The sequence below is a fragment of the Chlorocebus sabaeus genome, chromosome 5 (assembly GCF_047675955.1).
Source record: "Chlorocebus sabaeus isolate Y175 chromosome 5, mChlSab1.0.hap1, whole genome shotgun sequence".
Classification (NCBI taxonomy): Eukaryota; Metazoa; Chordata; class Mammalia; order Primates; family Cercopithecidae; genus Chlorocebus; species Chlorocebus sabaeus.
In genome coordinates, this window is record NC_132908.1 from 77,727,711 (window position 1) to 77,863,584 (window position 135,874).

General features: G+C 48.6%; 2 protein-coding genes and 1 non-coding gene across 3 annotated transcripts in view; all 3 read right to left on the minus strand.

Moving 5' to 3' along the window:
- Positions 1–8,591, minus strand: part of GCSH (glycine cleavage system protein H) — a 12,254-nt gene extending 3,663 nt beyond the window's left edge. Inside the window, exons 1-3 of the mRNA XM_007994177.3 lie at positions 8,327–8,591; positions 3,999–4,078; positions 1,011–1,074 (exon numbers count right to left, since the gene is read on the minus strand). Of these exons, the coding sequence (XP_007992368.1) occupies positions 1,011–1,074; positions 3,999–4,078; positions 8,327–8,474 (292 nt within the window). The 5' untranslated portion in view covers positions 8,475–8,591. The remainder of the gene's footprint in view (positions 1–1,010; positions 1,075–3,998; positions 4,079–8,326) is intronic.
- A 5,063-nt stretch (positions 8,592–13,654) lies between these two features.
- Positions 13,655–121,364, minus strand: LOC103233544 (polycystin-1-like protein 2). The gene is made up of 43 exons (XM_038008226.2): positions 119,652–121,364; positions 115,874–116,035; positions 114,644–114,829; positions 106,699–106,809; positions 105,693–105,840; positions 100,709–100,938; positions 96,815–97,219; positions 93,395–93,472; positions 89,965–90,014; positions 87,836–87,953; positions 86,390–86,597; positions 82,321–82,441; positions 80,765–80,906; positions 78,925–79,101; positions 76,629–76,774; positions 75,759–75,953; positions 72,913–73,044; positions 69,608–69,790; positions 67,864–67,988; positions 66,643–66,769; positions 65,598–65,729; positions 62,383–62,605; positions 61,300–61,493; positions 58,556–58,786; positions 55,943–56,044; positions 55,667–55,845; positions 53,467–53,613; positions 51,376–51,575; positions 49,178–49,395; positions 48,350–48,566; positions 46,046–46,274; positions 43,917–44,121; positions 41,845–41,941; positions 38,457–38,594; positions 35,336–35,521; positions 32,395–32,722; positions 30,260–30,393; positions 27,817–27,944; positions 25,981–26,141; positions 24,694–24,904; positions 21,580–21,681; positions 20,949–21,080; positions 13,655–14,068 (listed from the first exon to the last, which is right to left on the minus strand). Exons 1-43 carry the CDS (start codon positions 119,950–119,952, stop codon positions 13,907–13,909), a joined length of 7,401 nt encoding a protein of 2,466 aa, XP_037864154.2. The 5' UTR covers positions 119,953–121,364; the 3' UTR covers positions 13,655–13,906.
- On the minus strand, positions 18,181–18,287 carry LOC119627820 (U6 spliceosomal RNA). The gene has a single exon (XR_005244042.1). It is a non-coding gene; the product is annotated as a U6 spliceosomal RNA (small nuclear RNA).
- Positions 121,365–135,874: the final 14,510 nt, after the last annotated feature.

Below are 135,874 nucleotides of genomic sequence, written 5' to 3' on the forward strand. Positions count from 1 at the left end.
ATAGGACAGTGTCAAGTGATCTGACAAACACGTCTCAAATCAGAGAAGACAAAAGGAATGAAGTGAGAAGAGAAAGAAATCTTGACTAAAAAAAGAAGTCTCCAAATTTAATGGAAAAAAAAAATTCAATCTACAGATTCAAGAATCTCGGTAAAACCCAAAAGCGGCCAAAGGTAACACACACTGTGTGATTCCTTTCAAATAAAGTTAAAGAATAGGGAAAATTAACCTATGGTGTAGAAACGAGAGAAGATGTCATCTATTTGATTGGGAAGGTTTATTCAAGTGTATACCTTTTTTAAAACTCACTGAATTGTACGTTTCTGGTCCATGCATTTCACTGTATGTAGATTTTACATCAAGTTAAAAAACTACCTTTAGCAGAATGTCTTAAAAGGGTACTCATTAGTTTAAGGACATTATCTAACATATTGATATTAATAGACTTTTTTTCTTTTTCTTTTTTTTGAAGCAGTCTCGCTCTGTCGCCCAGGCTGGAGTGCAGTGATGGGATCTCGGCTCACTGCAACCTCCGCCTCCCAGGTTCCAGCAATTCTCCTGTCTCAGCCTCCTAGGTAGCAATTACTTTTGCACCAGCCTACTACTTGGGTCAAAAGCATTCTAATTGGCTGGGCACGGTGGCTCACACTTGTAATCTCAGCACTTTGGGAGGCCGAGGCAGGTGATCACTCGAGGTCAGGAGTTCGAGACCAGCCTGGCCAACATGGGGAAACCCCGTCTCTATTAAAAATAAAAAAATTAGCTGGAAGTGGTGGCACATGCCTGAGACACAAGAATCGCTTGTACCCGGGAGGCGGAGGTTGCAGTGGGCCGAGATGGTGCCACTGCACTCCAGCCTGGGTAACAAAGCGAGACCGTCTCAAACAAAACAAACAAACAAACAAAAACACTCTAATTAATCCAGGGTACAAACAATTTACTATTCAATGTAAAGATGAGGTAAAGAAAATTCTTGGCATGGATCATTCCAAGATCCTAACAACACTCACCTTGTTTGTTCAATTTTGTCCCAACTTCAGGTAGACTACAGTAAACGACATCTCCCAATGCTTCCTAAATAAAACAAGACAAAACCAAAAATCTCTAAGAAATTAAAACTAAACCCTCCAGTAAACAGAACAAGCAAAACACTGAATCCCCTAATATTAAGATTTAGTACATATTTTACACTTGAGGGGCTACATTCTTGGGTTTTCCTTAAAATCCTTTAAACATGTAAAAACTACTCGGTCAGGCATGGTAGTTCACGCCTGTAATCCCAACACTTTGAGAGGCCCAAGGTGGGCATATTACTTGAGGTCAGAAGTATGAGACCAGCCCGGTTGACAGGGTGAAACCCAGTCTCTAATAAAAATACAAAAATTAGCCGGGCGTGGTGGTGGGCACATGTAATCCCAGCTACTCAGGAGGCTGAGGCAGGAGAATCACTTAAACCTGGGAGACAGAGGTTGCAGTGAGTTGAGATTGTGCCTCTGTACTCCAGCCTTGGCGACAGAACAAGACTCCATCTCAGGAATAAAAATAAATGGCTGGATGCGGTGGCTCATGCCTGTAATCCCAGCTCTCAGGGAGGCAAAGGTGGAAGGATAGCTTGAGCCCAGGAGTTCGAGACCTGCCTGGGCAATATAGCAAGACTGTTCTCCAAAAATAAGTAAAATAAAATGATTTTAAAAAACTATTCTCAACTCAGGAGCTGCAAGAGACCAGCCACCAGCCTGATTTGGCTCACAGGCTTTAGCAACCTGACAAAAGCCACATGCCCCAGACAACACTGCTAGCTCTTTGTTTTGTTTGGTTTTGAGACAGAGTTTCTCTCTTTTTGCCCAGGCTGGAGTGCAGTGGCCTGATCTCTGCTCACTGCAACCTCTGTCTCCCAGGTTCAAGTGATTCTCCTGCCTCAGTCTCCCAAGTAGCTGGGATTACAGGTGCCCCCCACCATGCCCAACTAATTTTTTAAAATTTTTTGCTAGACACGCAGTTTCACCATGTTGGCCAGGCTGGTCTTGAACTTCTGACTCAGATGATCCACTTGCCTCGGCCTTCCAAATGCTAGGATTACAGGTGTGAGCCACTGCACCCGGCAAACACTACTAGCTCTTCTGAGCATGAACGTATTTGGTGTTCTTCCACCTCTGCAGTTTTATGTACACCATTGCCCCCGATGCATTTGCTGAAATCCTGCTCACTGATTCTATAAATCACAGTCCTCACGCCTTGTACTCCCTGAAGTCCTTGACTCCAGAAAGAAGTGGTCTCTCCATCAGGTAAGTAAATTACAACCCCGCCGTTCTGATGTCATCATGTAATGTTTGCAAGTCATTCCCATGGAGGTAATGCCTCTTACAAACAAACTCTAGGAGGTAAGGACATCTTACACAACACCTCAAAAAATACCCAATATGGAGCCTCATAGTAGGTATACAGAGATGCCAAGGAAGATAGAATTGTCAGTGATTCTCCACACAGAAGAATCTTACATGTCTGAGGAATTTTGTACAGTCACATGCCGCCTAACGGCGTTTTGGTCAACAACAGACCACATACACGACAGTGGTCCCATGAAATTATAATACAGTTAGTATCACTTATCCAAAATGCTTGGGACCAGAAGTGTTTTGGATTTCAGATTTTGGAATCCTTGCATTATACTTAACAGATGAGCACTCCCCATCCAAGATTCTGGATTCCAAAATGCTCCAATGAGCATTTTCTCTGAGAGTCATGTTGGTGCTCAAAAAGTTTCAGATTTTTGGATTATTTCAGGGATTAAAGATGCTCAACCTGTACCATATTTTTACTGCACCTTTTCTATGTTTTGATAGACAATTGTGTTACGATTGACTACAGTATTCAGTACGGTAACATGCTGTACAGGTTTGTAGCCCAGGAGCAAAGGCTGTACCATACAGCCAAGGTGTGTAATAGGCTGTACCATCTAGGTGTGTGTAAGGGCACCCAGCAGGCTCACACAAGGACGAAATCCCCTAGGAGGCATTTCTCAGAACACAGCTCCATCATTAAGTGACACATGACTATATTCCCATCAGTTAACATCCCCCTTCCCCGCCTCACCCAATACATACATCCAGTTGAAAATCACTGACCACGCTAGTATTTGGCTTCTCATTTTCTCTTAAACATGATCGCCATATTGAATTGAGGGGAATTTACAGAGAAAAGATGGGCTAAATAAAACCCTTCCCTTTGTGTAATCTGTGCCTATTGAGGTTTTCTTTCTTCCCATCCCGCTGGTCATGTGTATCACTGGACCCACAAAATGCTGGTAACACCCTGCTCTTCTTTTTCTTCTTTCCTTAAATGCCCAGTACAAAACACACACATTTCCTTCTTGAATAAGATGTTTCCTACTTTTAGTGTTAAGCTTGCAACATCTCTTAAAATACCACATAATGCCCTAACTATGTTTTACTTAATTCAACTCTGGTTGGTTTTCTTTTTCTTTTTTTTTTCTGAGATGGAGTCTCACTCTGTCACCTGGGCTAGAGTGCAGTGGTGTGATCTAGGCTCACTGCGACTTCTGCCTCCCAGGTTCAAGTGATTCTCCTGTCTCAGCCTCTTGAGTGGCTGGGATTACAGGTGTGCACCACCAGGACCAGCTAATTTTTGTAATTTGCAGTGACATGATCATGGTTCACTGCAGCCTCAACCTCCTGGGCTCCAGCAATCCTCCTGCCTTAGCCTTCCTGCCTTAGCCTCCTGAGTAGCTGGGACCACAGGCATGAGCCACCATGCCAGGCTAATTTTTTTTTTAACTTTTGGTAGAGACAGGGTCTTACTATGTTGACCAGGCTGGTCTTGCACTCCTGGCCTCAAGCAATCCTCCTGCCTAAGCCTCCCAAAGTGTTAGGATTATAGGCATGAGCCACCTCACGCGGCCTAAACACTTTTTTAAACGTAGAGATAAAGCAAATTATGCAAGAGCACACTGTCACAAATATTTCAATATAATCCAATACCTGTGCAAAATTGCTGATTCCCACTGTTCCAATACCATTTTCTGTTGTTATCCATTCATGTTTCTCTGTGAATTTACGCACTAAAACAGAAGACCAATATTTCAGAAAAGCAGCAGCATTACTTCTTAAGAAGCACTTTTCATTATCATTCTTTTCAAAAGACTTTCCCAGAATTTGTGTCTGACCTGTTGACACTACCTTTAAATAGTACATGGCCCAGGAAAGAACGAAGATCGTGTATAGAGATGACGCACTGAAACAGCAGTACCATTTAAGCAAAGATGGCTTGATCTGAACGCCATGTGCATCTTTTGGAGACTGGATTATTTGCTTTAACATTACTTAGCCTAAATCACAAAAGAAAATTTTGGAGCATATTTCAAATGTATACTTATTACTGGTCTTTCAGAAAAAAAAATTGTGTCCCTCTGAAGACAGATTTGGGGTGATGAGGTTTAGGGAGACAGCATGAAGATGGCTCATGTAAGAAACTATTTAACCTAAGAAATAATAACAATAATAAGGTGCCTCTTTAGGCAGAGTTGACCTAAGAGGGCTTCACTGCAGCTTGGGTTATAAAGTAAAATGTTATAGGAATGAAACTGACCTCCTGAAACAACTATAATTTGACTAAGTTCTTAAAATTCTACTTTAATCAAATTCAAGCCTAACCTTGAAGACAGTACTACCGTCACTTAAAGAAGAAAACTAACATCAGAAATCAACAGTCTCCTCAGAGCTAAGCCATGAGTTGGTGGAAAGTGAAGCTCTGCTCATCATTCACTGGACAGGTTCAGCCCTTGACTTACTGAGCACTTCTCTAAAGATATGGTCAAACGATTCAGGGAATCCTGAAAGAAAGGCCGCCCAGGCCGGGCGTGGTGGCTCACACCTGTAATCCCAGCACTTTGGGAGGCTGAGGCAGGCAAATCACAAGGTCAGCAGTTCGAGACCAGCCTGGCCAACATGGTGAAACCCCGTCTCTACTAAAAATACAAAAAAATTAGCTGGGCGTGGTGGTGGCCACCTGTAATCCCAGCTACTGAGGCAGACTGAGTAGCTGTAATCCCAGCACTTGGGAGACTGAGGCAGGAGAATCGCTTGAACCTGGGAGGCGGAGGTTGCAGTAAGCCAAGATTGCGCCACTGCACTCCAGCCCCGCTGACAGTGCGAGACTCCGTCTCAAAAATAAAATTAAAAAAAAAAAAAAAAAGAAAGGCTGCCTAATGTTCAAGAGATGTAAAAAGAGTTATTTAGGATATAAAGTTCAAAGTACTTGCCTTAGAGGATATTTTTTAAAAAGCATATGCTATATTAAATATATTTCATATTCTGATACCAAGTATTTTTCCAAAAACGACGTGACATAAGTTCATAGGAAAATGGTTAACTCAAATACTGTTTTAAAAAGGCCTCACTGGCTCATTTTACCCCTTAGCCAAAAGATAGTTGTACTCAAAACAGCATTCAGTTGCTTTGGTTACAGCTTTGATATGCAGCACAACATAAGTAGAGTGTATAATTATTATTTTTATTTTTTATTTTTGTAGAGATGGGGGGTGGTCTCACTATGTTGTCCAGACCGATCTCAAATACTGGGCTGAGTAATCCTCCCACCTCAACCTCTCAAAGTGTGTGAGCCACCGCACCTGGCCAAGTATGTAATTTAATATTGCTTTCTTTTCCCCCTAATTATGAAACTTTTTAAAGTTCATACCCTTCAGTGGAAGAAGTCAAAAAAAGGTGTCACTAAGAAATTTACTTTGTTTCATTCCACTTCAAAGAACTGAATGTTTCAGGTCAATCTGATGTTCAGGTAAGAAAGTTTAAGACGTGTACACTGTGTTCTGACTGAAAGACTCTCCCTACCACCTTTACTAACTACTTCAGGTCTAGATTTGGAAGCCCGTTCCTGCCCAAAGGCTTGTCTAACCAAGCCTGGGTTCCTGGGCCAGTCAGCATGCTCTCATGGTACCTTACACCACTATTCCCCACCACACTCACAGTGCCGAACATGCTAGAGAGTTCATCTGTCAGTCTCCCCAGGCAGTAGACTGTGTACCCAAGAAACAGCAGGGTTTATCCTATTTTCATTTGTTTTCCCAATTCTAAAAACAGAGCTTGCCACATAGCAAGCACTCAAAAGCTGAGGGAATGAAATGATTTGTTTTCCCTTAAATTATCATGTTGCAGGCCAGGCACAGTGACTCATGCGTGTAATCCCAGCACTTTGGGAGGCCGAGGCGGGCAGATCACCTGAGGTCAAGAGTTTAAGCCCAGCCTGGCCAGCATGATGAAACCCCATCTCTACTAAAAAAATACAAAAATTAGCCAGGTGTGGTGGCACATGCCTGTAATCCCAGCTACTTGGGAGGCTGAGGCACAAGAATTGCTTGAACCCAGGAGGCAGAGGTTGCAGCCAAGATCACGCCATTGCACTCCAGCCTCAGCAACAGAGCAAGACTCGGTCTCAAAAAAAAAAAAAATTGCTAGGCATGGTGGCTCACGCCTGTAATGCCAACACTTTGGAAGAAAAATAATTTTTTTTTTCCCTTAAATTATCATGTTGCAGGTCAGGCACAGTGGCTCATGCCTGTAATCCCAGCACTTTGGGAGGCCGAGGCAGGCAGATCACCTGAGGTCAGGAGTTCGAGACCAGCCTGGCCAGCATGGTGAAACCACGTCTCTACTAAAAATACAAAAATCAGCTGGGTGTCGTGGTTCATGCCTATAATCCCAGCTACTTGGGAAGCTGAGGCAGGAGAATCACTTGAACCTGGGAGGCGGAGGTTGCAATGAGCTGAGATTGCACCACTGCACTCCAGCCTGGACGATGAGCAAAACTTCATCTCAAAAAAAAAAAAAAAAATCATGCTGCAGAATAAAATGATCTTTTACAGTTTATTAAGAGGATTCTGAGCAAAATAGATGGTATACAGTTGTCTATAACACTTAATTCTCTCACTCTGTTACAAGTCTAGAACTCGCCAGTTATATGCCAATTATGAGCAGTCTGAAGCTAATACAACTTTTCAAAGTAAGTGCCGGACCACTATAAATATTACCTGAGACTACCGTCTTTGACCTTGCCATCTTGCCCACCTGTGAAGATAATTTTAGGATTAAGGCTGCTGTGACACTCATTTTAGCAACCAAGCAACCCCAAGTTTAGAGGGAGACAGCAACATTACTAAGCTCAATACCCCTCAGTCCTGGCCAGGCGCAGTGGCTCTCGCCTGTAATCCCAGCACTTTGGGAGGCCGAGGCGGGCAGATCACCTGAGATCAGGTGTTCAAGAGCAACCTGGCCAACATGGTGAAACCCCGTTTCTACTAAAAATACAAAAATTGGCCAAGTATGGTGGTGGGCACCTGTAATCCCAGCTACTAGGGAGGCTGAGGCAGGAGAATCACTTGAACCTGGGAGGCAGAAGTTGCAGTGATTCAAAGTCCTAAGTCTTTATTTTAATAAGCATGCTGTTTAGGCTAAAGATAATGATTAGTACAATTCTCCTTTAACCCTTGGCCCGACAGAAAGAAGTGGATAGATTAGGTAAATAATTACTTTCTTTTTTTGAGACAGAGTCTCACTCTGTCGCCCAGGCTGGAGTGCAGTGGCACGATCTCGGCTCACTGCAATCTCCGCCTCCCGGGTTCAAGTGATTCGGCCTCATCCTCCCAAGTAGCTGGGATTACAAGCACATGCCACCACGCCCGGCTAATTTTTTGTATTTTTAGTAGAGGTGGGGTTTCACCCTGTTAGCCAGGATGGTCTCGATCTCCTGACCTCGTGATCCGCCCGCCTCGGTCTCCCAAAGTGCTGGGATTACAGGCGTGAGGCATCGCGCCCGGCCTGGTGATTTAATTTTAATAAGCGCTTCTATTTTAATTTTACTTCGGAGTTCTCAGTAACGGTCCATTTAGTAAACTAAAGGCCTCCCCATTTGGGGTCTCAACGATGCACGCAGATGGGAGATAAACTAAGGCCACTGAGACGCTTAAGCGACACGTGCCTGGCTTCTGCGGCAAGCGGCCGACCTGCCCGCGGGACCGGCCGGGCCACCCCAGCTTAGGCGTCCCGCAGGCCTCCCCTCCCGGCGGCAGGCAACCCCTAGGGCAAAGGCTGCTCGCGGGACCTCCCGCTACTTAAGAGGGAGAAGCGGCCGCAGAGCCGGGGATCCCAACAGAAGTATGGAAAGGGCAGGGTCCATGCTCGCTCCGCACCGGTGGCTCAGGAGCGGGGCCCAGGCGTCCTCCTAGTCCAGCTGGGCCCGGGACAAGCAGCCCAGGCGGGGAGGGAGCAGCCGCCCACTTGTCCGCCGCGCTTACCCGAGAGCAGAGCGGGTCGCGTGCGCAGTGTCCGGACGGCGCCCGCCCCCAACTGCCAGGGCCTCAGCGGGCAGGGCGCGGCGGGTGACCGGACCGCGCGCAGGGTGCAGAGCAGGTCCCGCACGCTCCGCACCACTCGCAGCGCCATGTTCGCAGGGACGGGGGTCGCAGCGCTACGCCTCGGCCACCCGCGCCGGGAGGCGGGGCGGGGAGGGGCAGTTCGCGGCCGGAGCAAGCCGGCTGGACAGAGGCGCGGAGGCGGTGCCGCGGGGGCGGGACAGAGCCTGATTGGGCAGAGCGCGGAGGGCGGAGACTCCCAGGCGAGGGGGCGAAGCAAGGTCTGATTGGCCAGCACGCGGAGGCCGGAGACTCCAGGGCCTGGCGCGACCTCGGATACGGCGACGCGCAAGAGGGGCGTAAGAGGGGCGTGGATATGGGGGAATAACCTGAGGCCCGGAAGAGGCAGTACTGAGGGGCGGGGACTTGCGCGGCGGGCCCGGGTATGATTGGGCTCCCCGGAGGAGGGGGCGGGGCCTAGCCCCAGGCGTGGTTTCCTTTCCACATGTGGATCTGTTTCACTGTCTCAGGCATAATTTTGCAAAGGTAGTTTCACCACCACACGAAGGAATTCAAGAACAAGTCGGAAAATCGTGAAAGTACAGAGATTTACTGCAAAGTACACACTCAAGAAAGGGCGGACTCAAGAGAGGGCCACACAACGGGGCTTGGGGTTTCCATCTTTATGGGTTTCTTTAAGAAATGGATATGCACGAAGGTTTCTGGAATAAGGTGGAGACTTCTCAGAACTGTGGTGCCACCCATTTTTACACCAAATATGGGTGTTCCCGGAATTGTCATGGTGCCAGTGGGTGTGTGACTTAGTATGTTAATGAGTACCAGGTGAAGCCTAGGTCAAAGCCAGCGCCACGTTGGGTCCAGTTGGTTTTAGCCAGCTTAGCCCACACCCTGGTTTTTCAGGGTCTTATCAGCCCATAGCTTGTGTAGCTATTTCAACAGTTTCCTTTTGTTAGGTAGAACTGCAGCCTGGAAGTTTCTATTCTCCTGCAACCACTCTGTATCGTTCCTGTCTCAAAGAGTCCCAGGGACCCCAAACAGGACCGGCAGAATCCAGAAGCTTACTTAAAGAGGAATAAAGACTTGTCCAAGGGTCGGAAGTGGCTTCTTGGTGGAGACTGGACCCAAGCCAGTCACTAATGCAGAAATATTCAAAACGCAGAGAGCTGAGACCCAGTGTGCACAACTTGTTTCATCAGCCAGCCGTGTGACCAAAGCCTTCCGAGAAAAACCGAAGTCATCATCCCAATCCAAGTCAGAAAATTAGGTTCTGGGAAAGACCTCACCTTTAACACAGATTTTATGGAGTGGCCATGAGTCAGCAAATAAATGTGAAAAACACCTTAAGCTCCACACACACCTTTAGTACTGTTACCAGAAAGGGCTCCCAACCCAGACCCCAAGAGAGGGCTCTGGGACCTCATGCAAGAAAGAATTTGGGGCGAGTCTATAAAGTGAAAGCACGTTTATTAGATAAGTAAAGAAAAAAACGAATGGCTTCTCCGTAGACAGAGCAGCAGTATGGCTGCTCAACTGAGTATACTTAATAGTTATTTCTTGATTTTATGCTAAACAAGGGGCGGGTTATTCAAGAATTCTCCAGAAAAGGGGCAGGGATTTCCTAGAACTAAGGGTTCCTCCACTTTTTAGACTATAGGGTAACTTCTGGATGTTGCCATGGCACTTCTAAACTGTCATGACACTGGTGGGAGTGTTGTTTTAACATGCTAATGTATTATAATTAGCGTATAACTGAGCAGTGAGGCCTACCAGAGGTCGCCATCTTGGTTTTGGTGAGTTTTGGCCGACTTCTTTACCGCTTCCTATTTTATCAGCAGGGCCTTTATGACTTCTATCTTGTGCCAACCCTAGCTCATCCTGTGACTAAGCGAGGCAGGTGAATCACTTGAGATCAGGAGTTTGAGACCAACCTGGCCAACATGAAGAAACCCCGTCTCTACTACAAATCCAAAATTTAGCCAGGCGTGGTGGCAGGTGCCTGTAATCCCAGCTACTCAGGAGGCTGAGGCACGAGAATCACTTGAGCCTGGGAGGCAGAGGTTGCAGTGAGCCGAGATCACACCACTGCACTCCAGATTGGGTGACAGAGCGAGACACTTCTTCAGAAAAAAAATAAAAAGAATGCCTAACCTCCTGGGAATGCAGCCCACCAGGTCTCAGCCTCATTTTGCCCAGCCCATATTCAAGATGGAGTTGTTCAAACACCTCAAACAGTACCACAGGGTGCACACCGTGGAGTGTGTGTGTGTGTGTTTGGGGAGCCCATATGTTGTTGCACTGTGCTTCTGCCCTGCTATGAACTTAGGGTTGCCACCACATCTGTGCAGTGGCTTGCAAGGGCCGTCATGCCCACTTTTCTTTGAGCAAATCATTCCCATCTATTGAGCCTTTGCTATGTGCTTGGCACTATGCAAACATCTTTTTAATCCTCTCCAAACCTCCTTCTGGCAGATGTTACGCTTATTTCATAGATGAGACTCAGAGGTTAAGGCACTTCCCAGCAGTGGGATCAGGGAGGCGTTTTGTGGCTTAAGTAGCTCCTAGGTAGCAGTAGTAGACCTTGGCCTCTACGCTGATTAGAAAGCAATTGTTCTCTTTTTTGTTTTTTTGAGATGAAGTCTAGCTCTGTGCAGTGGCGTGATCTTGGCTCACTGCAACCTCTGCCTCCCAGGTTCAAGCGATTCTCCTGCCTCAGCCTCCTGAGTGGCTGGGACTATAGGCACGCGCCACTATGCCCGACTAATTTTTGTATTTTTAGTAGAGACAGGGTTTCACTATGTTGGCCAGGCTGTTCTCAAACTCCTGACCTCATGAACCGCCTGCCTCAGCCTCCCAAAGTGCTGGGATTACAGGCGTGACCCACTGCGCCTGGCCTTTTTTTTTTATTTTTTGAGATGAGGTCTCCTTCTGTTGCCCAGGCTGGAGGGCGGTGACACAGTCACGGCTCACTGCAGCCTCTACCTCTCAGGCTCAGATGATCCTCCCACATTAGCCTCCTGAGTAGCTGGGACTACAGGAGTGCAGCACCATGCTCAGCTAATTTTTTTAACAAAACCTTTGTAGAGACAGGGTCTTGCTATGTTGCCCAGTGTGGTCTTGAACTCCTGTATTCAAGCGATCTGCCCCCTTGGCCTCCCAAAGTGCTGGGATTACAGGCATGAGCCAGTGTGCCCGGCCAGCAACTGCTCTTAAGCTCTGTTCCACTTGCCTTCATTGACTGGATCACACTGCTCTACGCTGCCCTACAGATCTTGGCTATCTTCTCTAATGTCAAGATTTTGTTTTCTATTGTTGTTTCATTACAAGCCAGTGCAGCATCAAGCCACTTACACCCTGAGATATTTATTCTCAGCTCCACTAACTCATGATGGAAAGAAAAAGATCACACATCAACATCAACATATGGGCTACAAACAGGCCCTTCCACCAAAAAATACGAGGTGTGCTTTTTTTTGGTAAGAAGCATTGAAGACAGTCAAAATTTTTTTCCGTTTCAACCTAATAATCTTTGTAACCTCCTGGTTTGAGATTTTAAAGGTCATCTCATTGCCCATTTAGTATAAGCACCGGAAAATTGCAGGTGGTTTTGTTTTTTCTTCCAGGTGTTTTGAGAGGGGCTCATTCATCTCTTTGAGCTGATAGACATCTTTTCCTCTTATAACAATACAATAGACTGGGTGCAGTTGCTCACGCCTGTAATTCCAGCACTGTGGGAGGCCTAGTGGGCAGATCAGGTGAGGCCAGGAGTTCAAGACCAGCCTGGTTAACATGGTAAAACCCCGTCTCTACAAAAAAATGCAAAAATTACCCAGACATGGTTTTGTGTGCCTGTAGTCCCAGATGCTGGGAAGGCTGAGGCACAAGAATCACTTGATCCCAGGAGGCAGAGGTTGCAGTGAGCTGAAATCATGCCACTGCATTTCAGCCTGGGCAACAGAGTGAGACCCTATCTTAAACGAACAAACAAAAACAGAAAACTTTTATAACCCAGTATTCCCCATATTTATTTGACCCAGAGATATTTTTGGAGGAATGACACCTGTTCTGGATTGAATTGTGGCTCCTAAAGAGATATGCCAAAGTCCTAAGTCCCAGTTCTTCAGATGTGACCATATTGGAGAACAGGATCCCTGCAGATGTATTATAATTAGTTCAGATGAGGTCACCCTCGACTAGGGTGGGCCCCTAATCCAATATGGCCGTTGTCCTGAGAAGAGGAGAAGGAACACAGGCTCTCAGCAAGCTTCTTCCCATCTGGGAGTAATGCATCTAGAAGCCGGGGGATACCAAGGCTTGCTGGCCAACACCAAAAGCTGGAAGAGGCAAGAAGGATTCTTCCCTACAGCCCTCAGAGGGAGCATGGCACTGCCAACATCTTTTTTCCTTCTTTTCTTTTTTTTTTTTTTTTTTCTTTTGTGAGACAGAGTCTTGCTCTGTCACCCAGGCTGGAGTACAGCGGTGCCACCTAGACTCACTGCAACCTCCGCCTCCCAGGTTCAAGCGATTCTCCTGCCTCAGCCTCCTGAGTAGCTGGGACTACAGGTGTCTACCACCACACCTGGCTAATTTTTGTATTTTTAGTAGAGACAGGGTTTCACCATGTTGGCCAGGCTGCTCTCAAACTCCTGGCCTCAAGGGATCCGCATGCCTCAGCCTCCCAAAGTGCTGGGATTATAGGCGTGAGCCACTGCGCCCAGCCACTGCTAACATCTTTTTTTTTTTTTTTTTTTTTTTTGAGACGGAGTCTGGCTCTGTCGCCCAGGCTGGAGTGCAGTGGCCGGATCTCAGCTCACTGCAAGCTCCGCCTCCCGGGTTTACGCCATTCTCCTGCCTCAGCCTCCCGAGTAGCTGGGACCACAGGCGCCGCCACCACGCCCGGCTAGTTTTTTGTATTTTTTAGTAGAGACGGGGTTTCACCGTGTTAGCCAGGATGGTCTCGATCTCCTGACCTCGTGATCCGCCCGTCTCGGCCTCCCAAAGTGCTGGGATTACAGGCTTGAGCCACCGCGCCCGGCCACTGCTAACATCTTGATTGCAGACTTCCAGGCTCCAGAGCCAGCACAGAATACATTTCTGTTGTTTTAAGCTACTCAGTTTGTGGTACTTTGTTCTGGGAAACTAATACAGCATCCATTAGCATCTCTCGGACAGTTTGAGAAGCCCTGAACTAGAATCATTCAAAAGCAATCCCCAATGGACCAAAAAGACGAAATAATTAGTCTGTGGAGGAAATTGTTTTTCCAAACTTCAGGTAATATTTATTTTATTTCTAATAAGAGGAAATACATTTGAACAAAGAAGCTCTCATAATATTGGCAATTTTATATCTGTCTCTGTTACTCTAATTTTTTTTACTTGCTGGGCTTGGTAATTCTTCAATGGACACAAAAGCTATGACCTAGAGAGACTACAGAGTTACTGGTAAGCGCAGGTCCGAGGCCCTGGGCGTCCCCACTCATAGACGGTGGCGTGTGAATGAACAGCTTAGACCTTGGGCAAAGCTTGTGCTGGTTGAGAGCCACGAGTCTGGGACAGTGACCCAGGCTGCTCCCTGCTGCTTTCAGGCTCCTCTCTCTTACACTTAATGCCCAGGAAACTGAATATTTTCATCAGCAGCAAATCTACGATCTCCCCTTCCTCCGACAGCTGCAAGAGAGAAAGAACCAAGCAATGTACACAGAACCATCTTCTTTGGGGGTTTTTCTTTCTAAGGGGAAATCACAGTTTTTATTTATTTTTATTTTTATTTTTGTTTTTGTTTGAGATGGAGTCTCGCTCTGTCACCCAGGCTGGAGTGCAGTAGCGCAATCTTGGCTCACTGCAACCTCTGTCTCTCGGGTTCAAGCGATTCTCCTGCTTCAGCCTCCTGAGTAGCTGAGACTACAGGCGCCTGCCACCAAGCCAGGCTAATTTTTATATTTTTAGTAGAGAGAGAGTTTTACCATGTTGGCCAGGCAGGTCTCAAACTCCTGACGTCAAGTGATCCGCCTGCCTCGGCCTCCCAAAGTGCTGGGATGATGACAGGCTTGAGCCATTGCATCGTGCCCAGCTGAAATCAGTTTTATTGTCCAGTTTGGTCCCAACCTAGGTCCCTTCACTGTTCAGAGCTTTTTTAGGGTGGGAAGTCCTCCCTCTGGGAATCCCAAGGGTGTGTGCTCCATCCTTTATCCTCAGGGGGTCCCTCCTCCTCTCTGTTGAGGATGACTGGGTTTTCACTGCAACATTTCAAATTCCCAAGCCAGCGCAGAGTAAGCCTCAGCTGGGCGGCTGACCCTGAAGTTAAACAGCACGTGGGCCCCATTCTGAGATGAGCGTCTCCCTTTTTCCTCTAGGTCAGAGTGTTGGTGGTGGCTCCTTTTGTTCTTTCTTTTTTTTTTTTTTTTTTTGATATAGAGTCTGGCTCTGTCACCCAGGCTGGAGTGCAGTGGTTCAATCTCGGCTCACTGCAGCCTCTGCGTCCCGGATTCCAGCGATTCTCCTGCCTCAGCCTCCCGAGTAGCTGGGATTATAGGCACCCACTACCACGCCCAGCTAATTTTTGTATTTTTGGTAGAGACAGGGTTTCACCATGTTGATGGAGCTGATCTCAAACTCCTGACCTCAGGTGATCCACCCACCTCAGCCTACCAAAGTGCTAGGATTATAGGCGTGAGCCACCACGCCCGGCCCTTTAGTTCTTTATTATTATTCCTTCTGCTTGCTGTGTTTATCCTCTGGCCTGGCCTGGTATGGGAGGAAGTTCTGGGAATGAAAAACTCAATAGGTGTTTCTCTCCGGACACTTCTCAACCATATATACATATTTAAGAGTGACTTAAAGCAAAGAAAGAACAAATTTTAGGAAACAGGAATGGCAGACTTCACATAAGGGATGTAGGTACCAAACAGGCATGTTCAGTAAACTGGTCAGAAAATGGCCTCTACCACGCCAACAGAGGCTGGGGTGGAATTTATGTACAGGCTGAGCACGGGGGCTTATGTCTGTAATCCCAGGATTTTGGGAAGCCAAGATGAGAAGATTACTTGATTCTAGGAATGTGAGTCCATCCTGGGCAACATAGTGAGACCCCACCTCTACAAATAATTTTTAAAATCACGGCCAGGCATGATGGCTCACACTTGTAATCCCAGCATTTTAGGACGCTGAGGTGGAATTCAAGACCAACCTGACCAACATGGTGAAACACCGTCTCTACTAAAAATACAAAATTAGCCGGGCGTGCTGGGCACATGCCTGTAATCCCAGCTACTTGGGAGGCTGAGGCAGAATTGCTTGAATCTAGGAGGCAGAGGTTGCAGTGAGCCGAGATTGTGCCATTGCACTCCAGCCTGGCAACAAGAGCAAAATTCCATCTCAAAAAAAAAAAAAAAGTTTAAACATCAGGCCAGTGTGATGATTCACACCTGTAATTCCAGCACTGTGGGAGGCTGAGGCAGGCGGGTCGCTTGTGCCCAGGAATTTGAGACCAGGCCAGCCAACATGGGGAAACCCCATCTCTACCAAAAAAAAAAAAAAAAAAAAAAAAAAACAGTCAGGCATGGTGCAGTCCCAGCTACTGGGAAGGCTGAGGTGGGAGGATGGCTTGAGCCCGGGAGGCCGACATTCCAGTGGGCCGAGATTGCACCACCGCACTCCAGCCTGGGTGACAGAGCAAGCCCCTTTCTCAAAAGCAAGCGAGCAAACAAACAAACAGAAGAATTTATGTACAAAGGTCCTGTGCACTGCTGCTGGGAATCTAAAATGGTACAGCTGCTTCAGAAAACAGTGTGGCAGGTCTTCAAACAATAAAAGAGTTACTGTGTAACCCAAAAATTTCACTTCCAAGTATATGCCCAAGAGAAGTGGAAACATATGTCCATAGGAAATCCTGACCACAAATGTTCATAGCAGCATTGTTTATAAAAGCCAAAATACAGAAACAACCCAAATACCCATCAGCTGAGGAACGGATAAGCACATTGTTGTTATACACACACAAGGGAATATGACTCAGCCGTAAAAAGGAATGACATGTGGATGCATGCTACGGCATAGATGAATCTTGAAAACATGATGCTAAATGAAATAAGCCAGACACAAAAGGCCACGTATTGTACGAGCCCATTTATATGAATATGAATTTCCAGAATAGGCCAATCCAAAGAAATAGAATATAGATTAGTGGTTGCCAGGGGCTGGAGGCACGGATATGGGAGGTGATTATTAATAGATAGGGGGCTTCTTTGTGGTATTGAAAATGTTCTGGGCCCAGCTGCGGTGGCTCACACCTGTAATCCCAGCACTTTGGGAGGCCAAGGTTAGCAGATTGCCTGAGATGTTCGAGACCACCCTGGCCAACATGGTAAGACCCGTCTCTACTAAAAATACAAAAAATTAGCTGGGTGTGGTGGTGGGCACCTATAATCCCAGCTACTCGGGAGGCTGAGGTAGAAGAATCACCTGAACTCGGGAGGCAGAGGTTGCAGTGAGCCAAGATCACACGACTGTACTCCAGCCTGGGCGACAGAGCAAGACTCTGTTTCAAAAAAAAAAAAAAGAAAGAAAGAAAATATTCTGGAATTAGTGATGATGTTTGCACAACTCTGTGAATATACTAAAAAACATTTAATTGAATGAATTAAAATGGTTAATTTTATGGCATGTGAAATATATCTTCATTGTTAAAAATATAATTTATTTACAATGGACGAGTTCAGTCTTCTGGTAGAAGGAACCCACTCTGAGAAAGTAACTTTAATTAAAGATGGCTACCTAATTGCATCTCCAAGTTAAGGTACAGTTGGAGTACCTGGGCATCAGACCTAGCAATGCTCTCCGCTTCCTTGCTAAAATGAAAATATTTCCCCAACGCCACAAAATCGTTTTTAATATATCAAATCTTTTTGCAGGACAAAGGCATTGTGGTATAATATGAACCATGTTTGGTCTTTGACCTTGATTCGTGTCACAGAGCTCCTGAAATCCTTAGAATTTACTAACAGGAGTGTCTTTTGCTATTCATAATGAGCCCTCTGTCATGACACCTGAGTTTTTGCCAATGAGTGACTTAGGGCAGGCCCCTAGATAGCTTCAGAATGGGGCAGGTCACTAGAAATTCTCAGATGGTCAAGTCTCTGATTAAAAAAAAAAAAAAAAGCCATAATATTTACATATAACCCACACACATTCTCCTGTATACTTTAAGTCATCATCTATAAGTACCATTAAGTACTTATAATACTTAACACAATGTAAATGCTATGTAAATTGTTGTTATACAGGTTGAGTATCCCTTATCCGAAATGCTTGGGATGAGAAGTGTTTTGTGTTTCAGACTTTTTTCAGATTTTGGAATTTACATAATGAGGTATCTTGGGAATAGGACCTAAGACTAAAGAGGAAATTTATTTATGTTTATATACACCTTATACACATAGCCTGGAGGTCATTTTATACAATGTGTATTTTTAATTCTTATTTATTTATTTTTTAAAGATAGAGTCTTGCTGTGTCATGCAGGCTGGAGAGCAGTGGTATGATCATGGCTTACTGCATCCTGGGCTCAAGCTGTCCTCCCCAATAGCTAGAACAAGAGACACATGCCACCAGGCTCAGCAAATTTTTGTATTTTTCGTACAGATAGGGTCTTGCTATATTGCCCAGGCTGGTCTTGAACTCCTGGCCTCGAGTGATTCTCCTGTCTCAGCTTCCCAAAGTGCTGGGATTGCAGGCGTGAGCCACCGGGCCCAGCCCAGTATATATTTTTTTATTTTAAAATTTAAAATATGAAACACTTCATAAATTTGCATGACCTCGTTGCGTAGGGGTCACGCCTATCTTCTCTGTAGCATTCTGATTTTAGCATATGTGCTGCTGAAGTGAACACTGGCTCAGTCTTTTCAATAATTTTGTGCATGAAACAAAGTTTGTATTAAGTAGCTATGTGTGGAATTTTCCATGTGTCGCCTCATGTGAGCATGCATACAATTTGGGATTTTGGAGCATTCTGGATTTCTGATTTTTGCATTAGGGATGCCCAATCGGCATAAGATACCCAGTTGGTGTCTGCTGGAGAATTGCTTGGTGTGTGGGGAAAATCTCCACACATTTGGTCACAGAAGTGTTCTGTGTTTAGTGAGAGTTTAGTAGAAGTAAAAATTTGTGTTTCCTTTCCAAACACAGATCCGGGACACACGTTACAAGTGTACCAGAGACCATTTAGCAACAGAGGAGGGGCAGCATTCTTAGCATTCTTGAATCCTGTGGGCAATAATTTCCTGGTTTCCAGGAAAAATAACTCTTTAAAATGATCCTTTAACATGATGGAGTATGTCACCTTTAAGAAATCTTTTGCGGCCGGGCGCGGTGGCTCAAGCCTGTAATCCCAGCACTTTGGGAGGCCGAGATGGGCAGATCACGAGGTCAGGAGATCAAGATCAGCCTGGCTAACACGGTGAAACCCCATCTCTACTTAAAAAATTACAAAAAACTAGCCGGGCGAGGTGGTGGGCACCTGTAGTCCCAGCTACTCGGGAGGCTGAGGCAGGAGAATGGCATAAACCCAGGAGGCAGAGCTTACAGTGAGCTGAGATCCAGCCACTGCACTCCAGCCTGGGCAACAGAGCGAGACTCCATCTCAAAAAAAAAAAAAAAAAAAAAAAAAAGAAATCTTTTGCAATTTAGAAAAACAACAACAATACCAAATTGCTGCTCTTGTATAGAAATGGAAAAATTCAAAGAAGAGTGTCTTAAGGGTTTCTTTGTTAGACATGCAGATTTTTCCTTTCTTTTCTTTTGAGACAGGATCTTGCTTTGTCACCCAGGCTGGAGTGCAGTGGCATGATCACAGCTCACTGCAGCCTCCACCTCCTGGGCTCAGGTGATCCTCCCACCTCAGCCTCCTGTGTAGCTAGGACTGCAGGTGTATGCCACCACACCTGGCTTAGGCATACAGATTGAAAGAACTTTTCAACTGGGATAGGAAGGGTGAGCTGCATAATATGTCACCCTTCACACAGCTATACCTCCAGAAGGGCAGGAAAAAAAACAAAACAAAACCATACATCCAAGTCAGATAGACCCAGGTTGAAATTCCACCTTTCCTACTTTCTAGCTCTGTGGTTCTAGGTAAATGATTTCAACTCTGTGAGCCTTGGTTTCCTTCTCTGTAAGTTGTGAATAATTATACCTACTTCACGGAGCTGTTGTGAGGATTAAATAAAATGTGCGAAGCCTTCAGCACAACTTCCATTGTGAAGAGAGTGCTCTGTGGGTGGTGCTGGTGGCTGTTATTAATCTGCAGTCTATGTGCTCATATCCCTCCTCCTGCAGGGAGTTCAGCAGGCCGACTGGAGAATTGCTTGGTGAAAATCTCCACACATCTGGTCAGAAAGTGTTCTGTGTTAGAGAGTTTAGTAGAAATAAAAACTTGTATTTTTTTTTCTGTGAAAAAAAAAATGGATGTGAGGTTGACCATGAGTGCCCAGCTTGCTGCCCTCTGAGCCATGAAGACGTGGGTTGAGGTTTTGGAGTGTAGTATACGTTCCCAACCTTGGCTGTTCATTAACATTAAAATTACCCAAAGAGAGGACTGGGTATGGTGGCTCACGCCTGTAATTCCAGCACTTAGGGAAGCCGAGGTTGGTGGATCACCTGAGGTCAGGAGTTCAAGACCAGCCTGACCAACGTGGTAAAACCCTGTCTCTACTAAATACAAAAAAATTAGCTGAGTGTAGTGGCAGGTGCCTGTAATCCCAGCTACTTGGGAGGCTGAGGCAAGAGAATTGCTTGAACCCAGGAGGTGGAGGTTGCAGTGAGCCAAGAATGTGCCATTGCACTCCAGCCTGGGCAACAAGAGCAAAAACTCCATCTCAAAAAAAAAAAAAAAAAAATTCCCAAAGAGACTTCAAACATACCAAGGGCTGGCTCATTACCCCAGAGGTTCTGTTGGTATTGGTCTCTGTTGGTGTTGGTCCCAGTTGGTATTAATCTTGGTTGGTATTGGTCTCCTCTGTTGGTGTTGGTCTCTGCTGGTGTTGGTCTCTGTTGGTATTAGTCTTGGTTGGTGTTGGTCTCTGTTGGTGTTGGTCTCTGTTGGTGTTGGTCTCTGTTGGTATTAGTCTTGGTTGGTGTTGGTCTCTGTTGGTGTTGGTCTCTGTTGGTGTTGGTCTCTGTTGGTATTAGTCTCCTCTGTTGGTGTTGGTCTCTGTTGGTGTTGGTCTCTGTTGGTATTGGTCTCTGCTGGGGCAGCCATTGTTTCTAAAAGGCCCTAGGTGATTCTAAGGTGCACTCAGGGTGGAGGTCGCTGGTGTTGTGAACAGAGTCCCAAACTGGGAATCAGGAGGCCTGGCTCTGACACCAGCCCTGGCCCTCACTTGCTTGTGATTTTGGAGAATTAATGTCCTCCGTCTATGCCTCAGTTTCCCCTCCTGTGAAATGAGGGCTCTGAGCTACAATGATCTCTCAAGTCCTCTAAAGTCTAATGCCGCTCCAGCCTCTTCATAGTTCAGCATCAATGACTGATCAGGAATAGGACAAAGTGACTCACCTGATAGTATTTTTGCTCCTCACTGAAGGCCACCAGGATGACAGAGACAAACAGGTTCAGCACCACAAATGTCATAAAAACGATGCAGGACCCAATGAGGAAGGAGCCAAGCACTGGGCTATAGTCCAGGACCTGTCAGAAAGAAAGCCAGGGTCATCGAGTGTCCTGGGTCCCAGCAGCCACTTCCCCTACTGGAAACCCTCAGAGGGAAAACGGTCCTCAGAGCTAGGCAGAACCTGGAGCCGGGAAGGTCCCCTCTGCTTGAGGCTGAGAGAGCTGGGCAAGGAAGGAATGGGCAGCCCTTCACTTTCCACCGCTGCCACCTCCAAAGACGCTGCCCTTTCTGCCCAGGGTAGCGGGTGTTTCCTTTGGGAGACCCCTCTACAGCCCTCCCCTGAGTAGCCAGTGCCCGATGTTCCTCTGTGAACAGGGGTCCCAAGGGCAAGCTGAGGGCTCTAGCAGGGGTGTCCACCTAGGGGAGGGGGAACATTTCTGTTTGTCCAAACTTGCCCGATGCTTGCCAGGTCATGGGCCCAAGGGATGGCATGGGGTGGGGTGGGCAGGGGGTGCTTTTTCTCATCTTCATAGAGGCTCAGTGTAGATGGCAGCACCTGTGCCCTCACCCCATTACCTCCTCGTAGTTGAAGATTCCCAGCTGAAGGCTGATCATTGTCTCTGCCGCATCAAAGAGGGTTTTGTAGGAACGGAGTTTCCAACCAAACATTAAGTTCGACTGTCATGGAAAGAATTCTCATGAACAGGGAAGGAGGCTGCCAAGGAGCACAAAACCTGCTGTTTCGCAGTGGGCTGGGTGGTCTGTGTCACCCACAGCCCTGGCTGGGCTGATCAAGCTACTGTACCTAAAGGAGTGTGCAAGTGGGTGTGCGTACACAACTGGTTTTTGTTTGTTTGTGAGACGGAGTTGCGCTCTGTCACCCAGGCTGGAGTACAATGGTTCGATCTCAGCTCACTGCAGCCTCCGCCTCCTGGGTTCAAGCGATTCTCCTGCCTCAGCCTCACAAGGAGCTGGGACTACAGGCACGCACCACCACGTCTGGCTAATTTTTATATTTTTCATAGAGACAGGGTTTCTCCACGTTGGTCAGGCTGGCCTCGAACTCAGGACCTCAGGTGATCCACCCGCCTTGGCCTCCCAAAGTGCTAGGATTTTGGGCGTGAGCCACCGCAACTGGTCCACAACTGGTTCTAAATGGCATGCATGTATTTCTCTCTGTGGGTCTGTGCACGCAAGGCCACACATGTGTCTGTGTGAGAGTGTACATGTGTATGCCTGTGGCCATCAATATCTACACATATGCACTTGTGTGTATGTATGTATATATATGTGTATGTGTGTATCTATGTGTAGTGTATGTGTGTATCTATGTGTAGTGTGTGTGTGCACATGCATGTGTATATATGTGTATCCATGTGTAGTGTTTGTGCACATATGTATGTGTGTATATTTGTATGTATGTGTATACGTGTGCATGTGTGCATGTGTGTATATATGTGCATGCCTGTGCACATGCATATGTATGTATATATGTGTGCATGTGTGTATGTGTGTGCACGTGTGCATGCGTGTACATCCATGTGCATGCATGTGCATGTGTGTGTGTCATGTTTCTGGAAGTGCTGCCTGGATGACCTTGTCCAGGACCTTTGCTGTGTCCATGGCCTGTTGATGATGCCCATCTTTGTGTGCATCAGGATGAGGGAGTGCCCAGGGTGCCTCTGGGACTCACGCAGCCACCTGCTAAGCCACCTGGCTGTGTTCCCCAGATGTGGCCCAAATACCTGGCAATGAAACTGGGCACTCTGTGGCTCCAAATTCTTCGCTCTGGGGAACTGGGTTGAACGGATGATGGGCTTCTGCCTGGGGGAGGCCCTCCCCTCACCGCATTTTCCCTCACCACAACTCCCCACTCCCAAGACTTTCCCAGGGCTGCGGTGTCAGAGGGAGGCCCAGCAGCCCTTGGCTCTGGCTCTGAGTTGGTGACTTTTGGTCCCATGGGACACTGCACTGTCCCTGCAGCCCAGACACTGCATGGAGGGCTAAAGAAATCCACGTTAGGGTTTAGACGGGAGCTTTCACCAAAATCACAGACTCCAACTTTCCAGAACACACCCCCATCACTCCCTCAGTGCACCCCACCTGTTTCCGAGGATGGGAGAGGAAGATGAGGTGGGGCCAGGGATGGAAGGCGGTCAGGGCTGAGGTGACAGAGAGGCAGAGCTGGGTGAGGGTTGGGGTGGAGTGGGGACTAGGATGTGATGGGCTGGTGGATGGGATGATTGGGAAGGAGTGGAAGGCAAGAGACGGGATGGAGCCAGGGTGAGAATGGGGAAGCCCTGGGGTAGGGTGTGGGCCAGGATTGTGCTAAAGGCCAGAGATGAGTGGAAGGCCGGGGCTTGCATGGGAACACGGTAGGCAGTACGGGGCATATTTAGAAGGACATCAGGAGGTGGTGGAGGCCAGGATGTAAGAGGGTCTTTGTTTCTCACATTATCATAAAAGAGAATTGAAAATTTAATGTTTTTGGCTGGGCACGGTGGCTCACGCCTGTAATCCCAGCACTTTGGGTGGCTGAGGTGGGCAGATTACCTGAGGTCAGGAGTTTGAGACCAGCTTGGCCAATGTGGTAAAACACTGTTTCTACCAAAAATACAAACATTGGCTGGGTGTCGTGGCACATGCCTGCAGCCCCAGCTACTCGGGAGACTGAAGCAGGAGAATCACTTGAACCTGGGAGGCAGAGGTTGCAGTGAGCCGAGATCGTGACACTGCACTCCAGCCTGGGCGACAGAGTGAGACTTTGTCTCAAAAAAAAAAAAAAAAAAAAAAAAAGCCAGGCACAGTCGCTCATGCCTGTAATCCCAGCACTTTGGGAGGCCAAGGTGGGTGGATCACCTGAAGTCAGGAGTTCGAGACCAGCCTGACCAACTTGGTGAAACCCTGCCTCTACTAAAAATACAAAATTAGCCAGGCGTGGTGGTGCACACCTGTAATCCCAGCTACTCAGGAGGCTGAGGCAAGAGAATTGCTTGGACCTGGGAGGTGGAGGTTACAGTGAGCCTAGATCGTGTCACTGCACTCCAACCAGGGCAGCAGAACAAGACTCCGTCTCAAAAGAACAAAATGAAACAAAACAAAACAAAACAAAACAATTTCATGTTTTCATTTATGTTTTTCTAGTCACACAGGGCCATGCTTGTCAATGTGCTCTCACTGTTAAAGTGCTTAGTGAAGTGGCGTCGGCCCTCCCAAGTTCATGAGTCATGTCTTGGACAACAAGCACTGGCATGGCCTGTGGATGTATCTACCTTCACGTCCCACCTCTGCCCCAACTCAAAGATGTGGTGGCCCCATCCATCCCCCAGCATGGCAGCAGTGCTGTGTGTGTGTCTACGAGTTAGCCCTGTGCCTTCTGACCAGTTGGGAAGCCAGGAGAACTGGCACATCCAGGAGGGGTCTAGAGGTAGGAAGGAATTCTTCCTGAACCTGGAGCATTTCAGCACTAGAGCCTATGCCTCCTCACCCTACCCACCTGAGCTCTCCAGCCTTTGCCATTTGAGACGACTGGTGCATGAGCTCACAGCGAAGAGACCCTGTACTCAGAAGAGCCACCACCTTCCTTGGGCTCCCAGGGTCTCCCTAACCCTAACTGTCCACTTCCCACCACCAATTAGCCTTGGCTTCTGCAGAGACCCGCCCCAAGCTTGTCCCAAAGCAGATACTTACGGCGATGGAGTAAGCCAGGAGCATGGTAAGGATGACAATGATAAAGCCTGAAATGTCGCCCCAGGCACGGCGTAGGGCTGCCGTGATCATGTTCATTTTGGGATTCAACCTGAGCAGATGCCAAAGCTTCACTGTGGACAGAAGTACCAGGAAGGCGATGATGTAGCCAAGGGCGGCATCGGCTGCTGCTGTCTCACTGAAGCTGATGCCTCTGTGAGATCAAAATGGGATGGCTGCGTCTCAGAGACCTTGAGCAGTTCAGCCGGAACTCATCTGGATGCCAGATTAGACTGATCGGCATTTCAGGATGTGGGATTAGTTTTATCATCATCTCATAGGCTATCAGGTCCAGAAATAGGTCTGGGAAAGAGAGGCGTCCCAGTTTCCCCAGGGCAGTGATGATGATGATGAGAAGGAGGAGGAGGAGGAGGAGGATGCTGGGAATTACGGTGTACACCTGTAATCCCAGGTACTCGGGAGGCTGAGGCACAAGAATAGCTTGAACCCAGGAGGCAAAGTTTACAGTGAGCTGAGATCACGCCACTGCACTCCAGCCTGGATGACAAAGCCAGACTCTGAAAACAAAACACTCTAAATGCCTGCCCTCAATGTCTTTGTTAAATGAGGCGATGATAACGTTGACCTTCATCAATTCTGATGATGCTTTCTCAGGTGCATACATCCTGCCTACCACATAGTGGACGTTTAGTGTCCTTCCATTGGTCCTAGGGCTGATCTAGGCTCGCGTGATCTCAGCTCACTGCAACCTTTGCCTCCTTGGTTCAAGTCATTCTCCTGCCTCAGCCTCCCCAGTAGCTGGGATTACAGGTGCACACCACCACACCCAGCTAATTTTTGTATTTTTTGTACAGACGGGGTTTCACTATGTTGGCCAGCCTGGTCTCGAACTCCTGACCTCGTGATCCACCCGCCTCGGCCTCCCAAAGTGCTGGGATTACAGGTGAGCTTACTGGGGCCCTAATACTTGCAAAGGGCCTCCCCCAAAGGCCAAGAGGAGCCTAAGCAGGATGCCACATGGCCCTATGTTTTGGGAAGATTTGCACAAGATGTTCTACTTTGTCTGAGTCATCTCCAATCGTACTCATTGCAGCTGGCCCCACACCTGAATCTAGGTGGCAGCTAGAGTTATGCCTGCTAGGCGTGCCCCGTTATGCCCTGAGCGTCCACAGCATCCCAAAACCTCCTTCTGACCCCTGGGCCTCAAACGGAGCTGTAGGAAGAGGGGCCAGTATGGGGAGCCAGGGGGCTGAGGAGACAGCCACTTACTCCTCCCTGTGGTTCCGGCAGCGCTGGAGATCCCTTTCAGCCAGGACAGCCCTCTTCACAAACACCGCCAGGGCACTCCAGCTGGCCAGGATGATGGCCAGCTCCAGAAGGTTCCACTTGCTGCGGAAATAGCTCCACGTCTGCTTTCTCATGCGCTTGCCCTGGAAAAGGAACGTGAGGTTGTGGCCATGACTGCCCCCATCCCCAGGGCTGCTCCCTCCACACCCCGGAGGGCCCTCTGGCAAGAGGCTCCCCCAGCTCTGGCTCCCATGCACAGAGTGCTTGGGCCTCTCCCCAACCTTGTGCACAGACCCACTGAGGTTGGATAATAGGGCCTGGAAGCAGGGAACCTAAGAACGAAAAAAATGCAAACACTTCAGCTATGACAGGAAATATCTTCTTCATTTACATAGGGTGTACCCCGAGTAAATGACTTGGTAACTCCACTTTAACCTCTTCTTTTACATAGGACGTACACCGACTAACAAATGGGAACCTCTAGAAGGTATTTAAACCCCAGGAAATTCTTTTTTTTTTTTTTTTTTTGAGATGGAATCTCACTCTGCTGCCCAGGCTGGAGTGCAGTGGGCCCCATCTCGGCTCAATGTAACCTCTGCCTCCCGGGTTCAAGCGATTCTCCTGCTTCAGCCCCCTGAGTAGCTGGGATTACAGACATATGCCACCACATCCAGCTACTTTTTGTATTTTCAGCAGAGATGGGGTTTCACTTTGTTGGCCACGCTGGTCTCGAACTCCTGACCTCAGGTGATCTGCCCGCCTCTGCTTCCCAAAGTGCTGGGATTACAAGTGTGAGCCACCACACCAGGCTGGCTGCAGTTTTGCAACATGAAAAGAGTTCATCCTTCTGGAGACGGACGGTAGTGACAGTTGCACAATGATGTGAGTGGACCTAATGCCACTAAACACTTAAAAGTGGTTAAAATGGTAAATTTTATGTTATGTATATTTCCCACAATTAAAACTAAATAATTTAGGCTGGGCACAGTGGCTCATGCCTGTAATCCCAGCACTTGGGAGGCTGTGGCTGGAGGATCACAAGGTCAAGAGGTCCAGACCACTCTGGCCAACATGGCGAAACTCCGTCTCTACTAAAAATATAAAAATTAGTGGTGGCGGGTGCCTGTAGTCCCAGCTACTCAGGAGGCTAAGGCAGGAGAACGGCATGAATCTGGGAGGCGGAGGTTGCAGTGAGCCGAGATCGTACTACTGCACTCCAACCTGGTGACAGAGCAAGACTCTGTGTCAAAAAATAATAAAATAAAATAACTAAAAAAATATGTAAATAATTTTAAAAATTGCTGAGCGTGGTGGCTCACAACTCCATAACACTTTGGGAGGCTGAGGAGTGACAATCACTTGAGCCCAGGAGTTCGAGACAGCCTGGGCAAAATCACGAAAACAGGCCGGACACAGTGGCTCACGCCTGTAATCTCAGTACTTTGGGAGACCAAGGCAGACAGATCACTCGAGGTCAGGAGTTCAAGACCAGCCTGGCCAACATGGTGAAACCCCATCTCTACTAAAAACACAAAAATTAGCAGGGCACGGTGGTGCATACCTGTAGTCCCAGCTACTCAAGACGCTGAGGCAGGAGCATCATTTGAACCCAGGAGGTGGAGGCTGCAGTGAGCCAAGACTGCGCCACTGCATTCCAGTCTGGTGACAGAGTTAGAATCCATCTCAAAAAAAAAAAAAAAGAAAAAAAGAAAAAATCCCTTTCCCATCCCACTTGCAAGGAAGGGGAGAGGTGTTGGTGAGGCACCAGGCATCCCTGCACCCCAAACCCTGCTCATGAGCTATGAGCATGCTCCTTACCTGCACCACCATGTAGTAGAGGAGGAAGAGGAAGTAGATGAGCTCTGCCGCCACCATGAAGGGGTGCCAGCCGTCGGTGAAGGGGTACAGGCGGAGGCTCTGCAGGGCCACATGCGTAAAGAAGGTGCCTGGGGAGCAAAGCGCGTTCTGCTCACTCGGGGCCACCTGCTCACTCAGAGCCATGGCTTCTGACCAGGAGCCATCAGGTCAGATGACTCAAGCTCAACCCCTTGAGGGCTGGCTGGGGCCAAGGAAAAACCAAAGTTATTTCAGACCCAAAGGACTGAACGTGGACACGTGGTAGACACCGAACACAGCGGAGGCACCAGAAGGGGCGGAGGGGCTGCAGTGGAAGGTCCACCCATCCCCTCGGCATTTGGTGTTGGCCTTTGGGCACAGACACCTCCAGATAAAGCACATCCACCCATATAATGACGATTGACTCCCACTTGGTTCATTTAAAGCCATTTTGGGCCGGGCCCAGTGGCTCATGCCTGTAATCCCAGCACTTTGGGAGGCTGAGGTGGGCAGATCATGAGGTTCGGAGATTGAGACCATCCTGGCTAACGTGGTGAAACCTGTCTCTACTAAAAATACAAAAAATTAGCCGGGCATGGTGGCAGGCACCTGTAGTCCCAGCTACTTGGGAGGCTGAGGCAGGAGAACCGCTTGAACCCAGGAGGCGGAGGTTGCAGTGAGCCGAGATTGCACCACTGCATTCCAGCCTGGGCGACAGAGTGAGACACCATCTTTTTTTTTTAAAAAAAAAAAAAAAAAAAAAAAAAGCCAGGCATGGTGGCTCACGCCTGTAATCCCAGCACTTTGGGAGGCCAAAGCGGGCAGATAACCTGAGGTTAGCAGTTTGAGACCAGCCTGACCAACATGGAGAAACCCCGTCTCTACTGAAAATATAAAACTTAGCCGGGCGTGGTGGCGCATCCCTGTAATCCCAGCTACTCGGGAAGCTGAAGCAACAGAATCTCTTGAACCCAGGAGGTGGAGGCTGCAGTGAGTTCAGATCATGCCATTGCACTCTAGCCTGGGTGACGGAGAAGGACTGCGTCTCAAAAATAATAATAATAATAATAATAATAATAATAATAATAATAATAAAATTTTAAAAAAGATACACAAATAAACCCAAAAGGGATTTGGAAGAAACTATTAGTAATGGAGAATGACAACAGAAATTGAATGCCCTTCACTTTTCACAGTTCTGAATTTAAAAAAAAAAAAAACACACATACACACAGACACACAAATATATATTTCTTTTTTTTTTTTTTTTTGAGATGCAGTCTTGCTCTTGTCACCTGGGCTGCAGTGCAATGGCATGATCTCAGCTCACTGCAACCTCCACCTCCTGGGTTCACATAATTCTCCTGCCTCAGCCTCCCGAGTAGCTGGGATTACAGGTGCCCACCAGCACGCCCAGCTAATTTTTGTATTTTTAGTAGAGACGCGGTTTCGCCATGTTGGCCAGGCTGGTCTTGAACTCCTAACCTGGTGATCTGCCCCCTTCCCTCCACCGGCAATGGCCTCTCAAAGTGCTGGGATTACAGGCATGAGCCACCACTCCCGGCCTATATTACTTTCATAATTAAAAGTGTAATCTAATATTTTCTTAAAGTTTGGTATTCCATGGAGAGGAGGTTGGCTGTTAGGTAAATTGACCATTAGCTGAACAGACTATAAATTGGTTTTTAGTAGATTGTGATCAGCATTTTAAAGGGGGAAAGGAGGCATGAAGAAGAATAAATAGAATAGAACACAACATATGAGAGCCCATCACATGTAGTTTTTTGTTTTTTAAATTTTGTAGAGACCAGGTCTCACCATGATGCCCAGGCTGGTCTTGGACTCCTGGGCTCAAGGAGTCCTCCCACCTTGACCTCCCAAAGTGCTGGGATCATGGGTGCGAGCCACCACGCCCGGCCTCATGGAGTTAAAGTACATGTTATTTGTGAACATTTCATCTTGGTTGCATGTGTGCTAGATTATGATGTAAAACATACTTTGTGCTGTGCGCTGATGTATGGTGAAATATTATATTAGTTGATATGATCTGTTACCAGGTCACATTCTCCCTCGCCCGTCACTGCCAGCTCGCCACCGCCAACCCCAGCAGACTGGGAAGCTCGGGATTAGGCAATGGATAAGTTGCCTTTGGACTCTCAATAAGCTCTTTTAGGATAACTTGGGCAACAGGCCAGAAAGATGGGGAGAATGAGGGTGGAGGACCCTAATGCTTTGCCTTCGGGGACCCCGGGACTCATGGCTGCAAGGATAACCAAGACCCACACCTAGATTCACTAAACAACTATTTGCTCTGGAGCTCTGGCCCTGGGGTGGCTGCACCCAGGTAGGTCAGGAACCCCAGCCCAGGGGAAGGAGTGTCTGTCTTCTGGAGCCCCGCAGAGGGTTCCCAGGCGAGGCTGCCTACCCAGGGCGCTGGTCTCTAGTGTCAGCGTGACAATGCAGAACAGGTTGACGTTGGCATTGTAGACAGTGAACTCCACAAACACAGCTCTGGTCAGGGCGTCCAGCCAGGTGTTGTCAAAGAGATAGCGGAGAATTCTGTGGAAAAGAGTGGCATTGGGGCACTTCTACCCTGCAGGGGCTCCATGTTCCCACAGCCCCTTGACCGAGGCCAGAGCTTCCTGTCTCAACTTCTCCCTCTGCTTCTGCTCTGCTCCCTGGGCCACCAGGCCACCAGGGCTGCTCCTGGGAGTGGTCACATTTTGTAGCCCACGCTGTGATATGGTGGCATCCCTCATCTCCTGTCCATGAGAGCAGAGATTCTCGAAGTGTGGTCCCCACACCAACAGCATCAGCATCACCTGGGAACTTGTTGGAAATACAGATTCTCAGGCCCGCCCTAGACCTGCTGAGTCAGAAACTCTCAGGGGAGCCCAGAATGCGTGTTTTGATGAGCCCGCCAGCATTCAGATGCTTTTTATGGTTTGAGAGCCATGGTGTTAGAAGAATCATAGTTCGGGTGCAGTGGCTCATGTCTGTAATCCCAGCACTTTGGGAGGCCGAGGCGGGTGGATCCCCTGAGGTCAGGAGTTTGAAACCAGCCTGGCCAACATGGTGAAACCCCGTCTCCACTAAAGACACAAAAATACAAAAATTAGCCAGGCATGGCCAGGTGCGGTGGCTCACGCCTGTAATCTCAGCACTTTGGGAGGCCGAGGTGGGTGGATTATCTGAGGTCAGGAGTTCGAGACCAGCCTGATCAACATGGTGAAACCCTATCTCTACTAAAAATACAAAAATTCGCTGGGCATGGTGGCACATGCCTGTAATTCCAACTTCTCAGGAGGCTGAGATGGGAATTGCTTGAACCCAGGAGGCAGAGGTTGCAGTGTATCAAGATCATGCCTCTGCACTCCAGCCTGGGTGACAGTGTGAGACTATCTCATAAAAAGAAAAAAAGGGCCAGGCATGGTGGCTCATGCCTATAATCTCATCACTTTGGGAGGCCGAGGCAGGCAGATCACCTGAGGTCAGGAGTTTGAGACAAGCCTGGCCAACTTGGTAAAACCCTGTCTCTACTAAAAATACAAAAAATTTAGCCAGGCGTGGTGGCACATGCCTGTAATCCCAGCTACTCAGGAGGCTGGGACAGGAGAATTGCTTGAACCTGAGAGGTGGAGGTTGCAGTAAGCCGAGATCACGCCAATGCACTCCAGCCCAGGCAACAGAGCAAGACTCTGTCTCAAAAAAAACAAACAAAACAAACAAACAAACAAAAAAACAAAAAAAGAAGGCCGGGCACGATGGCTCACGCTTGTAATCCAGCAGTGCCAGGCTTTCAAATCTAGGTCTCTTGTGTCAAGGGCATGTTGAGTCAGACTGCATGGACCCTGAGCATCCCTGCACGTTCTTACTGGGTATTCTTGGAATGCAAGACTGTGCTTGTGCTTTAGCCAAGTCACTTCTTAGGGCTGTATTTGCAGTGTGCAACCTTGTGGGATGAGGTGATGCCTTCCTTTGGACAAAGAGCAGTCTTCTTTCTGCTGCTGCAAAAGCATCAAATGCCCCAGGCTCAGTATTGCAGGCACAAGCAGGCATCTTTCATGGCCCTTTGTTGCGAACTGACTCAAACCAATGTAATGTTCTGCTATGACTTTTGCTGTAACAAAATCCTTTGTCTCTGACCCAGGAATCTTGTGTCTTCTGCCAGCATCCATGAAACAGTTAACAGGTTAGCTTGTTGACTTACAACTAGGGTAAAACCTCAGACTTTGCAGAATTCTTGACAGATCCTTAACTACTTCCCTCTTGCCTAACGGTGGACTGCTTTGAGTGGTAGTGAGCTCCCCATCTCTGGACTGGCTCTAGCAGAGGCAACCAGGCTGTGAATGCTAGAGAGAGACTTTCCTTCCAATTCTGAGATGGCTCAGTTCCCAGGTACCTGAAAATACAACCTGTATGATTCTGAATCCTCCAGGCCCTCCCACAAGGACCTGAATGAACTTGGCTCAGCCCTGTTTTGAAGACTACATTCCCCAAGCAGATGTGGACTCTAGCAAAAGACTTTACTCAGCTACAGATGAGTCAAGTCACCCTTACCTTGACGTGCTTTGGCGATCAGTCCCCAAGGGGACCACGTAGCCTCCTCCCCGATACACAGTGAGTTTGCCCCAGATGGGATACCCTCGACGTTGGTCCTGGCTCTGGTACTGCCAAGCATGGGGAAAGCTACTGCCATTACTGAGGGCGGTGGCATTCCAGCCTTCCCCGTAATCTGCCAGGTCTTCAGCATCCAGGGAATATGGCGCACGGCATCCATTGAAAGATGCCTGCAGCTGCTGGGCAAGAGGGCAAGAGCTTTCCCGGACCCTCACTTGACGAATTTGGGCACTGCCAACCAGCTTGGAGTTCCCATCAGTGATAAAGCCTAAAAAGAAAAACCAGGTGGGTAAATCTAGCAGTCAAAACAATCTTAACACATTCCAAGCTTCCTGGCCCAAGGCTAATGTGAACTTCAGCATACCCATTATAGAGACAGCCGAGAGAAGTTTATGGCCAAGTGTAGGCTACATTTATCCAAATAACCTCACCCTCTCTCCAACTGGAAACTACTGTGCGTCCTGCGCAATTCTCTTAGGGAATGGAACCCCACCACCCTATCATCAGTCTGGACACGCCTGTGCCCTTTCTCCTCAATCCTCTATCCCGTGGTTACTACATCCTATCCATCCTACTGTTTCCATGTCTTATGTACCCATACCTTTCTCTCCATCACCACTGTCCCTAGTCCCTGCACCAGCCCTCATCCTGTGTTCTCAGCATCCTAACTTGCCCACTCCCTCCCCCCACCTTTTTTTTTTTTTTTTGAGACAGAGTTTCACTCTTGTTGCCCAGGCTAGAGTGCAATGGCGCGATCTTGACTCACTGCAACCTTCGCCTTCTGGGTTCAAGCGACTCTCCTGCCTCCACCTCCCAAGTAGCTGGGATTACAGGCACATGCCACCACACCGGGCTAATTTTTTGTATTTTTAGTAGAAATGAGGTTTCTCCATGTTGACCAGGCTGGTCTCAAACTCTTGACCTCAGGTGATCCACCCACCTTGGCCTCCCAAAGTGCTGGGATTACAGGTGTGAGCCACTGTGCCCAGCCAACTTGCCCACCCTTTATTCCAACTTCCAGATGCTTCCAGAGTGATCCTTTTATACCACAGATTTATGCCACAGCTTCATGTAGAAATTCAATGGCACCTCATTTCCTCAAGGATGAGATACTCACTCCTGAGATCCTTCACGATGTGGCCTGTTCATCTCTCCTGGTGTGCTTCTCACTGATCCTTAACTCACACCCTACACGAGAGTCACACTCAACACGCTGCGGTTCCAAGAACATGTATTCCATGGCGTGAGAGGCTGGGCTTTTCTCATGTTGTTCATTCTGCCTGGCACACTGTTTTTGCCTAGCTGGTTCAAGCTCTGTTATTACTCACTTAGGAGGTTCTCCACTCTGCATCAGGGGAAGGGAGGTGGAAAGTCCCTGCTTGTTTACACCCAGCCTTCTGAGAGTCTCTCCTTCATAGCATCTGATACTGTGGTTATTGATTGGTTTCCTTCCTTCCTTCCTTCCTTCCTTCCTTCCTTCCTTCCTTCCTTCCTTCCTTCCTTCCTTCCTTCCTTCCTTCCTTCTTCTTCTCCTCCTCCTCCTCCATCTTCTGCTTTTCCTTCTTTCTTTCTTTTTCTCTCTCTCTTTCTCTTTCTTTTTCTTTCTTCTTCCTTCCTTCTCTCCCTCCCTCCTCCCTTCCTTCTTTCCTGTTTCTCTCTCTCTCTCTCTCTCTCTCTCTCTCTCTCTCTCTCTCTCTCTCTCTGTGTCTCTCTTTCTTGACAGAGTTTCACTCTTGTCACCCAGGCTGGAATGCAAGGGCACAATCTCAACTCACTACAATCTCTGCTTCCCAGGTTTAAACGATTCTCCTGCCTCAGCCTCCTGAGTAGCTGGGACTACAGGCGTGCACAAACACACCCGGCTAATTTTGTATTTTTAGTAGAGATGGGGTTTCACCATGTTAGTCAGGATGGTCTGAAACTCCTGACCTCAAATGATCCACCTGTCTCGGCTTCCCAAAGTGCTGGGATTACAGCTGTGAGCCACTCCGCCTGCGGTGTTTAGGTTTTCTTTTCTTTTCTCCTTCCTTCCTTCCTTCCTTCCTTCCTTCCTTCCTTCCTTCCTTCCTTCCTTCCTTCCTTCCCTCCCTCCTTCTTTCCTTCCTTCCCTCCCTCCCTCCCTCCCTCCCTCCTTCCTTCCTTCCTTCCTTCCTTCCTTCCTGTCTTTTTTTTTTCTTTTGAGATGGAGTCTCACTTCTTCACCCAGGCTGGAGTGCAACGTCATGATCTCAGCTCACTGCAACCTCTGCCTCCCAGGTTCAAGCAATTTTCCTGCCCCAACCGCTCAAGTAGCTGAGATTATAGACACGCGACAACACACCCGGCTAATTTTTGTATTTTTAGTAGAGACGGGGTTTCACCAGGTTGGCCAGGCTGGTCTCAAATTCCTGACCTCAAGTGATCTGCCCGCCTCGGCCTCCCAAGTGCTGGGATTACAGGCGTGAGCCATTGCGCCCAGCCTCTCTCTCTCTCTGTTTTGTTGTTGTTGTTGTTGTTGTTTAAGACAGAGTCTTGCTCTGTCTCCCCGGCTGGAGTGCAGTGGCGCAGTTTTGGCTCACTGCAGGCTCTGCCTCCTGGGTTTAAGCAATCCTTCCACCTCAGCCTCCTGAGTTGCTGGGATTACAGACATGAGGCATCACACACGGCTAATTTTTATATTTTTCGTAGAGGCAGGGTCTCGCCATGTTGCCAGGCTGCTCTCGAATTCCTGGCCTCAAGCAATCCTCCCGCCTCAGCCTCCCAAAGGGCTGGGATTACAGGTGTGAGCCACCACACTCGGCCTGGTTTTCTTACGACGCTGATGCTGACAGTGCTCTACGTCTGTTCCTAGCCGGGAGAAGGCACAAGGAGGCTGACACAGCCCCAGGGCTGCAGGACTTACCTGGGGGGTGACCATACAGGTTGCTCACGAGGGTGGTGTTGGCCCACTCGAAGAACTCTCGGAAGCCCAGCACACCTGAGAAGCCCCTGGTGAAGCTGTGCTCGAGGTGTCTGTTGAGGTGGTAGGCGCTGGGGTCCCTCTGCCCATAGGCCACGAGCAATAGCATCCACAGGAAGCCCAGGTATGCTAGGAAGGGAGGCACAGCCCCTGGTCAGGCAGGATCCACGACTCCCACCCAGTCCAGGTCAGGAAATGGAAAGGCTTCCTAGACCAGCCCCTAGCCCCTGTGGTGACAATGGAACCAATCTTTATAGAGGCAGCAGAGAGGGGTAAAGTCACAGACCATGGGATCTCCTGCCTGGGTCCAAATCCCAGCTCTGCCACATCTCATCCAGGCGCCCTTCACAAATGACTCTATTCCTCCATGCCTCGCTCTCGCCATCTATGAAATGGGAATAACAATTCTGTGATGAGGGGATCAGTTAATATTAGAAAGCACTGGCCGGTGTGGTCGCTTGTGCCTGTAATCCCAGCACTTTGGGAGGCCCAGGCGGGTGGATCACTTGAGGCCAGGAGTTCAAGACCAGCCTGGCCAACATAGTGAAACCCTGTTTCTACTAAAAATACAAAAATGAGCTGGGCATTGTGGTGCATGCCTGTAATTCCAGCTACTCAGGAGGCTGAGGCAGAAGAATCGCTTGAACCTGGGAGGCAGTTGTTGCAGTGAGCTGAGATCACGCCACGGCACTCCAGCCTGGGTGGCAGAACAAGACTCCATCCCAAAAAAAAAGAAAAAAAAATAGAAGGCACATAAAGCTGTGTCTGCAGGCCGGGCACTGTGGCTCATGCCTGTAATCCCAGCACTTTGGAAGGCCGAGACTGGTAGATCACCTGAAGTCAGAAGTTCGTGACCAGCCTGGCCAACATGGTGAAACCCCATCTCTACTAAAAATGTAAAAATTAGCCGGGTATGGTGGTACACGCCTGTAGTCCCAGCTACCTGGGAAGCTGAGTCAGGAGAATTGCTCGAACCCAGGAAGCAGAGGTTGCAGTGAGCTGAGATCACGCCATTGCACTCTAGCCTGGACGACAGAGCAAGACTCCGTCTCAAAAAAACCACAAAAAAAAAAAAAAAAAAAAAAAAACAGTGTTTGCTACATTATTTCTTAAATAGCATTTTTTAAAATGGGGCACTTGCCACTTTGCATGGCTAAGAGTATGATGGTGAAGACAAACACATTCCTGCCCCTCATGGTGCTCACCTGTCTTGTTGGAGACAGGTGAGTGTGATGTAGAGGATCTTTTAGGTGCAAATATTTAGCGTGGGAGGCTGGATATCACAATCACATGAGGGATCAGGTTCCTAGTGAACCAGAACCTCTGGTTCCCAGGCCTGGGAATCTGCATTCCAAGACCCTCCCCCTTTCCTCCAACTGTCTCAGAAGACTTGAATGGACGCCAATGAGTAGGACACTGTGGGGGCATGCACTACACGCTCTCTCCAAGGTCCACAGTGGGACTGAATCCCAGCGGCCCACCTAAAACCCACCTGTCAGGCACCCTCTGTCGGCTTCCTTCCCTCTCCACTGCCCTCTCTCCTGCAACCAGTGCTTTCCAGGACCACCTCCCAAATCAGCTACTTGCACCCAAATCTGCTCTGGGAAACCCAGACTCAGAGGCTCCCTGAGGTGTGAAGGCTTTTGACCAGAAGGGCCGGGGAAGCCACACTGCAGACACAGTGCTTAGGCTGAGATTTAAAGAATACGAGGAATTAGGCCAGGCGCGGTGGCTCACACATGTAATCCCAGCACTTTGGGAGGCCAAGGAGGGCAGATCACTTGAGGTCAGGAGTTCAAGATCAGCCTGAGCATCATGGCAAAACCCCATCTCTACCAAGAAAACAAAAATTATCCAGGCATGGTGGTGTGCGTTTGTGGTCCCAGCTGCTCGGGAGGCTGAGGCAGGAGAATCGCTTGAACCTGGGAGGCGGAGGTTACAGTAAGCCGGGATGGTGCCACTGCACTGAAGTCTGAATGACAGAGTAAAACTGTATCACAAAAAATAAAATTAAAAATTAAATAAAAAATTTAAAAATCTTAGGCCAGGTGCGGTGGCTCACGCCTGTAATTCCAGCACTTTGGGAGGGCAAGGCGAGTGGATCACCTGAGGTCGGGAGTTTGAAACTGGCCTGACCAACACGGAGAAACCGCGTCTCTACTAAAAAAAAAAAATACAAAATTAGCTGGGCATGGTGGTGCATGCCTGTACTCCTAGCTACCTGGGAGGCTGAGGCAGGAGAATTGCCTGAACCCAGGAGGCGGAGGTTGCGGTGAGCTGAGATCACGCCATTGCACTCCAGCCCAGGTAACAAGAGAGAAACTCCATCTCAAAACAAACAAAACAAAACAAAATTTAAAAATCTTTAAAAAGGCTGAGCATGGTGGCTCACGCCTGTAATCCCAGCATTTTGGGAGGTCAAGGCAGGCAGATCGCCAGAGGTCAGGAGTTCGAGACCGGCCTGGCCAACATGGTAAAACCCTATCTCTATTAAAAACACAAAATTTAGCTGGGTGTGGTGGTGCACACTTGTAATCCCAGCTGCTCAGGAGGCTGAAGTGAGAGAATGGCTTGAACCCCGGAGGCAGAGGTTGCAGTGAGCCGAGATTGTGCCACTGCCCTCTAGCCTAGGTGACAGAGTGAAACTCTGTCTCCAATAAATAAATAAATAAGAAGACTAAAAGGAATTAGCCAGAAGAAAAGCTGGGGAGGAGGAGTGAGCAGACTCCAGGCCGATGAGATGGAACTGCCCAGGCAGAAGCCTGGGGCGAGGACGGGGTGCAGGTCCCAGGTGCTACAGAAGCCAATGTGAGGACAACGTGGGGCGCTGGAGCCGGCAGCAGGCACTGGAAGCGGGTAGAGCCACAGGAGGGGGTTTGGGTTTTGTCTTAAGGGTCATGAGGGGCCACTGAAGGATTTTAAGAGTAGGGGAGAAGCTGGAGTGTGCAGATATCCAGGGAAACTGAGGCCCAAAAGACGAGCGGGACTTATCAAAAATAGCACCGTAAGGGTGTCTGTCTGTTTCAGGCTGTGCTGAGAGCCAGCGAGTTGGAAGGTTGCCTACCCAGGATTTCTCTGATGAGGGCAAATGCTTTCTGTTCCTTGAGGTGGGTGGTTTTCATCTTCTCAACGGCAGCGGTGAGAGGTGGCTGGTAGACGTCCCTGCTGCTGTTTCTTCGTGCTCGGAACAAGGCATAGGGGTCTGTGGAGGGAAGGACACCAGGACAGCCCCCAGGTGGGCAGAGGACAGGCTCTGCGTTTGCAACCATAAGGCCTCTCTCTCACCCACGGCAATGGGCTCCACGTTCCTCTTCCTCGGGAGTCGTTTCCCACCCTACCCTCCACACCTCCGTCCATGCTTCCCCAGGGCCTAGCGTCCCACGCCTCCTCCGTCTGGAGGATTCTCCACAGGGAGAGCACAGAGGTGTGTTCCCCTCCCTGAAATCCTTCTGGCCCCTGCACTGCCTTCCGCGACCCTCCAAAATGGATGGATTCGAGGATGAGGGTGACAAATATCTCAAAGTCCTGTCATGTCTGTTACCTAGTATCTTCATTTTTTAAAATTTAATTTTAATTTTATTTTTTTATTTTATTATTATTTTTTTTGAGACACATTTTCACTCTGTTGCCCAGGCTGGAGTGCAGGGGCACAATCTCGGCTCACTGCAACCTCCACCTCCCAGGTTCAAACAATTCTCCTGCTCCAGCCTGCCGAGTAGCTGGGATTACAGGTACGTGCCGTCATGCATGGCTAATTTTTGTATTTTTAGTAGAGATGGGGTTTCGGCATGTTTGCCAGTCTGGTCTCGAACTTCTGATCTCAAGTGATCTGCCTGCCTCAGCCTCCCAAAGTGCTGTGATTACAGGCATGAGCCACCGTGTCTAGCCTCATCAATTTAAACTCAATTTTTAAATTTTTATTTATTTTTCACTTTAAGGCCAGGCATGGCGACTCAAGTCTGTAATCCCAGCGTTTTGGGAGGCTAAGGCAGGCAGATCACCTGAGGTCAGGAGTTTGAGACCAGCCTCACCAACACGGTGAAACCCCATCTCTCCTAAAAATACAAAAATTAGCCAGATGTGGTGGCGCACACCTGTAATCCCAGCTACCCAGTAGGCTGAGACAGGAGAATCATTTTAACCCAGGAGGTGGAGGTTGCAGGGAGCTGAGACCATATATACCACTGCACTCCAGCCTGGGTAACAGAGCGAGACTCTGTCTCAAAAAATAAAAAATAAAATAAAGTAAAGTAAAAAAATAAAAATAAAATGTTTTTCATTTTACTTTTTTTGTAGAGACAGGGTCTTGCTGTTTTGCCCAGGCTGGAGTACAGTGGTACAATCACAGCTCACTGCAGCCTTGACCTCCTCGGGCTCAGGCAATCCTCCCACATCAGCCTCTCGAGTAGCTGGGATTGCATGCATGCATCACCATGTCTGGCTATTTTTTGTATTTTTTGTAGAGAAGGGGTTTCCTCATGTTGCCCAGGCTAGTGTCAAACTCCTGAATTCAAGTAATCTGCCCACGTCAGTCTCCCAAAGTGCTGGGATTACAGGCATGAGTCCCTGGGCCTTGCCTCCTGTTCTTTCGAAACAGGCTGGGCACAGTGGCTCATGTCTGTAATCTCAGCACTTTGGGAGGCCGAGGCGGGAGGATCACTTGAGGTCAGAAGTTTGAGACCATCCTGGCCAACATGGCAAAACCCCGTCTTTACTAAAACTACAAAAAATAGCCAGGCACGGTGGTGGGTGCCTGTAAGCCCAGCTACTCGGGAGGCTGAGGCAGGAAAATCGCTTGAACCTGGGAAGTGGAGGTTGTAGTGAGCTGAGATCACGTCACTGCACTCCAGCCTGGGCAACAGAGTGAGACTCCATTATACACACACACACACACACACACACATATCATAAAACAGATCATTCTTCTATGTAAAGCCCTCCCACATCCCAGCCTTGCCCCAGCTCCTATAAAGCCCTGTCAACCTGCTGCCAACCTCCTCTACCCTCATCTCTAACCATTCTCCCCCACCCCCAACTCAACATGCTCCAGACACACAGTCAATGGTTGTTATAAAATGATTGCAATAAAATGACACCACTGTCCCACCTCAGGGCCTTCACAGGTGCTCAGTGTGCAGTCCTTCCCTTCCCCCATTCTCAGCAGAGAGGCTAGGCACCACTGCAGCAGAGAGGCCCGCCCTCTCTTGATCTGCCCCAGCCCTATGTCTCCCCATAATTCACACTTATATGTCTACTTGTGCGTTTACTTGGTTGATGCCATCTCCCCAAATGGCCTGTTCATTCCAAAGGCAGCAACCTATTCCCTGCAATCGATGCTGTATTGGCAGGGACTGGGGTTGGAAGTGGGGATTGACTTTAAATGGGCAAGAACGAACCTTTTGGGGTGACAAAGCTGTTCTAAATGTGAATTGCAGTGATGGTTACATAACCCTATACATTTACTGAAATCAACAAATTCTGCACTTACAATGAGTGAATTTTATGTAAATTATATTCCCAAGCCATCACAAGGCCTGGCCAGCAGCCAGCGCTCCCTGAGGACTTGCCAAAGGGGTGACTGAATGAATATTTAATGGTCTGGAGCCTGGCATCTCTCTGGAGAATTGAGAAGATTTTAATGGACCTCTTGGATCTGCAAATCTAAAACGCTGTCCTGGAATGGAACAATATTGGCTCTGAAGAGGCAGCCGCGCTGCACTGTGAGGCACCTGCATGGCATTTGGTTTGTTTGTTTCTATTTTATTTTCCCTGAAAGTCAAAACCATTGCCTCAATGATTCCACATTGATTCAGTTTTATTTGCATGTTTGTTTTGTCATTATTGTCACCACCCTTGGGAAATTTGGTTCAGAAGTGAGAAGTCAGGCTGGGAGGTTGGGGACTGGCCAGTGGCCTCCTAGAGCAGGGGTCAGTGTCTGTATTCCAACAAACCTCTATTTACAAAAACAGGCAGCAGGCGACATGTGCCCCCCTGGCTGCAGTTTGCAGAGTTTTGTCCTAAAATTCTTAATTTACGGCTACTTTTTGCAGCCCATCTGTAAACCGATTCTCATTTTAGTTTTTGTTCTAAAGCCCAGGGCCCTGAGTCTCAGAGAAGAAAGCTGCTTGCTTGGAATTACACAGAGAAGGACGGCCCATGTGTCCAGTTTGGCCCTAAGGCACGTCTTCTAGGTGGCAGGTCATACTTGGGTGTCAGGGAAAAACGCCAGGGAAGGAAGAAACAAAGATACTTAGGAGACAATGGAGTCACTTTTTTCCCGGCTCTTGTGGGGATGACTCACAAACTGGGGGTGAAAGGCTGATGGGGAACAAAGGTCTGGTGAGCTGGCCCAAGGCTCAGGATCCCCGACAGGCTGCAATCTGCAGGGCTCTCTGAACCTCATCAGGGCCACAGCTAGCCAGACCCTGCCTCCAGTCACTGAGGCACGTTACCTGGGCCCAACAGATGTCCTGGCAGCAGGGCCACACTATCCTCCTCGTCGTCCACTCTCTTCAAGACCAGTGCAAAGAAAGCAGCAAATCCCAGCACCTGAAAAATACCCAGGGAGATCCTCAAGCCCACAATGGTGATTCTCAACCCCTCATCTGCAAGTGCGCAGGGCTTGGGGCCATGTTTGTGTGTCGGGGAGGGCCCTGCACTTTGGGGGAATGCAGCTCCCTTCTGCAGAGACGAGAGGTGATCATGAAGCTGGAGCGCAAGGCCTTGGCTCCCAGACCAGACGGGGGACTGGTCAGTCCTAGAACTCCCCTGAGCCTTCCCACCTGCTGCTGCTCACCTGCCTGAGGGGTCTCTGATCTCTCTGCAAGGAGAATTGCTCTCCCCCTGGGCTTCACCTGCTCCTTCCCTTTCCTCCAATATTAAGTAATGTGCGCAGGTGCATGGTCTCAGCTGCAAGGCCTCAGCCACGTGATCCCTGCATCTGCTCTGCACAAACACGGGAGGATCCTGTGGTTCGGTTGGGGAACAGAAAAGCTCAGGATGCACCCCTGTTTTTAGCAGCCTGCGAACCTAGTGCTGAAGGTAGGTGTTGGACGTTTTTTGAGTCTTATGATAAAGGCTGTTCAGGGAAGAATGGGGGACCAGCGGGGATTTGACAACGTCCCAAAAGGGTAAAGATTAACTTTGTGTTTTTTTTTTTTTTTTGAGATGGATTCTTGCTCTGCTGCCCTGGCTGGAGTGCAATGGCACGATCTAGGCTCACTGCAACCTCCGCCTCCCGGGTTTAAGCGATTCTCCTGCCTCAGCCTCCCTAGTGGCTGGGATTACAGGCACCCACCACCACGCTTGACTAATTTTGTAATTTCTTTCTTTCTTTTTTTTTTTTTGAGATGCAGTTTCACTCTTGTTGCCCAGGCTGGAGTGCAATGGTGCGATCTCAGCTCACTGCAACCTCTGCCTCCCAGGTTCAAGTGATTCTCCTGCCTCAGCCTCCTGAGTAGCTGGGATTACAGGCATGCACCACCACACCTGGCTAACTTTGTATTTTTAGTACAGACAGGGTTTCTCCATGTTGGTCAGGTTGGTCTTGAACTCCTGACCTCAGGTGATCCACCCACCTCGGCCTCCCAAAGTGCTGGGATTACAGGCGTGAGCCACCACGCCCGACCAAGATTCGTTTTAAGTATCTCCTTCTTTCTGTGGCTTCCCCTACACCCCAACCCAGTATCTCTTCCCCCAGGGGTTCCCCAGGGATTGCCCACTGCCCGACTCTTTCCAAGGGAAACCGTGCCCCTGGCCTCCTCTGCTCCATGCCTGGATTTAGGATTTCTTTCTTTCTTTCTTTTTTCTTTCCACCATACCAGGCTGACAGATCTCCAGGAGCTGGTCTCATGGGAGTTGCCTGACCAAGGATTTTTTTTTCTTTTTTCTTTTTTTTTTTTATTTGAAACAGGGTCTTGCTCTGTCGCCCAGGCTGGAGTTCAGTGGCGCAATCACAGCTCACTGCAGCCCGAAACTCCTGGTCTCAAGCGATTCTACCACCTCAGCCTCCCAAAGTACTAGGATTACAGGTGTTGAGCCACCATGCCGAGCCAGAATTTCTTCAACTTTAACATGTTCTTTTGTGTAATTTTACATCTCAGGAATCGGAGTGTAGCTTCTAACTGAGGCACATATATAATGACTTGGTGTTTTTTCCAAAGGGAAAGTTCCTTTGAATTGCTGTCTTTTCCTTGCAAGCAGACTCAGAAAAAGAAAGAGAAAAAAAAAAAAAAATGAATAACTAACTACATAAATTGTTGTTGTCTTGTCTCAAGATCAAATGGATCTTAACATTGAGGAAATAGGGTCTTATTTATATGTATACATGTGGTCTAGGGCAAGGGTAGCCTAGGGTAATATGAAAGGGTTATTTTTCCTGCCCTGGGCCTGCACAGAGGGGGGGCTCCAGGTTCATTTGTTGAATATATAAATACAGGAATGGAAGCCCAGGGACAAGACTGCTGGTGAGAGGGAAAGGATGGGTGAAGAGGAGGAGGGCAGGTGCCTGGGGCAGGGTCCTGACCTTCAGGGGCTGGGTGACGAACACGCTCTCCACGAAGGAGACGGCTATGGAGATGAGCCACCTGAGGGAGCTGGCCCTCCCGTAGTGCAGGCCGTACAGCATGGTGAAGAAGGCTGCCACGCCACTGGTGGCCGCCACCAGGAGCCAGCCCACCAGGATGCACCACCAGGGCAGGCCTTGAGGGGGTTTGCTGACTCGTAGAGCGCTGCAAAGGAGGTGGACGTACATAGTTAGGGTGGCCACACCCCCAGGCAAGCTCAAGGTCACACCCCATACTACCCCCATCAGCATGACCTTGGCCAAGTTCCTGGACCTCTCAGACCCTCTGTTTCCTTCTCTAATCTATACCTATCTCAAAGGGCTATGCCATAGTCTATGGAGTAAAAGCAGTTACATTTATTCAGTGCTTAGTAGGGGCAAGTCCCCGCACTAAAGGCTATACACAGATTTGCTCTGTTATTGCTCAGGGCAAGCCTAACCATATTATTTTGTTTTAAGTTTTTATTAAGAAAATTTCCTGGCTGGGCGCACTGGCTCATGTTTGTAATCCCAGCACGTTGGGAGGCCAAGTAGGGCGGATCACAAGGTCAGGAGTTCGAGACCAGCCTGGCCAACATGGCGAAACCCCGTCTCTACTAAAAATACAAAAACTAGCTGGGCGTGGTGGTGGGCACCTGTAGTCCCAGCTACTTGGGAGGCTGAGGCAGGAGAATTGCTTGAACCTGGGAGGCAGAGGTTGCAGTGAGCTGAGATCTTGCCATTGCAATCCAGCCCGGGTGACTAGAGCAAAACTCTGTCTCAAAAAAAAAAAAAAAAGAAAGAAAGAAAGAAAAAAAAATTTCTCATCATACAAAAATTAGTGAGCACAGTGAACACCCAGGTGCTTACTAGCTGGCAACTGCCATCACCCCTTGTCATACTTATTTCATTGGCCCCCCTGCCCTGTTTTGTTTTTGTTTTTGGCTGGAAAATTTCAACATAAATTCCAGACATAATACAAAATAATTCCTAATCACTTCAGAATGCATCTCAAAAGTGGCCATTTTTGCCAGGCGTGGTGGCTCACGCCTGTAATCCCAGCACTTTGGGAGGCTGAGGCAGGTGGATCACTTGAGGTCAGGAGTTCGAGACCAGCCTGGCCAAAGCGGTGAAACCCCATCTCTACTAAAAGTACAAACTTTAGTTGGGGATGGTGGTGTGCGCCTGTAATCCCAGGTACTCAGGGGGGCTGAGGCAGGAGAATTGCTTGAACCCGAGGGGCAGAGGTTGCAGTGAGCCGAGATCACGCAATTGCTTCTAGCCTGGGTGACAGAGCAAGACTCTGTCTCCAAAAAAAAAAAAGCCATTTTCTTACTGAATTATGATGCTGTTTTCACACAACAAAATTAACAGTAATTTTTATTTTTATTTTTATTTTTTGAGACAGAGTCTTGCTCTGTCACCCAGGCTGGAGTGCAGTGGCAGGATCTCGGCTCACTGCAAGCTCCGCCTCCCGGGTTCACGCCATTCTCCTGCCTCAGCCTCCGGAGTAGCTGGGACTACAGGCGCCCGCCACCATGCCCAGCTAGTTTTTTTTTTTTGTATTTTTTTTTTTTAGTAGAGACAGGGTTTCACAGTGTTAGCCAGGATGGTCTCGATCTCGTGACCTCGTGATCCGCCCGTCTCGGCCTCCCAAAGTGCTGGGATTACAGGTTTGAGCCACCACGCCCGGCCAACAGTAATTTTTAAATGTCATCTAGTAACCTGTTTGTATTCAAAGTTCACTGGTTATCTTAAAAAATGCATTTTAAGTTTGAATCAAGAGATAGGCATTATCATTCCCATTTTACAGATGAGGAAACTAAGTCTGAGAAGTTGAGGAGCTGGTCCAAGAGTGAAGTGCACAGATAGGAAATAGCCCGTATGAACACTGCTGTAACTGTAAAGTGTGGTACAAAGGGCCCTGAGTGCCTTCCAGCAAATAGCCCTGTTCAAACCCGGCCTCCCTGAATGTGTGCAGGAATCCTGCATTGTTTCTGCCTGGGGACGTCTGGGTGGACATCCTTCCAAGGTTGTTCAGAATGCCCTTTCCAGAGGGCCCCAGGCTGGGGCAGGCAGGCACCCACTTGGCACCCAGGGAAGTGGATTACCTGGCATGTGCAGGGGCCCAGGTGCCCGGCTGTACCCCCAGGCAGCCCTTCAGGGTCTGCAGCTGCCTGAGGGCCCGGGCATGGCTGTGGTGCTGAGGGAAGCCTCGGGGCCCCACCAGCCGCAGCCCTTGCTCCACGTGTTCCAGCTGAAGGTACAGACACTGCCTGTAGGTGCTGTCCTTCCAGGGGCCACTCCATGCCACCTTGGGCTTAGGACACTGCGTTTTCTCTGGAGGACAAAGGAGAAAGCAATCAGCTCGTGCTGAGTCAAGAGCAAACCAGCTGCAATACAAACAACAGCTAGGTGTGGCAGCATGTGCAAGTGGGCCCGGCTACTCAGGAGGCTGAGGCAGGAGGATCGCTGGAGCCCAGGAGGTTGAGGCTGGGTATTAAAAATGGTAGTAAAAAAAAAGTGAGCTATGATGGCACCACTTCACTCCAGCCTGTGCAACAAAGCCAGACCCTGCCTCTCAACAAAACAAACACACCTCCCGCCACAAAACGCAACAGTAACAGTACCAGCTTCTGAGTATGAAATACTTGCTACGTGCCAAGCCCTGAGAAATCCGAGGTTCAGAGAGACGGAGTAAGGTTTTAGGGTCACACAGCCAGTTAGGATTTGATGTTTCTCTTTTAGATTTTTTATCAGAGACATTCTGAAAATTTCCCTACACATCAAGAGAACAGAGGAGAATCTCATACTCATCACTCCAGCTACAACAATGACCAACATTTGGCCAATCTTGGTCATCTCTTTTCTTCCCCTGGGTTGTTTTTTTTTTTTTTTTTTTGCAATGAAGTCTCGCTCTGTCTCCCCAGCTGGAGTGTGGCAGTGTTACCTCAGCTCACTGCAACCTCCGCTTCCCGGCTTCAAGAGGCAATTCTCTTGCCTCAGCCTCCTGAGTAGCTGGGACTACAGGCGCCCGCCACCACACCTGGCTAATTTTTATATTTTTAGTAGAGATGGGGTTTCACCACATTTCTAAATTCCTGACCTCAGGTGATCTGCCCACCCCGGCCTCCCAAAGTGCTGGGATTACAGGCGTGATCCACAGTGCCCGTCCTCACCCCTCCACTCCCCCACCCCCCAGGCCCAGAGCATTTTAAAGCAAATACTTTAATATGGTAAGACTATCGTCCATGTTCCAGAGAACATTTCCATCAGTGTAGAAAGTTCTGTCGTGTGGCACTGCTCTAAATGGGAGGATGGACAGGAAAGAGGCAGGAAGGGAACAAAGAGACTAGTTGAAACTGGAATAATATGCCATGCATCCATTTGTTTAGTGAAAACAAAACAATGTTACTGGGTTCTAGCTGGATATTATTGCCAAAAGCTCTGAATTTGAGATCTGTTATCTCTGCCAAACAGATTAAAGAGTGTTAGAGAGGCATTAAAGACACAGTCACACAAAACTGAGACTTTCTCCCTTTTTTTTAGAGCTAGGGTCTTGCTCTGTCACCCAAGCTGGGGTGCAGTGACACTTGTAACCTCAAACCAGCTCGCTGTAACCTCCAACTCCTGGGATCAAGGGATCCTCCCACCTCAGCCTTCCAAATAGCTGGGACTACAGGTGCCCATTGAGATGGAGTCTTGCTCTGTTGCCCAGGCTAGAGTGCAATGCTGCGATCTTGGCTCACTGCAACCTCCGTCTCCTGGGTTCAAGTGATTCTTCTGCCTCAACCTCCCAAGTAGCTGGGATTACAAACGTGCACCATCACGCCCAGCTAATTTTTGTATTTTAGTAGAGATGAGGTTTCACCATGTTGGGCAGGCTGGTCTCGAACTCCTGACCTCAAGTGATCTGCCCACCTTGGTCTCCCAAAGTGCTGGGGATACAGGCATGAGCCACCGTGCTTGGCTAACACGTGGTTAATTTTTAAACTTTTTGTAGAGACACGTCTCCCTGTGTTGCCAAGGCCGGTCTCAAATTCCTGGCCTCAAGCAATCCGCCCGCCTCAGCCTCCTAAAGTGCTGGGATTAGAGGCATGAGCCAGTGCTCCCAGCCCTTGACTTAATTAGGAGGACTGAAAACGAATAGAGAAAGGAATAACTTTTCCAGTCTGCAATTCCATGTTCTTTAATAGTTTTTGCTGCCCCGTCCATGGTCATGTGTCCTGCCCCACACATTCAGGCACCGATCGAGTTCAGCTTTGCACCCTAGCACTCTACAGAAGAAGGCACCGAGGTGTCAAGAATGGAGGTCACCTGTCCATGGCCACACAACTGGCTAGTGGCCCCTTTGCTGTGTCTCTACCCAGCTCTAAAATGCGGCTTCTCTCGGCACAGACATGTCCAGGGCTTACCTTTCATTTGTGATGACCCCAGAGTGAGTGTTACGGGGTCCTGTCTCATTTTGGCTTCCTCCCAGAACACCTGCCCTGATGTGTTCTGTGGACAAATGACATCTTCCACCAAGGCCAGGAGACTGTTGATGTCCATCAAGTTCACTGAGTCCCAGCCCGAGGAGGGGGATGGCAGCTTGAGGGCTTTGAAGAGGGAGCTGACAATCCTTGACACATCCTGGTGGGGAAAGGGGTCACGAGCCAAGGTGAGGGGTGCAGCACAGGGGTCAAAAGCACACGGTCTGGGCCTGGCAACCGGTGTAGGGAGCCCTGCTCTGCCCACTGAGATGTGAGAGTGACCTCCCTGAGCTTCCATTTGTCAGCTCTTAAATCCCTCTTCTACGGTTTGAACTCATTCCAGGCTGTACTCCAAAGCGGGGCAGACAGTAGGTGCTCAATGAAAGCTTACTGAATGCATGAGTGCAGAGCGGGAAGTTCTGTCCATGGGCTTCCAGCCAGGGAGTCTACCATGAAGGCATAATTCTTTGCACATAGTAGATACTCAAAAAGTGTGTGTGTGTATGCGTGTGTGCACATGTGTATGTACGTGTCTGTGTGTCTGTGTGTGTGTGCATGTATGCATATGTGCACCTGTGTGTGTGTCTGTGCATGTGTGTACAGATGCATGGGTGCATGCATGTTGGATGTGTATGTGTGTTTTCAGTTGATGAATTTTGGCATCTCATGCTGCCAGGCAACACAGGGCTGCTGGGCCTCAAGCCCCAGGCCTCACCCCGACTTCCGCTGAGGCTAGAGCACCCCCCACACTAGCTGAGGTTGAGGACCTGCCTTGGTCACTGCCTCAGGTGTCAGAAGGCTGTCCTCCATGGGCTGTGGGGAGGGAGTCAGGTTGGGGGACCCCTGGTCCCGTTTCTCAGTGTTCTGCTCCTTAGCGACCCGGGGACGGGTGTTCCGAAAGATCTGAACAATCAGGAGGTTGATGGGGAACATGAGGATAGAGCTCTCCAGGCCAATCATCACCTCCTGCCAGGTGAATTCAATTTTACCTGGGGAAAGGGAAGGAAGGGGTCAAAGGCAGAGGCCACCGCCCAGAGCCCGGTCCCATCTGCCCTTTGTGGAAGGTGGCTGTGCAGTGAAGGGTTAACCCTGCCCAACGCCAGGGAGGTCACCACTCAGCCCTTGGAAGGTCCTGACGGCTAAGAATGTCTTTGTTTCCCTGGGGTCTTGGGCCACACCGGATGGTTTGTGCTAATGATGAGATTTATGGTGGGGGCCTAGACCATATGGTGTCAGCTTGACCTCTAGAGGGGCTGGAGGTGAAGGCCAGCCATGTGGGTGTCAGTCATGCCTATATGTTGGAGCCCCAGTAAAAGTTCCGAATAGTGGTTGGGCATGGCGGCTCATGCCTGTAATCCCAGCACTTTGGGAGGCCGGGGTGGGTGGATTAACTGAGGGCAGGAGTTTGAGACCAGCCTGGCCAACATGGTGAAACCCCGTCTCTATTAAAAATACAAAAATTGGCCGGGCACGGTGGCTCAAGCCTGTAATCCCAGCACTTTGGGAGGCCAAGACGGGCGGATCATGAGGTCAGGAGATCGAGACCATCCTGGCTAACACAGTGAAACCCCGTCTCTACTAAAAAATACAAAAAAATAGCCAGGCGAGGTTGCAGGCGCCTGTAGTCCCAGCTACTTGGGAAGCTGAGGCAGAATGGTGTGAACCCGGAGGCGGAGCTTGCAGTGAGCTGAGATCCGGCCATTGCACTCCAGCCCGGGCGGCAAAGCGAGACTCCGTCTCAAAAAACAAAAAAAAAAAACAAAAAAAAACCCCAAAAATTAGCTGGGCATGGTGGTGGGCTCCTGTAATCCCAGCTACTCGGGAGGCTGAGGCAGGAGAATTGCTTGAACTCGGGAGGCGGAGGTTGCAGTGAGCCGAGATTGTACCACTGCCTTCCAGCTTGGATGACAAGAGCAAAACTCTGTCTCAAAAAAAAAAAAAAAAAAAATTCTGAATCGCAAGGCTGGAGTGAGTCCCCCTGGTTGGCAATACTCCATGTGCACTGTCACACATCGTCAGGAGAAGTCAGCACCATCCACAACGCCACTGGGAGAGGATGCTGGAAGCTATGTGCCTGGTCTCTCCTGGCCCCTGTTCCATGTGTCCCTTCCCTTTGCTGGTTTTAATCTGTATCCTTTCTGTGTTTTTGTTTGTTTGTTTGTTTTGTTTTGTTTTTGAGATAGAGTTTTGCATTTTTTTGCCCAGGCTGGAGTTCAATGGCGAGATCTCAGCTCACTGCAATCTCTGCCTCCCAGGTTTAAGTGATTTTCCTGCCTCAGCCTCCTGAATAGCTGGAACCACAGGTGTGCGCCACCACACCTGGCTAATTTTGTATTTTTAGTGGAGACGGGGTTTCACCATGTTGGCCAGGCTGGTCTCAAACTCCTGACCTCAGTTGATTCACCTGCCTTGGCCTCCCAGAGTGCTGGGATTACAGGTGAGAGCTACTGCACCCAGCTGTATCCTTTCGCTGCCTGTCCAGTAAACCATAACTGTAAGGATGATGGGTTCTTTTGTTTTGTTTTTTTTTTTTTTTTGAGACGGAGTCTCGCTCTGTCGCCCAGGCTGGAGTACAGTGGTGGGATCCCAGCTCACTGCAAGCTCCGCCTCCCGGGTTTACGCCATTCTTCTGCCTCAGCCTCCCGAGTAGCTGGGACTACAGGCACCCGCCACCTCACCCGGCTAGTTTTTTGTATGTTTTTTAGTAGAGACGGGGTTTCACTGTGTTAGCCAGGATGGTCTCGATCTCCTGACCTTGTGATCCGCCCATCTCGGCCTCCCAAAGTGCTGGGATTACAGACTTGAGCCACCGCGCCTGGCCAAGGACGATGGATTCTGTGAGTCCTGCTAGTGGATCACTGAACTGGAGGGTGGTCTTGGGGACTCTGGAATGGCAGTGGCATTGCTGGAGCAGTGAAGGCTCAGGTCCACCAGCCACTAGCCCTGACCTCCGTGACACTGGGAATTACCCAAGTCCATCTTTTGCTCAGCCGGGTCCTTGGGGACCCCCCAGAACATGATGCTGGTCAGCATGGTGCACAGCAGCAGGGAGAAGCAGCAGGACACCCTCTGGAAGCGGGTGAAGCTGCTGCGAGCACAGCGGCTGAAGATGGAATACCAGATGTGTCCATCCTGGAAGCCCGCGGAAGTCTTCATGAAAAACAGGTGGCTGCAGGCAGGCAGGGAGAGAGGGACAGGCGTTTAGGGAGACAGGAATGGGGGAAACTGGTCTCTGTGGCTCATTCTTGGGATGAGAAGGAGGAAGAGAGGCAGAGATTTGTTTCTAAGATTATTCAAACTTTTTTTTTTTTTTTTTTTGAGATGGTGTCTTGCTCTGTCGCCCAGGCTGGAGTGCAATGGCGTGGTCTCGGCTCATTGCAACCTCTGCCTCCCAGATTCAAGCGATTCTCCTGCCTCAGCCTCCCAGGTAGCTGGGATTACAGGTGCCCACCACCACGCCTGGCTAATTTTTGTATTTTTAGTAGAGACAGGATTTCTCCATATTGGTCAGACTGGTCTTGCACTCCTGACCTCAAGTGACCTGCCTGCCTTGGCCTCCCAAAGTACTGGGATTACAGGTGTGAGCCACCACACCTGGCCACATTTTTTTTAGATGGAGTCTTGCTCTGTCGCCAGGCAGGAGTGCAGTGGCATGGTCTTGGCTCACTGCAACCTCTGCCTCCAGGGTTCAAGCGATTCTCCTGCCTCATCCTCCCGAGTATCTGGGACTACAGGTGTGTGCCACCATACCCAGCTAATTTATTTTATTTTATTTTATTTTTGTATTTTTAGTAGAGACAGGGTATCTACTACTATGTTGGCCAGGATGGTCTTGATCTCTTGACCTCATGATCCGCCCACCTCAGCCTCCCAAAGTCCTGGTATTACAGGCATGTGCCACTGAGCCTGGCCCCCTGGTTTTTTTTTTTTTTTTTTTTTGGTAGAAGAAACACAGCATCATAGCAGCATCACTTAGGGTTAACAAGGAAGGCTCTGGAAGTTAGATTAGAATCCCAGACAGCCCTCTTCCCAGCTGTGTGACCTCAGGCAAGTTACTTTGTTTTTTCTACCTTAGATGACTTGTCTATAAATTAGGGCAAGTAATAACAGAAGCTACCTCACTGGATTGTTGAAAGGATTAAAAGTGATAATTTTGTGAAGCATTCAATCAGTGTTAGCATTGTTATTTTTGCTATAATTTTTATATAATAATATAGCTAAAATACTATTAGTTTTGTTACAGTTAGATCATTGGAGTACAGTGGTTAAAAATCCCAGGCATGACAGAGTGCAGTGGCTTATGTCTGCAATCCCAGGACTTTAGCAGGGCAAGGAGAGAGGGTTGTTTGTGGTCAGGAGTTTGAGAATAGCCTGGCCAATGTGGTGAAACCATCTCTAATAAAAGTACAAAAATTAGCCAGGCATGGTGGCATGTGCCTGTAATCTCAGCTACTTGAGTGGCCGAAGCAGGAGAATTGCTTGAACTCAGGAGGCAGAGGTCACAGTGAGCCAATATTGTGCTACTGTACTCCAGCCTGGGTGACAGAGTAAGACTCTGTTAAAAAAAAAAAAAAAAAAAAAAAAAAAAAAAAAAAAAAAAATCCCAGGCACAGCCAAGCACAGTGGCTCACGACTGTAACCCCAAAACTTTGGGAGGCTGATACAGGAGGATCCCTTGAGCCCAGGAGTTTGAGACCAGTCTGGGCAATATGGTGAAACCCCATCTCTACAAAAACAGTTGGGCATGGTGGTATATTTCTATAGTTCCAGCTACTCAGGAGGCTGAGGTGGGGGGAACTCTTGACCCCAGAAGGCCGAGACCAGCCTAGGCAACATAGCAAGGACTCGTCTCTACTTAAAAAAAAAGAAAAAAAAAGCGAGGCGCTGTGGTGCATGCCTGTAGTCCCAGCTGCTCGAGAGGCCGAGGTGAGAGGATCGCTTGATCCAGGGGGGTTGAGGTTGCAGTGAGCTGTGATCGTGCCACTGCACTCCAGCCTGGGTAGTGGAACGAGACCTTATCTCAAAAATAAAGAAAAGAAAAATAAAGGAAAATAAAGTACCTGAATTGTTTTCTGTCCTGCTCCGTGGCCACAGGAAACACCTTGTCAAGGACACAATCTCCAACATTGATGGACAGCCACGAGTTGCAGAGGAAATACCACTTCCGGTCCATCGCCAGGTCATAGACCAGCACCCGGCTCACATACCTGGATAAGGGACCCATGGTTTTTAGGATAAGGTGGAGCAGGGGAGGAGGCTTCCTTGGACATCACCAAGGTAACAGCTTTGCAAACATGAACCCAAAGAACAAGAGCTCCTCAAAAAAAGAAACCATATTTTTCTTTGTTCTTGGTGCCTTAATCAAAATTGGCCTCGCATGAGGAGTTCAGCTACTGTAGAGAGCCAACTCTGGGAAGCTGCCATGTTTCCACAAAGACGCTGCAAAAGGGTGCATTTGGAGACCATTAACCTGTACACATGGCACCAAGCTCAGGGCCAGCATCCAGGCATGAGCAAGTAAAGCCAAATTGTCTAAAGTGTATGTATGTATGTGTTCAGGCAGGTGCAGGCTGGAGTATGCAGAACATGTCCTCTCTGGCATTTCTTTCTTTTTTTAAATTTTAGACACAATCTGGCTCTGTCACCCAGGCTGGAGTGCAATGCAGTGATCTCGGCTCACCATAACTTCCACCTCCCAGGTTCAAGTGATTCTCCTGCCTCAGCCTCCCAGATAGCTGGGATTACAGTTATACACCACCACACCCGGCTAATTTTGTATTTTTAGTAGAGATGGGGTTTCTCCATGTTGGTCATGCTAGTGTCAAACTCCTGACCAAAGGTGATCCACTCACCTCGGCCTCCCAAAGTGCTGGGATTATAGGCGTGAGCCACCGTGCCCAGCCTCATCTCTTGCGTTTCTAACCAAAGAACCACCATCTATCTTGGGCTGAGGACTTTGTGGGTATCATCAAACCTGATTTAGGTCTTTGAGGTATGGGGAAGAATTGACATTATCTTGCCTATCCTGTGATGTCAGATCGAGCAGCAGTTTTGCCTGTTGTTATATAGCCAACAAGAACAGCAATGATGGCTGGGCATAGTGACTCACATCTGTCATCCCAGCACTCTGGGAGGCCAAGGCGGGCTGATCACTTGAGGTCAAGAGTTCGAAACCAGCCTGGCCAACATGGGGAAACCTCATCTCTACTAAAAATACAAAAATAAATAAAAATTAGCTGGGCATGGTGGCGCATGCCTGTAATCCCAGCTACTCGGGAGGCAGAGGCAGGAGAATCACTTGAACCCAGGAAGCAGAGGCTGTGGTGAGCGGAGACTGTGCCACTCTACTACCAGCCTGGGTGACACAGTGAGACTCTGCCTCAGAACAAAACAAAACAAAACAAAAAAACCATAATGATAGCAACAGCCACTCTTCACTGAGCATTTACTATATAGTGGGGGCTATGCTAAGATGCTCTTGACATGCATTTTCTCATTTCAGGAAGGGCAGCCCTGTAAGAATGCAAAAGCCACCTCTGTCAAGGTCACAGGCTCTTCTGCGGCAGCTGAGATCCAGTGATGCAGTGCCTACAGAGATGAAGACCTGGGAATTTCAACCCAACGTGGGACAGCCCCAGAGCTGACCAGTGGCGGACCGCACTGCTGTTGGGCTGCATCACAGCTCGACTTTTCTGCCATTCTGCCTCCTTCCCTCCTTTCCCAGGTGCTGGTCCCAGGGCCCTGTAATAAATACCCTGCGTATGCAACTCCATCTCAGAGCCTGCTTCCCGGGAGCAGCCTACAGCGGCCGCACTTAAGATATTAATGCTTAGTCCCGTAGGTGAATTCAAGTGCTATTGTTTTTCTAAAGCCGCCAGCTACTGACGGGTGGTCAGACTGGACACCACTCATCTGGGTCTCTCATTTTGGCCTCAGAATGGGGAGAACCTTGCTCCAAACTTGCCAGCTGTGTGACCTTGGGCAAGTCACAGGTTGATGCTGCAAAAGGGACAAGGGTGGGGCTAGCACTGAAGGTGAGGCTGGCTGTAGCTTCCAGTCCTTCTCCTAGCTACTGATCCAGTTGGTGTGGACCATGAACCAGTGGACTTTTCTGACCCTAGGTTTCTTCGTCTGTGAAACAGAGATCATTCTATGTGTCTTGCAGAGGCTCGTGAAGATCAGGAAGGAGGCAAACGTCCAGTGCCCAGCCCTGGGCCTGGCACTTCATAGGTTCTCTTGGTTTGTCTGCCCCCAACTCACCAGGATGGCCGGTCCCCTGAGTTGTCATGCCACAGCCGGAGGCTCTGCAGTTCCCCCAGGGGGAACAGGGTGGAGAGAAGGAAGGCATCCACTGCTCCTCGCTCAAAAACCGGAGTGTCGGGATCAGACAGGTGGTGGGGTTCACTCTCTCCATCCAGGCCATACAGGGTGACAGTCACCTGAAATCCAGAAACCAGGAGTGGGCAACTCCACAGTGGCATAGCAGGGCTGGGTGGGATGTGCTGATCAATCAGTGGATCTTGCATGGGCAGGTACCTTTGAGGATGTGGCTGCCCCTCGTCGGTGTCCTGTGTAGACTGTCACCAGGTAGTGGTACTGAGCAAAGGGATCATTGTCTTCCAGCACTGTGACCTTCACCTGAAGAGAAGGGCAGCATTAGGAAGGCCTTCCTCAGTGGGTTCCTGCATCACCCACCAGCCAAGGAGGAGCTGACGATTCGTGACCATAATGAGTTGGGCAAAGCAAAATTACATGTGCCATTTATTCATCCCCTCGGGTGAGAACTGTTCTTCATAAAAGCAGGGTTTCAAGTGCAAAATACTGGGAAAATAAAAACGTGAAGTACGTTCTTTTCTTCCTCCTGTTTTGTTTTGAGACAGGATCTCGCTCTGTTGCCCAGGCTGGAGTACAGTGGCGTGATCTTAGTCACTGCAACCTCCGGCTCCCGGGTTCAAGTGATTCTCCTGCCTCAGCCTCCGGAGTAGCTGGGACTACAAGCGTGCGCCACCATGCCTGGCTAATTTTTGTATTGTAGTTAGAGACAGGTTTCACCATGTTGGCCAGGCTGGTCTGAAACTTCTGACCTCAAGTGATCCGCCTGCCTAAGCCTCCCAAAGTGCTGGGATTACAGGCGTGAGCCACCACGTCCGGCCCCAAAGTACATTCTTTATGAGATATGACCCCCATGTAGTTAAATTGGAAATGAACTTGATAAGCTGAGAATATTGAATGTTTGACCTGGTGAACCGTACAAACTCTGTACACAATGTATGATTTCTCATAACATTTGTAACCAGGTGGTGTTTCTGAGGGAATTTTCAAGAAATGAAACGTTAAGATAGTTTAGCAACAGATGAACTCATGGAGATAGAGAGTAGAATGATGGTCACCAGAGGCTGGGAAAGGTAGCGGGGGCTGGAATCAGGGGGAAGACGAGGTGGTTAATGGGTACAAAAATTAGAAAGAATGAACACGATGTAGGCCAGGTGCGGTGGCTTATGCTTGTAATCCCAGCACTTTGGGAGGCCGAGGCTGGTGGATCACTTGAGGTCAGGAGTTAGAGACCAGCCTGACCAATGTGGTGAAACCCTGTCTCTACTAAAAACACAAAAATTAGCTGGACATGGTGGCTGGTGCCTGTAGTCCCAGCTACTCGGGAGGCTGAGGCAGGAAATTGCTTGCATCTGGGAGGCGGGAGTTGCAGTGAGCAGAGATCACGTCACTGCACGCCAGCCTGGGTGACAGAGCAAGACTCCCTCTCAGAAAAAAAAAAAGAATGAATAAGATGAATAAGATCTGGTATTTGATAGCACAACAGGGTGACTGCAGTCAATAATAACTGTACATTTAAAAATAACTAAAAGAGTATAATTGGGTTGTTTGTAACACAAAGGATAAATGCTCGAGGACACGGATATCCCAATTACCCCAATGTGATTATGACACACTGCATGCCTGTATCAAAATGTCCCATACACCTCATACATATATATACAGGCCTACCATGTACCCATAAGAATTTTAAAATTTTTTTTAAGAATTTGGCAAAAAGAAAATAAAAAGAAATTAGCCAGAGTTGGCCAGAGGCTATAGTCAACTCCAAGATTCGCTGTCCCGATCCCCCTCCCAGGGAGGGTTCGTTGCCTCAGTTGATGGGGTCAAAAATGCAACCGCTACCTCTGTTGAGATTGTGCCCCCTTGGGGCAGCCAACACCCAATGACCAATTGGCAGAGTGTCTGGGTGTGGTCAAGACCTGGGCATCTCAACTCGACTTGGGACAGCTCCGGTGCTCCCCAGGAGCTGGGCCGCGCTGTCACTGGGCTGCCTCACAGCTCAGCTTCTTTCTCTGCCCATGCTGCCTCCTTCCCTCCCTTCCCAGGTGCAGGTCCCAGGCCCCCTTACTACACACCCTGCACACTCTGCATGCTCAACTTTGCCTCAGAGTCTGCTTCCCGGGAACCAACCTACAGCAGAGGCACTTCAAGTATTAATGCTTAATCCCTTGGGTGAATCAAAGACAGCAGTATCAATGCTGAAACTATTATCTTATTAAATTTAACCCACATGAAATTCTGAGTGATGTTGCTTCATGGGAAGGGGTAGGAACGGAGAGATTTTCAGAGCTCTGTGACAATGCAACCTTGCATTCATTCATTACCTCTTCTTCAGATAGCCATAAATATTGGCTGAAGTCCTACTATGTATGTGTCAGGCATACTGCACATATTGGAAAAATTCTTTTTTTTTTTTTTTTTTGAGACGAAGTCTTGTTCTATTGTGCAGACTGGAGTGCAGTAGCATAATCTCGGCTCACTGCAACCTCTACCTCCCGGTTTCAAGCGATTCTCCTGCCTCAGCCTCCTGAGTAGCTGGGATTACAGGTGCCCACTACCATACCCGACTAATTTTTGTATTTTTAGTAGAGATGGGGTTTCACCATGTTGGCCAGGCTGGTCTTGAACTCCTGACCGCAGGTGATCTGTCTGCCTTGGCCTCCCAAAGTGCTGGGATTACAGGTGTAAGCCACCACGCCTGGCTGGAAAAAATCTTAAGTAGACAAATACCCTCTTCCCATGACGCCTAATATTTGAAAACAATGGAGTTTTCCCTAGGGTGGTGTACACAGCACCAGTGGTTCTCAGCCTCACCTTGGCCTGATCCTGAGCGTCCTTCCTCCTCGCCCAGATCACCACCAGCACGTAGACCACGCACAGGCAGCCCACAGTGGTCACGACCACAGGGTTGTCCTCGAAGGTGGCAAAGAGCTCAGCAGTCTGGTGGATGTCGATGGCATTGGGCATCACCAGGAATGTGCTTCCGAAGAAGGTGAGGTGGTTGCAGAGGCAGTGTGTCTGGTAGGAGCTGGTCCGAGGCCCCACCTGCAACCCATAAAGGGGCTATCAGTGGAGACACTTGGGAAGCTCAACCCCAGCTCACTCGAGCTCAAGGGAGAACGGTATTCCCTTTGAAGGGTGCACACTATATTGGTGTGTGGAGTGGGAAGACCGCTGGGAGACCAGCTTCAAAAGCCCCTTTTGATCTTTTTTTTTTTTTTTTTTTTTTGAGACAGAGTCTCACTCTGTCGCCAGGCTGGAGTGTAGTGGAGAGATCTTGGCTCACTGCAATTTCTGCCTCCTGGGTTCAAGCAATTCTCCTGCCTTAGCCTCCCAAGTAGCTGGGATTACAGGCATGCACCACCACACCCAGCTAATTTTTTTCATATTTTTAGTAGAGACGGGGTTTCACCATGTTAGCCAGGATGGTCTCAATCTCCTGATCTCGTGATCTGCCCGCCTCAGCCTCCTAAAGTGCTGGGATTACAGCAGTGAGCCACCGTGCCTGGCCAATATTTTCTGTTTAATTAAAATATGCAAATAATATTATTTATAATATTTTTGTATCTATCATTCTCAGTGGACAACTGTGTATATGCTGCCAGTCTGCTTTGCCTTTTTTTTTCTTCTTCTTCTGAGACAGTATCTCACTCTGTCGCCCAGGCTGGAGTGTAGTGACACAATCTCGGCTCACTGCTGCAACCTCTGCCTCCTGGCTTCAAGCAATTCTCATGCCTCAGCCTCCCAAAAAGCTGAGATTGCAGGCATGCACCACCACACCTGGTTAATTTTGGTATTTTTAGAAGAGATGAGGTTTCGCCATGTTGGTCAGGATGGTCTCAATCTCCTGATCTCAAGTGATCTGCCTGCCTCCGCCTCCCAAAGTGCTGGGATTGCAGGCTTGCACCACAGTGTGGTTCACATCTGCAATACGAGCTTCTTGGGAGACTGAAGCACAAGAATTGCTTGAACCCCATAGGCAAAGGTTGCAATGAGCTGAGATTACACCACTGCACTCCAGCCTGGGTGACAGAGTGAGACCCTGTTTCAAAAAAATACATACATATTGCAAGTAAATTTGAGATCCCCTTTGTCCCTCATCCCCTATAGGCAACCATGATCACAAATTTGGCATTCACCGCTGTGGTCTACCTGATGCTCATTCACAGGACAAATACTTGTGGGGTGCTAATTCTACATCCAGCAACAGGCTAGGTGCTGAGAGGACACTGGTGTGACTAACTCATCCAGTTTGCCAGGGTCTTTCCCGTTTTTCAAACGGAAAGTCCTGAGTCCCAGGAGCTCCTGCAGTCCTGGGCAAGCTGGGACAGTTGGTCAGCTTATGCCGAAAAGCAAAATAACCTGGCGGAACCACAGGAAGAAGAGAAGGACACAGATTTGAGTCCTAAGCTGGCATCTCGGCACCAGGAAGGTGTGATGACACTTGGGCAGGTGGTGCCAGACAACATGGCCGGGCAGGAAGAGGACCAGAGTGAACCAGGGTAGGGGCTGCCATCTGTGCCCGTGCTTCACACCCATATGGCCACCCCCAATCCCCCGGGAGCTCGCAATCACCCCCTAGGGGCATCTGGTGGGTAAAGAAGATGTTTGGTTTGTTTGTTTGTGACAGTCTTGCTCTGTCGCCCAGGCTTGAGTGTAGTGGCGTTATCTAGGCTCACTGCAACCTCTGCCTCCTGAGTTCAAGCGATTCTCCTGCCTCAGCTTCCTGAGTAGCTGGGACTACAGGTGCCCACCACCACACCTGGCTAACTTCTGTATCTTTAGTAGACATGGGGTTTCACCACGTTGGCCATGCTGCTCTCAAACTCCTGACCTCAGGTGATCTGCCTGCCTCAGCCCCCCAAAGTACTGGGATTATAGGCTTGAGCCACTGCACCTGGCCCTAGATGTAAGATTTGGGACTAGTCAGTTGAGTTTCCTGAGCCTTTGTTTTGTCCCCTGTAAAATGAGAGTCACAACTATCTTGCTGATGATTGTGCAGATTTGATGAACCGATGCGAGCAAAGCATGGAGCCCTGCACCTGGCACAAAACTAAGGGCTGAGCTATGAGTTCATTCCCTCGGAAATGACACCCCGGCCTCCCTTAACAACCTAGAGGCAGCAGGGATTCCTGAGTCATTCATCGCCTGGGTCAATGACCATTTGTTCTCAGTGGTGAGCAAAGCACATTGTTTCTGTCGCATTGGGGGCTCCCAGTGGACGGAGGGAGACAGACGTCATTTAAATGATCTCATGCGTAGAGGTGAAATGACCTCTCTGTTAAGTGCTATGGATGAAGAGCACTGGGGTTAGATGCAATGGATGTGTGTGCTCTGGGGTTCACAATAGGAAATCAGACTCAGGGAGTTAAGAACAGTTTTCTCCAGGAAGCAATGCTTAGGCTGAAGCAAGGATGAGGCAGGTATCCCAGGCACCAGAAACAGCAAAGGCCCCATGGAGAGGCACAAGATGCTGCGCCAGAGCGGCAAAAGGGACCCTCCATGAGCTGGGCACAGCCCACCAAGCTGCCTCATCTCCTTCACTTCTCTCTCCTTACCTGGCACCCTGAGTCGTCCCAAGTTTCCTGGACCTCATCCCAGAACACACAGTGAGACAGGAAGGTGGTGATGCCCACTGTGAGGTCCCTGCCGGGGACTGGCTCCAGGTCAGACTCAGGGACCACAGTCAAATAGTAGACCCCTTCTCCAAAATGCAGGTCCTGTGGGCTCAGGATCCACGTGGGCAGCTCATCTGTAGGAAAGGCGGTTCCAGGTCAGCCTGAAGCCTCCTTGAGATGGGTGTTAAGATCATGGGAGAGGGTGACCGAGGCCACTTGGCAGGAAAGCAGACCCGGCTGGTTTTGCCCCACCCTTGATGTCCTAGGAGCACTCTCTCCTCCTGAGACCAGGAGCATAGAAGAAGGGGCACTCCCCAATCGGGGTGCATGGCTGAGTCAGACAGACAAGGGCTCAAACACAGATTCTGCTCCTTACTGGCTGTAGGATCTCAGACCAGTTCTTTTTCCTTAACCTCTTTGTTCTTATCTGGAAGTAGAGTTTTTGTTTTGTTTTGTTTTGTTTTGTTTTGTTTTGTTTTCAGACAGAGTCTGGCTTTGTCATCCAGGCTGGAGTGCAGTGGCGTGATCTCAGCTCACTGTAAACTTTGCCTCCTGGGTTCAAGCTATTCTTGTGCCTCAGCCTCCCGAGTACCTGGGATTACAGGTGTATGCCACCTCACCTAGCTACTTTTTGTATTTGCAGTAGATACCGGGTTTCGTCATGTTGGCCAGGCTGGTCCTGAACTCCTGACCTCAAGTGATCTGCCCGGCTCAGCCTCCCAAAGTGCTAGGATTATAGGCGTGAGCCACCACACCTTGCTCAAAGTGGAAATTTCGATAGTTCCCCCTCCCAAGGGTTGCCATGAGGATTGCAATGAGGTCAGTTCCATATGAGCTTGTAAACTTCCTTGGGGCATATAGTAAGTGCTCACCTAATGTTGGCAAATAGTAACACCAACAAAAAATAAGCCACTGAATGTGTGGGGTGGTTTTTTTTCTTTGCTTTTCTTGCTATGGCTTCTGATTCCCAAGTGAAGCTGATCATACCCCAGGCAGCAGCTCAGGAAATGGTCACAGGCCTACCTGAAGCCGCCGTCGGTACGAGGTAAGTTTGGGCATCGTAGCTGCTCTCATTGGGGTGGTAGCCATAGCCTAGGCTGAGCGTGAGTGCGATGTCCGGTCTCCAGTGCAGCTGAATCCCCAAGGTTGCCTCCCCTGAAGTCACGTTCACCCACAAAGCTTCAGGACTGGTCAGGTTCAACACGGTTGGCTGGCTGTGTCCTTGTGAATGCCGGGGCAGCAGGATCTGTGCTCAGAAACAATCCTATTGAAGGGATGCCAGGAAGGCAATGCCAGCCCACGGGCATCAGGGCTGCTGTGCAGAGCTGTGTGGCCTGAGCACCTGGGAACCGAAATCCAGGCTGGGTTTTGTTCATCGTATTAGTTTCCTATGGCTGCTATCACAAATGACCACCGTGGGAAGCTTAAGACAATACACAGTTGTTATCTTAGAGTTCTAAAGGCTAGAAGTGCAAAATCAGTTTCCCAGGGCTAGGGGAGAACCTGCTTCCCTGCCTTTTACGGCTTCTGGTGGCTGCCTGCATTCCTTAGCTCACAGCCTCTTCCTCGCATCACTCCAGCCTCTTGCTTCTGTCATCAAGTCACTTTTTTGTCTTCTGGAGTCACCTCCCTTTCTGCCTCCCTTTTATAACGACCCTTGGGATGACACGGAACCCACCGGATAACCCAGGATAATCTCCCCATCTGAGGATGGGCAAGACTCAAGCACATCTGCAAAATCCCTTTTGCAGTTTTGTTTTGTTTTTGTTTTTAGACAGGGCCTGGCTCTGTTGCCCAGGCTGGAGGGCAATGGCATGACTACAGCTCACTATAACCTTGAACTCCTGGACTCAAGTGATCCTCCCACGTTAGCCTCCCAAAGTCCTGGGATTACAGGTGTGAGCTACCATACCTGACCTTCCTTTTGCATTTAAGGTGACATATCCACAGGTTCCAGGGATGATAACATAGATATCATTAAAAATTGTTATTGAATTAGGCATTGATGAGAAAATTATAGAAGACTAGAATAAAATCATTAAAATTTTGAAAAAAATGAACTTATATTGCACCACGGCATGTTTATGTTTTTGTTTAACTTTAAAGAAAATCTGGCCGGGCGCGGTGGCTTAAGCCTGTAATCCCAGCACTTTGGGAGGCCGAGACGGGTGGATCACGAGGTCAGGAGATCGAGACCATCCTGGCTAACACGGTGAAACCCCGTCTCTACTAAAAAATACAAAAAACTAGCCGGGCGTGGTGGCGGCGCCTGTAGTCCCAGCTACTCGGGAGGCTGAGGCAGGAGAATGGCGTAAACCCGGGAGGCGGAGCTTGCAGAAAATCTAACTGGACATTTTATTTTTTATTTTTTTATATTTTTGAGATGGAGTCTTGCTCTGTTGCCCAGGCTAGAGTGCAGTGGTGCAATCTCGGCTCACTGCAACTTCACCATCCCAAGTTCAAGCGATTCTCCAGCCTCAGCCTCCTGAGTAGCTGGGACTACAGGCGCCCACCAGCACGCCCAGCTTTTTGTATTTTTAGTAGAGATGGAGTTTTACTAAACAGAAATGAGCTAATGCATGTGAAAGTGCTCTGCAAACGGTTTTATTGTTGGCCAGGCTGGTCTCAAACTCCTGATCTCAGGTGATCCACTCGCCTTGGCCTCCCAAAGTGTTGGCATTGCAGGTGTGAGCCCTCGCGCCCAGCCTAACTGGACATTTTAGAGGCTGTGTAATGGGAGTGGTTTCTGGAATGAAGATAACTAAAATTCCAAACAACAGGTATATATAACCAGGAAAACTCTGGTTATCCAAGGATTGGTGAATGAACATACATTTACAGTTTTAAGTACAATGATTAAGCTAGGGTTAAGGACCTTTTTTTTGTTTGCTGTTTTTTTTGTTTTGTTTTGTTTTGTTTGTTGTTTTTTTGTTTGTTTTGTTTTGTTTTGTTTTTTGAGATGGTGTCTTGTTCTGTCACCAGGCTGGCAGGCTGGAGTGCAGTGGCGTGATCTTGGCTCACTTCAATCTCTGCCTCCCGGGTTCAAGCCATTCTCCTGCCTCAGCCTCCCGAGTAGCTGAGATTACAGGCACACGCCACCACACTCAGCTAATTTTTGTATTTTTTTTTAGTAGAGACGGCATTTCACCACATTGATCAGGAAAGTCTTGCTCTCCTGACCTCATGATCCACCCGCCTCAGCCTCCCAAAGTGCTGGGATTACAGGCATGCACCAGTGCGCCCGGCCTGTTGCTGTTATTTTTTAAACCAATCTTGGTTCACTGCAGCCTCAACCACCTGGGCATAAGCAATCCTTCTGCCTCATCCTCCTGAGTAGCTGGGACCACAGGTGCATGCCACCACACCTGACTAATTTTTGTATTCTTCGTACAGATGGTATCTCACATTGTTGCTGAGGCTGGTCTTGAACTTCTGACCTCTAGTGATTCTCCCACCTTGACCTCTCAAAATGCTGGGATTACAGGTGTGAACTGCCATGACTGGCTGGTAAGGATCATTTTGAATGATTCTCTTCTTTAACCATTTAAAAAAAAAATAATTGGCCAACTTTCAGTTTTAACCAAGTTGAAAAAGAAGATAGAGGCCGGGCATGGTGGTTCACACCTGTAATCCCAGCACTCTGGGAGGCCGAGGCAGGTGGATCACCTGAGGTCAGGAGTTCAAGACCAGTCTGACCAATATGGTGAATCCCTGTCCCTACTAAAAATACAAAAAATTAGCCTGGCGTCGTGGCAGGTGCCTGTAATCCAGCTACTCGGGAGGCTGAGGCAGGAGAATCACTTGAACCCAGAAGGCGGAGGTTGCAGTGAGCTGAGATCTCGCCATTGCACTCTAATCTGGGCAACGAGAGCAAAACTCCACCTCAAAAACAAAAACAAAAACAAAAACAAAAAAAGAAGAAGAAGACAGAAATGTGGCCAGGCGCAGTGGCTCACGCCTGTAATCCTGGCACTTTGGGAAGCCAAGGAGGGAGGATTGCTTGAGCCCAAGAGTTGAAGACCAGTCTGGGCAATATAGTGAGAACTTGTCGTTACCAAAACTTAAAAAAAAAAAAATCAGCTGGGTGTGGTGGCTTGCACCTGTTGTCCCAGCTACTTGGGAGGCTAAGTTGGGAGGATCATTTATGCCCTGGAGGCAGAGGTTGCGGTGAGCTGAGATCATGCCACTGAACTCCACCCTGGGCCCACCTGACTTCTGACGACACCCCAAACTTCTACCTCGATATTCTCCGACAGATTCTTCATAGGTATGAGCTGACCGCTAGGGCTGGTCACACGGAGGCCACCGACAGTCCCGCTGACATCGAAGTGGCTTCGGGCTGGAAAGGGGCTCTTTGGGAAACTCATCATCTGAAACCGAGAGCAAGGAGTGTTGGCCAAGGCCCCTGAGAAGCTGGCGGGTGAAAGGCAAGGTCCTCAGACTCAAGGAGCAGTAGCCCTGGCGTGTGGGGCAGGTGGGGCTTACCTTCCGCTGCCGCTGCTTCCCCTGGCATGTTTCCAGCATCAGGGCTGAGGCCGCAGAGAGCCTGCCCTAGAGGACCCAGATCAGACTTGCTTTGGCTGAGCAATGACTGGACTGTAAAACCATCCAAGTCTTTTTTTTTTTTTTTTTTTTTTTACACAGAGTCTCGTTCTGTCACCCCGGCTGGAGTGTAATGGCACAATCTCTGCTCACTGCAACCTCCGCCTTCTGGGTTCAAGCGATTCCCCTGCCTCAGCCTCCTGACTAGCTGGGATTACAGGTGTGTACCACCACACCTGGCTAATTTTGTATTTTTAGTAGAGATGGGGTTTCATCATGTTGACTAGGCTGGTCTTGAACTCCTGACCTCAGGTGATCTGCCCTCTTCAGCCTCCCCATCCCAGTCTTTCTTCCCCAAAAGCCAGTAAGTCTTTAAGAGAAAGACATTTGCTTTCATTAGGGCTCAGGGAGTACACAGTCAGATGTGCTTTAATTTGCGGATGGAAAAGAGCTTGGGTTGGCCATTTCCAAGTTATGGCACTAAGCTCGAAGAGCTTTATTTCCAGTGACTATCTGAATCAAGGCTGTTGGAGAAATTTTGCAACACAATGGAAAGAGGGTTGGGAGCCCAGAGGTCTGGGTCTGAAGCCCGGCAGAGCCACTTACTTGTAGCTTTGTGAAAATCATTGAAGCTCACCGGCACAGTGGGCACCATCATACTCAACACAAACGAGCAAATGCCCATGAAAGTGCTCTGCAAACTGTAAAGGCTGTCCCCAAGGACGCTACTGCTGTTGTTACCTTTATATCCACAGGCTCCTGGCCGTCCTCCAGAGAGCCGAGCAAGGAGGCAGTGGGCAGCGTGAAGGTTGCAGAGTCTGCAGCATCCGTGCGCAGGGAGGAGCCTTGCCAACTCCAGGGTTGTATTCTGGCCACAAGGTGAGAACAGAAGTGGCAGGGGAGGGAGGAGAAAGTCAGTGTCGAGGAAGACCCCACACCTCCTGCACTACTGGGAGCCCAGCTTCACCATCAGAGTGGGGGTGTGTTTGGATCCCTATAGGTGGTTCAGCATGTTTGTTTCAGCAGAAGCAGCACAAGAGGCAGCTAGACTGGAGGCTCCTTGAGGGTGGGGCTTTGCCAGCCTTGTTTACTGCTATACCTCCAATGTCTACAGCAGCGCCCGGCATATAACAGGTAGTCCATCAATATTTTCATTGAATGAATAAATGAGCTTGGACGCAGATTTTCCTCCAGGGTTATCTTCCCTTCCTACCTTGACCTCTGATGCCATGTCTTGACCCAGCCCCATCTTTTCTGGTCTTTGACTTTGCCCCTTTCTGATTGGGTTGGGGACCCCATTTCAGATCATTCCTCTAATCAGGATACTGCTTTGGGAAACTGTCTCTGAGATCTAAGAGGGAAACCCTGGCAGGAGGAACCGAGGCTTGGGGCAAGGGGTCCCAGTGTTGCCAGCAGCATTGTCCAGCTCCTGCTTGTCAGGTGGAGGAATGGATGGTGTGGAGCATCCCAGGTATGGTGTCAGTGCTCGATGAGCCCTGTGTGTGTGTGTGTGTGTGTGTGTGTGTGTGTGTGTGTGTGTGTGTGTACGAGCCCAAGGTAAGTGGATCTTGAATTCCTACAGGCCCAAGGAGCAGCGGCTGGCCAGACACACACAGAGCATGGTTAACAGAAGGCTGGTCCTATTCATTCAGTCCCCTTGCCTGCACAGCTGCCATGTGAGCATCTCTCAGGACTCCTTCAGGTGGATCTAACACTGGGCTTGGCCCCAAGCATGGAGGCAACTCCATGCCTCCCTTCCCGTGCTGTGCAAACACTCAACATGGTGACAAGGGGACCTTCTCTCGGTGGAAAGCCCTTCCCAGCTCTAGGTCCCATCACTTCTCCAGCTCCAAGTCTGGTCTCCTGAGCTCTGCCTAGCACAAGGTTTAAGAGTGCGGGTGTGCAATGAGCCAGGTTAGGGGATGAGCTTTCTTGGGGACCCATGGTGTAGCTGGTTTGTACCTGTTTGTGTACACAGAGATGGAGGGGGTGGCCAGCACGGCTGGAAGGCCCCCCGGCAGTTTTCCCAGCAGGAGGGTGGTCTGCACGTGCTCCACAACTCCAAGCAGCCGCAGCACTGTGGCACTCTGGAAAAGGAGGCAGGAGGATATTGTTATGGACCTGCTCCCATACGCCATCTTTGGTTACTGTCACCAGGCCAATGTGAGATCTTCAGGAGGGATTGGGAGAGGACAGAGAGGAGGGAGAAAGACAGCCTCGGAGGTGGCCCAAAAGCAGCACTCATAAAGTTTCCAGACTGGCTTCTGTGAGCCCATTCCGTCCTCACAGTAACTTGGTGTGGCAGGGGCTTCACTAGCTCCATTGGACAGAAGGGGAATGGAGGCACAGAGAGGACAGGAGACAGTGGGAGGTCACACATTGATAAGGGGAAGAGCCTAGACTCACGGCGAAGCTTATGGCTACAGAGCCTGTGTGCTGAGCCATCAGGCAATGTGGCTGTCTGGGCTGCTGACATCTGCCAGCACCCTATGGCTTGTTCCAGGGGAAATGGACAGCTGAGAGCGAGGCCATTTCACCAGGTCTCCTCCTTCAAATCTGCTCCCCACCCATCCCAGCTCCCAGAAGAGATGCATCCTGACACCACGGCTGGTGCGGGGACCCAGGAAGGGCTGGATGTTTGCACAGAATTCCTATTGGGGCACAAATCGTGTGTGTGTGTGTGTGTGTGTGTGTGTGTGCATGTGTGCACGCACATGAACACACAAGTGTGAGGGTGATGTCACTGCATGTGAATGGCAGTGTTTGAGCATGTGTACATGTGCGTGAATGTGAGCGTAGTCCTGAGCGTGTATGTGCGTAGTGTTTGAGTGTGCATAGGTGATTGCATGATTATGGAGTGTGCAACCATATGTGGCAGTCTGTGAGTATGTGAGTGCATGTGACTGCATGGCCCTGTGTGAAGATGTGTGTGTGTAAATGTGCACCTGTGTGGTGTGCTTGAGGCCATGCGAGAGTGTGAGGCCTCTCAGTGTGTGTGTGAGCTTGCACATGAGTTTGAGCGTGGCCCTGTGTTTTTATGTGTGAGTGTGTTTGTGGAGATTGAGTGTGTCTGAGTATGTGTGTGTGTGCATCCAAGCATCTTTGTGTGTTGCATGTCTTTCACTTCTTCCTGAATAGAGGTGATGGCCCCATGTGACAAAGAACTATGCAACAGCAAGAAATGGGTTTTGTGGCTCTGTCATTATGCCATCTAGGAGGCTATGTCCCCACCAGGGTGCTGGGGCCACGTAAGACAGTGCTACAGCCTGTTCTTACTCTGGCAGCTGCCTCTCTTCTGTGTTCTTGGTAAAATGAGCCAGGGGTTTACCCAGACCTCCTAGGAGGTCCATATGATCTCTCCATTTGGCAGCTTATTTGGGATGAAGCAGAGTGCCTTGATTTACACATGAGGAAAAGAGGCTTAGGTAAACTCTGTATCTTGCCCAGGTCACAAGCCTCCTAAGTGACAGAGGCAGGATTCAAACTCAGGCTGTCTCATTCCAGAGCCTGTGATTTGCCCACCACTCCACACTGCCTCCCGGAAGCCCTGCTCTCTGGAAATTTTCTTACAGCTCTCAGGGCAACACCTTAACCTCTGTGCCTCAGTTTCCTCATCTGCAAGATGGGGGAAAAGCTCCACCTAGAAAAGCTGATGTGAGCTAAGCATTCAGTGTGTGTGAGGTCTGCATCGGGCCTGGACACCCACCTGGCTGCCGCTGGCCTCCGCAAGTTCTTCTGGTCTGTTGCTCAGGGAAGCTTCCAGCACACTGCCCACAGCCTGAAACAGGTCCCTGGTGGCTGCCTGGCGCCTCTGGTCCTCAGGGCGGGCCTTGGCACTCACTGTCAACAGGGCCTCACTGGCATGCTGTAGAGCCCAGCTGGCCTCCCACTGGGTTCACCCAAATAAGGAAAAGCAGTATGAGCCCCCACTTAAGATAAACCATTCCTGTGTCATTCAAGGGACAAGGGAAGCAAGGAGGGGAACAAGTCAGGAAAGAGCTGGGCTAGACCTGGCATACAAGCTCCCTGTATCTCTGGTTTGAGACCAGGTCCTCCCACCTTACAGTCCTCTAAGATCCTTCAGGAGAGTAGCCTGGTCTGCCTCTGAATCCTTCCCAGGGTGCCCTGCACAGTGCCCAGTACATATTAGGTCTTCAGGAACATTCAATGACTAGGGGATGGATGGATGGATGGATGGATGGATAAATGAAGGATGGATAGGCAGTTGGATAAATGGATGTATGGATGATAGGTGGATGGGTGGAAAATGGATGGATGGAGGATGAATGAATGGGTGGATAGAGGATGAATGGGTGATGAATGGACAGATGGACGGGTGGGTGGATGGATGGTAGATGGATGGATGGGTGGATGGTGGGTGGATGGATGAGTGGTGGGTGGACGGATGGATGGATGGAGAATGGAGGATGGATAAGTGGGTGGGTGGATAGATGGATGGATGATAGGTGGATGGATGAATGGGTGGAAGATAAATGGATGGAGGATGGATGAATGATGGATGAATAGATGGGTGGATGGTAGATGAATGAATAGGTGGATGGTTGTGTGGGTGGGTGGGTGTATGGATGCACTACATATTCAAATTTTGTAGTTTTATATGTATTTGTGAAATTATTTGTCTAATGTCTGGCTGTCTCAGTAGTCTGAAAGGACCATAATGGCAGATGCCATGCCTACATGATTTGCTGCTGAATTCTCAACGAGTTGCACACTACGTGGCACATACTTGAGATTCAGGAAGCATTTGTTAAATGAATGATGAAATTAATGCATGCATGAATGGATAGAAGGATAGACTGGAGGATGTGTACAGGTACATGTGTATACAGTGTATAGGCATGTAAATAGATGGATTAGCAAATGGATGTGTAAATGGAAAGTGTGATATCATGAATAAGCCCCAGAATCAAGACCAGCCTTGTTGGCTTCAGGCTGGAAGATTTTAGGGGCACAACCTGCCACCAGAGTGGGTGGGTCAAAGCCAGGACAGTTCTCTCCTCTTCTGTTTGTTTGTTTGTTTGTTTGTTTTTGAGACAGAGTCTTACTCTGTTGCCCAGGCTGGAGTGCAGTAGCGCAAGCATGGCTCACTGTAACCTCGAACTCCTGGGCTCAAGTGATCCTTATGCCTCAGCCTCCTGAGTAGCTGGGACTACAGGTATATGCCAGTATTTAGGGTTTTTTTCTTCTTCTTCTTTTTTTGGTGGAGATGTGGTTTCCCTATGTTGCACAGACTGGGCTTGAACTCTAGGGATCAAGTGATCCTACTGCCTCAGGCTCCCAAAGTGCTGACCCACTTTCCCTGTTTTTAGGGCTTCTTTTTATTGTTATTTTTTTCATAGAGTTTTGCTTTGTCACCCATGCTGGAGTGCAGTGGCACAATCACGGCTCACTGCAGCCTTGACCTTCTGGGCTCAATTGATCCTCCCACCTCAACCTCCCGAGTAGCTAGGACTACAGGTGTGTACCATGATGCCCAACCAATTTTGTTTTGCTTTGTTTTTGTTTGTTTGTTTCTTGAGACCGAATCTCTATCACCCAGGCTGGAGTGCAGTGGCACGATCTCAGCTCACTGCAACCTCCACCTCCCGGGTTGAAGCGATACTCCTGCCTCAACCTCCCAAGTAGCTGGGACTACAGGTGCACACCACCATGCCCAGCTAATTTTTGTATTTTTAATAGAAATGGGGTTTCACCATGTTGGCCAGGCTGGTCTCAAACTCCTGACCTCAGGCAATCCACCTGCCTCGGCCTCCCAAAGTGCTGGGATTACAGGCATGAGCCACCGTGCCTGGCCTTCGTTTTGTTTTTGAAGGGATGAGGTCTCACTATGTTGCTCAGACTGGTCTCAAATTCCTGGCCTCAAGCGATCCTCCTGCCTCTGCCTCCCAAAATGCTGGAATTACAGGCATCAGCCACCACACCTGGCCTATGGTTTCTATTGGCTGTCAGAACCCTGAGCACATGGTGTTTTTTGTTTTGTTTTGTTTTTGTTTTTTTTGGAGACGGAGTCTCGCTCTGTCGCCCAGGCTGGAGTGCAGTGGCCAGATCTCAGCTCACTGCAAGCTCCGCCTCCCGGGTTTACACCATTCTCCTGCCTCAGCCTCCCGAGTAGCTGGGACTACAGGTGCCCGCCACCTCGCCCGGCTAGTTTTTTTGTATTTTTTAGTAGAGACGGGGTTTCACCGTGTTAGCCAGGATGGTCTCGATCTTCTGACCTCGTGATCCACCCGTCTCGGCCTCCCAAAGTGCTGGGATTACAGGCGTGAGCCACCGCGCCTGGCCGAGAACATGGTGTTTTAATTTGAGTTCTCCAAGAAGCAGATCCCGGAGCAAGGATTTGAGAGCAAGTCATTTATTTGGAGATAATCCCAAGAAACATTTGTGGGGAGTAGGGGGTGTGACACAGGGAAGGGTGGAAGCCAGTACAGAAGTGTGATCAAGCCCATTACCTGGAATTCACTCCTGCTTGGGATTATCCATCAAGAGGGGTGAGGGAGCTGGGGTATTTATACACCAGCTCTATTAGTTGCTGAACACTGCATGAATTCGCAGCCATATGGGCAGGTAGAGTAGGCTCTGAGGGTCAGAGAAGACCCCCAGAAGGATAAGGAAGGGCAGGAGCTGGCAGCCAGATGTCAGGCTGGCATGCACTGAAGTTGAGAACATGAGCAGTCAGTACCAGTGACTGGACTCACACTTGGCCACCCAAATATTAATGAGATTCAGTTACTCCCTCAAGTTGCTCACCAGCAGATGGAGGAGTGAGAGTCTGGGCAAACAGGCCCTCTCACCCAGCATGAGATACATGGGCTGCAGGAGGGGCACCTTCCCATGAATCACCCATGCAGGACCCCTGGAAAGAAGATGGCAGAGGTCTTGGCAGCCCCAAGAGAGCCTTGTGATCAAGGGACCCCTTCAACCTATGCTGATCACCCACCTGCCATGGAGGAGCGTGTCCCACGGTAGCCTCGGTAGATGGAAGCTACTCACCTGGGCCGAGGGTGTGAGTTCCTTACTCCGGAAGGTCACCTCTCTCAGCACCTCGGCCAGCTCCTGCACCCTCTGCACGTCCTCCAAGCTGGCAGTGACTGCAGACAGCGACCCCAGCACATGCTCCCTGACCTTGGCATGGGGGAGAAAGGCAGGGAGAGGAAATGTAATTCCATGGCTCCATGAAGTAGTGTCAGGAAGATGCAGGGTCAGGAGTGACCAGGCTTATTAGGAGGTTCTTTTTCTTTTTCTTTTCTTCTTCTTCTTTTTTTTTTTTTTTTTTTTGAGTCAGAGTCTCGCTCTGTCACCCAGGCTGGAGTACAGTGGCATGATCTTGACTCACTGCAACCTCCGCCTCCTGGGTTCAAGCAATTCTCGGACCTCAGCCTCCTGAGTAGCTGAGATTACACGTGCACACCACCACCCCCAGCTCATTTTTTGTGTTTTTAGTAGAGACAGGGTTTTGCCATGTTGGCCAGGCTGGTCTTGAACTTCTGACCTCAAGTGATCCGCCTGCCTCAGCCTCCCAAAGGGCAGGGATTACAGGTGTAAATCACCACACTTGGCCTCACTGGGGGGTTGTAAAGCCCTGCAGACCTCTGTCTGCCTTGTGTGATGTGTGATTAGGCAGATAACAGCCCCCTCAAGATGCCCACATTCACATCCCTGAAACCTGTGAATATGTTACTGCATGTGGCAAAAGGCACTTTGGCCAAGTCATTTTGGAGATGCAATTAAGTTAAGGATTCTGAGATGGAGAGATTATCCCAGATAAACAGGTGGGACCAACGTCATCACATGATCCTTCTAAGAGAGAGGCAGGAGCGTTAATCAGAAAAGGAGATGGGTGATGGAGGTAGGGGTAGCGGGAAGAGAAAGAGAGGGAAAGAGGATGAGGGAAGGGTGGGGAGAGAGAGAGGGAAAGGAGAGGGATTTGGAGATGCTGCATGGCTGGCTTTGAAGGTAGGAGTGAAGGAGTGCAGGTGGCCTCTAGAACCCGGAAAAGGCAAGGAATGCCTTCTCCCCTGGAGCCTCCAGGTTTGCAGCTCTGCCGACGCCTTAATTTTGGCCCAGTGGATCCTGCTCACGGCAGGCCAGGCCAGGCCCCTGGGGTCCTCCATGCTGTCTAGTTTGTTCCCTAAGCCCTGCGCACACCTCTCGCAACAGAGCCCTTGTTAACATCTTCTCAGCTTCCCAGTGAGAGTTCGACATCTGTCTTGTGCCAGGCCCCGGGCATTTCATGGAGAGACCTTGGGTTAGGCTGTGTGGTCTGTGTGCTTGGGGACCACAGGATGTCCAGGGGAAGTTTGCCATTGGTACTTCTCAGAGTAAATGCGACCAGGAATAAGAGCTGTGTGTGTGAGAAAGTGTGTGTCAGTGTGTGTATGTGTGTGTGAGAGCATGTGTGTAGGTGTAAGCAGGTGTGTGTATGAATGTGTGAGAGTGTGTCAGTGTATGTGTGTGAGCGTATGTGTGAGTCTGTATGTGCGTGTGTGTGTGTGTGTGTGTGACCGTGTGTGAGCCTGTCAGTGTGTGTATGAGTTTGTGAGTGTGAGCCTGTGTCAATGAGTGCATATATGTGTGTATGAGTGTGTGAGCATGTCTGTGGGTGTGTGTGAATGTGTGTGAGTGTGTGCGAGCATATGTGAATGCGTGTGTGTGTGCATAAGTGTGTGTGAAAGTGTGTGTATGTGAGTGTGTGTGAGTTAACGTGTATGTATGTGGCAGAGGGGATGGGGTAGGGAATGTGGAACAAAGGTCTGGGGTAAGAGGGCTGGAGCTGGAGGGGGATCCTCTAACCGGGGTTTGAACCCCGGCTTCACCACTTACCAGACATGGGGACCCAGGGAGACACCTCTGATTCTCCTACCCTCTGTTTCCTCAGCTGTAACACAGATGGAGGCCTCACCATTTACCTCCCAGGGTTGTAGTGGGGATTACAGATCCATGAAGCCCTCATTCAGGGCCTGGCAGCTCATAGCAGGTGCTTGATACATGTTAGTTTCTCTGTGTAAGCGATCACAATGACAATCCTGCTTCGTGTATTAAATACCTACTGGGCCTCCAGCACCACACTCAGTACTTTCCTGCAAACATTTCAGGGGGCCAAAAGAAGTCTTTCTTCTCTTCTCCATGCCCATAGGAGTGTGTGTGTGTGTGTGTGTTTGCATGCACACACACATGCAAACTCATGTGGCACGCGCTGGGAGTGGACACAATCGTAGGTTCTGCAATAGTTTATCATACTAGGTTGTAACATGGACCGGCCATTTTTGTGAATTAAAACTGGTTGAATGTTGGCGATCTTATCTAGTTTTTTAGTTGCAGTGATTGTAATTCTTATTTAACTCTTACCACCATTGTATGAGGAGACTAGTATTCTTATTCCTCTTCTCCATATGGGGAAGCTGAGGCTTATAAACTGAAACTGTCCCTGGCCTGTGACAATGCAAGTGGTAAGTGACAAAGCTGGGACACCATCTGAGGTCCAACCCCAAACCGCTACCCATGGGACCGAGGGCAGTCCCCTTTCTCCTCTGGGGCTCTGCCTTGCCATCTGAAACATGAAGGGGAGAGGGTGATGGGTTCTAAACTCCCCCCATCCCAGAGGCCTGTGCCTCCATGAGGGCCAGCCGAGAAAGCAGGTTACCAAGGAAGAAGGCATTTTCTTCGCTTTATGTCACTCACCCAAAAGACCAGAGAGGGAGGTGGTGTCAGCCGCTTGGGAGACACCACAGGCTTCTCCCCGATCCATGAACCTTGATGCACAGCCCAAATGGCCACATGCAGACCCTGGAGCCCCAGAAGAAGGGAATGAAAGGAGCCCCCCCCCTTCCCATGGGCACCTTCTGTCTGACGTCCATGCTCAGTGGCTGTCCTGAGCCCTGGCTTTGGTGCTCTTGGTTCAGCACGGAGGACACGGCCTTGGCCAGCTGGAGGAGCTGCTTGGGGCCACCCTCGCCTTGCAGAGATGTGGAGATTTTCTCTGACACTGCAGCCTGGAATGCTACATCCTCAACCCATGTGTCTCCGAGTGCCACCTGTTGGAAAATCAGAAATGTGCTCAGAACCTGCTAGGAAGAACCTGGCCTCTGAAGTCACATGGGGCCAGAGCAGGCTTGGACGCCTTTGGCCTCACCTGGGAGTCCTTGGGCACTTCCTGAGGCTAGAGGGCAGCCAGACCTGCTTGCACCAGGCAGCTGACAGCCACCCAAACCAAGCCTTGGTCAGCTCCAGGCTGGCGCAAGTCATTGCTCTACCACTGGCTACCCTCCTCCTCTTGGGCTCAACCTCTTCCACCTCCACCCGGCCTCTGATGCTTGAAATCTTGGGATCTTATCCAGGCCCTTCCTTGAGTCCTTGTTGGCTAATTTTGGTCCTACTTCCTCTGAGCCCTTTGAAAGTGCTGGCCTAACTCATGCCAGAGTCATTCTCCAACCCCCCTCACCTATCAGCTCCCAGGACCCTCCCCCAATTCTGGCCACTAAATCATAAGATCTACAAATGTAGAGACCATGTCTGTTGCGTCCCTAGCTATACCCCCAGGACGCGTCCCATGGTAGGTGCTCTGTAAATATTTGTGGAAGGAATGGATGAATCAGTGACTCATCTGGCTATGCCCCTGGCTATCTTCCATCCAGCCATCTTTTTGGTGAGGTTCATAAGGGTGGAGAATTTTTCTCAGTAAAGAAACAGTGGCCACTGCCACCACCCACCTTAGCCACAGCCCGGGTCTGCTGTGTGTCCCCTGCACGATTGGTGGCAGAAATAACTACTGTCAGCACAAAGTCATTGTTCTCCTTTCCAAGTGGCAGATACACTGATGGGAGGACAGGTTCAGGGCCACAGTGTAGGCAGGAACCTGGCAAGACCAGAAATTGACCAATGAGGGGGCATCTCTAAGCCCCAGGTAGACTGCAACCCACTCAGGGAGAGCCTGATCACAGGGACACAAAAGTCACAGCTCTTGAAGGCATAGTAGGCTCTTGGGATTCCACACTTTCATGTAAGAGACAGTCACATATGCTGATTTACTGTCTTCTCTAAGCAACAGCAGGTTGCTGTAACTTTGGAATAATTTTACTAAAATCCATAAAAAATTGCAGGAAAAATATCCCATTTACAGTTTTTTTTTTTTTTTTTTTTTTTTAAGTCAAGGTGGTAAACCAAATTATAAGAGGAAGAAAAAGAAGGAAGAAGGGGAGGAGGAGCAACAATGACAACTTAAAAATTAGCTCAAGGGCGAGGAGTTCAAGACCAGCCTGGGCAACTTAGGAAGACCTTGTTTCTACAAAAAAAAATGTAAAAATTAGGTCTCGAACTCCTGACCTCAGGTGATCCAGCCACCTTGGCCTCCTGAAGTGCTGGGATTATGGGCATGAGCCACGACGCCTGGCCTGGGGCTCGTTTTTCTGTAGCCACACTTTCCTGCCTCCGTGCTCACTTGGATGAGGCGGGGGAGGTGCTACAGCGGAAGAGCCTATTGGAATTAGAGCAGCTGTCCTGGCCTTCCCTCTGGCGGGATGCAGGTTTGAAATAAAATCCACTTACCTTGCTTGAACTTTTTCCTTTCAGACTCAGCCCCATTCACAGCCCTCTTAACAACGGTGTGTTTCCACATCTATTAGACAGGACGCTGTGAAAACTACACTCCCTTGGGTATTACAGTAGCTGATGTGCACTTTCCCTAATCAAGATGCAATGTTTACGCCATTGTGATGTTTGATGCTGGATTTGGGGGAGCATCCTGGCAACACTCCTGGTACCTGACTTTGGAGGAAAATTACAACCTGACTAGAGCATTTTCAGAGCACAAAATGCCAAAGCCCTCCTGGGCACGTGGCTTACATCTGTAATCCCAGCACTTTGGGAGGCTGAGGCGGATGGATCACCTGAGGTCAGGAGTTTGAGACTAGCCTGGCCAACATAGTGAAACCCCATCTCTACTAAAAATACAAAAATTAGCTGGGTGAGGTGGCGGGCGCCTGTAATCTCAGCTGCTCGGGAGGACGAGGCAAGAGATTCGCTTGAACCCGGGAGACAGAGATTGCAGTGAGCCAAGATTGTGCCACTGCACTCCAGCCTGGACAACAAGAGCAAAACTCAGTCTCAAAAAAAAAAAAAAAAGACAAACAAAAAAAAGAGGCCAAAGCCCACCAGGTGGAGATAAGGGCTCAGATGAGCCCTCCAAGGACCAATCACTCCCCAAACGGAAGAATAAATGCAATGCGAGTGGCTCCCCCATCTCTCCAGCTAATGCCCTGTGGCTGTCCCTGGATGTAGGTGGTTAGGGTGACAGCAGGGAGACTGTGCAGGGTTTTATGCCTTGTGGATGGGGTCTTCTACGTTTGTCACCTGTATACCTTTACAAAAACGTTCTTTCAGCTCAGCTCGTCCTGCAGTATCACCCATTCCCTGGGGCTGCCTGCAAAGCAGCGTCAATGAAATTGTTGAAGATTCTATTAACCAGACCCATCTCTGTCTTCTTGAATAGCTCCAGGTTTCTTGGAGTCTCAGCTACTCCGAGTGTGTGTGTGCATGTGTGTGTGTGTGTCTGTGTGTGGTGAGCGGGGGTTCGGGGATGGTGTCTTGGTGGCCGCCCTACATGGTCATAGTTTTGGGTATCCTTTTTCATTTCACTCCATCAATGTCCCCCACGCGAGGACAATGGATTTTGGCTTCTAGTTGTGGAGGAGGTACTGATGAGACCTTCTTCTCATGTCTCTGTGGAATGATGGCTGGGTCAGTAGTTTGGGGCTAGGGGTTAAGCCTTAGGGAAGCCCTCATCCTGGCAACCTCTTTCACACATAGAACACATTCTTTGCAGCTCCCCTAGAGAACAGGCCCCTGTTCTGCAAGAAGATGAGCCCAGGAGCTGAGGGAAGAGCAGAGTCCTGGCAACCTCTTTCACACATAGAACACATTCTTTGCAGCTCCCCTAGAGAACAGGCCCCTGTTCTGCAAGAAGATGAGCCCAGGAGCTGAGGGAAGAGCAGAGTCCTCAGCCGGTACCTGATTCCAGACAGAAGCAGAACTCCAAGGGTCCCAGGGCTGTGGAGGCGTTGCAGAAGATGGCGAAGCTCGTCAGAACAGTACCCTCCTCCGGGGCAACAGTGCAGGCAGGCACCTCGGCGGGAGGCAGAGCGCTGATCACGTAGGTGTCCTCCCCATAGGCGTGCCTGGTCAGTGCTGAGAGTGAGGACACATCATGCTCAGGCGGCCATATGGGGCCCACAAACTCCATCCTGCCCTTAGATCTCCCTGTGAGCTCATTAACACAAAGATTCCTGGGCCCTACTTCAAACCCAGAACCTCGGATGCCTCTGGAGATTCTGGGGAGAGCCCAGAAACGTACATATCTAACAACTCAACAATTAAACCCCCAAACAACTCTCCCTGATGCAAGAGATCGCAGGGCCTCACTTTGAGAAACTGAGCAGAGATACGGGAAGATCATCAGACAGACCTGAGCTTGAATTTTAGTTCTGCCATTTGCTAACCAAGTGATCCTGGACTTGACCTTTTCTTTTCTAATTTTGTTTTCCTAATTTTTTTTCTTTTTAGCGAGAGGGTCTGGCTCTGTCGCCTAGGCTAGAGTCCAGTGGTGCAATCATAGCTTACTGTAGCCTTGAACTCCTAGGCTTCAGTGATTCTACTGCCTTAGCCTCTTGAGTCAGCTAGAGCCACAAGAGTGCACCATCATGGCTGGCTAACTTTCTAATTTTTGTAGAGACAGGGTCTCGCTCTCTTGCCAGGGCTGGTCTTGAACTCCTGGCCTCAAGGGATCCTCCCGCCTCAGCCTCCCAAAGTGCTGGGATTACAGGTATGAGCCACCAGACCCGGACTGAGAACTTGACCTTTTCGAGAGTCAGTTCCTCATCTGTAGAGTGGGCTGATGATGACGGCTTCCCCACAGAGACCTCACGAGGTGGGCGTATGCTGGGAAAATGCTCAAGATCACGGAGCCAGGAAAAACCAGAACCAGGATCCGGAAACGGGCTGAGCCCACCCCGAAGCCCACGCTCTTCCCAGGTCCCCAGATCACTGTAAAGAGCCACGAGTGGACCTGCAGTCACATCCCACATCACCTGGAGTAGCCACCTAGGTTTTCAGAGAGTGCGTGCCTGGAAGAACTAGGCGTAAAGAGAATTTTAACCCATAACAACTCATTCTTTGGCCTAGACCCAATTCAGAAAGTTTGGGGTGGACCCAAAAGCATGCATTTTTAACTAATACTCTAGTTTCTCCCGATGTGCATGGTCTGTGGCCACTTCGGGAAATACGGAAGCAAAGCGATCCTAGAAAGAATCATCACCTCCATTGTTTGTGTGTTTGGGAATCTGTTTCCCACACTGGGCTTGTTTTAAACAAAAAACCCTGAACAATCCCGGCAGGGCATGCAGGCTGCATGACCCCAGAATGACCTGCTTGTACCACTGGGGTTATCTCATTCATCCTGCAAAGTAACCATTCTGAGGCAGGCATTTCGATTATCCCAGTTTACATGTGAGGAAACTGAGGCACAGAGAGGTGAAATCCTCTGCCTAGAGTTTCCCACGTAGAAAGTGGCAGTGGTGCGATGCACACCAGAGCCTGAGCTGTGGCCTCTGCGCTAAGCTGATGCCCTGGCTGGGTGTGGTGATTCACACCTGCCATCCCAGCACTTTAGGAGGCTGAGGCAGGAGGATGGTTTGACTGCAGGAGTTCAAGACCAGCCTGGGCAACATAGTGAGATCCCATCTCTCTACTTCCATATTTAAAAGAGAAAAGAAAAATAAACTCATGCCCGATATCTGAGTGTTTCTGGGTTTATCTGGGTTCCCTGAGAGGAGATAAAAGGGAGGCTTCGCACCTGTGGCTCTGATTCGGAGGACCTCTCCCCAGGACTGCAGAAAGGAGCTGTTCAGCAACAACGTGGAGGTGTTGCTTTGGAGGAGGGTTAAGGAACTTGGCCAAAATCCTCTGAGTCTGCAGGCATCCGGGAGGGGCTCGGCCTGAAAGAGAGGATCGCCCAGGGCTCCTGACGCTATAGCCAGGCCACTGGACTGCAGCAGGACAGTGGCTTCTGGGTGCTAGACAGTCTTTCAGATTTATTACTGATGAATGGAGGGCAGGCAGCCCTAGCTCCCCAAGAAGTCACCTGGAATATCCACTTTCCAGCCTCATTGGGGTGTTTGTCTCAGGTTGGGCTCCCCAGAAGCAGAGCCTCAGATGGGGATTTGTGTGCAGGTTATTTATTTATTATTTATTTATTTATTTTTGAGCCAGGCACAGTGGCTCACACCTGTAATCCCAGCACTTTGGGAGGCCGAAGTGGGAGGATTACCTGAGCTCAGGAGTTCGAGACCAGCCTGGCCAAACTCTGTCTCTACTAAACTCTGTAGTTTAATGAAACTGTGTCTCTACCAAAAATACAAAAATTAGCTGGGCATGGTGGTATGCGTCTGTAATCCCAGCTACTTGTGAGACTGAGGCAGGAGAGTCGCTTGTACCCAGGAGGCAGAGGTTGCAGTGAGCCAAGATCGTGCCACTGTACTCCAGCCTGGGTGACAGAGTGAGACTCTATCTCAAAAAAAAAAAAAAAAAAAAAAAAAAAGATAAAGAAAAAGAAAATATTTTTGAGACAGAGTCTTACTCTGCTGCCCAGGCTAGAGTGCAGTGGATGATCTCAGCTCACTGCAAGCTCTGCCTCCCAGGTTCAAGTGATTCTCCTGCCTCAGCCTCCTGAGTAGGTAGAATTACAGGCGCGCATCACCACACTCCGCTAATGTTTTTGTATTTTTAGTAGGGACAGGGTTTCACCATGTTGGCCAGGCCGGTCTCAAACCACTGACTTCAGGTGATCTGCCTGGCTCAGCCTCCCAAAGTGCTGGGATTCCAGGCATGAGCCAGCATACCCAGCCTTGTGTGCAGGTTATTTGGTGAAGGAAGGTTCCCAGGGAAAAGCAGTGGAGAGAGAGAAACAGCAGAGAACAGAACAAGGCAAAAAACAGTTACTGGAGGCATCCAGCATCAGCCTGGTCGCACGGAGAGCCCTGAAGTGTAAGTTGCACCACTGAAATCACCCTACCTGGGGACAGACAGGCTGGTCTATTAGACCCTCCATCCATCAATTGTTGGCCAATGGCCAGTCCACGAAAGCTGGAGTTAGGATTGTCCGTCTGGGAAGCAGGACTTTGCTGAGATGCCAGGAGCACTGCTGCAAAGTTTCTCCAGAGCTTTTCTCCCTTGTGCCCATTTGCCCTGCTGTCAATTCTCTGATTTTCTCCCCAGCCCAATACCCTGAGTTCCACACCACACGCTCTGAATGGAGTTGACCCAACCGTGGCCCAGTACTGGCCAGGCGACACGGGTGTGCTGAAAGCACAAGGGAGATTTCCATTGTGGAGTGATCGTCACTGTGCTCACCTGCTCTGCTGAGGTGTTGTCCAAATACCAGCTGAACATAGCCACTGGGGAGTCCTCCCCCATGGTGACCCTGAGCAGAATGTCTTCACTGGCATTAACTGGCCTGCAGTTCCTCTCACAGCTGAAAGGCAGACAGAGGACCGAGTGAGGAAGCTCCCTCAGGCATTGCTATCATCTGGATGTTTGTCCCCCGAAACCTCATGTTGAAATGTGATCCCCAATGATGGAGGTGGGGCTTAATGGGAGGTGTTTGGGTCATGGGGGCAGATTCCTCATGAATGGATGAATGCCCTCCCTCAGGAGCGAGTTCTCGCTCTATTAGTCACGCTGGTTGTTAAAAAGACGGCCAGGCGTGGTGGTTCACGCCTGTAATCACAGCACTTTGAGAAGCCAAGGCAGGCGGATCATCTGAGGTCAGGAGTTTGAGACCAGCCTGGCCAACATGGTGAAACCCCATCTCTACTAAAAATACAAAAATTAGCCGGGCACAGTGGTGGGTGCCTGTAGTCCCAGCTACTTGGGAGTCTGAGGCAGGAGAATCACTTGAACTGGGGAGGTGGAGGTTGCAGTGAGCCAAGATCACACCACTGCACTCCAACCTGGGTGACAGATTGACACTCCATCTCCAAAAAAAAAAAAAAAAAGAGCCTGGCCCCTCCCTCCCTTCTCTGCACACACCAGGTCCCCTTCATCTTCCACAGCAAGTGGAAGCAGCCTGAGGCCCTCATCAGATACAGATGTCCAGTCTTGGATTTTCCAACCGTAAGAATCATGAGCCAAATGAACCTTTTTTCTTCTTTCTTTTCTTTTTCCTTTCTTTCTTTTCTTTTCTTTTTTTTTCTTTTTTCTTTTGTTTTGTGACAGAGTCTGGTTCTGTCACCCAGCCTGGAGTGCAGTGACGTGATCTTGGCTCACTGCAACCTCTGCCTCCCAGATTCAAGCAATTCTCCTGTCTCAGCCTCCCAAATAGCTGTGATTACAGGCATGTACCACCATACCCAGCTAATTTGTATTTTCAGTAGGGACAGCATTTTGCTCTGTTGGCCTGGTTGGTCTCAAACTCTTGGCCTCAAGTGATCCACCCGCCTCAACCTCCCAAAGTGCTGGGATTACAGGCATGAGCCACTGCGCCCAGCCAACCTTTTTTCTTTATAAATTACCTAGCCTCAGATATTCCTTTATAACAGTGCAAAATGGACTCAGACAGGCATTGTGACCACTGGCCTGGTTTTTTGTCCAGTTCTTCTCAAGTCCTTTGAGAGGGTAGGGAATGGCCCTTTTTCAAATTAAAGACGGAATAAAAGCCGTCCCTGCCCCAACCAACGCTGGGACATAGCCTTGGTTGTGAAGATGGACCGAGTCATGGCCTGACTGAATTCCCATTTCATTCACTGCACAGCGTAATGATATGGAAGGTGAATGAGGCTGAGACAGGACTTGGGTTCTAATCCCGTCCTTGTTGCTTATGAATGGTCACCCTGAGTGCATCACTTAAACTTTTTTTTTTTTTTTTTGAGACTGAGATTCTATCGCCCAGGCTGGAGTACAGTGGTGCAATCTCGGCTCACTGCAACCTCTGCCTCCTGGTTCAAGCAATTCTCCTGCCTCAGACTCCCAAGTAGCTGTGATTACAGGCGCTCACCAACACACCCAGCTAATGTTTGTATTTTTTTAGTAGAGACAGGGTTTCACCATGTTGGCCAGGCTGGTCTCAAACTCCTGACCTCAGGTGATCTACCCTCCTCGGCCTCCCAAAGTGCTGGGATTACAGGTATGAGCCACTATGCCTGGCCAAATCACTTAAACTCTCTAAGCCTCAGTTTCCTCACCTGCAAAATGAGGGGATAGCCTAGATAATTTCTGTGATTCTTTTTAGTTCTGATAATAGTAAACTAATGCTATGGTTTGACAGTGTGCCTGCCATGCACATGTTACTTCCATTGCCTCTAGCTTGTCCAATGCTCACAATAGCCCTATGAGTGACATATTAGCATCCCCACATCACAGATGAGCAAACCAGGCTCCGAAAGCTTATGTGATGTAACTTCCAAGTGGGCAGATAGAACCTGAACCATTGTGTCTGGATCCAAACTCTTGGCCTTCTCTATAAAGTCTCTATGAAGGCCAAAGCAACTCTATCTTGGATGCTAATCTGCCATGTTGACTACTGATTAATTCCAATTCCAGGAATCCCTCTAAGATTTCTATTCTCTCTACAGTTCTTTGTGTAAGAGCATGTACTTACTGTGAGTACTGCCCTTAAAGAGATTCACACAGTATTCTTGCCTTTCTCTACAATTGTCCTACACATTCCTTCCCTGTGGTATATAAGCCCTGGTTTTGGGGGGTAATGGTGCCGGCATTCACCATCTTGTCTTGCAGCTGCCCTGGACATCATGGTTTCTGTTCACAAGTCTCAATTAAATGTTCCTTTCTGAGAAACTAAACATGTCAGCTTCTTTCTTCGGCCTCTCTGCTTCCTCAGACTTTGGGGGAAGGTTTGCATAGACCTGCCCTCCACAGGACAGTCCCCCAGTTTCCCCTTTGGTCTGAACTTGACGATAGCTCTTGAATCTTCCTGCTTCTTTCCTCATGTCTGTCCTAGTCCAAGTGTGCGGGACATTCTCTAGCTGCCTCTCTGTTCCAGTCTCCTCCCACTTGCGGCTCTGACCTGGGAGACTGAGCTCTCTAGACTTGGGTGACTGCATCACCCAAGCTGCCACACCCTCCAGCTTCTGACTGGGTCCAGCCAATGGGAAGCATTGACAGAGGACTGGAGGGTAAGAGGAGAGAGTTTGGGGAATTTATTCACGGCTTTCCCTGCTCTTTTCCCCAATGGGCTGCAGGTGGGAGAGGCTGTGCTTCTCCAACCAAGGCCACAGCTCCCGTTGGGAGGTCCCTCTCCCACAGCGACAGCTCCCAGGACTTCTAGTAATGCCATCCCATTATCTTACCTCTGCATTCCTGGGGGTGATAATGGCTTTCCTTGGTTGTATTTTTCCTAATTGCCCCTGGTTCATTCCCTTATCCCTGCCCTCACCTGCAAACGGTCCCTTCATCCAGCTCTCTTCCATTTATTCCTGGTTTGGCTGAGCCATCTGCTTCCTGCAGGGACTGGCTGATAGGCCAAGCAAACTTGACCTCGTACTTTGACTCCTGCAAGAGCCTGGGCAATCTCCCTGAATCTTCCCTTGCCCTCTTCCAAGTCATTCTCCACCGAGCCACCAGAGCATATTGAAGTAACATGCTTAGAACTCTTGGATGCTTGACTGGGCTCGGTGGCTCATTTCCTGTAATCCCAGCAATTTGGGAGGCCGAGGCAGGTGGATCACCTAAGGTCAGGAGTTCGAGACCAGCCTATCCAACATAGTGAACCCCGCCTCTACAAAAACATAAAAATTAGCTGGGCACGGTAGCATGCGCGCCTGTAATCCCAGCTACTCGGGAGTCTGAGGCAGGAGAAAGGCCTGAACCTGGGAGGCGGAGGCTGCAGTGAGCTGCAGTGGCGCCACTGCACTCCAGCCTGGGTGACAGAGCGAGACTCCATTTCAAAAAAATAAAAATAAAAATAAAAATAGAAATAAAGAACTCTTGGGTGGTTTCTCTGTATCACTCTTAGGAAAAAGGGTAAAATCTTGATATGACCGGCAAGGCCCCACTTGAGCCCTGCCTACACCACCAGCTCCTTCCCACCCTTCTCTTCTCCATCCTCAGGACACTGGCCTCTTTCACTCCCTGATGATTCTCTGCTCCCTCCCTTTGTCCGCTCTGTTCCTGCTCCAGCTGCCCGTTCCCTGCCCTGTGAGTTTCTCCTGAACATCTCTGCTGAGCTTCAGTTCCTGAGAGAAGCCTCTCTGATCCCCAGTCAGGGCAGTTTTCATAGACATGCGCTGTTTCCCTTCTTCATTCACGCCCAGCAGTGCTGATCACCAGGTGGTAGCTAACCCCCATGAGAACAGAGACCCACAGCCAGCCCTGCCCCAAGGCAGCCCCAGCCTTAGTGGGTCCTCAGTAAGTGTCGGCTGAACGAATGAATCAGGACCCTGGAGGAACTGCCCACGTGCCCCACCTGACTCGAGGCCTGAGTTCCCAGGGCGCAGACACGTAGAGGCACCGCTCTGCCCTGTTCTCCAGCTCCTGACCTCTCAGAACAGCCAGGCGCAGGGTGACAGCAGAGTCAGGCGGCGGCAGGCAGGATGCTGGAACCACCAGCTCCCTCTGGTCTGTGTGCAGCAGCTGCCTCTCAACACAGTCGCTCCACTGAGCCCAGCAACGCCCTGAGAGAAATGGACAGACACTGTTATCCATCAGGAACCGTAAATGTGGCACAGACTGCTACCTTCTGGTTTTGAAAGGGGTCATGAATAATAACATCAGCTCTAAATAAACATTTTAATTTTTTTTAACGTCACTTTATTTATTTATTTATTTATTTATTTATTTGAGATGGAGTTTCGCCCTTGTTGCCAAGACTGGAGTGCAATGGCGCGATCTTGGCTCACTGCAACCTCTGCCTCCTGGGTTCAAACGATTCTCCTGCCTCAGCCTCCAGAGTAGCTAGGATTACAGGCATGCAACACCACACCTGGCTAATTTTTCTATTTTTAGTAGAGATGGGGTTTCACCAAGTTGACCAGGCTGGTCTTGAACTCCTGACCTCCAGTGATCCACCTGCCTCGGCCTCCCAAAGTGCTGGGATTACAGGCACGAGCAACCAGGCTCAGCCCCACCTGCTATTTCCATGGAATTTGCAAGGTCTGGCATGTACAAGTCACACAAAATGTCGGCCATAGGAAAAGCTGGTGTGAAGACTAAGAAAAAGAACAACAAAGTCTGACCACTACTCACCACTTCTTTTTTTTTTTGAGACAGAGTTTCTCTCTTTTTGCCCAGGCTGGAGTGCAATGGTGTGATCTCAGCTCACCGCAACCTCCGCCTCCCGGGTTCAAGCGATTCTCCTGCCTCAGCCTCCCGAGTAGCTGGGATTACAGGCATGTCCCACCACCCCGGTTAATTTTGTATTTTTAGTAGAGACGGGGTTTCTCCATGTTGGTCAGGCTGGTCTTGAACTCCCGACCTCAGGTGATCCACCTGTCTTGGCCTCCCAAAGTGCTGGGATTACAAGCGTGAGCCACCGCGCCCGGCCTACTCACCACTTCTTAATGAAACAAGACAATTTAAGAACTCTATCATCGGCAGTGCGTGGTGGCTTATGTCTGTAATCCCAGCACTTTGGGAGGCTGAGGCAGGTGGATCGCCTGAGGTGAGGAGTTCGAGATCAGCCTGGCCAACATAGTGAAACCCCATCTCTACTAAAAATACAAAAATTAGCTGGGCGTAGTGTGGGCACCTATAATCCCAGCTACTCAGGAGGCTGAGGCAGGAGAATGGCTTGAACCCAGGAGGCGGAGGTTGCAGTGAGCCGAGATCGCGCCATTGCACTCCAGGCTGGGCAGCAAAACTCTGTCTCAAAAAAAAAAAAAAAAAAAAAAAAAAGAACTCTATCATCACCTACCACATGACCATTGGAAGCGTAATTCCTTGTCATTGTCCGGCCAGTCCAGGGTCACTGTCGTGAAAGGATCCACGTATGGACCAGGTTGGATATACACCTTCATATCGCCTTTATCTTTCTGCAAAAAAAGCAGCCAGCTGGTAAGACTCCCACTACAGTGAGCTCAGGCTCACTGTGGGGTGCTGTCGGCATCCCCCTTTCACCCCAGAACAGTCTGCACCAAGAGCAGCCTCAGTGTAAGGCGTGGAGTGGAGACAGACCCTGGCCAATCCCCCAGCTTCCTTCCCCTCACGGGGCATGGAATCGGTTGCTCAGGATCCCTGGCTAAGTAATGTGATTCTGAGTGTGGGCTCCAGAAACACGGGGTGTTCCTGGAGTAAGCTCTGGTGGGACTTGTTAAACAGCTCGGGCTGTAGAGCTTCTTGCTCAAGCCCGGAAGTCCTGACCTGAAATAACACGGGGCTACAGTGGAACTCAACCCCCAGTGGCCTTCCATGGCCTGAGAATAAAATCCAAACTTCTTGCCTTGGCACCTAAGGCTCCGCGTGATCTGGCCTCTGTGTCTATAATCTCCTACATCCCTCTCCTCCACCAGGCTCCAGCCATGCTGGCTTCAGGCCATCGCCTGCCTCTGAGATCTGCCCGCTCAGAAAGCTCTTGTTCTGCTTTCCAGCATGGCTGGCTGGCTTATCTTCACGTGTCCACTTACACGTCACCTCTGGAGAGGCCGTGTCTGACCACATCAGCCAGACCACCCTGTCCATTGCTATCGCTGCACCCTATTGGTTCTTATTCGATACTTATCACAATTCCTAATTCTATGATAATTTGTTTGTTGGAGGTTTTTTTTTTTTTTTTGTCGTTTTTGTTTTTTTGAGACAGGGTCTTACTCCATTACCCAGGCTGGAGTGCAGTGGCACAGCCATGGCTCACTGCAGCCTCAACCTCTCAGGCCCAAACTATCCTCCCACCTCAGCCTCCCAAGTAGCTGGGACCACAGGCATGCACCTTAATGACTGGCTAATTTTTAAATTTTTTTTTTTTTTTTTTTTTTTTTTTTTGAGAGATGAGGGTCTCACTTTGTTGTTCGAACTCCTGGGCTCAAGTGATCCTCCCACCTGGGCCTCCCAAAGCGCTGGGATTACAGGCATGAGTCACCGTACCTGGCCAATATATTCATTAGTATTACTCAGTAAGCTTCATGAAGGCGGGGACTATATGTACTTATTCACTATTGCATTTCCAGCCCCTAATACCTAGCCTTGAACGCTGTAGATGCACAATGAATCTTCATTATAGAATAAATGCATGCCTGAACAACGTCAACAGCAAGGAGTTGAACTCAGTCTTTGTTATAAAAACTAAAGAGCTTGGGCCAGTTTTCTTTCTTGTCCTGCTTTCTAATATAAGCATTAAAAGTGATAAATTTCCCTCTGAGCACTGCTTTAGCTGCATTCCACAAATTTGCATAGGTTGTGCTGTCATTATCATGTAGTTAGATATACTTTCTAATTTCCCTTGTGATTTCTTCTTGAGCTATTGATTTTTTAACAAGTGTGCTGTTTAATTGCCAAGATATCTAACAGATATCTACATATCCTAGATAGCTTATTATCGATTTACACCCTAACTCTGTTGTGATTAGACAACTTGCTTTGTTTGAATTCAGTCATTTTAGGCCTCTTTTCAAATGGAAGACGCCTCAGGGATTCCTAGTGCTCTGGCCATTGGTACCAACACACCAAAACTCAAAACTAAAACAGATTGTTTGGACATCTTTTCCTTGTGAGGTTAAACTTTTTTTTTCTTTTTTTTCTTTTGTTTTCTGAGACCGAGTCTCGCTGTGTTGCCCAGGCTGGGGTGCAGTGGTGCGATCTCAGCTCACTGCAAGCTCCTCCTCCCGGGTTCACGCCATTCTCCTGCCTCAGCTTCCTGACTAGCTGGGACTACAGGCTCCCGCCACAACGCCCGGCTAATTTTTTGTATTTTTAGTAGAGATGGGGTTTCACTGTGTTAACCAGGATGGTCTCGATCTCCTGACCTCGTGATCTGCCCGCCAAAGTGCTGGGATTACAGGTGTGAGCCACCAAGCCTGGCCAGGTTAAATGTTTTTTGAAGACAATACTCACAATCTTTCCTTCAGCATTCATCCCAGATGGTTCTTGGAGACTGGAAGGGGCTGTGAACACAGTGGGAAGGGGTATCAAGCTCTGGCTGGAAACATTATAAAAGGTTGCCAAAAGATAGAGTCAGAGAGTCATGTGGAAAATGCCATCAGGAGCATCAGCCTGTCTTTGAAAATGGTTTAAGGGAACATAGCAAATGTTCAGGTCATAGGGAAATGGATTAAAAGTGAGCCATCATGTCCACCGCTGGACTGAAGACACCTCTTTGGTAGTTGAGAAAGAGGCAGCTGCCAGGGCAGATAAAACACAAGATTTAGATGCAGTTATGCACTGCTAATGTGTTGTTGTTGTTGTTGTTGTTGTTGTTGTTGTTGTTGTTGTCGAAAGAGTCTCGCTCTATCTCTCAGGCTGGAGTGCAGTGGCATGATCTTGGCTCACCGCAACCTCTGTCTCCCAGGTTCAAGCGATTCTCCTGCCTCAGCCTCCCGAGTAGCTGGGATTACAGGTGCCCGCCACCACACCCAGCTAATTTTTTTGTATTTTTAGTAAAGACAGCATTTCACCTTGTTGGCCAGGCTGGGCTTAAACTCCTGACCTCAGGTGATCCACTCATCTCGACCTCCCAAAGTGCTGGGATTAGAGGCATGAGCCACTGTGCCCAGCCTGCACTGCTAATGTTTAACTACCAGTAAAGGGGGTGGGAGTGAGGAGCCCTGATTTGTAGCGTTTGTCAATTTCCATGGTATAAATATTCCCACCAAGCTATAAACCTGATGCTACTGAATATGGAGTGAGGAGAGATGGGCACGCTCACCTCTGGCAAGTGGGTGGAGTCGGCACCACACACTATGCTGCTGTCAGATTCTCTTACTGGCCTCCTATTGGCTATGTGAACTGGGTAGGTGAGTCATCCTCTCTGAGTCTTGGTTTCCTCATTTGTAAAAATGCCTGGAGGCCATCCCTTTTTCTCAGGGCTCCAGGAAGACTGAATGTGGTGCTGTTTATAGAATTACTTTGTAAACTATACATCTAGAAAGAATGCTAGTGTGTCAAGTTTAAACAATGGAAAAAGGTACAATCAATTGATGTCTCTGAAAAAATATATATTTTTGAGATGGAGTCTAGCTCTGTTGCCCAGGCTGTAGTGTAGTGGCATGATCTTGGTTCACTGCAACCTGCACCTCCCGGGTTCAAGCGATTCTCCTGCCTCAGCCTGCTAAGTGGCTGGGATTATAGGTGTGCACCACTATACCCAGCTAATTTTTGTATTTTTAGTAGAGACAGGGTTTCACCATGTTGGCCAGGTTGATCTTGAACCTCTGACCTCCAGTGATTCACCTGCTTTGACCTCCCAAAGTGTTGGGATTACAGGCGTGAGCCACTGTGCCCGGCCTACTGAAAATATTGAAATATTAATGATTAATGTCTAATTAAAGTATAGTGATTAAGATAGTAACTTACAGTTATTTTGTGTGATTTACTAAGGCTCTGGATATATATAAGGATATATATATAAGGATATACATAAGGATATATATATATGGATATATATATAAGGATATATATAAAGATCAGTAGCACTGATCTTTAAAAAACTCTCGCCCAGTGAATTCTCTTTCACACAACTATAATTCCACAGGCATGTAAAACTACACAAATCAAGGCTAAGATGCCAGACAAAGGGGACTTTCTTAACCTTAAGAAGGAAGGCAGTCCAGTCACCCCGAATGAAAAAATTAGGAGAAATATTTGCTGCCTTTGATCCTGCCATGAATCAGCCGTGTGACTTCTGCAAAGTCAATTAAACTTTCTGGGCCTCAAATCCCATATCTGGCTGTCAAATTTCCAGGCATCTATGCCTCGCTCCCTTGGTAGCAGCATCTTGGGCGATATTTTCCCTAAGAACCATCCCTCCCCAACTCTCAGGCCTTGGTTTGGGTGAAGCTGACCCTACACTGTACTCCAGTGTGGGCATGAGACCGTGACCTCCCAAACTGACTGCCACTTCCCCTGGTCTCAGTAGCTGGTCCAGGAGAAACCATGAACTGAGCTTCAGCCAGCAAGAAGCAGCCTCAGGACTTCTACTAGAAATCTCCATCAGGAGGTGGTCTTTCTCCTCTGGGGTTAAGGCTCAAAGCCTGGGGCCATCTTACTACTGCCAGAAAGAGAGAATCCAAAAGAAGCCAACACAGAACCAGAGGGGGAGAGAGGTAGGTTTCTGAAAACATTGTCTGAGCAACGCATCCAGCTGTGTTTAAGAACAGGTCCGCTCCCTGGGCTTTTCATTTCCATTTTCTTTTTTCTTTTCGGGAGGGACACCGTCTCACATTGTCACCCAGGCTGGAGTGCAGTGGCATGATCTTGGCTCACTGCAACCTCTGCCTCCTAGGCTCAAACGATTCTCCTCGCCTCAGCCTCCCCAGTAGCTGGGACTACAGGTGTGTGCCACCACGCCCAGCTAATTTTCATATTTTTAGTAGAGACAAGTTTTCGTCATGTTGGCCAGGCTGGTCTCGAACTTCTGATCTCAAGTGATCCACCACCTCGGCCTCCCAAAGTGCTGGGATTGTAGGCATGAGCCACAGTGTCCAGCCAGCTTTTCATTTTCTGAGCCGATAAAATTTCCTTTTGACTCAAGCCAGTTTGAGCTTCTTTTCTGTCCCTTGCTACTTGAACTGTCCTAGCAAACACATTCAAGTCATCTCCACCTCTGTGATGGCTACTGTCAGCTAGTTCCCCAACAGCCATTACCCCAGCCTTCCTCCTGGCAGCCGGAATCCACCTTCTCCCACAGAACCTGAAAATGCTGGGTATCTGCTTTTCCAGTGCACTTTATAGCTGCAGACATGACCCTACTTTGGTCATGGTATCTGAGGTGATGATTGTGTACAGTGGGAAAGATTTTTCCCCTAATAAAAAGAGGTGTACACGAAGAAACTCCTTCTCCCACTGCTGGATAACGCTGGGTTAACACGCAATATCTGGAACTGCAGCAGTCACTTTGATTCCCTGAGCAGCAAGCCTAAGGCAGCCCCAAAGCTCTAAGGATGGCAGAGGAGAAAGACAGACTGAGCTTGGTTTCTTGCTGGCATCGCTGAACCACCGAACCAACCCTGGAAGTGCTTACGTCCAACATCTTACGTGAGACAAGAAAGCCCTGAATCTGAAGCTACTTAGGTTGGACTTTCTGTTACTTGCAGCTTAAAGCATCATAATGAATGCAAACTCTTGTTTTAGAATTCTGTATCAGTGGTTAAATGTTTTACTGTAAACATCATTGCCTCGTTAGAATAACAGGAGGATTCTAACCATCTGTAGAACAAGATACATATTCAGAGCCGTGTTTGGAAAGGCTCCTCACTAGAGCCTAAGCAGGTGCAATGCCCCGGACTCCTGGTAAAAGGTTCTATGCCCCCTTGCAGAAACACCTTGCCTGTGATAGTGATGTTCCCGATTTCCAAACTCAGGTTGGAGAAGGCATTCTTCACCAGCATGGTGACCAGAAAGGTACCTGCAATACAAAGGACCCAGAGTCACAGCCGCTGTCATGAATTTGACGAAGAAAACTCTCCCAACTTGCTTCCCTAGTCCACTGATGCCTCTAACGAAATATTTCACCTCTGAGCATTTAATGAATCCCTGCTGTATGTCAGGCACGGTGCAAGCCTCTGGGGACACAGAGATGAAGGAGCTTGGTTCTTGTCCTCAAGGGCCTTATGATGTCTAGACACATAGGACAGTGAACGCCAAACCATGGGAGGAATCGGCAAGGGGCACTGTGGGCATTGGGTGGGGCCGCTTCAACCTCAGGAGAGAAAGAAATGGTTCACAGGATGGAGCCAGGGCTGGAGCTAAATTCCGAAGGAGAGGTAGGTTTTCAATAGATAAGATAGAGGATTCCCAAGAGGGAGAGATAGAGCAGTATTGTGAGAAGGGTGGAGAGAGTGGAGAAGGATTTTTATTTTATTCTATTTTATTTTATTTTTTTATTTTATTTTATTTATTTTATTTTATTTATTTTTTTGAGACAGGATCTTACTCTGTCATCCAGACTAGAGTGCAGTGGCACGATCTCAGCTTACCACAACCTCCACCTCCCAGGCTCAAGCAATTCTCCCGCCTCAGCCTCCCGAGTAGCTGGAACTACAGGCTCATGCCACCATGCATGGGGTGGAAGGGGCCCGGAGGAAGGGGCTGCGTTTCTGCATCTGGGAAATAACTGCATCTGGCTGGGAGTCAGCCAAGAAATGGGTCAGAATGTTCTGTGGACCAGATCTGTGCCTTGGGGAGAGGGGTGCTGACGAAGGCAGGGAGAATGAGGGGAGTCTGACAGAGAGGGGAGGCGGCCAGGGAGAAGCAGCCAGGGCATGTGGCCAGCTAACGGGGAGGCATCCCCCTCCACCTGAGGAGCAAAGGCCTATAAGGCCCAGCTGGGGGCCCCAAGAACGCAGAGAAGCTCCTACAAGAAAAAGGCGGCTTCAAACATTTGCTCAACCTCAAGAACCAGGCCGGCACCACCAAGTGCAAATGTCCCTGCCCTGTCCTGTTCCCCTTCCATCCTTCCACCCCCCGCCAGCCCTGGAGTCGTCCAAATCTGTTGGCCTCAGGGGCAGGAGAAGTCTGTTCATCATCTAACAGAGAGCGAAAGTCACAAGACATGTGGAGATTTTATCAGACAGAGATCAACTTCCCCTGCGAAGCGACCTTGACAGCGGTGACTTTCAGGGGAGGAGTAATTTTTACAGGTGACAAACCAAAATCTGCATCTGGCTTATAACCCATGCATGGTGTGATTTTCCAGCTGCAGCTGCCTCCGGATTTTCCCTCTTCCAAGCTGGACCCTTGGTATCTGACAAAGCCCCGGTGCTTTTCTTCTCAAAGCTATGGTCCCTTCTGCTATCTGGTTTGTGGAGTTGCTTGCGGAGGGCGTTGTAACCCCACACCTGCACAGTATCACCTGTTTTCTAGCGCACCTCTGAGATCCAGGGGGAGCTGTGGGCAGGTCCTGGATGGGCTGGAGACTCTGCCCTTCCCATCACATTTCTGCCTGCTGATCTCATCAGGGCCCTCAAGGACTCTCTGTTCCTTACAGATTAAATGCAAATGGGTGCTGTGGCCACCTCCCCTGGCTGGTGCCAGCCAGTCTGTCCTCCCATTAGCATCATTGCAAATACTTCTGAGATAGACCAGAGATGGGACTTGGACCCCTGCCCTGCCTCATCGAGGACTCTACTTCAAGCTGGTTGGGGAGAGTGACCCACAGCAGGCACAGACCCCAGTCAGATCATCCAGAGGTTGCACCGTAAATCTTGCTCAAGGTACCTTGCCCACTGATTGCAGACCTTGAGGAAACGAAAATAAACAGCTCCCACCTTAAATCTTACTCAAGGGAGTTAACCCTATAGCCTGCATGCACCGAAGACTAGAAAAATGACCAATCTTTACCCTTTGCCTCCTTATTATACTAAAAATCATGCCCAGGGCAGAGCTTTAACATGCTAATGAGATATACCACACATCAAGAAGCATGTGACCAGACTGCACAGGCGCTGAACATTCCCCACCTCCACATGCTTAAATGTCACCCTTTTCCCACCCCACCTCCTTTAAGAATGCCAGGCGCGGTGGCTCACGCTTGTAATCCCAGCACTTTGGGAAGTTGAGGCAGGCAGATCATGTGAGGTCAGGAGTTCAAGACCAGCCTGGCCAACTTGGTTAAACCCCATATCCACTAAAAATAAAATAATTAGTCAGGCACGGTAATTATTGCCTGTAGTCTCAGCTACTAGGGAGGCTGAGGCAGGAGAATCTCTTGAACCTGGGAGGTGAAGGTTGCAGTGAGCTGAGATCAAGCCACTGCACTCCAGCCTGGGTGACAGAGAGAGACTCCATTTCAAAAAAAAAAGACAGGCTGGGTGCAAGGGCTCACGCCTATAATCCCAGCACTTTGGGAGGCCAAGGCGGGTGGATCACCTGAGGTTGAGAGTTCGAGACCAGCCTGGCCAACATGGTAAAACCCCTCTCTACTAAAAATACAAAAAAAATTATCTGGGCATGGTGGTGCACATCTGTAATCCCAGCTGCTTGGGAGGCTGAGGCATGAGAATTGCTTGAACCCAGGAGGCGGAAGTTGCAGCGAGTCAAGATTGCGCCACTGACTACACTCCAGCCTGGGAGACAGAGCAAGACGCCATCTCCAAAAAAAAAAAGAACGCCTTCCGGACTCTCTGCAGAGTCAACCCCTGAACCTCCACTCCAGTGCTGCCTCCTTTATGTTTGAACATAGCCTCGTCCGTGAGCGTTTCAGTACATCAGAGCCTAAGACCCTGCGGTTAGCAACACTTCCTCTCTCCATCCCCGTCTCTGCTATTCTGGTTTTTACCTCTTTCCCCCAGGGCATCACCTGCAGTTCCCCAAACCACACTCTTCTCTAGAGATGTTTGAGGAATCTGAATATGCCTGGACTCTTACAGGGGCCCTAAATGCAGGCGATTTTGCCCCCCAGGGGACATTTGGCAATGTCTGACATTTTTATCATCATTACTTGCGTTGCTGGTACTACTAGCATCTAGTGAACAAAAGCCAGGGATGCTGCTAAAACTCCTTCAGTACCAGCCCCCAACTGTAACAAGGAATGATCCAGCCCCAAATGTCAGAAGTGCCAAAGTTGAGAACCGATAACTCAATGATGACAGATTACATCTGGCTGTTCCTTATCTTGTGACCCAGGCAGGGTGCTGTGAGCTACATCTATGTCCAGGACACACTGGAAAACTGGCTGGCAGGACCCTGGGCACCAAGTCAGAAAGGGAAGAGGAGGGGCATCAGTAGGGGAGCCACTAACCCCATGTACCTTCAACTGGAACAGCCAAGCGGTAAATCCCAAATGGCTCGCCAAAGCTCACTTGCTCATGGGAGAAGGTTGCATTGAGTCCTGCCACCTCAAAGGTCAGCTCTTCTGGGGTGCCCTGAGCCACTGAGATGTTGATCAATAGGTCCTGTCCAAGTTCCAAATGGTCAGAAGCCCAGGAGGCCTGCAGCCCTGACAGCAGCTCCACCAAGTGGACTGTGATGTTCCTGGAGAGCGCAGAGGAGGTGGTGTTGCTGGTAGCTTGGATCTCCAGGCGGTGCCACCCAGGGCCCACCAGTTTCTGGGTTTCTGTGTCCAGGGTCAGATTGTATGGTAGCGAGCCCCTTTGGGCGGTGGACATGGCCAGGGTTATGTCACCCGAAAGCACAGTGTAAGTCACTCCTGTTCCTAGGTGGGGTAAGAAAAATTTAAGAATGTTGGTAACAACCATGTGGTTGATAATACTATGGCAGCTCAGACTCAGTCTCTGAAGACTGATTCTGATATAGACATGGATACAGACACAGATACAAAGCAATATGTAAGGATATGCCCCTTTCTTCAAATATTAATGGTGATTATCTCTGAGTATTAGGTTAATAGCTAATTTTGTCTTTTTTTTTTTTTTTTTTTTTGAGACAGAGTCTGGCACCATTTGCCTGGGCTGAAGTGCAGTGGCACGATCTTGGCTCACTGCAACCTCTGCCTCCTGGGTTCAAGTGATTCTCCTGCCTCAGCTTCTCGAGTAGCTAGGATTACAGGCACCTGCCACCATATCCAGCTAATTTTTTGCATATTTAGTAGAGAGAGGATTTCACCATGTTGCCAGGATGGTCTCAAACTCCTGACCTCGTGATTTGCCCACCTCAGACTCCCAAAGTACCAGGATTACAGGCGTGAGCCACCGCGCCCGGCCGTGATTTTGTCATTTGGGGGTCCTCTCTGTTCATTTGCATATTCTAACTTATTTATACTACGCATGTCTTACCTAAGAACCTAAATATTTATAATTTAAAAATTACCACATTTAGTTGCCAGAGATGTCCTGATCGGGGGAGGAGGAGGACTAAAAGGGAGCATCTCTTAAGGGTGAGGGCTAATTTTTACACATAAGAATTAGCTTTGGGTCTTGTTTTAAGCAGGAGCAAGTGAAGCCATTCCTTCAACCTACACTGGTGACTGCCCGGAACCCTGCACACCAACATGAGAACTCAGCCCATTCACAGCAAGAGGGGGGCTCCCTTGCAGTTTGCAGATGGTTGTTCTACTGGATGCTAAATATTGTGGTTGACTCTTAAAATCTGACTTAAATCAACAAATGAGGATCCTTTCCAGTAAAAATCAAGCTAGCATAATTCTTGTCTGGATGATGATGATGACGACTACGACGTAAGCCCTATGAGAATGGGAACCCTGACTTTCATATTTACTGCTGCCTGCCCCACACCCGGCAGAGTAGGCACTCAATTATATTAGTAGGATGAGTAAATAAATGAAAGATTATTTTGTTTCCTCAGGTGCACATATGAGCCCTCTTCATCCAACAAGCACACAAGAACTGAAGGGGTTTCCTGAGCGCTGTGTTAAAGCCCCATTTTGGCTTCCACAGCTGTTGCTATGAGAGGGCTCCAGGTCGGATGTGAGGTCAAACCGAGTCACGTGCTCACTGCACTAGCTCTGTGCTGCCGTGTTTACATCAACAGGCCTCTATTCTGATCTCAAATTGGGCCTGGGCTTCAGGAAAAATGCTGCCCTGGGTGAGGATGAGTCTTAGCCAAGAGGGTCTCTATTGAGAGAAGGGGTGATAATTTAAAATATTTAACAACCAACACTGCATAGGTGCCAATCAATTGGAATGGATGCTCTGATAAATCAGAATAGACACTGTAACCAACAAATAGATGCCATGACCAATCAGAACAGACACTGTGACCAATCAGAATGGACACCCTGACCAATCAAAATAGACATGACAAGCAATCAGAGCAGTCCCTGTGACCAATCAGAAAACACAGGCCGGGCGCCGAGGCTCATGCCTGTAATCCCAGCACTTTGGGAGGCCAAGGCAGGTGGATCATGAGGTCAGGAGTTCCAGACCAGCCTGGCCAATATGGTGAAACCCTGTCTCTACTAAAAATACAAAAATTAGCTGGGTATGGTGGTGGGCGCCTGTAATCCCAGCTACTAGGGAGACTGAGGCAGGAGAATCGCTTAAATCCGAGAGGCGGAGGTTGCATTGAGCTAAGATCATGCCACTGCACTCCAGCCTGGGACACAGCGAGACTCCATCTCAAAACAAAAAACAAACAAAACAAAACAAAAACCAAACAACAACAACAACAAAAACCACTGTGGCCAGGAGCAGTGGCTCATGCCTGTAATCCCAACATTTTGGGAGGCAGATGCGGGCAACTTAACTGAGGTCAGGAGTTCAAGACCAGCCTGGCCAATATGGCCAAATCCCATCTCTACTAAAATAAAAAAAAAAATACAAAAAATAAAAAATAAAAAAATAACCAGGCATGGTGGCACACACCTGTAGTCCCAGCTACCCAGGAGGCTGAGTCACTTGAACCTGGGTGGTGGAAGTTGCAGTGAGCTGGGATCGCAACACTGCAGTCCAGCCTGGATGACAGAGCAAGAGTCTATCTCAAAAAAAAAAAAAAAAAAAGATTAGACACTGTGACCAATCAGAATGGACATGACAATCAATTAGAGCAGTCTCTGTGACCAATCAAAAAACACACTGTGACCAGTCAGAATGGACCCCAGTCATAACAGCTGGCATGGCTATACCAGTGGGTGCAGCTGAATACTGGCCTTGGCCAGGGGCAACTTGATTGTGTGCCAAGCTAGTCGATGCTAGCTGCACTGAGATGGGCTCAGGCCCAGTTGGTAGCAGTCCCAGTGCCACCTCATCCTAATCAAATTCCCAACAGGAAGTGACTTGGAAGTTCGGTTCTACAGGGATGCAAAAAAGGGCCTTTGGAAGGCTGGGAGTGCTCACTAGCTTACTAGCCTTCTGACTCTGGGCAAATGTTTTAACCTTTCTGTGTCTTCATTTCTTCATCTATAAAATGAAGATAATACTAGTATGTAATGAGTAGACAAGTTTATGCAAAGCACTGAGAACAGTGCCTGGCACACACTAGGTGCTAAATAAATGAATAAATGATAGTTTAAAAATGAACTCGGCCAGGCATAGTGGTTCACGCCTATAATCCCAGCACCTTGGGAGGCCAAGGCAGGTGGATCACCTGAGGTCAGGAGTTTGAGATCAGCCTGACCAACATGGTGAAACCCCGTCTCTAGTAAATACAAAAAATTAGCCAGGTGTGGTGGCACATGCTTGTAATCCCAGCTACTTGGGAGGCTGAGGCAGGGGAATCACTTGAACCCAGGAGGTGGAGTTTGCAGTGAGCTGAGATTGCGCCATTGCACTCCACCTGGGCAATAAGAGCAAAACTCCTTCTTAAAAAAAGAACTCAGTAGGTGATCCCTGTTACTCTTAATTTAATTTTTTTTAAACAGGGTCTCACTCTGATGTCCTGGCTGGCGTGCAGTGGCATGATCTCAGCTCACTGCAGCCTCGACCTCCCGGATTCAAGCCATCCTCCCACCTCAGCCACCCAAGTAGCTGGGACTACAGTCACGTGTGACCAAACCTGACTAATTTTTGTACTTTTTATAGAAATGGGATCTCACCCCGTTGCCCAGGCTGGTTCTGAACTTCTGAGCTCAAGCAGTTCACCCACCTCAGCCTCCCAAAGTGTTGAAATTACAGGCTTGAGCCACTGCACCTGGCCCACTATTTATTAAGGCCTGGGAGTTGGACAGATTTGGAGGAAATCAGTGATTTTATAACTTGCCTTGATGTGCCCAGTTCTGCAGACTCACCTCCATCAAGCTCCACCTGAATCCACAGAGGATCCCCAAAGACAGCCTGGCAGAGGGGGCCAGCTCCGGACTGGGACAGGCCGGAGCATGCAGTCACGCTGAGCCTCTCCATCTTGTCTCGCACGGTCACTTGCCTCTGGGCTGTCACATGCCACTCACTGGTTGTGCATTCAGCAAACACGGTGAATTCCCCAGGAGATGTGAACTGGTGGGTCACATTGCTGGACACACTGCCGGCCACAGTCAGGGACGTGACCAGCGTTGGGGAAACACAAAGACACGCATTTACACATGCACTGACAGGGTTTGGATCTGTGCTCCTGCCCAAATCTCACGTTGAATTGTGATCCCCAGTGTTGGAGGTGGGGCCTGGTAGAAGGTGATTGGCTCATAGGGGCGTTTTCTCATGAATGGCTTGGCACCATCCCCCTGGTGCTGCTCTCTTGGTAGTGAGTGGGTTCTCACAAGATCTGGTTGTTTAAAAGTGCATGACTGGCCGGGCGTGGTGGCTCACACCTGTAATCCCAGCACTTCAGGAGGCTGAGGAGGGTAGATCGCTTGAGGTCAGCAGTTTCAGACCAGCCTGGCCAACATGGCGAAATCCCATCTCTACTAAAAACACAAGGCGTGGTGGTGCACACCTGTAATCCCAAGTACTAGGGAGGCTGAGGCAGGAGGATCGCTTGAACCCAGAAGGTGGAGGTTGCAGTGAGCTGAGATTGCACCACTGCATTCCAGTCTGGGCGACAGAGTAAGACCCTGTCTCAAAAAGAAAAAAAAAAAAATCCAGTGAGTACTAGAGTAATGGTAACAACTTAGACCATGTAGTTCCTGACCTGAAAACCCTCCTATTATCCTCCGTAGTGGGTGCTGTCGGGAATCCTCCAGATTCCACCCTTCAAGCCTGAGGCATGCATCCCCCAGTACACCTGTGAGCTGTGGCTGAGGGCTCACAGCTGAATCTGTGTACAAGAGTCCCTTTTAGCCAAAGGGAGCTGCCTCGCTCAAGCCTACCTCCCATCCCATGGACATCCTGCACCCAACGAGTACTCAATGCTGGATTATAATGGTCTGGCTCTCTGGCCTCAGTTGGAAACAACTCTGAGGGCCATGCCAGCTCAGAGGTTTCTGCAGGATCGGCAAGGCCTCTGTGGACCCTGCATCCCAGTTCAACTCTCCTCTTGCCCATCTTACTACTCCCTTCCCGTGCTCCACATCAGAGTCTATTTCCTGGTTCCTGTGACACAAAGTAGCAAACTCAAGGAGACACGTGTGCTCATTTCTGTTTGCCAGCATCATCACAGGAAGCTCCTGACTTTGCAGTGACAGGCAGCCCTCCAGAACACTTTGAGGACAAAACAGAATAGAGTGCTCTGCTTCCACGCCTCTAGCCTGAGTCACTATATCCCTAAAAAGATAAATGACTGGTCCTTTTCTTACATATAAGATATTGTGTGGCCCGGCGGAGTGGCTCACGCCTGTAATCCCAGCACTTTGGGAGGCTGAGGCGGGAGGATCACGAGGTCAGGAGATCGAGACCATCCTGGCTAACACGGTGAAACCCCGTCTCTACTAAAAATCCAAAATAAAATAAAGTAAAAATTAGCCGAGCATGGTGGCAGGTGCCTGTAGTCCCAGCTACTCGGGAGGCTGTGGCAGGAGAATGGCGTGAACCTGGGAGGCGGAGCTTGCAGTGAACCAAGATCGTGCCACTGCACTCCAGCCTGGGTGACAGAGTGAAACTCTGTCTCAAAACAAAAACAAAAACAAAAACAAAAAGGTAATGTCTGAGATGGCTAGTAATTATGCTTCTGCAATCTACAACAAGTTTCTTTTTCTTTCTTTCTTTCTTTTTTTTTTTAGACAGTCTTCCTCTGTTGCCTAGGCTGGAGAACAGCGAAACGATCTCGGCTCACTGCAACCACCGCCTCCCAGGTTCAAGCGATTCTCCTCCATCAGCCTCCTGCATAGCTGGGAATACAGGCATGCACCACCACGTCCAGCTAATTTTTTTTTTTTTTTTTTTAGTAGAAATAGGGTTTCACCATTTTGACCGGGCTGGGCTTGAACTCCTGACCCCAAGTGATCCACTCACCTTGGCCTCCCAAAGTGCTGGGATTACAGGCATGAGCCACTGAAGCCGGCCAACAAGATATACTTTAGTCATCTAGAGGCAGATGTACTCTTGCACCCAAACTTTGATGTGACTTTATGTGGACTGAACCTCCACAAGCCATATAGAAGTCGTGAACTGAAACACTGTTTTGGAGCAGTCTGGCAGAACCGCTTTGAAAGACTCCTCCTGGGCTGCAGTCCTCAGTCTATGGTCCTCAGTAAGACTTCTGAATAAAACTAACTTCATTTAAAAAGCTTGATTTTTCTTTAGTTTTCTTTAGTTGACAGACCCCACCTACGTTAGGCTGTCTAGCATCAACAGCTCTTCAGGACCAGACTCCTGCTAAGTTTTTCAGCATCTTTCATTTTTCCACAGAGCCCTGAACTCCAGGCATGGCGAGGTGCTTGCAGTTATTTGAATATGCCACCGGCTTTCGGGTCCGTGCTACTCTCTCTTCTCTAGATCCATTGCTCCTGCCTTATCATTCTGGTTCCCCCAGAGAGGACTTTAGCTCTAGGTCACTCTAAGGCTTGTGTTGTTTTGTGGATTATTTGGTTTCCGACAAATCTCTGCACTCCCAACATCAGCCGTGTGCAGAAGCGGCCGATTAATAACGGAAGAACAATGTCAATCCCTAGATTTGCCAGTAGGTGGCGCTTAGCTAACCAACGCTGGATTCGCACAGATTTCACCACATGCAAATTGTTCTGTAAGGCCTATAATACAATTTCAGAAATGTGGAAAATTTTCCATGACAAACAGAGAAACAAAAAAGCCCTCCATGCAAGCGAATATAAGGCAAGGTGAAAAGGAGCTTCTAACAGAGAAATCTTCTGACTTCTATACAATGCAATTCTTCCCAGAAGCTCTTACTATTTATCTACAATGGACAAGAACGGTTTGATTTTAAAATCTCACCTCTTAGACTACTGAGGAGTTAAGAAAAAGTAGGAGGCTGTACTAACACATAAGAGAAAAGCACAGTGATATTTACACAAAAAAATGAGGCTTCTGTATATTCAAAAATCAAAATTTGTGCTATGTTTCCATATCATAAACTGAGTTCTGTAGCTGCTAGTATTGATAAGAAGGCATCAGACAGGCATTTCCCAGTGTTTATAAAAATGATTTTTAAAAGGTGGGTGATGACCAGGCGCAGTGGCTCATGCCTGTAATCCCAGCACTTTGAAAAGCCAAGGTGGGCAGATCACCTGAGGTCAGGAGTTCAAGATCAACCTGGACAACATGGCAAAATCCCATCTCTACTAAAAATACAAAAATTAGCTGGGCGTGGTGGTGCACACCTGTAGTCCCAGCTACTTGGGAGGCTGAGGCAGGAGAATCGCTTGAACCTGGGAGGCGGACGTTGCAGTGAGCTGAGATCATGCCACTGAACTCCAGCCTGGGTGACAGAGCAAGACTCCGCCTACCCACCCCCCCAAAAAAAAGTGGGTGGGTAGTTTCAAGGTCCAATTAATCTTTAATGTAAAGGAAAATGGACTATTTTGGTGGGGCAATGGTGGAGGAGGTGCCACCATCTATTTCCTTTGAAAGAGAAAAAAAATGCCAGTGATTCTTGCTTAGAGTTAATGCCCAGAGAGATTGCAAATGTCAAACAGTGCTCATTGTGTCTTAGATTTTAATCGCACAAAAACTTCCAGAGAGTAATACAACAACCATCCATGGATTCTCCATCCAGACTTAACAAACTTTAACATTTGGTCCCATTTGCTTCTGTTCTAAGCCACTATTTATCACTGAAAAGTCCTATGTAGCTGCGGGTCATCGTGGGGCTACATGTAGGCAATTTTGACTTATGCCAAATTCAAGTTGTACGAGATTTAGGGACTGAAAGACTGTGTAACTTACAATCTGTTGTTTTATTTATAAACTCATAGCAATCAGGAAGAAACTCACAGAACAATGGCATAGGTATTTGTATCACCCAGACATCTGCCCCCAAAGCATCACTGTGTATGGTTTCTCATTTGACACCACGAAACATTCAAGGCAGCCACGAATATAAATGTGACAGGGGGCTGGGTGCGGTGGCTCACACCTGTACTACCAGCACTTTGGGAGGCCGAGGCAGGTAGATCACCTGTGGTTAGAGGTTCGAGACCAACCTAGCCAACATGGTGAAAACCCTGTCCCTACTAAAAATACAAATATTAGCCAGGCTTGGTGGCACGTGCTTGTAGTTCTAGCAACTTGAGAGGCTGAGGCAGGAGAATCGCTTGAACCCGGGAGGTGGAGGTTGCAGTGAGCCGATATTGAGCCACTGCACTCCAGCCTGGGCGATGGAGCAAGACCCTGTCTCAAAAAAAAAAAAAAAAAAAGAAAGAAAGAAAGAAAACCTATGAGGTAGAGTGTTTGCAAAAGGAGCAGCAACACTTCCTCCCATCCCTGTATGGCAGCGCCTTGCAGTGCGGCTCCAGCTCCTTCTATCAGGTGGGGTCTACTCCTCCACCTCTTCAATCTGGTCTTGGCCATGGAACTTGCTTTGGCCAACGGTATCTTAGAAAATGTAACACAAGCAGAGATTTGAAAAACTGTTTGCGCATCAGGCTCTGCTGCTAGGAACACTTTGCCACTGTGTGAATGAGCCCAGGCTAACCTGTTGGGTGATGACCAGCACATGCTTCTAGCTGACATCCAGCTGACCACTAGGCATGTGAGTGAGTGAGGTCTTCCTAGACAGCCCACCCCAGCCGACTCCACTCAGACAAGAAGAGCCACCCAGCTCTCCAAAGAACCCTAAGAAATGGTAACTATTGTTTTAAGCCACCAAGTTTTGGGTTGGTTTGTTATAAGACAAGAAACTGATGATACATACAACCTGGCTCAAGGCTCAGAGATTTCTCTTACCTCGGCGGGTTGTAGGGATCGAAAATGTGGCCGTCTCCTGTACTAATTATACAGGACAGGTTTCCTAGGTAGGGTGAGAGGAGCCACGTCAGGGAGATGGTGACATTGTCAAAGATGAAACTCTCACTGGACACCATCAGCTGCAGGGCTGTGGATTAAAACACAAAATGCTGCATGCCCTTGTGAAGCACAGTTGCACATTTCTGTTTATAACTGACTCTCTTCTGGCCACCTGTCCAGTATTTTTATGTGGGTCTTTTTTTTTTTTTTTTTTTTCTTCTCACAGGGTCTTGCTCTTTCACCCAGGCTGGAGTAGTGCAGTGGTGCAGTCATGGCTCACTGCAGCCTCGATCTCCCCAGGCTCAGGTGATGCTCCCACCTCAGTAGAGACTAAGTAGCTGGGACTACAGGTGTGTGCTACTACACCCGCTAATTTTTATTTTTATTTTTTGAGACAGGGTTTCACTCTGTCACCCAGGCTGGAGGGCAGTAGCGTGATCTCTGCTCACTGCAACCTCTGCCTCATAGGTTCAAGCGTTTCCCCCACCTCAGCCTCCCAAGTAGCTGGGACTACAGGTGCATGCCACTACGGCTGGCTAATTTTTGTATTTTTTTGGTAGAGACAGGGTTTCACCATGTCGGCCACTGGTCTGCAACTGCTGACTTCAAGTGATCCACCCCCCTCAGCCTCCCAAAGTGCTGGGATTACAGGCATGAGCCACCACACCCAGCCTAATTTTTATATTTTTTGTGGAGACGGGGTTTCTCCATGTTGCCCAGGCTGGTCTCCAACTCCTGGGCTCAGACTATCCTCCTGCCTCCCAAAGTGCTGGGATTACAGGTGTAAGCCACCGTGCCCAGCCAAGGGGAGCAATTTTGAATGAGGGAGTCTCTTAGAACACAGGGATGAGCCCACGTGGGTGGCTGCTGTCTCTGTTTTCAGGGGAAGCTGGACATGCCGTGAAATAGAGGGAAATTTCTATGCTCAAGCAAGTTGGGGACTCACCTTCCCGGCACTGGTACTGCACCCACAGGTAGCTGCCCTGAGTCGGACACAGGTTTCCAAAGTAGGTCTCATCTGCTGCCACCTGGCATGCCTGTAGCCCCTGGCACTGGCCTGGGAAGCACCCACATCCCAGCGGAAGCAGGAATGGAGTGCAAGACAAAAGAGGATACACTCAGCAGAGCTGCACAGAGATGCATGGCCACTCATCCACTCATTCGTTTACCCACCATCCGCCCAACAAATAGCTTTTGATATCTCCTGAAGACCAGCACTGGGCTAGGTACTCAGGCGACAGAGAAGTAGGATTTCTGTCCTCAAGTAGTTCAGAGTCTAGCATCCTGGTCTCAAACTTCAGCTTGCGTCAGATTCCCCTGTGGGTCCTGTGAAGACACCTCATTCCAGACCTCACCCTCAGTGATTCTGATTCGGTAGGTACGGAGTACAGCCGAAGAATACGCATTTCTAACCAGCTCCTATGGGATGCTGATCCTGACACTGCTAGCCCAGGGACCCCATGTGGAGAACCACCGGTCCAGTAGCATCTAGTCAGATGGCCCAAAATAGAAATCCACACCCAGAGAACCAGCAGAGGGGGCAAGATCAGGAATCCTGTGCCCATCAGGGTGCCACGTGCCCACAGAAGGAGAAGCAGGGACAGCCCATTCCAGAAACTTCAGGGTCATCCAGTACCTCTCCCTCCTGCCCAGTGAGATATGTTAGATGCCCACGGGGAAGCCTGGGAGAAAGAAAGAGGTCCAGAACACCCACCTGTGCTTTTCCCAGTTACCCGCTAGGTCCCACTTCTTCGGGGCAGTTGGCCCTGGGCCCACAGAGCTACCCTCTCACCCTGCCCTGCTTGTGTCACAGGGACCTACACTTTCCAAACTCCCTTGGCCACTGGCTCCCAGGGAGGCTTGGCCAATGGCCGGTACTGGTGAAAGACTGAGTCAGGTGGATCACTTGAAGTCAGAAGTGTGAGGCCAGCCTGGCCAAAATGAGGAAACTCCATGTCTACCAAAAATACAAAAATTAGCCAGGTGTGGTGGCACATGCCTATAGTCCCAGCTACTTAGGAGGCTGAGGCAGGAGAATCACTTGAACCAGGGAGGTGGAGGTTGCAGTGAGCTGAGATTGCGCCACTGCACTCCAGCCTGGTCACCAGAGCGAGACTTTGTCTCAAAAATAAAATAAATAAAAATAAATAAAACTGCACAGATTTTTAAATCTCACAATTCTGTGTGGAGGTCAGAAGTCTGGGTGGGCTCAGCTGGCCTCTGCTCATATCACAGGGCTGACACCAAGGTGTCAGGGCTGTGTTTCTCTTTCTTTCCCTTTTTTTTTTTTTTTTTTTTGATGGAGTTTCACTCTTGTTGCCCAGGCTGGAGTGTAGTGGTGTGATCTCGGCTCACTGCAATCTCTGCCTGCCAGGTTCAAGTAATTCTTCTGCCTCAGCCTACTGAGTAGCTGGGATTACAGGCATGTGCCACCACATCTGGCTAATTTTGTATTTTTAGTAGAGATGGGGTTTCTGCGTGTTGGTCAGCCTGGTCTTGAACTCCCGACCTCAGGTGATCCACCTGTCTCAGCCTCCCGAAGTGCTGAAATTACAGGTGTGAGCCACTGCTCCTGGCCTTTTTTTTTTTTTTTTTTTTGAGACAGAGTCTCACCATGCCACCCAGGCTGGAGTACGGTCATGAAATCTTGGCTCACTGTAACCTCTCCGTCTTGGATTCAAGTGATTCTCCTGCCTCAGCCTCCCAAGTAGCTGGGACTACAGGTGCGCACCATCACACCCGGCTAATTTCTATATTTTTAGTAGAGACGGAGTTTCGCCATGTTGGCCAGGCTGGTTTGGAACTTCTGACCTCAGGTGATCCACCCACCTCAGTCTCCCAAAGTGCTGGGATTACAGGTGTGAGCCACCACGCCCAGCTGGCTGTGTTTCTTTCTGGAGGCTCTAGGGAAGGACCTGCTGCCAATCTCATTCTTGTTGGCAGAATTCAGCCCTTAATTCCTAGAGGCCTCTCTTCTGTCGTTCCATGTGACCACTGCATCTCAGAGCCAGCAACAGGGGATCGAACCTGTCAAATGCTTGGAATCTCTCTGACTTCTCCTTTTCCCATATCTATCTTCTGCTTCTAGCCAGAGAAAGTTCTCTGCTTTTAAGGGCTCATGTGTTTAAACTGTGCACAATTGCATATTCCAGCATAATCTTTCTATCCTAAAACCAACTGATTAGCAACCATAATTATATCTGCAAAGTATCTTTTGTCACAGACGTTAACATAGCCACAGGCGTGGTGTCTCATCATACCCACAGCCCCATGGATTAGGATGAGAAATCATGAGGGCCATAATTCTGCCTATGCCAGACAGAAAGAGGTTGGAAGCCAGTGTACTTCTCATCCTGCCTCTCACAGCAGCTCCCCTGTAGCTCCAGCTCCCTCTGGGTGGGCCCTCTGCACACGGTCCTATCTCCTACCGGCAAGCTCTGCCATGGCTCTAGTGTCTACTGGATGATCCTGACTTCTGATTTTGGTAAAAACTTCCCTACCAGTTATCCTGCCGGCCTGTAGGGGTGGCAGCAGCTTTCCATGGCTGCTAATCTCAGGTCTGCAGCAGCATCCTTTGTTTGGCTCCTCAGCACGTTCATGACTTGGGAAACCAATTCCCTGCATTAAATTCCTTCTATTGAAAGACCTAGTTGGATGCACCCCTCAATTTGAGTTACTCCCATTATGTGTATCCACAGCACTAAACTATAATCTCCAAAAGAATGTGAGGGTTTATTTTCTTCTTGTTTGTTTGTTTTTTGTTTTTTGAGACAGGGTCTAGCTGTGTTGCCCAGGCTGGAGTGCAGTGATATGATCTTGGCTCACTGCAACCTCTGCCTCTGGGTTCAAGTGATTCTCCTGCCTCAGCCTCCCAAGTAGCAGGGATTACAGGCACATGCCACCACACCTGGCTAATTTTTGTATTTTTGGTAGAGACGGAGTTTCACCATGTTGGCCAGGCTGGTCTCAAACACCTGACCTCACGTGATTTGCCCACCTTGGCCTCCCAAAACGCCGGAATTACAGGCATGAGCCACCGTGCCCAGCCTCTTTGTTTTTTTTAAGCATCCCTTCTCCCCTGCCCCAGCAGTTCCCCAAATGGAAGCTCCAATTAACAGGCAGCTGTCATCATTTAACTAGATTCAGACCCCGCCCCCCAGGATTCTGATTCAGTAGGTATGGGGTGCAGCTGGACTCTGTGTGTGTGTGTGTGTGTGTGTGTGTGTGTGTGTGTGTGTGTATCTTACAAGCTCCCAGGGGATGCTGATCCCACTACTGCTGGCCCAGAGCCAGCTGGAACAGAGCATACAGGAATGTCCACTCCACTTGCAGAATGTGTACAAGGTGCTACACTGTTCCCCCAGGTTCTCCTGACCCTCACAGGAGCCCCATGAAACTTAGATTCTGCAACTTGCCTGGATCACCCAGGCAGCAGGGGCTGAGCTGAGATTTGAACCCCAACTTGCCACCCTCTTGCCATGTACCCTGCTGCCCACATCCCAGGGGGTTCTGCCCCATCCTTGGACTTGGTCTAAGCAGTCTGCAGCAGGGCTCACCTTCCAGCTCACAAAATATTCAATATCCCCTTGGAATGGGTAAACTGCCTTAAGACGCAGAGGCCACGTCCCTGCTGAGGTTTTTTTCTAACACTGTTATTAGCCAGCGAGACCATCCTGAGCTCTCTCTCCACCATCATCGTTCATACTGCAGTCCACACCTGAGCCTGCCACCTCATGTCCTCACCACCTTGTCCACCCCAGCCTTTCTCCTGGCTGGATTCTGCACTTCCTTCTGACGCTGCTCCTGATGCTGCCCCCGTAAAGCTTTCCTGAGCCCCACTTCCACCCCGTGATCCGGGGAACCCCTGTGATTAAACGGGAACACAAGCCACCACCACATCTCTGTTCTCAGATTAAATAGACTCAAAGAGAGGTCTAATTCCAGAACCTGAGGACAGAGTTTTTTCTGACTCTTCGTAGCCACATAAAATCCACTTAAAAAAAAAAAAAAAAAAGCTGTACTCCCAGCACTTTGGGAGGCCGAGACGGGCGGATCATGAGGTCAGGAGATCGAGACTATCCTGGCTAACACGGTGAAACCCCGTCTCTATTAAGAAATACAAAAAACTAGCCGGGCGAGGTGGCGGGCGCCTGTAGTCCCAGCTACTCGGGAGGCTGAGGCGGGAGAATGGCGTGAACCCGGGAGGCGGAGCTTGCAGTGAGCTGAGATCTGGCCACTGCACTCCAGCCTGGGCGACAGAGCGAGACTCCGTCTCAAAAAAAAAAAAAAAAAAAGTAAACTAAATCTGATCTAATTCCAGGATTTAGCACACCTTGCAGACAAACTTTAAAACCCCTTCAGGTCCCCAGATGCCTTGTGGCTCAGAATGTGGCCCAAAGACACTTGGGATCCTAAGTGGCATCACTTGGAAGCGAGTTTGAAATTAACTGGGAGGTTTTTAAAATTTTTTGGCTCACTGCTACATCTCTAGCACATAGAACAGGACCTGGCACATAGTAGGTACAAAATAAGTTTTGCATGACTAAATAGATGGTGTTTGCTCTTCTGGGTTGCAGCATTTATCACAGCATGAGGTAATTGCCTGTGTATTACTGTCTCCCCACTGCGCTGCAAGCTCTTTGAAAAACAGAGTTTGGGTCAGGCGCAGTGGTTCATGCCTGTATTCCCAGCACTTTGGGAGGCCAAGGTGGGCGGATCACTGGAGGCCAGCAGTTAGAGCCAAGCCTGGGCAACATGGTGAAACCCTATCTCTACAAAAAATACAAAAATTAGCTGGGTGTGGTGGTGCTGACCTATAATTCCAGCTACTTGGGAGGCTGAGGCAGGAGAATCGTTTGAGCCCGGGAGGTAGAGGTTGCAGTGAGCCAAGACTGTGCCACCGCACTCCAGCCTGGGGAACAGAGCAAGACTCTGTCTCAAAAAAGAAAAAGCAAGTGTTTATTGGCTAACTGAATGAATGAGGGACCAGGGTGCTTAGATACAGACCCCGTGGGATCCTCCCTGCGCTCCTCCTCCGACTTCTACAACAGGGTGCAGGGCTCCCCTCTAACGTGCTCTCTGAGCTGTGGGTGTCACATTTCAGGAACTTGCAGCTGGGCCTTTGAGGAAACAGCCCACCAAGCCCCAGCAGTGCCTTGGTGAGGGAGGTACATCCATCCTCCTGTCCGGGGCCCTTTCTCCTTGCAGGGGCCACAGCCTCAGGAACGCCGGAGTAAGAAGAGTCAGTGAACACCAGCCCGCCGATTTTTAGCATTTCCCTTCCCCATGCCTGCTGCAAAAGGCATGAGGACAGAGGAGCCATTCTCATTTCCCCCAGGCAGGAGGAAGTTCCGGGAGTACTAGCGTCCCTCCCTGAATCTTCAAAGGGTCTTTGGGCAGAAGCAGAGGTTCAGAGGAGACTGCCAAGAGGCACAACTGGGAAGGCTGACTCCCAGGACCCAGGGCTCGCAGCCTGGCCACAGGGGGCTGTGTCCTCACTTAGCCAAGAAGCAGCAGACCACCTGCCTTCCTGGACCCTCCAGCGGGGAGAGTGGTGACTGCAGCAGAAAGAAGAGGGTTCCCAGATATCCTGGACCAGGGAGGTCTCTGAGGAGTTTTCACCTCCCAGCAGGGTGCAAGAAACCCCCATAATCCCGGAAATTGAATCCTGGTCACTGGGTGAGCGCAGCTCAGAAGGAGATTTAATCCGATTTAGAAAAACAAAGCCCTAGAGTAACTCTCCCATGTGAACGAGAGATACCATCCGTCAGGAGCTCGGCTTCAGCGTCATTCACAATCACAAAGATTAAGAACCAACCTTTCTCAACAGGAGAAGAGACAAATGACGGCACAGTTACACAATGGATGAAACAAATAAAGCAGCACGACATGTATCAAGATGGATAATACATCTCAAAAACATGATGTTGAGCAAAACACAAGAACCAAAACGAAAAGAAAAATGCATTCTGTAGAATGACACACAATATGATGTCATTTACATAAACATTAAGACCCTGCAAATATGGTACCGTTTATATAAACATTAAAACCCTGCAAAGTGGCCAGGCACAGCAGCTCACACTTGTAATCCCAGGGAGGCTGAGGTGGGCAGATCGCCTGAGGTCAGGAGTTCGAGACCAGCCCAGCAAACATGGTGAAACACCGTCTCTACTAAAATTATAAAAAATTAACTGGGGGCCGGGCGCGGTGGCTCAAGCCTGTAATCCCAGCACTTTGGGAGGCCGAGACGGGCGGATCACGAGGTCAGGAGATCGAAACCATCCTTGCTAACCCGGTGAAACCCCGTCTCTACTAAAAAATACAAAAAAACTAGCCGGGCGAGGTGGCGGGCGCCTGTAGTCCCAGCTGCTCAGGAGGCTGAGGCAGGAGAATGGCGTGAGCCCGGGAGGCAGAGCTTGCAGTGAGCTGAGATCGCGCCACTGCACTCCAGCCTGGGCGACAGAGCGAGACTCCGTCTCAAAAAAAAAAAAAAAAAAAAAAAAAAAAAATTAACTGGGTGTGGTGGCGCACGCCTGTAGTCCCAGCTACTTGGGAGGCTGAGGCACAAGAATCGCTTGAACCCAGGAGGCAGAGGTGGCAGTAAGAAGAAATTGTGCCACTGTATACCAGCCTGGGTGACAAAGCGAGATTCTGTCTCTAAATAAATAAATAAATAAATAAATAAATTTTTTAAAAAGCCCTGCAAAATCAACACTCTGTAGTGTTTAGGAATACGTACATAGAAGGTGGAAATAAAGTAGGCGTAGTGGCTTACGCCCGTAATCCCAGCATTTTGGGAGGCCAGGGCAGGCAGATTGCCTAAGCTCAGGAGTTCGAGATCAGCCTGGTCAACAGGGTGAAACCCCATCTCTATTAAGAATACAAAAATTAGCCGGGAGTGGTGGCACACGCCTGTAATCCCAGCTACTCGGGAGGCTGAGGCAGGAGAATCGCTTGAACCGAGGAAGCAGAGATTGCAGTGAGCTAAGACTGGGCCACAGCACTCTAGCCTGGGCAAGAGAGAGAGACTCTGTCTCAAAAAAAGAAAGAAAATAGAGAAGCACAAAGCATGCATGTGATTAAGAAACACTGAATTCGTAACAGGAACAGGACTGTGGAGGGATCCACAGGAGTCTCCTAGTGTTGTATTTATTTTTCTTTTTCTTTTTTCTTTTCTTTTCTTTTTTTGAGACAGAGTCTGGCTCCATCACCCAGGCTGGAGTGTGATGGCCTGATCTCGGCTCACTGAAACTTCCACCTCCGGGACTCAAGTGATTCTCCTGCCTCAGTCTCCCAAATACCTGGGATTACAGGCGTGTGCCACCAGCCTGGCTAATTTTTGTATATTTAGTAGAGAAGGGGTTTCACCATGTTGGCCAGGCTGGTCTTGAACTCCTGACCTCAGGTGATCCACCCACCTCGGCCTCCCAAAGTGCTGAGATTACAGGCATGAGCCACCATGCCCAGCTGTATTCATTTTTCTAATAAGGGAATCTTAAGCAAATGCCGCATGGTATTCAGATCTGATAAAGGTGGGTAGCAGATTTGTGGGAGTTCATTACAGTATTTTCTATTCTTGTCTATACATTTGGAGTATTTCAAAAATTTTAAAATTAAGTTAAAAAAGTGGTGTTTCCTGCACCCAGCAGGGATTGAGGCACACCGTGCCCACCAGATCCATGACAGGGTTTGAAGTCGGGGTGGGTGGGCTACAGCCCTCTGCTTCCCTGCTCCATGCCATGGGCAGGGACTGGCCAGTTTTCCCACATGTTGGAGGCCCACGGTCACAGATGAAGATTATCAGAGGCTTCTGGAACCCTTTGCTGAGCACAGAATACCAGCAACTGCCCTCTGCTGGCAACCAGAGCTGCAGAGCCCTTGGGCCCTACCTGCCACCTCATCCTTGACATTGGCCCAGCTGCATCCCTGCTCCAGATCTGAGGGACGCCCGGCATCCTGGGTGCAGAAATTGGGGTTCTGGCGCCCGTAGACGGCATCCTGGACCTGGATGACCTGCCCCGAGCCGCAGTGCATGGTGGCACTGAGTCCCTTGCAGGCCAGGCTCTGGCCAAGTCCTGTGGCAAAGGGAAGGCAAGACGTTAGGGGGGCTCAGGGTTACAGACAGGCAAGTGCCGGTTCACAGGAAGAGGAGGGTCCCGGGGGTTAGGCTGAGATGCAAGAACTCAGGAGCTGCTTGGCAGGAGTAAGAAACAGAATATGGTCATTGGCAGCATTGTGCTGAGCCAGGTTCCCTGGGATCAGATCCAGCCCAGCCACACACTGCTGTGTGACCTTCAGCAAGTTAGCTAGCTTCTCTGTGCCCCCACTGTAATACTAAAAACCTCATGCAGGCCAGGCTCCGTGGCTCACCCCGTAATCCCGGCATTTTAGGAGGCCAAGACAGGCGGATCACTTGAGGTCAGGAGTTCGAGACCAGCCTGGCCAACATGGTGAAACCCCCTCTTTACTAAAATAATACAAAAATTATCCGGGGGTGGTGGGTCGCACTGTAATCCCAGCTACTCGGGAGGTTGAGGCAGGAGAATCACTTGAACCCAGGAAGCGGAGGTTGCAGTGAGCCAAGATCACACCACTGCACTCCAGCCTGGGTGACAGAGCAAGACTCCATCTCAAAAAAAAAAAAGAGAGCGGGAAAGACAGAAACAGAGACGTGACAGGTAGGCAGGCAGGAAGGCGGGCAGGTGCATGGGGAGACGGCAGGGATGGGCGACGGAGCATCACGTGGGCAGAGAATGATGCACAGAGACAGGGAGAGAAAGCCGCAGACAGAGGTGAGCTCAGAAAAACACATACAGGTCAGCACTTCAGCAGGGAGACAGAGACAGACACCGGCAAGCCCTGAAGAGCCAGAGGGAAACGGAGAGAACACAGAGGCAGGAAGAAAGTCAGAGACCAAGGGAGAGAAACAGAAAGAGTTGGAGAAAAAGAGAAGGGGAAGAAAGACCCAGAGAAAACTGAGACAGAGGAGGGGGCAAGAGAAAGAGAGGGTCAGAGAGATGGAGGCAGAAACAGGAGGGATAGGGGAGCCTGGAGAGAGGCCCGCAGGCGGGCAGGGAGACAGGGTGGGAGGTGGGGACTCCGGGGCAGGGGCCACTCACGGAACTCGCACACGAAGGCGAAGGTCTGGGCGCAGTCTGAGGCCACCCACTCGGAGGAAGGGCCTCTCCCGATGTGGCCGCAGGTGTCAGGGGCAGCGGTGGCCTGCCCTCCGCGCCAGTTGCTGTAGGTCACATTGGAGGTGTCCAACCAAGTCCCCGGCCCTGGAAGGACAACACAACCACCAGGACTCAGCAACTGTCTTCAAATTCCATTTATACAAATGCAGGGCTCACCCCTGCTCTGCCGCTGGCGTGTAGCAGGTCAACAGTTAATGTTGATGGGCTGGAGATCTCTCTCCAGGAGGAGTAAAGGTCTCTTCCTCACTGTCATCTTCAAACACTCAATAGAAGAACTGGAACACCAAATTGGAGAGCTTGCAGAAGGTGTTTTCATTAAATAAATGAGGCTGCCAGCTCTGTCTAACCATCATTGATAATTTATTTATTTTGAGATGGGGTCTTGCTCTGTCACCCAGGTTGGAGCGCAGTGGTGCATTTCAGCTCACTGCAACCTCCGCCTCCCAGTCAAGTGATCCTCCCAACTAGCTGAGACCACAGGTGCAAGCCACTATGACTGGCTGATTTTTTTGTATTTCTGGTAGAGACAGGGATTTTGCCACGTTTCCCAGGCTGGCCTCCAGCTCCTGAGCTCAAAGTCCACCCGCCTCGGCCTCCCAAAGTTCTGGGATTACAGGCATGAGCCACCGCACCTGGCCCTGACCACAGTCTAAGGAAGAGCCAGGGGCCAGGCCCGGTGGCTCACGCCTGTGATTCCAACATCCCAGAGGTGGGAGGATCACTTGCACCCAGGAGTTTAAGACCAGCCTGGGCAACCTAGAGAGAACTTGTCTCTACAAAAAAAAAAAAAAAAAAATTTTAGTCACACATGGTGCCTGTGGTCCTAGCTATTCGGGAGGCTGAGTTGGGAGGATTGCTTGAGCTGAGGTTGGGGCTACAGTGAGCCATGATCACGCCCCTATACTCCAGCCTGGGAGACAGAGCAAGACCCTGTCTCAAAATAATAATAATAATACAGTTCAGAAGTGGGCCATGGGATGTTTTAACATATCATCTTCTTCATAATCCAAGTATACCTGGGCAGTGCTGAGTTAAAACATAAGCAGTTATTGTTACTTTGGGCCTCTTCAGATCCTTGAAAATACTGATGTAACTCTTGAAGAGGAGTGTGTGTGTGTGTGTGTGTGTGTGTGTGTGTGTGTGTGTAAAACAGAACCATGTTGAGGACACCAGAGAGCTAGAAAACACTAAATATACAAATTTACTGTGGGTTGGGCATGGAGGCTCATACCTGGAATCCCAGCACTTTGGGAGGCCAAGGTGGATGGATCACTTGAAGCCAGGAGTTCAAGACCAGCCTGGCCAACATGGTAAAACCCTGTCTCTATTAAAAGTACAAAAATTAGCTGTAATTCCAGCTACTAGGGAGTCTGAGGCAAGGGAATCGCTTGAACCTGGGAGGCAGAGGTTGCAGTGGGCCAAGATGGCGCCACCGCACTCCAGCCTGGGAAACAGAGTGAGACTCTGTCTCACTCTGTCCCATTTATTATGGGTCCTCAAAAATATAATTATTAATTTATTGAAAGAAATTCATGCAAATGAAATGGTTTCTAAAAATCCAAATGGTACAAAGGGTATAAAATGAAAGTATCTTCCCACTCTAACCTATGGGCTTCTCCATCATTGTTATGTTTCTCACAAATGGTTCCAGGCTGAATTGAATCGTATCCACACATGAGCATTTACGAGTGCCTGAAATCTATTTACACAAATGCCATCTGATTGCACACAGTGTCTGGCCCTTGTTTCTTAAACGACATTAAATATTGGAGGTTGTTACCTATCAGCCTAGTTAGAACTACATTTTCTGCAATAACCACACAGTATCCCTGGAGAGGTTTTAATAGGCACAGCTCCTCTAGCTGGATGTGAATGGATGTTCAATACACAGAACTCGGCAACTGTTGCATCTACACCTCAAGAAACCATTCAGGAGACACTGCCTGCAGGGGCGTCTTAAGAATTCAAATCCCCTTGGCTGTGGGTTTTCTTAAATCAGCTTCCCAGTGGCTCATTTATTAAAATACTTCCACCCACTCTGGCGTTGTTCTGTGGCTGTTCAGCACGTACCATGTCACATTTCTCAAACCCAGTAGCTTATACAGGGGCAAAGAGAACCTCTGGGTACCAAGGTGCCCAGCAGGAAAGTCAGGCTTAGCATTGCTCTGACTGGTGGAGACCCCACTGTGTGCCACCAGCTGTGTCATACTGAGCACGTCTTTTCTCTCCAGACTTCATTTTCCTCCTCCGTGAAAGGAGAGCAGCTACGCTTACCTCGTGGGGTCCTTGTGAGCTTGTGAGGCTTGAATGCAAATGTTTTCTTATCCATTCTCTCTCTTTCTTTCTTTTTTCTTTTCTTTTTTTTTTTTTTTTAGACAGCGTCTCGCTGTGTTTTCCAGGCTGGAATGCAATGGCACAATCTTGGCTCACTGGAACCTCTGTCTCCTGGGTTCAAGGGATTCTCCTGCCTCAGCCTCCTGAGTAGCTGGGATCACAAGTGTGTGCTACCATGCCCAGCTAATTTTTGTATGTTTAGTAGAGATGAGGGTTCACCATGTTGGCCAATCTGGTCTCGAACTCCTGACCTCAAGTGATCCACCTGCCTCGGCCTCCCAAAGTGCTGGGATTACAGGCATGAGCCACCGCACCCAGCCTCCTTTTCCATTCTCAATTGTGTCTAGGTACTGGGAAAACAAAAATGTCCAGAGTATGGTTCTTTCTTTGAAGGGCTCATAGTATAGGCGGGAGACAGACAACTAAGCCATTTAAGCCTCACCAAAAGCACTGCCTTGGAATTGTGAACAGGGCTCTGCAGATTCATAGAGAATGACTCACCTGACTGCACTGGGTGGGGGAAAGAGCCTTCAGAGAATAAAGGAGGACAAAGACTTTCAGGACCATTAAAATTAGATTGTTAATGGAACTATGCTAAGCACTTGATCTGCTTTAGTGTCACAGAAAGTGAGGAAAGACAGGTGGAACACTAAAAAATAGCTTAGTCATTATTTTCTGAGACTCAGTTTTCTCATCTGTAAAATGGGGACATAAGGCCAGGCACAGTGGCTCCCACCTGTAATCCCAGCACTTTGGGAGGCTGAGGCAGGTGGATCACAAGCTCAGGAGATCGAGACCATCCTGGCTAACATGGTGAAACCCCTTCTCTATTAAAAATACAAAAAATTAGCCAAGCATAGTGGCATGTGCCTGTAATCCCAGATACTTGGGAGGCTGAAGCAGAAGAATCACTTGAACCTGGGAGGCGGAGGTTGCAGTGAGCCGAGATTGCGCCACTGCACTCCAGCCTGGGAGACAGAGAGAGACTCTGTCAAAAAAAAAAAAAAAAATAGAGACATAATAATTTTTCTCATTGTTATTGTAAGAATTCAACATGATAGTGACCATGAAGCACTCAGGATAGTGCCTGGCACTATTCTAGCAAGAACCAAAGCAGTCAGAGTATTATTATTAGGAACAGACAAAGAAGTGAGCATTTGTAGAGCGTCAGTGATGTGCCAGATTCTGTGCTAGGTGGCATTAGACATGAATTATTTTATTTAATCCACAACACAACCAAAGGGAAGGGTATCCATACCATAAGAATTAGGACATATTAATTTGTTCCATGTTGCTTTAGGTGAGAAGTGATGGCAAGAATTGCAAGCACAAGTTTCTCATAAAACACAGCGATCACGGCACCTACCTTCCATGGTTCCATTCCGTACCAAGTTCCACATGAGTCCAATCCACCATTCCCTGTCCTGGGAGATGTGCTTCTGCAGAAACCGCTGGGTGTCTTCATCCTGAATGAAGACCAAATGGCCTCCTTGCCCCTCGCACCAGCTCTGGGCATCACGGAAGGTGCGTCCAATTGGCACAAATTCATAGCAAGCATCTCTGAAGGCCACCTGGCTCTTAGAGCAAAAGCTGCCCTCCTCTGGCTTAGCAGTGGCGGCCCTAAGCCTCAGAGCAAGCACCAGGAGTACCAAGCCCACTGCACTCATGCTTGAACCACTGCTGGGGCCTCTGGATGGAGCTCGCTCTTGGGACTTTTATATGCACGTGCCCTCACATCCACCCATCATCCATCTTCCCTTCTGTCTGTGCATCAAATAATGGCAGCTACCTTTTGTTGAAGAAACAAAAGGCTCAGCTTGACAGTGTCTGCATTTTTGCGTCACCCAGCTCTTTGTTCAACGCCTGCTCCAATGCCTATTAATTTGTCAAATGATCTTCTCGGGAAAGATAAAGTTGCTATATCACCTGTCTGCTTATCTTTCAGTCAGCTGTTAGCGGTGGATAAAAAGTCCTTGCTATTGGTTTTATGTCATCACCCTGAGGGCTGTATGTTTCATGCAAAGCCATCAGCATGTGGGAAGCGTGTGATAAAAGAAAAATGGCAGGAAGGTTAGAGAATGGCAGGAAGGCAGGAAGATGGTAAAGAAACCAACTTGCTTTTATATCCAAGCCCATTGTGCCGAGTGGCAGCTGTGCCCAAATGATACCCATTCTCTTCCCAGCATGGCTGAAATCCTAATGGATATCTGGTCCCCTCCCTGATTCATCACACTATTCATCACGCATGCCTTCTGGAGAATCAAAATCCCCTAAAAAATTTACTGGATGTCATCATGAAAATCAGCTTTCACTCAAAGCTCAGAACTGGCCATCCTTATCCACTACTTACACCCTCCCGTGGGTTTCCATGGATCAAGTTCAAATTTCTTAACTTTGTATTCAAGGCTTAGTATGGTCTGGCCTCCGACAGTATTTCCAAACACATCCCCCCAAATGTGGGGAAACAGGCTTTCTTTCCGCTTGCTGATGGTAAATTGGTACCATCTCTATTGTGGGCAATGTGTTAATATTTAGAAAAAATTTAAAAGCACAAACTCTATAACGTAGCAGTCGCACATCTAGGAATTATATCAACAGGTAAATTAATACATGTGTGAAATGTCATATGAATAAGGTTATTCTTGGCAGAATTTGATAAAAAGGAAAAATTGGAAGCAATCTAGATGTCCATTGATAGGAAATGGGTTCACAAAACATGGTCTATCATATATAACCACTTTCAAAATGAGCAAATTCTTCCTCTACAAATTTGGAAGGACCCCTAAGATTTTTGTTTGTTTGTTTTGAGACAGAGATCTCGCTCTGTTGCCCAGGCTGGAGTACAATAGTGCAATCTCGGCTCACTGCAACCTCTGCCTCCTGGGTTCAAGCAATTCTCGTGCCTCAGCCTCCCTGAGCTGGGACGACAGATGCGCACCACCACGCCCTGCTAATTTTTTGTATTTTAGTAGAGATGGGGTTTCACCAAGTTGCCCAGGATGGCCTTGAACTCCTGAACTAAGGTAATCCACCCACCTCGGCCTCCCAAATTGCTAGGATTACAGGCGTGAACCACTGCACCTGGAGAGATTTTTGTTAATATTAAAAGCAAAGTATGAGATATTGTATATAGTTCAATCCCATTTGCATGAAAACATATCTAAAATTTATTTGTATGTGTATAATGTAGCTCATAAAAATCATATAAGAGGCTGGGCGCAGTGGCTCACGCCTGCAATCCCAGCACTTTGGGAGGCCGAGGCGGATGGATCACTTGAGCTCAGGAGTTCAAAACCAGCCTGGCCAACATGGTGAAAACTGGTCTCTACTCAAAACACAAAAAATTAGTTGGGCATGGTTGTGCATGCCTGTAATGCCAACTACTTGGGCAGCTGAGGCAGGAGAATTATTTGAACCTGGGAGGCGGAGATTGCAGTGAGCTGAGATCACGCCATTGCACTCCAGCCTGGGCAACAAGAATGAAACTCCATCTCAAAAAAACAAAACAAAAACAAAACAACAACAACAGCCAAAAAAAAAAAAAAAACCACATACAAGAGCTGGGCAAGATGACTCACACCTATAATCCCAACACTCTGGGAGGCCAAGACGGGTGGATCACCCTGAGGTCAGGAGTTCAAGACCAGCCTGGCCAACATGGCGAAACCCCATCTCTACTAAAAATACAAAAAATTAACTAGGCATGGTTGCATGTGCCTGTGATCCCAGCTACTAGGGAGGCTGAGGCAGGAGAATCGCTTGAACCTGGGAGGTGGAGGTTGCAGTGAGCTGAGATCACGCCACTGAACTCCAACCTGGGTGACAGAATGACACTCTGTCAAAAAAAAGAAAAAAGAAAAAAGCCCAGAGTTGTGGTCTGCATAAGAAATTAGTAATCTGAGGTTACAGAGGGAGCCCTACAATGTGGTGAGACCCTGGAGTGTTCAGAAAAGATGTCAAGTATATCATTCCTCCAGCCAGAGACGTTAGAGAATGCAGTTGTCTAATATTTGGCTTTAAGTTGTTAACTGGCTCTGACATAAGTCACTATTTCTTTCTCCCCATTGTCCCTCCTCTATCCCCTGACTACTTCTAACCTCTAATCTTTTTTTTTTTTTTTTGAGGCAGAGTCTTGCTCTGTCATTCAGGTTGGAGTGCAGTGGCTCGATCTCGGTTCACTGCAACCTCCACCTCCTGGATTCAAGTGATTCTCGAGCCTCAGCCTCCCAAGTAGCTGAGATTACAGGTGCGTGCCACCACGCCTGGCTAGTTTTTGTATCTCTAATCTATTTTCTGACTCTATAGATTTGCCTATTCTGGACGTTTCACCTAAATGGAGTCATACAATATGTGGACTTTTGTGCTTGGCTACTTTCACTTAGCATCATGTTTTCAAGGTTCATCCACGTTGTAGCATGTACTTCACTCCTTTTTATGACTGAATTATATCCCATCCTATGGATAAACCACATTTTATCTATCATCAGTTGATAGACATTTGGGTTGTTTTACTCTGTGAATTTCTTAGAGAAGGGACATCTCTTAATCTCTGTCTATTGCGTGTCTGGCTCATAATAAGACTCAAGGAACATTTGCCAACCTGGCCCCATCTCCCAGGTCCCTGGCGATTACCCTGCTGCCTCTGTCGTTTTCCTAGAAACCACGCAATCCTTCTGGAGTGACCTGCCAGACAGATAATGGGGAAGAGCTAGAGCCCGGGATGGGATGCAGGATTATTGCTGAGTCAGGCTGGAACACAGGCTGAGCAGAACAGGCCTGTTATCTCCAGAGGTCAACCTTCTAATAACTTTCCTTTGAAAACTATGTGGAAAGTCACACGCAGTGATAATGTAAAGGGTAAAGGCTTAATTTATGTCCCTAATGGAACTTGCTTGGGGACATTTGATAACAAATGCAAATCTGCAGGCTAAATTCCATGTTCACATTCTTTACATTCTGATAAATTGCAGGCTCCCGGGCAAGTGTTCTTGTTGATGTCAGCTCTCAATGTCCCTTAACCTCTGTGTGCATGAAGCTCCACTGAAAGTAGTTAGGACATGGCTGGACCCTGTGAGCATATTTCCAATGATCTGATCTAGCTGCCTGAGCCTCCAAGTGGGATCAACAACATGAAAACAGAAAGACAGCAAGTTTGGTTTAAATAAGGCATTGAGGCCGGGCGCGGTGGCTCACGCCTGTAATCCCAGCACTTTGGGAGGCCGAGGCGGGCGGATCACCTGAGATCAGGAGTTTGAGACTCAGCCTGACCAACGTGGAGAAACCCCATCTCTACTAAAAATACAAAATTAGCCAGGCATGGTGGCGGATGCCTGTAATCCCAGCTACTCGGAAGGCTGAGGCAGGAGAATTGCTTGAACTGGGAAGTGGAGGTTGCAGTAAGCCAAGATCGCACCATTGCACTCCAGCCTGGGCAACAAGAGTGAAACTCCGTGTCAAAAAATAAAAAAATAAAAATAAGGCACTGAGTCCATAAAAAGAACCATAAAGATAATTATGCCTTGCGGCCCAGACATTCCAGTCTGGGGAACAGTCCTATCTTACTTTGGGTCCCTCAGAAGCCAACTGAGACCAAGATTAAGAGCAAGCAGTCTATTTGTTTTTGGGTTTTGTTTGTTTGTTTGTTTGTTTTTGAGACAGAGTCTCACTCTGTCACCCAGGCTGGATTGCAGTGTCACCGACTTGGCTCATTACAGCCTCCATCTCCTGGGTTCAAGCAATTATCCTGCCTCAACCTCCTGAGTAGCTGGGATTACAGGCACACGCCACCACGTCCGGCTAATTTTTGTATTTTTAGTAGAGATGGAGTTTTGCCATGTTAACTAGGCCGGTCTTGAACTCCTGGCCTCAAATGATCTGCCTGCCTCGGTCTCCCAAAGTGCTGGGATTACAGGTGTGAGCCATCATGCCCGGCCTCAAGGACTCTATTTGGGACGGAATCCAGGAAGCCCTGGCAGGAGAAGGGGAGTATATTTCTCTGTAGGAATTGGCAGCTTTATCAATCATATTTAATCTTGGTTCTCCCTTAGATCGTAAAGAGGACATAGCAGAAGAACTCTCATGGTTCCAATACCCCAACACATTTTTATTTCTTCAGGGTTCCTTCATACACCTTGTTCCCTTGAAGACAGGTGTTTTCCCAGGCACAACTGTAGTGTCTGTGATTAGTTCACAAGCATTTCCTGCTTAGCATTAGACAGGAAGGCTTTTCCATGTTGCTAATGGGCTTTGAAATTGACACGGTGGTGGCAGAGCCTCCTTTGACTGACTGGACATTGCTAAATCATTCCCATCTTGCTGGACACGTGTGGTTTTTAGTCATCTGTTTCTCATGTGTTTGGTTTTGCTATTCTAGTCAACACAACTTTGAACATCTTCTTGCATGCATGCTTTAGCCTGGGCTGAGTCATCTTTTGAGGACTGTAGCAGACACTGTCAGTGCTCGCCCTAACCCACAAACCTGCCATGCAGGCACCTGTGGCTCTGCCTCCCTCTGCATATGTGGGACAGGATGGAAGTGCCTGGAAGTTAGCATCTGTCAGGAGAAACTCTCAACCGTGACTGAGCAGAATTGGTGAATCAATACCCCTACTCCTGAAGATAACTCTGAGGTGTGTTCCCACCAGCTCCAGGAGACCCCCAGCCAGACTGAGTTTCAGTTGCTCATGATGGTGATAGGCTTGAGAATGCATTGTTAACATCTTCCCTCCTCCCTTGTCTTACATCCCCATTCCCCTGCTATTATTTCCTAGGTTCAAATCTTAAGTTTCTCCAGAGAGACAGGATCAACAGGAGACAGATAGATCAACAGACACAGATAGATAGATAGATGCATAGATATGCAGACAGACACATAGATGAATAGATAGATGGATATTATAATAATAAAAAAAGAAAAGAAAGAAAAAAAAAAAAAAAACAGGGCCAGGCACATTGGCTCACACCTGTAATCCCAGTACTTTGGGAGGCCGAGTCAGGTGGATCACTTGAGACCAGGAGTTCAAGACCATCCTGGTCTACATAGCGAAATCCCTTCTCTACTAAAAATAAAAAAATTAGTTGAGTGTGGCTGTGCGCCCCTGTAATCCCAGCTACTTGGGAGGCTGAGGCAGGAGAATTGCTTGAACCCAGGAGGCAGAGGCTGCAGTGTGGGGAAAAGAAAAGATCAGACTGTTACTGCGAATATATAGAAAGAAGTAGACATAAGAGACTCCATTTTGTTCTGTATTTGAGATGCTGTTAATCTGTGACCCTACTCCCAACCTTGTCCTTACAAGAGACATGTGCTGTGGTGACTCAAGGTTTAATGGATTTTGGGCTGTGCAGGGTGTGCTTTGTTAAACAAGTGCCTGAAGGCGGTATGCTGGTTAAAAGTCATCACCATTCTTTTAATCTCAAGTACCCAGGGACAGGTACACTGCCAAAGGTCACAGGGACCTCTGCCTAGGAGAGCTAGGTATTGTCCAACGTTTCTCCCCATGTGATAGTCTGAAATATGGCCTCGTGGGAAGGGAAAGACCCGATTGTCCCCCAGCCTGACACCCGTGAAGGGTCTGTGCTGAGGAGGATTAGTATAAGAGAAAGAAGGCCTTTTGGCAGTTGAGATAGAGAAAAGCATCTGTCTCCTGCCCGTCCCTGGGCAAACCCGATTGTATGTTCTGTTTACTGAGAAAGGAGAAAACCGACTTAGGGCTGAAGATGGGACTTGCTAGCGCAAGATGTTCTTTATGCACTAAAAAGGTTTATGGAGATGTTTGCATACGCATATCAAGGCACAGCACTTTTCCTTAAACTTATGTCACAGAGATCTTTATTCACATGTGTTACTGCTGACCTTCTCCCTATGATGATCCTGTTATCCTGCCAGTTCCCTTTTTCTAAGATGGTAAAGATAATGATCAATAAATACTGAGGGAACTCAGAGACCCGTAGGGCGTGGGTCCTCTGTATGCTGAGCGCCGGTCCCCTGGGCCCACTTTTTCTTTCTCTATACTTTGTCTCTGTGTCTCATTTCTTTTCTCAAGTCTCTCGTTCCACCTGATGATAAACGCCCACAGGTGTGGAGGGGCAGGCCACCCCTTCACTGCAGTGAGCCAAGATCGCACCATTGCACTCCAGCCTGAGTGACAGATGAGACTCTGTCTCAAAAAATTAATTAATTAATTAAAAACAACAATAATAACAACAACAAAAAGAAAAAAGATAGATCATAGATATAGTAATAAAAGAAAAAATTAAAACAATAAACAACAAAAAGAAATTAAAAAGGTAGATAGATGATAGATAGATAGGCATAGAGATAGATAGATAGATAGATAGATAGATAGATAGATAGATAGATGATAGATACATGAGGAGATTTATGATGGGAATTGGCTCACGTGATTATGATCCCACAATCTGCTGTCTGCAACCTGGAGAACCGGAAAAGCCACTGATCTAACTCCCCCTCCAAGTCTCAAGGCCCAGGAACCAGGAGCTCTGATGTCCGAAGGCAGGAGAAACAGATGTCCCAGCTCATTTTTTGTTCCATGATGCCCACCCACATTGGGGAGGGTGGGTCTGCCTTTCTCAGTCCACTGATCCAAATGCCAATCTTTTCTGGAAACTTCCTCACAGACACATCCAGACATACTGTTTTACCAGCTCTCTGGAGAATCCCTTAGCCCAGTCAAGTTGACATGTAAAATTAACCATTACAACCTCCCAAATAAACTTCTTGTGCTTGAATCCTACTTCTGGGGGAACCCAGGCCTAGACAGACATATTTCCAGGATGAGGGCACCTGGACCACAGGGGTGAATGTCTTCATGATTCTTGTTGTAGACTCAATGCCCTATTTAAACCAAAGTAATTATCTTTCCATTGCTCATGTGACCGATCCCTCCTGAAGACTAAGACTGGTAGATGAAATCCTAGGACGTACCCTCGCACAGCCAAGTGGGGTCCTGGGGTCCTGGCTCATGTCCTGATGGCTTCAATTCTGTACTTGGAGACCATCTTTGAGCAACTGATAACAACCTCAGTCGTTGGAATGATGAACTCTTGATTATTTATTGATTTATTTTTATTACTTTTAAATAAATGTTATCTTGTTTTTATTTTTGTAGAGATGGGTTCTCACACTCACACCCAAGCTGGAGGGCAGTGGCATGATCACAGCACACTGCGGTGATCACATGTGTGAGGTTTTGATAGGGCATGCAATTACAAACAATCCGATTATACCCTTTTATTTTAAGATATACAGTTAAGTTATTTCAGCCACCCTATGAAAGCAACCAACTAACATACATGAAATGACTTAACTGGACATCTTAAAATAAAAGGGTATAATCGGATTGTTTGTAATTCACATGGTAAATGCTTGGGATGGATACACCATTCACTATGATGTACTTATTTCACATTGCATGCCCTATCAAAACATCTCATGTACCCCACAAATATACACACCTACTATGTGCCCACAAAAATTAAAAATTAAAATAAATGAAGAAATATACGTGAGCTAACCTGTAGGGTTCATCTACACACATGTTTTGAAAAATCAAGAGAAGGGCCAGGTGTGGTGCCTCACCCCTGGAATCCCAGTGCTGGGAGGATCGCTTGAGCCCAGGAGTTTGAAACCAGCCTGGGCAACACAGTGAGACTCCCGTCTCTAAAAAATAAATTTTTTGAAATTAGCTCGGTGTGGTGGCACATGCCTGTAGTCCCAGCTACTCAGGAGGCTGAGGCGGAAGGGTCACTTGAGTCCAGGAGTTTGAGGCTGCAGTGTGCTGTGATCATGCCACTGCCCTCCAGCTTGGGTGTGAGAAGTAGGATTCTCTGAAGGCTTCTCGTGTCTTACTGCAGTTAATTGCCACATCTTCTGTGCCCTAATAGCAGTTTAATGTACTTCCATTTTAGTACCATTTAAAGGTGACAGCAAGCTTTAAAAAAAAGCAAATCATAGAGAGTACAAGAGAAATGATAAGAACTTGGCTGTAAAAATAAATTCACTTCTAGCCTTTTCTGTTCCCATTTTAAAAGTATGTTGCTTGATGACAATTGGTTTAACATTAATCTCAGAAAGACACATTAAAGTCCTAATCCCTGGTACCTTTGAATGTGACTTCATTTGGAAATAGGGTCTTTGCAGAAACAACAAAGTTAAGATGAGTTCATTAGGGTGGGCCCTAATGCAGTCTGGTGTCCTTACAGGAAGAGGAAAATCTGGACACAGAGAACAGGGGGCAGTAGGGGATGTTATGTGAAGATGGAGACAAAGGTTGGAGTGATAAGCGAGTCAAGGGACATGGCTCCAAGTCAAGAGTGGCAGCCACAAGAAACTGGAAGAGGCAAGGAAGGATCCTCCCCTCGAAACCTCAGAGGACCCAGGACCCAGCAGTACTTTGTTATGGCAGCCCTAGCACATGAATGCCCTGCCTGTGTAGCACAATGAGGCCACATGCCATGCATTTGTTCACTTATTCATTCCATAAATATTTGTTAAACATCTATTCTGTGAAAGGCACTATGCTAATCTGGATTTCAACAGGAAAATGACATGATCAGGTTCCAATTTTAGCCAGGTCACCTAGTAGCAGCAAAGGTGGATTGGAGGAGACTGGAGGTAGGGAGGCCTCACAGGCCTGTTCCCGGAGGTTAAAAATAATGACAGTGGCTGGTGGCTGGTGGCTGGAGGAGAGTGGACCAATCTGAAAGATTATTTAGGAGGTAGAAATATCAGGACCTGACAGTTCGGTTTTCTGTTTTGTTTTGTTTCGTTTTGAGATAGGGTTTTGCTCTGTTGCCCAGAGCAAACGTGGAGTGCAGTGGTGTGATCACAGCTCACTGCAGCCTCAAACTCCTGGGCTCAAACAATCCTCCCACCTCCGCCTCCCAAGTAGCAGGGACTATAGGCATGTGTCGCCATACCCAGCTAATTTTTTTTTTTTTTTTTTTTTGAGACAGTCTCACTCTGTTGCCCAGGCTGGAGTGCAATGGCATGATCTTGTCTGACTGCATCCTCCACCTCCCAGGTTCAAGCAATTCTCTGACTTAGTCTCCCAAGTAGCTGGGACTATAGGTACGTACTACCATGCCTGGTTAATTTTTGCATTTTTTAAAGAGGCGGGGTTTCACCATGTTGGCCAGGCTGGTCTCAAACTCCTGGCCTCAAGTGATCTGTCCACTTCTGCCTCCCAAAGTGCTGGGACTACAGGCATGAGCCACCACACCAGACCCAGCTAATTTTTTTTTTCTTATTTTTTTTGAGACGGAGTCACTCTGTTGCCCAGGCTGGAGTGCAGTGGTGTGATCTCAGTTCACTGCAAGCTCTGCCTCCCGGGTTCATGCCATTCTCCTGCCTCAATCTCCTAAGTAGCTGGGACTACAGGTGCCCGCCACCACACCCGGCTAATTTTGTGTAGTTTTAGTAGAGATAAGAGTTTCACCATGTTAGCCAGGATGTTCTCAATCTCCTGACCTCATGATCTGCCTGCCTCGGCCTCCCAAAGTGCTGGGATTACAGGTGTGAGCCACCACGCCCAGCCAGCCCCAGCCAATACATATTTTTTTAAGTTTTTGTAGAAATAGAGGTCTTGCTATATTGCTCAGGCTGATCTTGAACTCCTGGGCTCAAGCAATTCTCTTGTCTCAGTCTCACAGAGTGCTGGGATTAAAGCTGTGAGTGACTGCACCCAGCCTCGATAGTTATTTTTTAAATTGAATTTTTGTCAAGCATCCTTGATTGAACCCGAATTACATACATGGTGGAAATTTTGGTTTTCCAGCTCACACATCAGGATAACTTATTTTTATGTATTTATTTATTTATCAGCAATGCCTTCTGTATTTCAATCTTATCAATTCTTCCTCCTACGCATGGGATATTAGTGTTATATAAGTTATAGCACTTATAATTGTTATTTGCCTTCTTATCTTCCTTGTTAGACTTTGAACTCATTGAGGTCAGGAGATAAGATTCTCCAGTTTTCTGTCTTTAATACTCCACATGACACTAGTGTTAACTGCTCTGTAGAATTGCACAATTAATGAATCTTCTTAAATATTGATGGCATAATTTGTGGTCTTTTGTTAGGTGGCGAAGGTTTTTTGTTGTTATTGTTGTTTTTGTTGTTTGTTGTTGTTATTGTTGTTTGAGACAGAGTTTTGCTCTTGTCGCCCAGGCTGGAGTGCAATGGCAAGATCTTGGCTCACTACAACCTCTGCCTCCCAGGTTCAAGCAATTATCCTGCCTCAGCCTCCCAAGTAGCTGGGATTACAGGTGCCCACCACCACACCCAGCTAATTTTTGTATTTTTAGTAGATACAGGGTTTCACCATGTTCTCCAGGGTGGTCTCGAACTCCTGACCTCAGGTGATCTGCCTGTCTCACCCTCCCAAAGTGCTGGGATTACAGGCGTGAGCCGCTGCACCCAATGAAGTTTTTCCTCCAGGAGCCTGAGGGAGGCTGTCTGGTTCTCCGTACTGTTTTCCCTTTGTGGGGACAGCAGCTGCCACCTTTGTGGGGACTTTGGCTGTCACTATGGACTCTGCTACCTAAGATTTCAAAGATCTCAGTCAACTTATCGCCCTGGCTAATTAGAGGCACCATTTAGAAGCGAACTTAATTGGATAATTGCAAAGTAATTTAAACATGATAGTATTATCTCCAAAAGGTTAATATTAACTAATTTTAGGTAATCATTTTGTAACCGGAGATATAGAATTGCAAAATAAGGCTGTTGTGTTTTTAATAGCATAAAAACTTTTTGAACTCAGCTTTTATTTCTTAACCTTATGACTGTTCTATAGGCTCCACCCATCCTGTGGGTGGGACAAGTGGCCTCAGGGAAGGAGAGACACCTCTTCCCTGCCCCTTCCCAAAATCACTCAAGGAAGAGGATCCCATGGTCAAATCTCCCACCCTCGCCACATATCGCACGATCTCTCACCTCACCAAGCTTCTGCTGCTTCGTCCATAAGATGGGGATAATAACGGCTCCTGCCAAACAGTGCCTGTGCAAGGATTAGAAGATTCGATGGGTGCAAAATGCAGAGAAGGGGGCATACTCTACGTGAACTCCCTTCCTTCTCCAGCCCCGAAGTTCATGTTCTTCTTCTCCCCAAAAGGAGGAGGTGAAAGCATTCTACTTCCTCTGAGAGTATCTTAGAGCCTCCCAAGGGCTGACTGTGTGTGATTCACCACCCAGCCTTCTACCCTCCCGATGCAAATCCAATTCTGCCATCTCTGGATTGCTACAGAAGCAGCACTGTCAACTTGTGCAAACATGTGTGCCTTGTGAGGAAGCCAGGAGATCTCCAACCCAACACCAAGGCCAGGAGGGGTCTGTTGGTAAAGGCCTCCATGCAATGCAGACCTCCTTGCAATGTAGACCTCCTTGCTCTGTGTTTCTTCCCAAGGCCTCTGTGCAGTGCGGACTTTCTCCCTCTATGCTCTAATTTTCTTCCCAGTTTCCTCTCAGCAACTCACACCTCCACTCCCACCAATCTGTTGGAAAGTTTCCTGTTCCCTCCCTCCCTCTCTCTTCTGCGCTCACCTTTCTTGCTTCTCTCCCACCACAGCCCTACACACACACACCTCTCCCTCCCACAATCCAGAGCAATTTGTGTAGCAGCCATCCCATGTGATATCTTGAATCTGGGCACAAGCAGGTCCTGCTACTAGGAACGCTCTTCTTGTCTTTTCCACATGACCAATGCCTAGCAATCCTTCAGGTCTTGGAGCAAACATTAGTCTTTCTGTGATGTCCACTCTCCACTATGCTCCTCCAGCCTTGTACGATGTTCCATACCTTCCTCTGTTGCCAAGCATGCTGTGTTCCATATTTGTGGAACAGATGAATGAAGATGCATGGACTAATTTACATTTTTACCATTGTCAGCCATGGGCTTCCCTGACATTGCACCCTCTCAACTGGCTTTCCATCCAGCCATAACTGCCTCGGCCTCCCTTGGTCACCTATAAATGCCATCTTAGCAGTTCTGGTAACTCAGCACTGCCAAAAGAACTTTCTGTGATTATGGAAATGTTCTGTGATGGCACTGTCCAATATAACAGCCACCAACCATACAGGGTCACAGAGCCCTTGAAATGTGGCTACTGTGAATGAGGAACTCACTTTTTCATTTAACTTCATTGCAATTAACGTATATTTAAATGCAAATAGCCACGTGTGCTTAGCAGCTACTGTGTTGAACAGCACAGCTAAACTGTCACATGAGTAGCTTCATTGAACATCTTCTCCTAGGATGCTATTGCCTGCAGTATAAAGGTCATATTCTTAGAAACGCTGCACAGTGCAATCCTTAAACCACCTAACAGCCCCAGGTAGTGGAGATGAACATGGCTGCAAGTACAGATTCTGGAGCCAGGCTACCGTGATTCAAAGCCCAGCTCGGGGATACTGAGCAAGTTTCTTAGCTTCTCTGTGCCTCACTTTCCTTATTTTTAAAATGGGGCAAAATCACCTAAACGCAGGATTATTGTGAGGAGGACATGGATTCATATGTGTAAAAGAGTTAGAAGAGGGTCTGGCATATACAAAGCTCTCAATAAATGGTCAATAGTCCTCCTGCCTGGAGAGGCCACACCCTCCTCCGTCCCCATCCAAATACTTCCCACTCTCAAGGGCTCAGCTGTGCACCCCCTTCTCCAGGAAGCCTTCTTTCCTAATCCTCCCCAGCATCACCAAGCTTTCCTTCCTCAGAACTCCTATGATACTTCCTATTTGTGCCTCTTGTTGAGCAGCTATTCTAGGCAACTAATTATTACTCACTGTGTGTGTACATGACTTCACAGCCAGGCTAAAGGAGACTTAAATTCCAACGTTCCTATGTACTGGAGTCTATTTTTCAACTGCATGCAAGTAACTCAAAATTAGTATGTTTGCATATTATATTGACTGGCCATTCCAGTTTTTCTGTCTTTCCCAAGAAAAGAAAGGGGGAAAGAATGCTCTGAGTGTCTACTGTATTTTAAGCACTGTGTGACATACACAGTTTTACATTGTTTAATTTAAACTTTGTAGCCACTCAGTGAGGCAGATGTTATCATTTCCATTTCAGAGATCAGGAAACTGAGGGTCTGAGATTTAAGTACGTGGTTCAGACATTTAGTTTGTAAGTGGAAGAACTGAAACCCAAATGCAAATGTGATTGTCGGGGTAGCTAGTTTCCAAAGATGGCCTCAAAGGGACCACATAGCCCAGACCCTATAGTCACAACCTTGAGTGGTTCCTCCTCATGGAATTTTTGCTGGCCCTGTGATTGGCTCTAACCAATAGAGACCCTGTCTCAAAAAAAAGTGTTGCATGCACTGCCTGCAGCGGACACTGTCAGTTGCCTACCCCAGGCCATTCCCTCCTTTTTCCTTGCTAATGGAATTTTGACAAAATGCAGGTGGCAATGATGCCACTCCAGGGGTGACTCAGAGGAAATTAAAGTTCATTGGAGGCAATTAAAGTTCATCAGAGGAAATTAAATTAAGGTTCGTCGAAGGCAATTAAAGAGTTCCTGTTCCTCTTTGCCGGGGATTGGTTAGGGGTGGTCATGTGACACAGTTTGAGTCAACCAATGAGGCACAAGAGAAAATCTGCTCAGAGGATTCTGGGAAAGGTTTCCCTCCAGCATAAAATGAGAGGTCTACAAAGAAAATGCTTCCTCTGTCCCTACCTTATCTTCCTGCTTTTGCATATCTCTATGTGAGGCCATAATTTCCAGGGTGACGGCAATCATTCATAACCAGAACTGAACAAGCCAAAGATGAGAAGCCAACCTTCTGAGTCTGGAAGTGTGGAAGCCCTCACCAGGCGAGCTTCTGAGTCACCCAGCAGGCCACCTCTTGATGGCTTGATGTCTGCAATAAATGAGCATCTTTAGAGTTTCAGCAGATGTTCTGTTACCTGCAGCCAAAGTGTCTTCCCTTACTCATTGTGACTTAATGATATTGTTACGGGCTGAATTGTGTTCTGTAAAATTCATACATTGAAGCCCTAACACCCCATATGGCAAAATGTGACTGTATTTGGAGAGAGGGTCGTTAAAAAGCAGTTTCAACAGATGTTCTGTTACCTGCAGCCAAAGTGTCTTCCCTTACTCATTGTGACTTAACGATATTGTTACCGGCTGAATTGTGAATTGTGTTCTGTAAAATTCATACATTGAAGCCCTAACACCCCATATGGCAGAATGTTGACTGTATTTGGAAATAGAGTCGTTAAAAAGGTGATTAAATTAAAATGAGGCCATTAGGTTGGCCCCTGATCCAATTTAACTGGTCTCCTTATAAGAAGAGGAAATTTGATTGGTTACAGTGGCTTGTGCCTGCAGTCCTAGCTACTCAGGAGGCTGAGGCAGGAGGATCGCTTGAGCCCCGGTGTTAGACCGCAGTGAGCTATGATTGCACCACAGAACTCCAGCCTGGGCAACAGAGTGAGAACCTGTCTCTTAAATAAATAAATAAAATTTTAAAATAAAAGAGGAGGAAATTTACACAAGTCAAGAGACAGTAAGGATGTGTGCACACAGAGAAAGATTATATGAAGACACAGCAAGAAATCAAACCTGCTACCTTGATCTTCCAAAGATCCTGATACCTTTTTTTTTCGTTTGTTTGTTTTTGTTGTTTTGAGACGGATTCTTACTCCATTGCCCAGGCTGGAGTGCAGTGGTGCAATCATACATAGCTCACTGCAGTCTCGAACACTCCTGGCTGGAGTGGTGGGATCTCAGCTCACTGCAACCTCTGCCTTGCCACTTCAAGCAATTCTCCTGCCTCAGCCTCCCCAGTAGCTGAGATTACTGGCACGTGCCACCATGCCTGGCTAATTTGGTATGTTTAGTAAAGATGGGGTTTCACCATGTTGGCCAGGCTGGTCTTGAACTCCTGACCTCGGGCAATCCGCCTGTCTAGGCCTCCCAAAGTGCTGGGATTAGAGGTGTGAACCACTGTGCCCAACCAAAACCTGATACCTTAATCTCAGACTTCTAGCCCCTGGAACTGTGAGAAAGAAAAAAAAAAATTCTGTTGTTTAAGTCATCTAGTCTGTGGCATTTGTTATGGCAGCCCTAGGAAACTTATACAGATATCTATTGTTATGCTTAATTTATTACCACCATTAGGTTTTTTGTGGTTTTTTGTTTGTTTGTTTGCTTGTTTTTGAGACAGGGTCTCTGTTGCCCAGACTGGAGTGCAGTGGTGCAATCATGGCTCACTGCAAGCTCAAACTCACTGGGCTAAGGCAATCCTCCCACTTCAGCCTCCCAAATAGCTGGGACCACAGGTGTTTGCCACCACCACCACGACCAGCTAATTTTTCTATTTTTTATAGAGGCAAGCCATGTTGCCCAGGCTGGTCTCAGATTTCTGATATCAAGTGACCCACCAGCCTCAGCCTCCCAAAGTGCTGGGATTACAGTCATGAGCCACCATGTGCGGACTCCATTCGTAATTTAAAAACCTTTATCTCATTATCTGTCCCTTGGGTGCAGTTGGGACCCAGATGAAAGAGCTTTCCCTTGCTCTTATATAAGAATGCAGTGACACCAACTCAAGACTCAAGA

Bases quoted from the DNA above. Each gene is read 5' to 3' on its own strand.
- LOC103233544 (XM_038008226.2), bottom strand. From the start codon at position 119,952: ATGAGTGCAGTGGGCTTGGTACTCCTGGTGCTTGCTCTGAGGCTTAGG. The intron at 44,122-46,045 runs GTAATCCACTTC...CCTCCTTTGCAG, and splicing joins TGGGCCCCTGCACATGCCAG to CGCTCTACGAGTCAGCAAAC. The intron at 24,905-25,980 runs GTAAGTGGCTGT...TTGATCTCACAG, and splicing joins TGCCGGAACCACAGGGAGGA to AGGCATCAGCTTCAGTGAGA.